At 37.1% G+C, this 144,179-nt stretch overlaps 1 pseudogene across 1 annotated transcript; it reads left to right on the top strand.

Annotated features, from left to right (window-relative positions):
- The first annotated feature begins 33,083 nt into the window (after window positions 1-33,083).
- LOC307064486 (histone H2A.V-like) lies at window positions 33,084-122,955 on the top strand (annotated as a pseudogene). The gene is made up of 2 exons: window positions 33,084-33,207; window positions 122,503-122,955. The product of its transcript is annotated as a histone H2A.V-like (transcript).
- Window positions 122,956-144,179: the final 21,224 nt, after the last annotated feature.

Here is a 144,179-nt window from a genome sequence, read left to right as displayed (position 1 = left end):
GAAGAGCTAACACCCATCCTTCTCAAAGTCTTCCAAAAACTTGCAGAGGAAGGAACACTCCCAAACTCATTCTATGAGGCCACCATCACCCTGATACCAAAACCAGACCAAGATGTCACAAAAAAAGAAAATTATAGACCAATATCACTGATGAATATAGATGCAAAAATCCTCAACAAAATACTAGCAAACAGAATCCAACAACACACTAAAAGGATCTTACACCATGATCAGATGGGATTTATCCTAGGGATGCTTCAATATATGCAAATCAATCAATGTGATACACCATATTAACAAGTTGAAGAATAAAAACCATATGATCATCTCAATAGATGCAGGAAAAGCTTTTGACAAAATTCAACACCCATTTATAATAAAAACTCTCCAGAAAGTGGGCATAGAGGGAAACTACCTCAGCATAATTAAGGTCATATATGACAAACCCATAGCCAACATCATTCTCAATGGTGAAAAACTAAAAGCATTTCCTCTAAGATCAGGAAGAAGACAAGGATGTACACTCTCACCACTATTATTCAACATAGTTTTGGAAGTCTTAGCCACAGCAATCAGAGAAGAAAAAGAAATAAAAAGAATACAAATTGGGAAAGAAGTAAAACTGTCACTGTTTGCAGACAACATGATACTATACATAGAGAATCCTAAAGATACCACCAGAAAACTCCTAGAGCTAATCAATGAATTTGGTAAAGCTGCAGGATACAAAATTAATGAACGGAAATCTCTTGCATTCCTATACACTAATGATGACAAATCTGAAAGAGAAATTAAGGAAACACTCCCATTTACCATTGCAACAGAAAGAATAAAATATCTAGGAATAACCCTACCTAGGGAGACAAAGACCTGTATGCAGAAAACTATAAGACCCTGTTGAAAGCAGTTAAAGATGATACCAACAGATGGAGAGATATACCATATTCTTGGATTGGAAGAATCAATATTGTGAAAATGACTATACTACCCAAAGCAATCTACAGATGCAATGCTATCCCTATCAAATTACAATGGCAGTTTTTACGGAACTAGAACCAAAAATCTTAAAATTTGTATGGAGACAAAAAAGACCCCGAATAGCCAAAGTAGTCTTGAGGGAAAAAAACAGAGCTGGAGGAATCAGACTCCCTGACTTCAGACTATATTACAAAGCTACAGTAATCAAGGCAGTATGGTACTGGCACAAAAACAGAAACATAGGTCAATGGAACAAGATAGAAAGCCAAGAGGTAAACCCACTCACCTATGGTGCAAGCCAATTCCTCCACCCTTCATTTGCTTAAGTATAGGCTATTAAATTATAAGTTGGAAGCAGGAGAAATAAATTATTCCTTGAAATAATTTTAGGATTTTCTAGACCCTTGTCTTTTGCCAGCTCTTTCCTCCACCCCAAAATAAATATACTTATACACTGTTTAACTTAATTTGATTCCCAATTTTGTTCTTGAAAGCCTTTTTTATTTTCTTTTTTTTTTTTCTTTGCTGTATCACAGACAAATGTTTGAGTTAGGTAACTAGTTGAATTGGGATGGGATACCATAGATCTATTTGCAGAAGATGCCAAGAAGTCTCCTGGAGAAGAATTCATTCTCAGGAAAGAGTCAAGGCACACTAGTTAGATTCAGAGAAAAGTAGGCAAAGTGAGAGGAAAGAGATGACTTAGATACCACTTTGTCCCGCACACAGATTCTTCTTGATCAAAGCACCTAGGACTCACTAGGGCCCTAAGGCAAACAGCTATAATAAAAAGAGTGAAGTACTCAAAGATCTGCACTGGTATAAGATGGCATCACGCTGGTTCCAGCAACTTATGCAGTGGTGAGCAAGGACAGGAATGACCACTGAAGAGATAAAAGATGAGTGTTGCAGAAACAGACACTGGCAATGACCAAGAACAGAGATCATTTTTAGCATACCACGTTAGAGCTGCCTTTTTGGATATCATTAAAAACAGAAGACGGACATCACAGAGCCTAGTACAAGAAAGGAAAAACTTGACTAATGTGGGGGAGCAAACAGGATCAGCTTATGAGTCAGAAATGTGATCTGTGGAAATTCAGTTCTACTCGGAAAAAAATATTAAAAATGCAAGTTTTCATTGAATGGTAAGGAGTAAAGCTAGAAAAGTGACAAAGATCCTCAAACTTAAACAGGCTGTATTAGAATCATTCCTAAATACTAGAAGTTAGGGAAAATCCTTTGTGATATAATTGTATGTTTCAAACATTTTTGAGGAGAGAAGAGGCTGGTGTAAAAAGAAAGTCCAGGAGTAAGGATGGGGATCAGGGTGGTGTTACTAACATCCTGTAGCCAATCTCAGTTGCCTTCCTTCTTTCTCAAAGGAACGTTTTTCAAGTTTCCAAATCTATTGAGAACTACGTAGAAAGACAAAGCCTCCATGAACAGTTGCTCATGTTGTACATTGAACAAAGACCCCACACCCAAGAGATACATTTCATACCAATCCCAGCATTAAGAATTTGTATTTTATAACTCTTCTTGCTATAGTTAACACATTGCTTGAGGTAAAAGTCATTTTTTCCTATGTCTAGGAATTTAGTTTGTGTATAGGATAAGAAGGACAAACCAAAGCCAAATAGTTATCAGGCTACCTTTATCCTGAGAAATGTAGTTTCAAGGATTTCTTTGTCCCAAGTTAGAGAATACATTTGGCTTAACTTTCCTCTTTCAATTCACATAGGCAGTGGGCAACTTAACACATCAAAAATGGAGAGTTTATGATAGGTGGCCTCTTTAGTCTACCCAGTAGGTTTCTATCAGAAAAACCTCCTTTTCCAGTCCTTACCACTTCTGCTACTCAAAGTACCAGGATTCCCCCAGGCATCATCCACTACAGGAACAACACTGGGAATCTAGCTAATCCTCTGAATCACAGGGAGACAACGCTGCAAGGACCACTCCCTCCTAAACTCTCCTATTTCTTCTGTGATTCTGTGTGAAGCTTTGACTCCATAAAACACCATGCCCCTGTAAATCACAGGGTAGGAGGCACTGGAACACTCATTATCTCTAATGCTTGGATCTTCAAGACTCTGGGTCAGCTGCTCAGAAATATGCAATCTGAACACTGAACAAACACGTAGTATGTTGACCTCATCAGGCCTGTGACAATACTTGGACTCCAGCCTGCTCAAGCCTCTTGAATCAAAAATAGTCAATCCAATTATGCCCTTTATCTACACCATCTTCAGGCACTGGGATAAAGCCAACATTCCAGATTACTATGCCCTCATTAATTGTGATTTGTTTTCCTTATTCTTTCTCTCAGAGTCATCCTCACAGCCTCGTTTCACAGGCAACATGTCTGATATATCTAACAACTGAACCTCAAAGTTCTGTCTGTTACTGTTCTCCAGTAAACTTTATCCACACCCCTTTTCCTAATTTATTGACTTCACTACATCCATATTTTATAAATTTTCCCTTTTATAAATTTCCTCAATTATGCAGTTTTAGTATGTTATCTGTATTCTACTGAAACTCTCATTCTATCCTCCATGTAATTTAACTTCTCATTCATATTTTCTATCTCCTTATCTTTCTGTACTGCGTTCTGAGTAATTACTTTAGATACATCATCCAGTTTCTTAATTCTCTCTTCAGCTATATATCATCTCTGATTGAATCCATTGGTGAGTTCAAAATTGTGTATATTTTAATTCTAAAATTTATATTTGTTTTTCAAATATTCCTGGTAATTGTTACTTTTATTATTTTTTCACTTATGTGATTATATTTTTTCTGTAGTGCATAGGATAAGCCTGGAAATACACTTCTCAAAATTCCCCTTCTACATATAGTTCTGGCCTGGAGTCTACCAATGGGAAACCTTGCACAAAATTTTGAAAATGGTACAGAAGGAGAAGGTGCTATTCTCTGAAGGCAGTTGCACTAATGTCTCCTCAGCAGATCTGAGATTGACAGCAATTCTCCAACTCACTCTTGACAGATATCTACTTCACTGTTATAAGTAGGAAAGCTGACAGAACTTCCCTAGAGGTTGTGGAAAATTATAATGGCTTCCCAATGAACTCCAAAAAACCACATACTCTAGTGATTCAGGCTGAGAACATTGATGATGGCTTTAATAAACTATAATTTCCCATTTCTTCCAAAGGTATAAAGCCTCTAATTCCTTGAATGAATTTTTGAAACCTGGAATACATGGGGTAGCTTTTGTGTTTTCTGACTGAATTTTGACTGATAAACCCAGGAAAAAGTGACCATTTCCATCTAAATGACCATACTTTAGGAACACAGACATTGATCATAGTATTTAAAAGAGTGTGTTGTATTGTACTTATTAATGTGTCTATTCCCTCCTCTCAATCTCTACCCAACATATCATAAGAGGGCTAGTTTTCTTTTGATTTTTGTATCTTTAGCATCTAGCATGATCCCCAGATTAACAGGACTAAAAATAAACAGTTTATTTTTAACATGATGAACCATAATTGTAAATCAGGTCAAAGATGTTTTTCTTCAACACATTGGACAAACAGAGGACAGAACATTGCCCACTTCCTACAAGTGACAAAATAGTTGTTTTTTTTGTTTGTTTGTTTTGTTTTTTTGTGGTACGTGGGCCTCTCACTGTTGTGGCCTCTCCCATTGCGGAGCACAGGCTCCGAATGCGCAGACTCAGCAGCCATGGCTCACGGGCCCAGCCGCTCCACGTCATGTGGGATCCTCCTGAACCGGGGCTCGAATCCGTGTCCCCTGCATCGGCAGGCAGACTCTCAACCACTGCACCACCAGGGAAGCCTAGTTGTTTCTTTTTAACTTCCATGTGCCCAGTAACTCCTCTTTCCAAAGTTTGTCCTTCCCTCTTATCAACAGCAAAGATTCACGTTTAATGATGATGGTAATAGTAGCTAAGACTTACTCAGCACTAAACAAGTTGTACTTTACCTACATTATCTCATTTAGTCATCATCTTAAAAGGTTCTCTCATCTGTTTTACAGATGATGAAAATTAAACTCCAATCTTTACCAAAGTGTCATTCTTGGGGAGCCCATGGTGAAGCAGTCACATTCTTATGAAGCTAGCCTTTCATAGTTTCATTAGTAAGTTGAGCAATTTTCAAAGCCCTGTGAACAATTTGCAGGGAGAGCATTAGAATTATAAGAAATGGGTTAAGTCCTTCATTGGCCAAGTACCCTTATGCAAGTAACTTGATGGAATCATAATAATACACTAAGTACAATTCGTTTATTGTCTATCTCCTTTACTGGTATAGTAAAGGACTATACTATAAAGTAAAGTACTATACCAGTATAGTACTGGTATCTATTAGGGCAGAGATCTGGTCTTTCTTGTTCAGAACTGAATTAAATACCTACAACCATACCAATGTAAAGTAGGTTCTCAGTAATAGTTGAGTGAGAGAGCGAGAAAACACATGAATGAATGATGTACTATGTAGAACTATAGACTTATAGAACTATTTTTGAATTTTTATTTTAAATCATTAATGATGTCCCTTTCAAATTTATGGCTTTATTAATGTCAGAGAGTCTTGAATATATCTTAAAAATGAGAATTTTCTTTTAATGTAAGTGAAGATAGCATTATGTAGAACCTCATTTATCATAAGGAAAACATTCTCATTCAATGATTATCATAATTTTACATTTCAGTAAAATTCTAAAAAATTTTTAAATGTTCAAAATATTTATTTGACAGGCCTATAATTGCTAATTTCTTATTTTATAAATTATGGACATTATTTTTAAAACCAACCAATCAACCAACCATCTACCTAATTAGCCCTTCATAAAAGAAAGTATATATTACAGCCAAAGAACTAGGCAGGACTTAATCCCAGAATAAAAGACAATGCTTCCCCAAAAAGAACAGTAAGTGATCTTACACTGATATAACTATGTGACATAAGTCTTATTTTTCTCAATTTCCTGAAGATAGTTGAAATCTCTGACACAGACTGGCACTGATCCACCAATAACTTTTTGTACTAAAGCATTTAAAACTTAGTAATCATTTGCAATGCTAAATCCATTAGTCTATTTTCTTAAAAGTGTAGGAACTCATACAGGATACTGTGGTGTCAGGCACTTTCACAAACATTCAACCCTACCCAAAATGCTTGGAGGCAAGTATTAGCTCTATTGTGTGGATTAGAAAAGTGGCACTAAAAGAGAAAAACAATTATACAAAGTCACACATGGATATTGACTGTGTCTACTGCTTTTTCTACAAAGTCACCTCTGCCTTACCTTTCAAGACATACATTTCAATGAGGTCTTTTCTAATTATCCTTATCCTCACTTTTCCACCTACTAAAAGGGAGACATTGATCTCTTTCTCTTTTCTGCCTTCATGCTACCTGGTACTTACATCTGTCATACCAACTATTATTGGTCTTGCATCTGATATGTCTGTCTCCCAGGACCAGACCATGAGTCCCTCAAAGAACAGACAATCTTTTAGTCGCTTAGTATCTCCAAAGGCAAACACAGAGATACCTGGACAGTATCTCAATAAATTCTGGTTGAATGCTTAAACAAATATCTCATTTTGCAGGAAAAATGAAGTTTAAAGCATAAACTGCCAATCTGATGTTTAAGTTTATACTTGCCAAGAACCTGTCCACACAGTTTTCCAACCATGGCAAAATATACGACCTCATTTTAGAAGAAATAGAAGATTCTTTAAGATCTAAGAAATGTATATTTTTCAATGTAAGGAAAAGGAGATTTTAGCTTTAAAGAATTTCAGAAATTAAAGAATCAAACATCATTAATTTACAGATGAAGAAATGGAACCCAGGATGGTCATGTGACTCTACTCATGCAACTGAATATTCAATCAGAGGCCACAACCTATATCACCAAACTCCTGGTCTAGTCTTCTTCCTTCTATATCATGCCATTTAAATAATATTCACATTGGTATCTGATTATCTTCATCTATAAATAATTCAGCCCTGATATTTATGATAAATTTAATATACTCTGCCTGGATTAAAACCTTTGGGTACTATGTTCTTATATCTTAGTTATACTGAGCCATAGATGCCTCTTTTAATAGTCTTCATGTAAACTAAATATCACACATAAAACATCTACCTCCAAATAGACCTATTTGCTAGCATTTTACAGTATAGGCCTAAGGGTAGAGGAGATGTACGCTTTCAAATTTAGTTAAGTTGTCAAGCATTTGAGTGCCTACTCTGTAGAAAAGATGAGTTTTCATCTAAGTGAAAACTAATATCCATCTACTAATATTTAACAAATATTAGATATTTGGGGCTTATTTCAGGTTAATAATTAATTCATAGGACCGCCAGACAAAATGTGGAAAATATTTGGGACATACTTACACTAAAAAATTATTTGCTTTTTATCTAAAATGCAAATTTAACTAGACGTCTTATATTTTTATTTGCTAAATTTGGCAACTCTGTTAGTTCAGCAAATATTTATTGGGGTCTTACTATGTGCCAGGCCCTTAGAATATAACAATGAACCAAACAGAATAAGCTCATGCCTATGTGGAGCTTATATTCTACTTGGGGGATTTGTATTACTGGTAAATAATGTTTCAGGTGAAGATGAGTAAATATGAAGAATATGAGGAGGTGAGACATGCAAACAGGGCAGCTGCTTATCAAAAAGGTAGGAGACATCATTCACATTCCATGTAAGCAACATGGCAGTTCTTCAGGAAAATAACTTAGGAAAGTGTTCCAGGGAGATGAAATAGCAAGCATAAAATCCCTGGGGTATATACGATCTTGAGGGATTAAAGGAACAGGATGTAGCAAACAATTGAAAAAAGTGTTAGGAAATGAGGTTGGACAGGTAGTCAGGAGAAAGATCATGCAGGTATTTGTAGGCCATGGTAAAGCCTTTAGATTCTAGTCTAAACGTCATGGGGAGCCACTGGATGGTTAGAGCAGGAGAGTGACACAATATGGCATAGAAGCAGGGAGACCAGTCAGATGGTAGGTGTTCAATCAAGAAATAGTGGTGGCTTGGACTTCAAGAGGTGAGAAATGGTCAGCTTTGGGATATCATTTCCTAATTGAATCTGGGGCATCAGAAAAAGAGAGGTGTGAGAGATTATTTTAAGATTTTTGAGCAATTCAGTGAATAAAGTGTCACTTACCATGATGGAGAATAACATAGGAGCAGTAGGATTGGAGGAGGATGAGAAAACAGAAATTCACTTTTTAGACACTAAATTTGAGGTGCCTGTGAGACATACTATCAAACATTAGAAGTAGTCTATAGTTCAGGGAAAAATCTGGGCTGAAGACATAATTTGGGTATAATCAGCATGGAAATGCTATTAAAGTCTTGAGTGGAGATCATCTAGGGTGTGATTATAGGTAGAGGAAAAAAGAGACCTGAGGACTGAGTCCTGTGTTCTCCAACATTCGAAAATCTGGTAAAGGAAGATAATACAGCAAAGGAGGATGAGTGACAGTGGTCCCTGAGGGTGTTCGTGTGGTGAGACAAAGCCAAGTAGAGAAAAGGTTGCTCAGGAAGGAGAAAGAGAAAAACTCTATCACAGGCTCTTGAAATAGGGACTGATATTGACATTGACCTCAGCAATGTGAGGTCTTTGTTAACTCTAATAAGAGTTGTTTGAGTGGAATGATGGGATGAAAGTCTGATTGGAGTGATTACACTAGAGATTGGGAGGCAAAGAAGGCAAGACAGCATCTATAAACAATTTCTTCAGGGAGTTTTCTATAAAAGGAGAAACGTTGGGATCATAACTAGAAGGAAGGTGGCATCTTGGGATGTTTTAAATTAAAGGTGTTATACTATGTTTTTATGGTGATGGGAAAAACTGATAATGTAGGAATGACTGTGGATAATTATAGAAGCAGACTCCATGAATAGGCAGAGGGCACTGGAACCAGTGTTCAAGGGAATGGACTGACCTAAGATAAACGTGTTGACTGATCCTGAAGAAGAATAGGAAGGGAAACAGTGGATATAAGCTCAGAAGCATGAGGTTAGTGGATTTGGTGGTAGGAAAAGGAGGTTTTCTTCAGATTGCTTCTATTTTCTCAATGAAACCAGGAGCAAGGTCACTTATTGAGAATGTAAGGGGAAAGGCAAAGGTTTAAGGATAGGAAAAGTCTTCTCTGGAAGTGGGAGAATGACTAACTAGAAAATGTATAGTAGAATTCACGTTTCGATGTTTTATCCAAATCATTAACTTTACATAAGACCATATGCATTTATAAAAAGGTGATACCTGAGGATGAACTAAACTCTATCTATTCCAATTTCTGAATAAGCTAGAATGTACGCTCCATGAGAGAAGGGATTGTTGACTACTTTATTCCCAATTAAATCACTGTGTCTGTTAAATCATAATAGACGCTCAAAAAACATTTGGTGTCTGAATTAGAAAATGAGGAGAGAGCCACTGTATCTTTACCTTTTTTGTTGTTATGGATGATCTCACCCACAAATATTTACCTTCTTACCTCATCCTAGCATATTTCTAGTAGCACTTTTCTAGCTGATTTTTAAAAAATATGTGGCCATTTCTAAGAAAACATTTTTTGGTTTACATTCATCTATTTTTAATTCACCAAAACATCATTTCACAGTATCTAATGGAAAGTTTAAAAGCTTCATGAACTAAAAAGCACATATTGCCAAAATTAAATAAACTAAAAAGAATGAAAAGTTTGGGTAGAGTTCAAAATTTTAAGCTGTCAAAGAAAAAGAATGTACAAAACTTGAGATTCTCATTTCTCATATTCTGATATTAAACATATGAAATTCAAGTGTCCAGACTGGATTAGAGGAACAAAAGTTTTAGGACAAACTTTCAACTGTGAAATGTACTGTAAGACTATTAATCCAAGATCCCACAAAATAGCTGATCTAGCAATTGTGCTTTTTTACTTCAATGTGTTTATTTATCTACAGCAACAACAGTAAAACTTTTACTAAATCCCAAGATATTTCTAATTGTTTCACAGAAATGGATGGCTTTGCATGAACAAGAAGATCTGTTACTCTTTAACCACTGGAGGATATTCATCTTATTCTTTCCCACAAAACTGGTTATTAAACATGTGAAAAATACGTAATTTTGCTAGCAAAAAAAGAAATGCAAATAAAAGCACTAGGCAATATTTTCACTTCTTAAAAAAGTGATAAACATCTCTATGTATACAGGTTTCCCACATTTTTAATGATTTTTTTAGAATAAATACTTCAGTATGGGATTACTGGATGAAAAGCTATAAGCAATTTTACAGCTTTCGAAATATATTGCTAAACTATTTCCGAAAAATGTAGTAAATTACTATACCAAAAGTACAAGTTTTATAACATTCTGCCAGCATTGGCTTCTTGGCATTAAAAAAATTTTTTTTTTACTTAAAATACAGTAAAATTTATTCCTCTTGGTGTATGTTCTATGAGTATTGACAAATACATATAGTCAAGTAACGACACCACAGTCAAGGTACAGGATAGGTCCATAACCCTAAAAGTGCCATTTTGTAGTCAACCCCTCTCCCCACCCCAACTCCTGGAAACACTGATCTGTTCTCTTATAATTTTATTTTTCCAGAATGTCATATACTTGAGCATATACACCTTGATATCTTTTGAATCTGGTTTATTTCACTTAACATCAGGTGTTTAAGATTCTTCCATATTGTTGGGTGAATCAATAGTCTGTTCCTTTTATTGCTGAGTACTGATCTATTGTGTAGACATACCACAGTTTGCTTATTCATGGATTAGTTTGGTTGTTTGCAGTTTTGCGTTACTATAAAGTTGCTATAAATATTTCCATACAAGTTTTTATGTAAATCTAAGGTTTACTTGTGTTAAGTTATTTGGATTTTTTAAATTGCTTATCCCATATTTATTCTGTAGTTTTTGAGCTCCTTGGTACAAATTCGAGTTCTAGGGGAATACTAGTACTCCAGTTTGAGCAACAGAGGCTTAGGTAAAGCCATATTCAAGACAATGCATATAAAGTTCTCAGCACTAGTCAAAATTTGGAAAGATACTCTTATTAAAAAAAAAACTGTGAAGACAAAATATTCAGACTAGGTAACATGGATTTTTGGGGTTTTTTGTTTACTTTTAATAGTTTTCAACTTTCAAAGCTTGCTCTGAATGCTTCTGCTGGTTATAGGGAAACATGTAAGAAGACACAAAAACTTCTCAAATTTAAAGCTCCCAAAATAACTTGAGATCTGAATGATCCTCATCATTTACAACAATCTTCTTAAATCTAAAAATAATAATAATTGTCCCTGCTCATGAGGAGTTTACAGATTCACTAGAGAAGGTCATCTCGTGTCTGGAGAGAGATAAACAATAATCCAGGACAGAAGGTAAGGATATCAAAGGAGTACAATAGCTAATAAGTGACTAATGGAGTTCAGAGTTGGGAGCTGGGGGAAAGATCTGTAGGACAGAAAAGGTAAAGATGAGATTAGCTGTGCTTTGAAGGAGAGATAGGACATTTCATTTCAAGTTCTAACCTTCTTCTATAACTGGTACACCTTGGAGTGTGAAGGCAGTTTAGACAAGTTCATGGCACTGATCCTTCTCCCTGTGTTTGTACAGAGCTATAATGAGTCACAATACCACCCAAGATAATTGGAAAACCCCTTTGGCACCCAAATAAAAAAATACAGCTGTCTTTGTGGCCAGAACACATTGGTAAGTGTCTTCTTCCAAATCTGTCTGGTAATACCCACAAGACAGATTACACAACACCACTATTAAATTTAGAGAACATTAACAAAGAAGGATGAAGGACTGATGAATAAAGCCCTCTGATTCTAATTGTACAGCAAACTAATCAAAGTCAGATGTAGTTAAGTCTCAATTCACATATAATTTCGCAGGCAGAAAATAATGGTGTCTTTCTATAATACCAAGGAAGATATCTTTTCAGCAACTTTCCCATTATGCACCAACCAAGCTTATTATATAAAAAAAATCAAGAGTTTATATAAAAATATTTTTTTACAAAAAAATCTCATAAACAAGCACTTATCTCTTTCCATTTTCCATCTCTCCCTCTGTTTTACAATTTTATTCCTTCCTACCAATTCATTGTCATCCCCTCACTCTTCCCTTCCTATGGATACATACCACAAATGAGCACAGTCATTAAGGAGGGTTATTTATTTTTAAACCTAGAATATTTGGTTCCCAGACATCTAATCACCAAAAAATACAAAACTATTTGTTATTAATTACTGCATCTTAAGTGTGACTAAATTATGTACACATACAGATATATAATCAAGTCGTGAATATATATTCATTCATTAATCAATGTGGCAAATACTAACTACATGTCTAACATATTCCAGACACTAAGAATACAGAGATTAAATACACAACCCTACCGTTATTGTGCTCAGAGTCTAATAGCTGAGACAAGGAGATAAAGCACCGTTATCATAGAGTATAATATGCAATAAAATAAGGAGAGTATTTCCCAGTGTGTTGTGTTGGCACACAGAAGGATCACTCAACACAGACTGAGTTAGTAAAAACTCTAAGGGAAATAATCTTTGAGCTACATCTTAAAAAGGTAAGTAGAAGGAAACCAGATGATGAAACCAACAGGAAAGGAGTGTCTTAGAGAATACAGCACGTAAGAAAAAATGTTTCTATTGAATTGCAAATGGTTTTATAAGGTTGGCAAGTATGTTGCATTTGGAGAGCTGCTATAGTAAATCTAAATTCACATTTTTAGTTTATCAGATTCCCAACTTTTCAGTCATGACATGTCTCTTCCCTTCCTACAAGTCAAGGGTTTTTAAATGAATATGGAATTAGAATTAATTTAGTTTGTCTGTTGGATTAAATTTGCACATATACCCTCTCTGCAGGTCCTGGCCATGCTGCATGATGACAGTCAGGGAGCTCTACCCCAGAAGGCCTCCTACAGCAGAGCCTGCCTGTGCTCACCAACACGACTTCTCTCCTCTTCTTCCTAAGCACACAGCTAAATTGCATTTCCTGGCCTCATTCCTGATAGGATGGCATCAAGTCTGAGAAACCAAGTCTGAGAAAACAGAAAGTGGACAAAAGTGATGTATTCTGTTTCCAAAACTGACCTATAAAAATCTTCCACACTCATAGCTCTGTTCTCACTCTTCCCATTCTACAGTAATCTGAGATATTGAAGGTAGCAGTACCATGAGATGGAAGGAACCTGTATTCCAGAACAGCTGCTCGGACCAGGGTCCCTTTACCAACCTATACTAGGCTGTGACATGAACACAAAATAAACCTGAACTGTGTTAAGCCACTGAGATTTAGGATTGTGTCAATAGAGCAGTTAACCTGAACTCAAAGTGCTTGTTCCATTCTCTAACCCTATACTCTCCAGTGTGTGTATTTTTGACTTGGTTTTTTATCATTATACTGGATATCATTAGTGTGTATAAGTATACTAAGCAATATGACTAATTTTTACAACCTCCTTGGTAGAAGCCTGCCACACCTACAGTTCTGTACTGACTGAGCTGAACTGAACTTTTGTGCCCTGCTGTACATGTACCCTACACAAGAAAATCTCTTATTTTTAGGGCCTTTCAGAAAGAAAAAAGTCTCCAAAGATGAGATTTATTATTTATTCAGACTGCCAGAGACTTCTTGGATATTGTTTATTATTTTCCTTAGTCATTGGGTATTTTGTCATCTTTCTTCTCCTTTTTATTTCTCTATGACAATCTCTTTTTTTTGAATTTTTGAATTTTATTTCATCTATTTTTTTATACAGTGGTTCTTAATAGTTATTCATTTTCTACATATTAGTGTATACATGTCAATCCAATCTCCCACTTCATCACAACATCCCCACCCACACCACTTTCCCACCTTGGTGTCCATACGTTTGTCTGTATCTGTGTCTCAATTTATACCCTGCAAAACAGTTCATCTGTACCGTTTCTCTAGGTTCCACATATATGTGTTAATATACGATATTTTTTTCTCTTTCTGACTTATTTCACTCTGTATGACAGTCCCTAGATCCATCCATGTCTCTACAAATAACCCAATTTCATTCCTTTTTATGGCTGAGTAATATTCCATTGTATATATGTACCACATCTTCTTTATTCATTTGTCTGTTGATGGGCATCTAGGTTGCTTCGATGACCTGGCTATTGTAAATAGTGCTGAAATGAACATTGGGGTACATGTGTTTTTTTCATATATGGTTTTCTCCAGGTATATGCCCAGTAGTGGGATAGCTGGATTATATGGTAACTCTATTTTTAGATTTTTAAAGAACCTCCATACTGTTCTCCATAGTGGCTGTATCAATTTACATTCACACGAACAGTGCAAGAGGGTTCCCTTTTCTCCACACCCTCTCCACCATCTGTTGTTTGTAGATTTTCTGATAATGCCCATTCTAACTGGTGGGAGGTGATATCTTATTGTGGCTTAGATTTGCATTTCTCTAATAACTAGTGATGTTGAGCAGATGTAATGTGTTTCTTGGCCATCTGTATGTCTTCTCTGGAGAAATGTCTATTTAGGTCTTCTGCCCATTTTTGGATTGGGTTGTTTGTTTTTTTAGTACTGAGCTGCATGAGCTGTTTATATATTTTGGAGATTAATCTTTTGTTTGTTGATTCGTTTGCAAAAATTTTCTCCCATTCTGAAGGTTGTCTTTTCGTCTTGTTTGTGGTTTCTTTTGCTGTGCAAAAGCATTTAAGTTACATTAGGTCCTATTTGTTTATTTTTGTTTTTATTTCCATTACTCTAGGAAGTGGATCAAAAAAGATCTTGCTGTGATTTATGTCAAAGAGTGTTCTTCCTATATTTTCCTCTAAGAGTTTTATAGTGTCTGGGCTTACATTTAGGTCTTTAATACATTTGGAGTTTATTTTTGTGTATGGTGAAAGGGAATGTTCTAATTACATTCTTTTACATGTAGGTGTCCAGATTTCATAGCACCAATTATTGAAGAGACTGTCTTTTCTCCATTGTATATCCTTGCATCCTTTGTCATAGCTTAGTTGACCATAGGTGCGTGGGTTTATCTCTGGGTTTTCTATCCTGTTCCATTAATCTATGTTTCTGTTTTTGTGCCAGTACCATAATGTCTTGGTCACTGCAGCTTTGTAGTATAGTCTGAAGTCAGGGAGTCTGATTCCTCTAGCTCCACCTTTCTCCCTCAAGACTGCTTTGGCTATTTGGGGTCTTCTTTATCTCCATACAAATTTTAGGATTTTTGTTCTAGTTCTGTAAAAAATGCCATTGGTAACTTGATAGGGATTGCATTGTATCTGTAGATTGCTTTGGGTAGTATAGTCATTTTCACAATATTGATTCTTCCAATCCAAGAATTAGGTATGTCTCTCCATCTGTTTGTGTCATCATTAATTTCTTACAACAATGTCTTATAGTTTCCTGCATACAGATCTTTTGTCTCCCTATGTTGGTTTATTCTTAGGTAGTTTATTCTTTTTTTTGCAATGGTAAATGGGAGTGTTTCCTTAATTTCTCTTTCAGATTTCTCATCATTAACATAGAGGAATGCAAGAGATTTCTGTGCATTAATTTTGTAGCCTGCAACTATAACAAATTCATTGATTAACTCTAGTAGTTTTCTGATGGCATCTTTAAGATTCTCTATGTATAGTATCATGTCATCTGCAAACAGTAGCAGTTTTGCTTCTTCTTGTCCAATTTGGATTCATTTTATTTCTTTTTCTTCTCTGATTGCCATGGCTAGGACTTCCAAAGCTATATTCAATAATAGTGGTGAGAGTGGACATCTTTGTCTTGTTCCTGAGCTTAGAGGAAATGCTTTCAATTTTTCATCATTGAGAATAATGTTTGCTGTGGGTCTGTCATATATATGGCCTTTATTTTGTTGAAGTAGGTTCGCTCTATGCCCACTTTCTGGAGAGATTTTATCATAAATGGCTGTTGAATTTTGTGAAAACCTTTTTCTGCATCTATTGAGATGATCATATGCTATCTATTCTTCAGTTTGTTAATATGGTGTATCACATTGACTGATTTGTGTATACTGAAGAATCCTTGCATCCCTGGGATAAATCCCACTTGATCATGGTGTATGATCCTTTTAATGTGTTGTTGGATTTTGTTGGCTAGTATTTTGTTGAGGATTTTTGCATCTATACTCATCAGTGATATTGATCTGTATTTTTCTTTTTTTGTAGCATCTTTGGTTTTGGTATCAGGGTGATGGTGGTCCTATAGAATGAGTTTGGGAGTGTTCCTTCCTCTGCAATTTTTTAGAAGAGTTTGAGAAGGATGGGTGTTAGCTCTTCTCTAAATGTTCGACATAATTCACCTGTGAAGCCATCTGGACCTGCACTTTAGTTTGTTGGAAGATTTTTAATCACACTTTCAATTTCATTACCTGTGATTGGTCTGTTCATCTTTTCTATTGCTTCCTGGTTCAGTCTTTAACGGCTATACTTTTCTAAGAATTTGTCCATTTCTTCCAGGTTCTCCGTTTTATTGGCATAGAGTTTCTAGTGGTCTCTTAGGAAGCTCGGTATTTCTGCCGTGTCTGTTGTAAATTTTCCTTTTTCATTTCTAATTCTATCTATTTGAGTCCTCTCCCTCTTTTCCTTGATGAGTCTGGCTAATGGTTTATCAATTTTGTTTATCTTCTCAGCCACAAGAGGGCAGACGTCAGAAGCAAGAAGAACTACAATCCTGCAGCCCGTGGAACAAAAACCGCATTCACAGAAAAAGAGACAAGATGAAAAGGTAGAGGGCTATTTACCAGAGGAAGGAACAAGATAAAACCCCAGAAAAACAACTAAATGAAGTGGAGATAGGCAACCTTCCAGAAAAAGAATTCAGAATAATGATAGTGAAGATGATCCCGAAACTCGGAAAAAAAATGGAGGCAAAGGTCGAGAAGATGCAATAAATGTTTATCAAAGACCAAGAAGAATTAAAGAACAAACAAACAGCTATGAACAACACAATAACTGAAATGAAAAATAAACAAGAAGGAATCAATAGCAGAATAACTGAGGGAGAATAACGGATAAGTGTCCTGGAAGACAGAATGGTGGAATTCACTGCTGCAGAACAGAATAAAGAAAAATGAATGAAAAGAAATGAAGACTGCCTAAGAGACTTCTGGGACAACATTAAACGTAACAATCTTCATGTTATAGGGGTCCCAAAAGGAGACGAGAGGGAGAAAGGACCCGAGAAAATATTGGAAGAGATTATAGTCAAAAAGGTCCCTAACATGGGAAAGGAAAGAGCCACACAAGTCCAGGAAGGGCAGAGAGTCCCATACAGGAAAAACCCAAGGAGAAACACGCCAAGACACATAGTAATCAAATTGGCAAAACTTAAAGACAAAGGAAAATTATTGAAAGCAACAAGGGAAAAATGACAAATAGTACACAAGGGAACTCCCATAAGGTTAACAGTTGTTTTCTCAGCAGAAGCTTTACAAGCCAGAAGGGAGTGGCATGATATACTTGAAGTGATGAAAGGGAAGAACCAACAACTAAGATTACTCTACCCAGCAAGGATCTAATTCAGATTCGATGGAGAAATTAAAAGCTTTACAGACAACCAAAAGCTAAGAGAATTCAGCACCACCAAACCAGCTCTACAACAAATGCTAAATGAACTTCTCTAAGTGGGAAACACAAGAGAAAAAAAGGAGCTACAAAAACACACAACCCAAAATTAAGAAAATGGTAATAAGAACATACATGTTGATAATTACCTTAAACGTGAATTGATTAAATGCTCCGACCAAAAGACACAGGCTCGCTGAATGGACATAGAAACAATACCCATATACACACTGTCTACAAGAGACCCACTTCAGACCTAGGGACACATTTAGACTGAAAGTGAGGGGATGGAAAAAGATATTCCATGCAAATGGAAATCAAAAGAAAGCTGGAGTAGCAATGCTCATATCAGACAAAATACACTTTAAATAAAGAATGTTACAAGAGACAAGGAAGGACACTACATAATGATAAAGGGATCAATCCAAGAAGAAGATATAACAACTATAAATATATATGCACCCAACATAGGAGCACCTCAATACATAAAGCAATGCTAACAGCTCTAAAAGAGGAACTCGACAGTAACACAATAATAGTGGGGGACTTTAACAAATCACATACACCAATGGACAGATCATCCAAAAATAAAATTAATAAGAAAAAACAAGCTTTAAATGACACAATAGACTTAATTGATATTTATAGGACATTCCATCCAAAAACAGCAGATTACACTTTCTACTCAAGTGCACATGGAGCATTCTCCAGGACAGATCATATCTTGGGTCACAAATCAAGCCTCAGTAAATTTAACAAAATTGAAATCATATCAAGCATCTTTTCTGACCACAACGCTATGAGATTAAAAATCAATTTCAGAGAAAAAAGGTATAAATATCACAGACACATGGAGGCTAAACAATACATTACTAAATAACCAAGAGATCACTGAAGAAATCAAAGAGGAAATCAAAAAATACCTAGAGACAAATGACAATGAAAACACGATGATCCAAAATCTATGCAATGCAGCAAAAGCAGTTCTAAGAGGGAAGTTTATAGCTATACAAGCCTACCTCAACAAACAAGAAAAATCTCAAATAAACAATCTAATGTTACACCTAAGGGAGCTAGAGAAAGAAGAACAAACAAAACCCAAAGTTAGCAGAAGGAAAGAAATCATAAAGATCAGAGCAGAGATAAATGAAATAGAAACAAAGAAAACAATAGCAAAGATCAATAAACTAAAAGCTCGTTCTTTGAGCAGATAAAAAACATTGATAAACCATTAAACTCATCAAGAAAAAGAGGGAGAGGACTCAAATCACTAAAATTAGAAATGAAAAAGGAGAAATCACAACTGCTATTGCAGAAATACAAGGATTATAAGAGATTACTAAAAACAACTATATGCCAATAAAAAGGACAACCTGGAAGAAATGGACAAATTCATAGAAAGGTATAGCTGTCCAAGACTGAACCAAGAAGAAACAGAAAATATGAACAGACCAATTACAAGTAATGAAATTGAAACTGTGATTTAAAATCTTCCAACAAACAAAAGTCCAGGACCAGATGGCTTCACAGGTGAATTCTATCAAACATTTAGAGAAGAACTAACACCCATCCTTCCCAAACTCTTCCAAAAATTGCAGAGGAAGGAAAACTCTCAAACTCATTCTATGAGGCCACCATCACCCTGATACCAAAACCAGACAAAGATACTACTAAAAAAGAAAATTACAGACCAATATCACTGATGAATACAGATGTGAAAATCCTCAACAAAATACTAGCAAACAGAATCCAACAACACATTGAAATGATCATACACCATTATCAAGTGGGTTTTATCCCAGAGATGCTACAGTTCTTCAATATATGCAAACAATCAATGTGATACACCATATTAACAAATTGAAGAAGAAAAACCATATGATCATCTCAATAGATGCAGAAAAAGGTTTTGACAAAATGCAACACCCATTTATGATAAAAAGTCTCCAGAAAGTGGGCATAGAGGGAACCTACTTCAACATAATAATGGCCATATACCTCAAACACAAACTTCATTCTCAATGGTGAAAAACTGAAAGCATTTCTTCTAAAATCAGGAAAAAGACAAGGGTGTCCACTCTCGCCACTATTCAACATAGTTATGGTAATTCTAGCCACAGCTATCAGAGAAGAAAAAATAAAATAAAATGAATCCAAATTAGAAAAGAAGTAAAGCTGTCACTGTTTGCAGATGACATGATACTATACATAGAGAATCCTAAAGATGCCACCAGAAAACTACTAGAGCTAATCAATGAATTTGGTAAAGTTGCAGGATACAAAATTAATGCACAGAAGTCTCTTGCATTCCTATACATTAATGATGAGAAATCTGAAAGAGAAATTAAGGAAACACTCCCATTTACCACTGCAACAGAAAGAATAAAATATCTAGGAATAAACCTACCTAGGGAGACAAAAGACCTGTATGTAGAAAATTATAAGAAACTATTGAAAGAAATTAAAGATGATACCAACAGATGGAGAGATATATCATGTTCTTGGGTGGAAGAATCAATATTGTGAAAATAACTACACTACCCAAAGCCATCTATAGATGCAATGCTATCCCTATCAAATTACCAATGGCACTTTTTATGGAAGTAGAACAAAAAAATCTTAAATTTGTATGGAGACACAAAAGACCCCGAAGAGCCAAAGCAGGTTTCAGGGGAAAAAATGGAGCTGGAGGAATCAGACTCCCTGACTTCAGAATATACTACAAAGCTACAGTAATCAAGACAATATGGTACTGGCACAAAAACAGAAATATAGATAAATGGAACAAGATAGAAAGTCCGGAGATAAACCCATGCACCTATGGTCAACTAATCTATGACAAAGGAGACAAGGATATACAATGGAGAAAAGACAGTCTCTTCAATAAGTTGTGCTGGGAAAACCGGACAGCTACATGTAAAAGAATGAAATTAGAACACTCCGTAACACCATACACAGAAATAAACTCAAAATGGATTCAAGACCTAAGTGTAAGACCAGACACTATAAAACTCTTAGAGGAAAAAATAGGAAGAACACTCTGACATAAATCACAGCAAGATCTTTTTTGATCCACCTCCTAGAGTAATGGAAATAAAAACAAAAATAAACAAATGGGACCTAATGAAACTTAAAAGCTTTTGCAAAGCAAAAGAAACTACAAATGAGATGAAAAGACAATCTTCAGAATTGGAGAAAATATTTGCAAACGAATCAATGGACAAAGGATTAATCTCCAAAATATATAAACAGCTCTTGCAGCTCAATATTAAAAAAACAAATAACCTAATCAAAAAATGAGCAGAAGACCTATATAGACATTTCTCCAAAGAAGACATACAGATGGCCAAGAAGCACATGAAAAGCTGCTCAACATCACTAATTATTAGAGAAATGCAAATCAAAACTACAATGAGGTATCACCTCACACCAGTTAGAATGGGCATTACCAGAAAATCTACAAACATCAAATACTGGAAAGGGTGTGGAGAAAAGGAACCCTCTTGCACTGTTGGTGAGAATGTAAATTGATACACCCACTATGGAGAACAGTATGGAAGTTCCTTAAAAAACTAAAAATAGAATTACCATATGACCCTGAAATTCCGCTACTGGTCACATACTCTGAGAAAACAATAATTCAAAATGACACATGCACCCCAATGTTAATTGCTGTGCTATTTACAATAGCCAGGTCATGGAAGCAACCTAAATGCCTGTCAACATATGAATGGATAAAGAAGATCTGGTACATATATACAATGGAATATTACTCAGCCATAAAAATGAACAAAATTTGGTCATTTGTAGAGACGTGGATGAATCTGGAGACTGTCATACAGAGTGAAGTAAGTCAGAAAGAGAAAAACAAATATTGTATAGTAACGCATATACGTGGAACCTAGACAAATGGTACAGGTGAACCGGTTTGCAGGGCAGAAATAGAGACACAGATGTAGAGGACAAATGATTGGGACACCAAGGGGGTAAAGCAGTGGGGGATGGGGGGGTGGTGTGCTGAATTGGGTGATTGGGATTGACATGTATACACTGATGTGTATATAATGGATGACTAATAGAAACCTGCTGTATAAAAAAATAAATAAAATTCAAAAAAAAAACACAACTAAACAGAGATCTGATGAACTTCAGAATTGGCAAACACATCCACGTGCTGGGAGCGTTGCACACCCAACTCTATGAGGACAGACGCTCCTGTGGTTGGGACTCTTCCAGATCTCACCCTGTGTACCTCTTCATCAGATGTTCATTTGTATCATTTATAATAAACTAGTAAGTTTAAGTAGAGTAAAAAAATGAATAAATAAAAAACTAATAGTGGCCAGATCTACAGAGTTTAGAAAATGCACCCTTCTCAAAGCTCCATTTCCAAATTAGAACATGGCTCCATGACTGGAAAAGCATTAAAAGTCCTTGTATCCTCTCATAGGTGGTGCTGTATATAGATTTGAAAGCAAGATTTTTCTCACTACCTTACTGCTGTTGTTTAATTAGCAGTTTCTCAACAGTCTCTGACCTATCCTTCTAATCAATCTTTTCTATCCTCTTGTTCCTTCCTCTTTGAACAAAGGAAGAAAAGATTAATGGCAAGTCCATTTTACTTTCTAGGAATTTGTTAAGACATGCTAAATCTAATCACTATTCAACTAGCCAATTATTACAAGAATGTTAATAAAAAAGAACTGGATTCCTTCATAATTCTGATTGTGCACTTAAAAAATTGCTGCTCTCAGGTTAACTAAACATTCTAGGCATAGTCAAAGAATATTCTATTGCAGTTTAACATGTCTCAAAATACTATAGACTTTTAGAGCTGTGTAACTCTAGGAGGAGCTGAAGCTAAAGGCTTGGGGAAATTCTGAGCTTGCCCTATTTTTAAAGTCCATCATGTGCTAGTATTACCAACAGTTCAAATAGAATACCATATGTACTATTCAAATATTTGTGAACCATTAAGTTTTGTATAAAGATGTCTATTAAGCAAAAAAAAATTTTTTTGTTTATCTTCTCAAAGAACCAGCTTTTAGTTTTTTTGATCTTTGCTACTGTTTTCTTTCTTTCTATTTCATTTATTTCTGCTCTGATCTTTATGATTTCTTTCCTTCTGTAACTTTGGGTTTTTGTTTGTTCTTCTTTCTCTAGTTCCTTTAGGTGTAACGTTAGATTATTTATTTGAAATTTTTCTTGTTTCTTGAGGTAGGCTTGTATAGCTATAAACTTCCCTCTTAGAACTGCTTTTGCTGCACTGCATAGGTTTTGGATCATCGAGTTTTCATTGTCATTTGTCTCTAGGTATTCTCTGATTTTCTCTTTGATTTCTTCAGTGATCTCTTGCTTATTTAGTAACATATTGTTTAGCCTCCATGTGTTTGTGATTTTTACGTTTTTTTCCCTGTAATTGATTTCTAATCTCATAGCATTGTGGTCAGAAAATATGCTTGATATGATTTCAATTTTGTTAAATTTACTGAGGCTTGATTTGTGACCCAACATGTGATCTATCCTGGAGACTGTTCCATGCGCACTTGAGAAGAAAGTGTAATCTGCTGTTTTTGGATGGAATGTCCTATAAATATCAGTTAAATTTATCTAGTCTATTGTGTCACTTAAAGCTTGTGTTTCCTTATTAATTTTCTTTTTGGATGATCTGTCCATTGGTGTAAGTGAGGTGTTAAAGTCCCCCACTATTACTGTGTTACTGTCGAGTTCCTCTTTTAGAGCTGTTAGCAGTTGCCTTATGTATTGAGGTGCTCCTATGTTGGGTGCATATATATTTATAATTGTTATATCTTCTTCTTGGATAGCTCCCTTTATCATTTTTTAGTATCCTTCTTTGTCTCTTGTAACATTCTTTATTTAAAGTCTATTTTATCTGATATGAGCATTGCTACTCCAACTTTCATTTGATTTCCATTTGCATTGAATATCTTTTTCCATCCCCTCATTTTCAGTCTAAATGTGTCCCTAGGTCTGAAGTGGGTCTCTTGTAGATAGCATATATATGGGTCCTGTTTTGTACCCATTCAGCAAGCCTGTGTCTTTTGGTTTGAGCATTTAATCCATTCATGTATAAGGTAATTATCAATATGTATGTTCCTATTACTATTTTCTTAATTGTTTCAGGTTTCTTTTTGTAGGTCCTTTTCTTCTCTTGTGTTTCCCACTTAGAGAAGTTCGTTTAACATTTGTTGTAGAGCTGGTTTGGTGGTGCTGAATTCTCTTAGCTTTTGCTTATCTGTAAAGCTTTTGATTTCTCCATCGAATCTGAATGAGATCCTTGCCAGGTAGAGTAATATTGGTTGTCGGTTCTTCCCTTTCATCACTTTAAGTATGTCATGCCACTCCCTTCTGGCTTGTAGAGTTTCTGCTTAGAAATCAGCTGCTAACCTTATGGGAGTTCCCTTGTATGTTATTTGTCATTTTTCCCTTGTTGCTTTCAATACTTTTTCTTTGTCTTTAATTTTTGTCAGTTTGATTACTATGTGTCTTGGTGTGTTTCTCCTTTGTTTTATCCTGTATGGGACTCACTGCACTTCCTGGACTTGTGTGGCTCTTTCCTTTCCCATGTTAGGGAAGTTTTTGACTATAATCTCTTCAAATATTTTCTTGGGTCCTTTCTCTCTCTCTCTCTTCTCCTTTCTTTCTCTCTTCTCCTTCTGGGACCCTTATAAATCAAATGTTGTAGCATTTAATGTTGTCCCAGAGGTCTCTTAGGCTGTCTTCATTTCTTTTCATTCATTTTTCTTTATTCTGTTTTGCAGCTGTGAATTCCAACATTCTGTCTTCCAGGTCACTTATCTGTTCTGCCTCAGTTATTCTGCTATTGATTCCTTCTAGTGTATCTTTCATTTCAGTTATTGTATTGTTCATCTCTGTTTTTTTATTCTTTAATTCTTCTAGATCTTTGTTAAACATTTCTTGCATCTTCTTGATCTTTGCCTCCAATCTTTTTCCGAAGTCCTGGATCATCTTCACTATCATTATTCTGAATTCTTTTTCTGGAAGGTTGCCTATCTCCACTTCACTTAGTTGTTTTTCTGGGGTTTTATCTTGTTCCTTCACCTGGTACATAGCTCTCTGCCTTTTCATTTTGTCCATCTTTCTGTGAATGTGGTTTTTGTTCCACGGGCTGCAGGATTGTAGTTCTTCTTGCTTCTGCTGTCTGCCCTCTGGTGGATGAGGCTGAGGCTTCAGCAAGTTTCCTTATCAGAGGGAATGGTTGTGGGTAGACCTGGCTGTTGCTCTGGTGGGCAGAGCTCAGTAAAACTTTAATCTGCTTGTGTGCTGATGGGTCAGGCTGGGTTCCCTCCCTCTTGGTTGTTTGGCCTGAGGAATCCCAGCACTGGAGCCTACCCGGTCTCTTTGGTGGGGCTAATGGCGGACTTTTGGAGGGCTCACACCAAGGAGTACTTCCCAGATCTTCTGCTGTCAGTGTCCTTGTCCTCACGGTGAGACACAGCCACACCCTGCCTCTGCAGGAGACCTTCCAACACTAGCAGGTAGGTCTGCTTTAGTCTCCTATGCGGTCACTGCTTCTTCCCCTGGGTCCCGATGCACACACTACTTTGTGTGTGCCATCCAAGAGTGGAGTCTGTTTCCCGCAGTCCTGTTGAAGTCCTGCTATCAAATCCTGCTAGCCTTCAAAGTCTGACTCTCTAGGAATTCCTCCTCCTGTTGACAGGCCTCCCAGGTTGGGAAGCCTGACGTGGGGCTCAGAACCTTCACTCCATTGGGTGGAATTCTGTGGTACAAGTGTTCTCCAGTTTGAGGGTCACCCACCCAGCAGTTACAGGATTTGATTTTATTGTGATTGTGCCCCTCCTACCATCTCATTGTGGCTTCTCCTTTGTCTTTGGATGTGGGGTATCTTTTTTGTGAGTTCTAGCATCTTCCTGTCGATGATTGTTCAGCAGTTAGTTGTGACTCAGGTGGTCTCACAAGAGGGAGTGAGAGCACATCCTTCTACTCCACCATCTTGAACAAGGGCTCTATGATAATCTTATATTGTGGCTTCCTTCTATCAGAAAGCAACTTTTCATTGGGCATTTAGCATAACAACCAGTCACAATTTATCAGTCTATGGTTTAAAATAGGTTAGTCATTTTTAATAAAAAAAAATCATCTTAAGTTTTTATATTCAACTTGTTTTTATAAGAATATAATTTATAATAAAAGTAACAAAGCTTGTTGTAAATGATGAAACAAATACATTTTAAAAATAAATAAATCATCTCTTTCCTACTCTCCTTAATTCCCACCAGGCAACAACCAACTTGAATTTATTGCTTTTTACCTTGAGAATTAACTTTATTAGGTTTTTTATTACAAAAGCCTTGCCAAAACAATGCAAAAATATATAAAGATATTAATCTTCCCTTTATCCTTCTTCCAATCTTACCCCCTGGGATTAGCCATGTTACCAGCATAGTGTAAATCCTCCCAAATTTCTCCATGCTCAAACAGTAGAATACAAACATACACACACACACACACACACACACACACACATATATATATATATATATACACATCATGGTCCATATTTTTATCTATAACTTACTTTTCTTACTTGACTCTAGATCCTGGATATCCCTCAAGGACAATAGTTATAGATCTAATTAATTCATTTAAACAGTGACCTGATATTCCATAGTATGAATGAAACAAATGTTTTTAGTCATTCCCCTATCAATATTCACCTTTCTCTCTCTCTCTCTCTCTCTCTCTCTCTCTGTGTGTGTGTGTGTGTGTGTGTGTGTGGAGCAGGGAGTGTAGGGAAAAGGGTCACTATTACAAACAACACTGCCATAAACTTACTATATGTAGGAAATATACTCAAAATATTCAGTGTCCAGCATGGCAAAGAAACTGAATAATCAGAACTGATATCCAATCAATCTGCTGCTACACTATGCCCATACATAATTTGATTATCAGCTCTAATTTTTCATTCTTTCTTTTATATTGCCACTTGTATTTCTAGAGCATAAGTTTTCCCACAGATTATTGTCTAGGTTCCAGTTGTCCACCGTTTCATAATAAATCACCCCAAAACTTAGTTGCTTAACACTACAGCAATTATCTTACTGTCTCTCACTGTGTTCTGGAATTCAGGAAGGGCTCAGCTAGCAAAGCCTGACTCGTGATTACTCATCCAGTTGTAGGTAGATGGTGAATGGCGCCAGAACAAGGGGCCAGAAGAGCTGAAGCCTGGTTGGCCTCCTCTCCCTCTTCATGTAGTCTCAGGGCCTCTCCATGTGGTCTCTAGCATGGACTAGTTTAGGATTACTCACAGCATTATGGTCTTAAAACAGTTGGGTGGTTTATGTGGGCAACTGAAGTCTTCAAGAGAAAGTATTTTAGCAAACAAGGAAAAAGATGCATGGCCCTCTATGACCAAGACATGAAAGTCACACAGCCTCACTTCTGCCATATTCTGTTCAATATAGGTGAGTCATAAGCCAGCCTAGTTCAAAGGGAAACGCCGTGTCTTCTTGAGGGAGTGGCAAGGTTCTAAAAAGACTATTTTGGAGTAGAAAATATCTCGCAGCCATCTCTGGAAAACAAAATGTGCCACAGTTTGCCTTCTGGCCACAACTTATATCCCTCCCACTTGCAAAATATGCTCACTCTCTCCAGAAACTCTTCAAAAGTTTCATCCCATTATGCAGCAGGCTCAGAATCTAAGATCTTACCATCTAAATTAAATCCAGGTCCAAATGAGGTTACTTGTGTGTGGTTCTTCAGATACAGATGGCTAAGTATTCTTCTTTATCTGAAGACCTATGACCTAAAAAGACAAGCTACCTGTACCACATGCACCCAACATAAAAAGGTGGGACAGTAATAGGATAACCACCATACATGGCTCATTTAAAAAGGAAAAAATGAGAAGCACACAGTAGGCACTGGTGTACCCAACTTGGAAAAGCCTTACAGGCACTCTGTTGCCAGTTTACTGATTAAGGCCCAGTACTCTTCCCTGAGACTAATTTTCTGGAGCTCTGGGCTGTATCCTCTGGGGTCTTAGTTCTGCCCTCTGAGTCATCTTTTTGGTTTTCTTCTCATAAAATGTAGTCTATATTTTCAGCTAAGTTGCATAGTTTTCCTAGCCTGTATAAGTTCTTGCCTATAGGAGATCAAGGAGTCCAAAGCTCGCTTCACTTTGTACTGCTTCTACCATTTCAGTTCAAGCTGAAACTGATACAATTCTTTTAAAATTTTGTGGAGTTTTTGTATGCCAATTTATAATCTGGTGTATTATAGGAAAATCATACCCCAAAATCTCTTTAAGATAATTCCTCTCTACCTTGGATTCCCTGTGAAGTTCCTGTAAAACAACACCCTTAAAATTCTTGAAAGCCCTGCTTTTGAATAGAAAGGATCTGTGAGGCAGTTCCTTAGGTCCTTAGAAAGCTTTTGTCTGTTTAAAAGGGTCTATGGGGGCTTCCCTGGTGGCGCAGTGGTTGAGAGTCCACCTGCCGTTGCAGGGGACACGGGTTCGTGCCCCGGTCCAGGAAGATCCCACATGCTGCAGAGCGGCTGGCCCGTGAGCCATGGCCACTGAGCCTGCACTCCTCAACGGAAGAGGCCACAGTGGTGAGAGGCCCACATATCGCAAAAAAAAAAAAAAAGTGTCTATGAAGCACCTTTATCATAGTAGTGGCCCCAGATGCTCACTTAGAGCCTTTTTACTTAAGTTACAAATCGAATAATCATGGCTGTCCAATTTGCCAGATTCCTGAAGATCTAATCAGAAAAGTAGAAGAGGTAAGTAAGAGTGGCACAGCTACAGTCAGGCAAAGTGACAGTAATGAAATATTACAGATGAAGACAGACACAGATGAGGATGCAGAGAAAGAGGTAAAGAGGGAAAAGAAACACTCAAACTGTGCAGTAATCTGAGTTATTCAACTTTGTTGTAGATATTACTATACTCCTCGGTAGTAATGAGATCAGGAAAGCTTCAAGAGATCACAGAGACATTAGTTGACAATCATTTTGGCGCTGTGGTTTAGAGCAAAATTCTGGAGCTAGACCCTGGGTTTTAACCCCAGCTCCAACACTGCCCTGATGGTACAATCTTAGGTAAATTATTTTATGACTGTGCCTCAATTTTTTCATATTTGAAATGGGCATGATACTCGGATACTCTTGTGGGGTGATTGTTAGGGTTAAGTGATATAATACATATAAAATGCTTAAAAAGTGTCTGGGACACAGTAAGTATTCAATAAATGTTAAGGGCTTCCCTGGTGGCGCAGTGGTTGAGAGTCTGCCTGCCGATGCAGCGGACACGGGCTCATGCCCCGGTCCAGGAAGATCCTGCATGCCGCAGAGTGGCTGGGCCCGTGAGTCATGGCCGCTGAGCCTGCGCATCCAAAGCCTGTGCTCCGCAATGGGAGAGGCCACAACAGTGAGAGGCCCGCGTACCGCAAAAATAAATAAATAAATAAATAAATAAATAAATAAATAAATGTTAACCATTGTTACCATTATTATTATTTTGGTTTAGTTGGCTTTAGAAGATAAAATATTTAGAAAGAATTTCATCACAAGTGGGTAAAATATACATCATTTGGTGCTGAAAGAACTATGCTCCAGTTATCTGATAAAAAATCTCCTTATGTGGAATTTCTCATTCTAGTGAAGACAGACTAATGATACATGAGTATTCCAATTTCACAGATAAGAGAACAAACACAGCTGAAATGAGGAGCTAAACGTCCCTCACAAGGTCAATCCTGAGCTCCAGAACTCCTACTCAGTAGTTCAGAGAAGGATTTTACTGTCTCATTTTGTTGTCCGCACGTCGCTGCCTCCACCCCGGCACCATTCTTTCTTGAATGGTGTCTTTGAGTACTGTTTACCAGTATGGTCTTCCTAGTGCCGTTTTCTTACATACAAGGGACAGGCAAAATTTCCCTAAATTTCTGATTCAAGATGTTCTAACATTTCTTCCAGTTACATGTGGAGGATATTAAAATCAAAGAGCATCCCTTACAATCCAAAGATCAGAACAACTTTCCAAATTATCATTTGGAGCAGCTTCTTGAACTTTGAATGATCATAAAACTCTTTAACAATCTATCAAAATTATTGATCTTTTCTCCATTAAAAAAACGCGTAAGTACATTTGAGTATAATTTCAGGGGATTCATGTGGGTTTCCCCTAAACTACTGATATATCAGTTAGAGCATCCATGAACAACAGTTTCAGAACCTTTGATTTAAAGGCATTAGTAAGGTATGACTTCCTAGAGGAGCAGAGTATATTTTTTCTGATAGGGTTATTTGTCTTCTTTATAAAAATCATAAGCAGAAACAATTGCTAATACAACATATTGAGATTATCTCCTCCAGAGCTGAGCCAGAATCCTTTTCATTTGTGTCTCTTTTTCCCTAATCTATCTGTTTCTATAACTATTCTTCAATTGTCAAGGCATTCTTAAATTTGACCCTCATGTAATTGCAGAATCTGTCTTCCAAGATTATTTCCCAAAATTTAATTTCTGTTTGGGATTTGGTTTTAAGGCAACAATTCAAATATTCAAAATATAATATTCTCAAATTATTTCAGTCCTGCTGTTAGATTTTCCTTCTCCACAATGTTCCTAAGGAATGAAATGCCCTTGGCTTAAATCTAATTCTTCTTTTTTGTCTGCTTAGTAGTCTATGGTTGTTTACCATATATCAGAAAAGGAAATGCAAGATGTCTTATAAATTGTTAGATTTTGATTTATTCTTTAAAAAATGTCAGTTATGCATCTCCACATAAATTGAATTTATATTCCCCGTCCTTCAGTTTTCAGAATTTGCCAAGAAATATCTTCAAATTATTTATTTAATATATTCTATTTTATTTATTTGTTTTACTTTCTATTTAAAAATTGAAGAAATGCCCTAAGAGATGGAAATAGAGAAAAATATTATCTAAGGAGGGCACATAAAACTTAGAGCTAAAAGAGATATTACAGGTTGTCAGTCAAACGCCCTCATTTTAAGGATAAGGAAACTGCACCTAAGGACTTTCAACACCTTACTTAAGGTAAAGACCTGGTGGGGAAATGGTGATGGACAGAATTGGTGCAAAGAAGGATGCAGTGAAATGCTTGGTTTACAGTTCTTTTGCAAGAATGAATACAAAATAAGTTTTTCAAATCTAAACTTTTAGAGTGGCAACGAGTTACTTCCTAAATTCAATGTCTCAAAATCCACTTAGTTATTCTACCTTTGAGAGAGGGTGGGGAAAATGTGATTAAAATTTCCCCACCTATACAAGCATTATTGCGTTCTTTATTAACATCTCTGTTTAAGTCTCTTACTAGGTTAGTACTAAAACCTTAAAATAGAAATAAAATAAGTACAGTGACTCACTGGGGAAAACCAAAAAGCTGGGTTTTCTCTGTGTAGTCTATAAAAATTCAGTTTTCCCAAGTGATCTGCAATCAGAGATAGAGATGGGAGTTTTGCACTCCAGTAGGACAAAAATTTCTGCTGATTTAAGCCCTAAGCCTTATTTTTTACCTCCTCTCTTTTCAGCCATCCTGTGAATTCTTGAAGAGGTCAATGAAATGTTTCCTTCTTGCCTAAGCTTGTATCAACTGCTGCTTTGATAATGATGCAGCATGCTAAGTAATGAGGACGACTTGGCAAAAGTTGTTTGAGTAGGAAGTTCTTTTATTGGAACATAAAGTTGTTTTACTAGAAAGTTGTTTTTATCCAGCACAATAAACTACCCCAGTGTCTAGAACAGCTAGGTCCCTAACACTTTAAATTACTACAATCATCCAGACCTCCCATCCCATGCCTTTGATATATGGCCATATATAAATATATTTGTTTATTTTCTTGAAAGTAGATGTAGAGTAGTAAATTTTTATCAGAATTGTTTTTATTTTTTTCCATTATTTGAAGATTTATTTTATTTTTTTAACATCTTTATTGGAGTATAATTGCTTTACAATGTTGTGTTACTTTCTGCTGTATGACAAAGTGAATCAGCTATATGGTCACAAAGCACCGAGCTGATCTCCCTGTGCTATGCGGCTGCTTCCCACTAGCCATCTATTTTACATTTGGTAGTGTATATATGTCAATGCTACTCTCTCACTTCGTCCCAGCTTGCCTTCCCCCTCCCTGTGTCCTCAAGTCCATTCTCTACATCTGCATCTTTATTCCTGTCCTGCCCTAGGTTCATTAGAACCTTTTTTTTTTTTTTTTTTAGATTCCATATATATGTGTTAGCATACAGTACTTTGGTTTTCTCTTTCTGACTTACTTCACTCTGTATGACAGACTCTAGGTCCATCCACCTCACTACAAATAACTCAATTTCATTTCTTTTTATGGCTGAGTAATATTCCATTGTATACATGTGGCACATCTTCTTTAACCATTCATCTGTCGATGGACACTTAGGTTGTTTCCATGTCCTGGTTATTGTACATAGTGCTGCATGGGGTGCATGTATATTTTTGAATTATGGTTTTCTCAGGGTATATGCCCAGTAGTGGGATTGCTGGGTAATATGGTAGTTCTATTTTTTAGTTTTTTAAGGAACCTCCATACTGTTCTCCATAGTGGCAGTATCAATTTATATTCCCACCAACAGTGCAAGAGGGTTCCCTTTTCTCCACACCCTCTCTAGCATTTATTGTTTGTAGATTTTTTGATGATGGCCATTCTGACTGGTGTGAGGTGATACCTCATTCAGAATTGTTTTTAATTCAAATTGTGCATGTTGCAGGTTAAACAGCTTAGATTCAAATAGGGCTAGCATTAGACTTTACACTGTGGTGTTAGGTGTTATTCAGCAGTTTCTCACCCAGGAAGATAGGAATGGTGCTGCTTCTGTTCTAATGTTGACAACCTCTAAGTGTCATTATTGCTTTCTCCTAGAGTATCTATGGTTTTACCTTTCCTACAGCACCAAGGACAAATGAATAGCCTTCTCTAATGACAGCAGCTTGTAAACACTGAGTTGCTATGAACTTGAAGGTCCACTAACCAAAGGTTGCACTCCTATTATATCCTACCATCAGCCTCCAAAAAAACCCATAATATTGATAATAACTTTAATGCATATCATCTATCTCCCTATAATAATTTCCAAGAAACCCTGCTAAGATATTTCATAATTAGCACCTTTATCACCTTTTCTTAGGACACACACACAAAAAAACCCATGTAGTATTTGCCTCCATCCATATATGATAATCTTAGATAAGGCCATTTAACACCTGGTTGATGGTGAAGGATGAAATATCCTGCCTGGTATCAGGTTGTAATGAAAAACCATTACAAGTTATCAGGCATATGATTAACTGGAGGACAGCTATCAGACCTTAGGTAAATGACAGGGAGCCTTCAATTGCACAGCAACAAATTAGGTTTAGCAAGGCAGGGACCAGAAATGAGGAATATTGAGGTGCAATGGCAGCCTCCCTTGGCTTGGAACTTAGCCAGATGAAAAATCAATCCTCCAAGGATCATTTGTCACATGTCAGGAGTGCAAATTACCGACTCTTATCAACAGCAAAAGAGGACATTTTTGAAGGTCAGTCATCATGGCAGCTCTAAAAATCTTAGACTACAGAAGGGTTGACCATCAAGCATGGCTCTCCCTGAGCCTGCAGAGTGTTTTCAGCTTTTTTTAATTTTTTTTAACTTTGGTGGGAAATTGGTCATTTGAATATCTTCAGCAAGATATGTGCCCCATTTCAGGACAAAAAAATGAAGATATTTACTTCTTTTCCAGCTGGTAATGTGGTTGTTCTAAGAAAATGATTCAATAACTTCAAAAAAAGGGGGGGGGGAGAATAAGAATTTGGTTCAAGAAAGTCTTTTCATGTCATAATTTATACATAAATACAATGAATGAATGGACTAAGGTATCAGTTTGTTGGATCTCTAAATCCCAACCATTGGTCATGGATGGTCCAGAAGACAGTTGTGCAAACCTCAGGCGATAAATACTATGGGACTAGGAACAAGCCTAGATTCATTTAAGGAGGAGGCACAATACTTGCCTTGCCTTTCTGAGTGCTGTTGGCATTGCATCTGAGTGCCTGTTGCTGCCCCCTGGTGGCCCAGAGATTCTCACACCAAAGCCCCTCTTCTTCCCCCAATAAATACTCACCTGACCCGTGTCGCCAGGGCCTTGCTTTCTTCTTTACAAAGTTACAAGAGAAGATTTTTAAGTTTTAAAAATAATTTTTATATGACACTCCTTTTCAGGCCAAAACAACAAAAACCATTACAACAAATGTTTACAGAACAGAATGTGATCATTTTAAGTAACAAAATCATATTTACAGACTATATTCATATTTCATTTCATTTCATTTTGGGAGTATGTATGTATATAAGTGTGTGTATATATATGTGTGCATGTGTGTGTATGTATGTATATATATATATATATATATATATATATATATATATATATATAATATCATAATAGCAGCTGCTATTTGTTGAGCACTTACTAGGTGCTAGGTGTACCTTCTGCATCATTTAATCACGAGGATTCCATAAGGTTATTTTACAGATGAAGATACAGACTAAAGGACATGCTTCTGGTTCTGGAGCCCTACAAACAATAGTATATGAGGTACAGAAAGATGAAAGAAGGAAGAGAATGCAAAGAAATAAGAGTGCAGAATGAAGGATGATTTTCTCTACAAGATCTAGACAACCTTCTTAAATAGAAATTTTCTTTATCTACTTAACTTCCAGAGAGGTCAAGTTCAAGGTCACACTATAAGTGCAAAACCCAGCGTTGAATCCAGATTTGCCTAAATGCAAAGCTTCTCAATTGTTACGATGGTGATTACAATGGAATTTGGCCAGAGGACTCAAGAACCTCCAAATCCTGTCCTCAATAAGCCACCTCCTCTCCCATGAGATCCCTTAGGGAATATTATACATAGACAAAAATGGCTGGCAAAAGAACTACTGAATGCAAACTGAAGTTTACTAGTTTTCTAAGCAAGTCTAGATGACGGGGAGAAATTTTGTGCTTAGGCTGAAGGTAGCCTAGGTTTAGACACAAAAGACTACAGAATATCCTAGATTCTGAGGAAAAGGGAAATGTGAGGTGCAGGAAGAGCAAAGATGGAAGAGATAGCAGAGAAATAAGAGTTTCTACAGGAAAAAGAGCAATTCTCTACAACATGGATGCAAGATCTAAACAACTTTTAAAATAGTTTCTTTGCCTACTTCTGCCTCTTCTTTTTTCCTTCATTTGGCACCTCTGTTCTTGGGTCCTCAAGGTTCCTATCTACTGTTTCTAAGACCTTGATTATACATCTGATTCAAATTTTAATCCCCACACTTCCTCCCATCTGAGGGTCGATGCTCCAAAATTACCTAACTCCTTCCCCCTCTCTAATTAGAACCTAAGCCTTTGGTTTTGCCTGTCGGTTCAAAGCTGGAGGAAAGCATCCTGATTGAGAGAGGCTGTGCAGTGTGGTGATTAAGAGTGTGTCCTCTGAGCTGAAGTCAAAGCTCTGTAACTTACTAGCCATCTAAATTTGGACAAAGTCTCAAACATCTCTGGGCCTCAGGTTCAATACCTGTGGGGATGATAATTATAGCATCAACCTCATTTATTTGTTACAAGGATTAAATGAGTTCATATGTAAAATGGATTTACAACAGTAGTTGGTACAAAGCAAACGTATATAAGTATTTCATATAATTTATTTCTAAGGAGGTTCAAACAAATATCTTCTTTAACAGTCCAAAAGTCATCTAAATTTATGTTCAAAGAGGATACATAATAACTCCAATTAATGTTATTATATATATATAATAACATTATATACACAATAACATAACTCCAATTAATCATAAGTAGTAGCAAATTTTAGTTGCTATAATAAATGAAGCAGAAAAAGTCAGCTCCTGTGTAGGGGAAATATTCCTTGTGTAAGTGATGGTGGAAGGGGGGATATGGAAGCAGACACTTTAAGGATGAAAGATAACATATGATAGGCAATGTAAGGTAAATGCTTAATCTGTGAAATGCAGAAACACTTCTAAATATTTTTTTCATTTTTCAGACAATATCGATTTTCTACTTCTTATTTTTTGTAAAAATTCCTTAGTATTTTTTTCCCAACAGCTTCCAGGGAAACTGAGGACTATGTTGCCAGTTGCAGCAGGATAGAGAATCTGTGGAGGCTCTTTACAACCTCCATCTTGTATAAGTGGAGCCCAAGAGAAGAGATGTCAAGGGCTTTAAACTACTCAGCTACTTCAGCTTTTGTTCAGTGGTACGTAAAGCAATTTTAATATCAACAAAGGAAACCAAAATGATGGTTTCTGTAAATAATGACCACCCACGAGAGGACGGGAAGAGAGGGGTCATACACAGAGAGGAGGGCGACGAGGAGCGAATGTCTAGAGCAGAGATCATAAAGCCAGCCTGAAATTACATTTTAAAGCAATGCAGTGAAGAACATTCAGTAAGTTAACAATAATCTAAATAAAATAACAAGCTTCAACAATGAACATAACTTTCCACATTTCACTTAAATTAGGTTTAGCCATTTATCTTCACCTTAAAAAGAAAATCTCTAAAATTCCTGTGATGTTTCCTGAGAAGGAAGCAAATGAAAAGAATCTTACATACTCTTAAACTAGGTTAAGATTATAATCATTACTTCCCTCATGCACAAGAAACACAAACGATTTTTCCTCTCCACAATCATGGGTCTCTCCTTTACAAAGGATTCTATGTGTCCCTCCATTTCTGAATAATTTTTATTTAATTTGATTCAATAAGGAGCCAAATCAATTTGAGCCTCTTTTCCTACATGAAAAGTTCTAGATCTCTCACTCAAACATTTTCTTCATTTTGTTGAAAATGTAGGCCATATATAACACTAGTCTGAATGACTTTAGGAGAAATAGTATGTGATTTTCTATTAAAGTCCAGAAAAAAATAGATTTAATGGGACCAAAAGATAAATTTTAGCATTAAATTAATATTTTATCAATCCCAATGTAAGTATAATCAAAATATCTACCTTCATTGTATGTTCATCTTAGTTTCTGTCCTTGGATTTTGCATGCCAATTAGTAAGTGATGAATAATGGTGGTGGTGATATTTACAATAGCATTATAATTCCATCAAAAGGAAGAGGAACACAATTCAATTATAGTATAACTATAATTATACTTGTAACAGCATTTATAAGTATAACAGCAGTTCATCTCACAACTCTAAGTATTATCAAATCTAGCAAAAATCTTAAGTCTGTAGCTAATTAGCAAAAAGCAAACTGAGATCTGGTACTAGATAGTTACATAAATTGAAAAGTCAAATCCAAATAAAATTTCCAAAATCTATCCTGATTTTGGTTTCAATTATCCTGTTGTCTGTCTATATTGATCAAATTAACAGGACCCCTGCTAAATTTCCACTTGACTTAGCACTATGTACACATAGCCTATGAGTCTGGAAACATAGCTTTGTTGTACATAAAGTCATTTTTTGGTGAAAGTTGCCCTGGTCAGCAATGCTGGAGACATGGCCAGGAAATCAAAAAGGCCCCCATTGTGAATCCAGAGAGCTTACTCTCATCACTGCTGACTCAAGTTCTAGAAACTGGAATTGTGATTGGATCAGGACTCAGAAGAATCCCAAAGTTCCATTAATCATTCAAGGACACTCAGAAGACCCTCAGAAAAATCCTCTTCCAGTGCTTCTATAAGTTTGGCTACAAAATTTTCTCTCTCTTGGGAAAGAGGTGGGATTGCCTATAAAACGTGTTTTAAGAGCATGATTCCATAAGATTCTTGTGGAAATAGATGAAGACCAACCAAATGAAAACAACCAATAGCTATTTGTTCAGAGCTTGCTATAGCAAAGGAGTCAGCCACTGTCACCTGGGTTTTGGTAGACGCTTAAATGCAGGCAGAGTTGGATAGATTTGTAGCAGAAGAAAAGGGAAGGCTTCAGGTATGTCCTGATTGTATAATAGTTCTCTTGGCTTGGGGAAGCTGTAGGTGGGCTAACTAGAAGCACGGCATTCCTATGTGATTGGCTACGGGAGCATATTTGGCTTTCTCTGGTTGGTTCCAAGTTGGAAGTGGGGACAAAAATCAGAGAAGCTGTCAGTTATTAATCAAGTCCTGGCCAATTTGGGCTGATTGTTAAAGAATTTATTGTGTAGCTTCCTGGATTATTACTAGAGATAGAAGTCTGACTTCCTACAAGTCTGACTTACAGAAGGCTGGCTCCCTAGGCTGTTTATTGTAGATAAGGGGCATAACTGGGAAAGTTTGCTGCAGGTTGTGGCCATTGTTCTCTTTGTACACTCATTCTCTCATTCCAAACATATTTCCCCAAAAGGAATATAACTAGACATATTGCAACAAATTAAAAGAAGGTAAAGGAACATGTAATACAACAAAATTTAATGAAAGTTCCTTGTCCAAAATTTTACTTGCTTGTCATTTTAATGTTTTTATTAGAGAATAAGGAAGGGCATGGGAAAGAATCTGTTCTCTGGATTCTCAAGTGATGTAAAGAAATTTCAATGATGTTTGTATTAGTTGTATTACTGCTAAACTGCAGCAAAGAGACCCAAAAATACCATAGCTCAAACAAAATAAAGTATCTCATAACAATCCAGATATGTATAAGTGATCCAAGATAGAACACACCATCATCATCATCATCATTATCATCTTTATCATCATCATCATCTATCTTTCTGTGGGTCTATCTATAATGGGAATTCTGCTTTCAAAGCCATTCATGACTCAGGTTCATCCATTCTCATTGTCTTTCACTTATTGTTCTTATACATTCTTGTGCTTTGTTTCCCTCACCTGCATGGTCATGGCTGGCTCACCATCCCATCTGTGTTCCAGCCCACAGAAACAGGGAAAGAGAAGTAGAGGGAAAGCAGCTTTCTTTAAAAATATGGTGTGGGGAATTCCCTGGTGGGCCAGTGGTTAGGACTCTGTGTTCTCACTGCTGAGGGTCCAGGTTCAATCCTTTTTTGGGGAACTAAGATCCCACAAGCTGCATGGCATGGCCAAAAAATTTAAAAAATTTAAAAAATAAAAATATGCTGGGGCTACAATGAAATACAACTCAGCCATAAAAAAAGAATGAAATTTTGCCATTTGCAGCAATCAATGGATGGACTTGGAGGGCATTACACTAAGTGAAGTAAGTCAGACAGAGAATGATAAGTACTGTATGGTATCACTTATATGTGGAATCTAAAAAATACAACACACTAGTGAATATAACATAAAAGGAAGCAGACTCACAGATATAGAGAACACACTAGTGTTTACTGGGGGGGAGGAACAAAATAGAGGTGGGGGAGTGGGAGGTACAAACTACTGGGTGTAAGATAGGCTCAAGAATGTATTGTACGACACAGGTAATAGAGCCAATATTTTGTAATAACTGTAAATGGAAAGTACCCTTTAAAATTGTATGACATTTTAATTTTAATAAAATTTTAAAAATATGGTGTGGAAGTTCTACTCATACTCATATACCACTGGACATTACCTGGTCACATGGTCAAATGTAGGTAAAGGAAAGCTTGAGAAATGTAGTGTCTAGCTGTACTGTCAAACTGACTAAGAAGAATTCATCACCAAAAGGAAGAAGAAAATAAAAACGAGGAAAATGAGTGTTCTCTGCCAGAGATATCATAATGGCTATGTATTTCAAACAAAGAGAAAGTTATGAAAGAGCACAGAACACCTCCCACTCTTTGGAGCATTGTCCTGTCAAGCCCATGAGGCTTGGTGATGGGTTGCAGGCAAATCCACAGCTATCTGCTTCTTCATCTTAGAGATTCCAAAATTTCTCAAGCTTTGATATAAAAAGCTTGCTCCCAGAGGGCTGAGAAGTGTAAATGATATCTAAATATTATTTAATGCCTTATTGGGTTGTAGAAAGAAAACAGTAGAAAAATGTTTACTTGTTGTCTGTCCCTTGGTGTCCTGAAAATTATTTCAGACATAGTAAAGAGAAGGGAGGAATGCCAGATTTGACTTTTCTTAGGTATTTTATTTTTTCTTTCTTTTTAAAGATTTTTTTTGATGTGGACCACTTGTAAAGTCTTTATTGAATTTGTTACAATATTGCTTCTGCTTTATGTTTCCGTTTTTTGGCCATGAGGCATCTGGGATCTTAGCTCCCTGAGCAGAGATCGAATCCACACACCCTGCATTAGAAGGCGAAATCTTAACCACTGGACCGCCAGGGAAGTCCCTCTTAGGTATTTTAGCTTCTTTTCTCCTTGATAGCTAGAAATCAACTAATAATAACATGTCTAGTAAATTTTGGAGTACTCTGAAAAATGCAAATATAAAAGATACAAAGCACGATTTATAATTACGTCAAAGAAATTGAATAGTTTCAATCTGACTAATAAATTATGAATAAATTAAGTACCAGACCTCTGTAATTATGGCTGTTCCAGGATTAAGAATGTTATACCTATCAAGTGTAAACTGCCCCACATGTATTGTCCTAGAATGGTTTTCACCTTTCTGTTAGGCGACAGAGTATGTCTCATTTTAGTGTGCATGTGGACACAGGTGAGAGATCCAAGTTCCAATGTATGGAGTAAAATGCTGATTCCTCATGCTTTAGAAAAGAATCTGTTATGGGGGGACAGCTACAAGAGGGTCAGCACTCTGGGCCTCATATGTATAAAAGGCCTCAAATTTAGACTTTTGAAATTATCTCCAAATGAAGTCATGTATAAGGATGTTTTATCTGTATATATCTTCCAGGCATGTAAATTTTTTCAAGTAAAATAAAATTTGTAAAATTTTGACTTTTTAAAGATTTTTCAACTCCCTGGGAGCCACAAATGTTTATGGGTGGAAGATCATAAGATCCTATGAGGATAATGAAATCCCTCAGAACAAAGAGTGAAGTTTGCAGTGGCAGTGCGATTTACCCTGTCTCTTCTAAAATGTTCTCTAAACCACTGCCAAAAAATATAGGTAAAAATTGTATTGTTTTCAGAGAAAGTTAAAGATGGAAAAATATCTTGTCATGCTATACATGGAAGGGAAGGGGTTTATGTGAAATTTTTTAAAATATTTTTTAAATGTATGCCTTTGACACATGTTTAAAACATCACATTGTCCTTATCCTATGTAGCTCTTGCAAAATATATTAATTTTTGTCTTCTTTCAAATTACTCTGGAAATTGAGAGGGCCATAAATACTGGCATCAATAAGAATATTCTGAGCTAAGGCCAGAGATTTAAAATCTTTGAAAAGAAGATTTGTTGACCTGCAGGATGCCAGATGGGAGAATCCATCATCTACCACATACAGTGAGTAAATTCCAAGTGCAAATGTGTTTCAGGAATATATCATTTTCCTGATCTAACTCTTTCTTCTCTGTTTATACTCAGACATGTCAACCTTGTTTTGGGAACCAAAACCTCACTCTTTTTTTTTGTACACCTTATTTTTTTAACTTTTTATTTTATATTGGAGTATAGTCGATTAACGATGTTGTGATAGTTTCAGGTGCACAGCAAAGAAACTCAGCCATACATATACATGTATCCATTCTCCCCCAAACTCCCCTCCCAGCCAGGCTGCCACATAACATTGAGCAGAGTTCCCTGTACTATACAGTAGCAAAACCTCACTCTTACATCCCTTTTCTCAAGAGAAGAGTGTTTCCTATTCCAATTTAAGACTATGGATTCCTAAGGTAGTCATTCCTACAAGAATAAACAATACAATCAAGGAAATCTGAAATCAGGGCTCCTATTTCAAGTTCTTGTGTAGCTAACAGGACTTCTGAGTAATCCACAGGAATAACCTCAGGGTAACTACATAACAGAGGGAAGGAAAGATTTTATGTTTAAGATTAGAAGTTCTGGAAACCAGATCAGGAGTATGACAAAATGCATGGTACACATGAGAGATAGATACAGGATTTTTAAAAGTAAAAAGAAAGAATTAAAGAAAGAAATGAAGAAGGCAGGGAGGGAAGAAAAAAAGCAAGGAAGCAAAGAAAAGGAAGGAAGGTGCATAAAGTAACAACACTTCCAAATAATACTGGAAGCATATACACTCTGGATCAACAGCTTTCATATTTTCAGGGCTTCATGTGTATTTACAGGTAGGTTAAAAACTCTGTTTTCTAGGCACAATTTTTGTTTATTCTGAAAGTGACAAATAGAAATCATCCACCTCTACCTGAATTGTTATGTTGAATAATATTTTAAAGTTGTATTTCAGTTTAGTACAAAACAGTGAGGGTGGAGGAAGAGCTGGTGATGATATGCATGCCATGTGTATTCTACCACCTTTTGGTTCATCTTGTGATGGGCACATATGCAAGATGGCTGACCTAGGTGAGAAATGCAGTCTATGATCATTCATGATTGGGAGATTCTGTGTGAAGATAAAAGATCCTTATAGGTATCTGTCCCTTTTTCCTCATATTCTGACACTGAACTGGTGGTTTTCTTCCTATAATAAAAGTAATGATTGATGAGGTAGGTTTAGAGAAATACTAAGTTAGCCACCATTTCAGAAACAAACTCCTTTTTCTTATGTGCACTAGGACAATGATTCCCAACTTGGGGTGACACAGGGGAGAGAGATCTAGGAGAATTACCTGGAGAGCTATTTAAAATTGTACATTATCACCACCACCTACAGTTGAGAAATTGCTTCTAACCCCCTAAACTCTTAGACATCAAAGCTCTTCCGTGTGCAGGACTGCATTAAGGCAGAGTGCACTAAAGAAAACTGCAAAACAAAGGCTCAAAGCAAGAATTCTTCCTCTTTTTGTTTTAAAAATAGCAAAAAAAAAAAAAAAAGGAAGAATATGCATTAGCTCTACTAGCTATTATACAAAGCCCTGTAATTTAGTCAAGGGGCTGTCTACCCAGCCACACATTAGAATCTCCTAGGGAGCTATTAAAATACACTAATGCCCTGACCCATCCCAAACCAATTTAATCAAGTCTTTGGGGGTGAGTTCAGCCCTCAATAGCTTTTTTAAACTCCCGGGTTATTCTAATAACCTGTCAATAATAGGCAATACTGAGAACCACTGAATTAGACCACTTAAATAGCATAAGGATCATAAATTGGATACAAATTCTAGTCCCAGCTCTGCTATGGATTTGATTTGCGGCCGTTAGTAAGTTACCTAAACTCTTGGATTCTTATTTTTCTCAAAGTTAAAGCAAGAGAATTGAATTAGATCATTTAACAAACATTTTTTTTTTCCAAAGGTACATCAGATACATCTTTAACATGCCTTAAAGACTCCCTATCCTTTTCACTGATTTGGGCCAAGTCTGCTACTCTCGGCTTCCTCTTCAGCCCTAGTGAACCTATTTTAGCTCCTGATCACCTGTAAGCTCTCCTTTGCTTCCCAGTCTTTACTGTAGCCTCACTAGGAAACACTCTGGGCCCTATCCCTCCTCACTCAATGCAGTCAGTAGTATCTGTCTAATCACATACACTTCTGACTTAAGGCTGTTCTTGTGATCATAGGGTCCTTAAAAAGGCAGAAGATGAACATTGATGGACCCCGGTACAATAAAGTAATACAATTATGTAATAAATAAAACTCTGAGCTAGATGTTCCAAAATGTGGGTCTTACCACCACATTCTGCTCTAATTAGAAAGTTGACCAAACATAATCCAGTAACTTCAACAACTTAACCTAAGTCTCAGTTACTCCCTTATGTGACTTGTAAAGTCATTTCCAGTATAAAAGCATATCACAGATGAGAAAGCACTTTAAAATATTTTTTAAATATGAAATAAAATATCATTAACACATACTGGAGGAGATGAAATAGAATGCAGCCATGAATTTCCCTAGGGGGATGAACCTGTCATAAGTAGAGTCTCTTGAGCAATGACCATGAGGTCACTTTGAAACAGAATATGGTAAAAAGTTTGACTTGTCCACATTATTTCTCATTCCCAACAACTACTGCTTCTAAAAGGTCATTTTTGGAAAGGTCAGGAAATGGAAATATATGCATCAGAAGAGACTGAAAAAGAGGATCGTCTTTCCCATAAACTCTACAAATGAGTACTCAAGGTCCCAGTGAGGAAAGACCTTTAAACTCTCCCCATCTTCTGCATCAGGATAATAACTGTGGGAAGAAGTGGAAGTACAGATCATATTTTAAGAAACAATGGGGGCCACAGGAGCAAGGAGAAGAATCTTGTAATACTTTCCCAGAAATGCTAGACAATTATATTAGGGAAAGCATGTTGTAAAATCATAATTTAGATGCAGGGCCAGTTCTCAGAACATTTAAGAAGTAGAGTGTATTCTTATTCCCCTTCTATCCTTTACCATCTATTTTTCACTTTCTGGAGCCTCAATAGGCACAGAATGATATTGGGTTACTCCTAGCGGCTCAAGGCAACATATTGTGATGCCCCCCTCCATAAGCCCCAGCCCCAGCTTACCCAATTTACTCATTCCTTTATGTTATTACATGAAGCATGAAGAACAACAACAAAAACCCCCAAATCAAAAGCAAAATAAGCCGTGTTTGTCCCAGCTAGAATATTATAATCTGTTTGTGACTTAAAAAAAAACAAAGAAATGAAAGGCAAGTATGGGGAATTCACAGGGGATACAACAGGTGGCAAGTGGGAGGTTCGGTTTTAGGTAACAATGGGAGCAGTCTATTGTCACAGGAGAAAAAAAAGAGCATGTGGGTAAGAATGAAAGGGTGGTGGAAATTTGATAGTGGACAGATGACCTAGCTGTATTATGATGCTTCTTATTTGATTGGGAAAGAGGGATACTGAAGGTTAATGGAGAGAGAAGCTGTGAAGGCACCTCAGAGTTGGAAAGCAGATTTATTAAGGAACTCCAGAAAGATGGCTGGATAATTCTAAGGCTTCGCTTGAGATTTGTGGTCATAAATGCAAAGTGAGACCAGTTCACAGAAGTTTGTCTCCAAAACTGCAGCCACATTCCAGCCTTATCACATACAGTATGGAGTCAGCAGATAGTTTTGCCAACTGAGTGAGATGGAAGGAAAGCGTAACAAGGGAACTGAGGCTGATTATAATGAATGTGATAGACCATGGAGTCTAACCTGGGCAAGGAGAAAAGTGAGAAGGAGGAAACACTGAAGAGTAAAAAAGTGTTGGAGTCAATGAATTGGGAGCCTGGCTGGGATAAAAAATGTTCAGGTGGACCTACTGGAGTAAAGGAGCTAGGAAGGAAAGCAGTAGTGAACAAAAAGTAGGCTGCTTAAAACTGAGGTTTCAGAGGCACTGCAATTACTGATGATGATGATGTCTAGAGCAGTATTTTACAAATTTTTTTGACCACAATCCTTAGAAAGAAAGGAATTTTACATAGATATTTAGTATACATATACAAATTTTTACAAAACAATGTCAATCCTTAAACGTACTCAATTTTCAATTCTATTCCATTCCTTTTAAAAATTCTACTTAGTAAATTATTTTCCAGCCCTACTGAGGCATCAGGATCTGTAGTGTGAAAAGCAGTGGTCTAGGATAAGTTCCACAGGGGTAACTAAGGTGGGATAGAATAGGACTATAGAATTAAGGAAATCATGGACCTCCGGGGCCAGAGTGTTGAACTAAGCATTTTCATTGCTGTTGTAGTCGCCAAGAATAATGATAGAAGTAGTAGTAAAAGAGAAACCAATTAGCCAGATGTAAAAACTTTATATTAATTAACATTTCCAATAAAAATAAAACCATAATAAATGAGTAAATTAATGGATAATACATTACCCTTTACAGATTTCAAATCCCTTTTGTAAGATGACACGAGTAAATAGATTATAATTAATTCATTCACTAATTAATTAGATGTGTATTCATCTAAAAAATATTTAAGAGCCTTCTATGAGCCAAGAACTGTGCTAGTCTCTGGGTGGTTATATATAATGGGGAGGAAAATACTTGGTTTCTACCCTCAGGTAGTTTGTAATCTAGTGTGGAATAAAGACATTGAATAAATAATCACATAAATAATTAGAGTTACAACTTGTGATAAGAACAATAGAGTGCTGGGGGGAGAACGTGGATTAGAAGAAGTAGTATCTGAGGAGTCCTCTTTGAAATAATGATGCTTTAGCTGAATCCCAAAAGATGAGTAAGAGATGGCCATATGGTAAATTTTTTATCCTTCTGTACTTTACCTTCATTATCTTTGAAATAAAAGAGATAAAATAATACAATCTCATTTTAAGGACGGAGACTTAAAATCCATATAGTTCAATAACTCTTCTGAGTCTTTGATCCTTTCTAAAATATCTCTGACCAAATGTCAATATCGCGGCAAACTTACTCTCTTTCAAGGGCAATTAGTGAAAACTTTCTAATTATTATTTTAGATACTTTCTCACACATTAATTCATTCAATCCTCACAACTACCGTATAAGAAGTAATGTTCTCTAATTTATAGAGGAGAAAACAGATGGAGTTGACCTTGATACAATGGTGATAGTAACCACCATTTCTAGGACTCATCCTCTGTTAATAGTGGCAAGATTTTTCTCTAATGCACCAATGTATGCAAAGCAGCTGCCTAGATTTAAGGGACAGTTACAAGGTCATGGGACAATTTCTTTGAATAACCATCTGGCCCTGATCCAGCATTAAACTCACATCTGTGACCTCATCTGCAACATGCTCTTGCTAAATCTAGACAAATGATTTAGCAAGAGCTAAATCATTCCTTATTGGCTCTCAATCTTTATAATCAATCAACCAACCCCTATAGACTGTAAATAGGCAATAAATCTGGGAAATCTGGGAATAAAGAGATAGATTTATAATCCTGCTTCCCTTCAAGCACTTTCAAATTAATGGGGGGAATAGAAAACTAAGCAGAAGTTTCCAAACCAAGCATACTGAGAAGTGCAGATAAAGATAAGTAGAAACTGCTACAGGAGCACAAAGGAGCACGTACATATTTACTCTAACTCTAGGGGCAAAGACAGAGTTTTACAGTCTTTTAAGCATTGTTGTCTTTTGATAAACATTCACATTTCAAGTCTCTTCCACAAAGAAAAAAAAACAGTTCTAAGAAACCCCAAAGGAGCATGCCTCTACTGAGAACTGCAGTATTTTGTTTTCTTACCAGCATTTAATTTTCATAAGTTAAATTACACACAAAATATTTTTTTTCTTTTTCAAAATTAAAAAAGTTGATCATATTGAATATTTTTTTAATTGAAGTATAGTTGATTTACAATGTTGTGTTAGTTTCAGCTGTACAGCAAAGTGATTCATTGATTTTTTTTCAGATTCTTTTCCCTTATAGGTTATTACAAAATATTGAGTATAGTTCCTGGTGCTACACAGTAGGTCCTTGTTGGTCACCTATTTTATATATAGTAGTGGGTATATGTTAACCCCAAACTCCTCATTTATCCCTCCCCACCTTCCTCCTTTGGTAACCATAAGTTTGTTTTCTATGTCTGTGAGTATATTTCTGTTTTGTATATAAGTTCATTTGTATCATTTTTAAAATTCCATATATAAGTGACATCATATGATATTTGTCTTTCTCTCTGTGGCTTACTTGCTTACTTCACTTGCTATGATAATCTCTAGGTCCATCTGTGTTGCTGCAAATGGCATTATTTCATTCCTTTTTATGGCTGAGTAATATTCCACTGTATATATATACCACATCTTTATCTATTCATCTGCTGATGGACATTTAGGTTAATTCCATGTCTTGGCTATTGTAACTAGTGCTGCAGTGAACACTGGGGTGCATGTATCTTTTCAAATTATGGTTTTCTCTGGATATGTGCCCAGGACTGGGATTGCAGGATCATATGGTAGCTCTATTTTTAGTTTTTTAAGGAAACTCCATACTGTTCATCATAGTGGCTGTACCAATTTACATTCTTACCAACAGAGTAGGAGGATTCCTTTTTCTCCATACCTTCTCCAGCATTTATTATTTGTAGACTTTTTGATGATGGCCATTCTGACTAGTGTGAGGTGATAACCCACTGTAGTTCTGATTTGCATTTCTCTAATAATTAGCAATATTGAACATCTTTTCATGTGCCTTTTGGCCATCTGTATGTCTTCTTTGGAGAAATGTCTATTTAGATCTTCTGCCCATTTTTTGATTGGGTTGTTTGTTTTTTTGATGTTGAGCTATATAAGTTCTTTGTATATTTTGGAGATTAATCTCTTGCTGGTCACATCATTTGCAAATATTTTTCCCATTCTGTAGGCTGTCTTTTCATTTTGTTTATGGTTTCCTTTGCTGTGTCAAAGCTTTTAAGTTTAATTAGGCTCCATTTGTTTATTTTTGTTTTTATTTCATTATTCTAGGAGACAGATCTCAAAAAATATTGCTGCCATTTATGTCAAAGAGTGTTCTGCCTATGTTTTCCTCTAAGAGTTTTAAGGTATCCAGGCTTACATTTAGGTCTTTAATCCATTTTGGGTTTATTTTTGTGAGTGGTGTTAGAGAATGTTCTAATTTGATTCTTTTACATGTAGCTGTCCAGTTTTCCCAGCACCACTTATTGAAGAGACTGTGTTTTCTCCATTGTATATTCTTGCCTCCTCTGTCATAGATTAAGTGAGAGGAATCAGGCTCCATGACTTCATGCTACACTACAAAGCTACAGTAATCAAAACAGTATGGTACTGGCACAGAAACAAATATATATCAATGGAACAGGATAGAAAGCCCACAAACCTATGAATATATTTTTTAAACTACCAAACCATCACTCCATGTCTTTCTCACAAAATTCTGCTAAGCTTCTTTGGCAGAAGGATCTCACCTGTCCTCTTACTAACTATACTTCCTGGAGAACCACTGGGCTTAGAGGATGTCAAAGAAATAAAAAGAAATAGCAATATTGAGCATTTAGACCAATGCTTCCCAACTTAAACTGCTTCTTAGAGGCTTCAGTATCATATTTAAAATATTCTAATGTCCTGCCTCATGACAGACCAAATTAAATCAGAGTGGTGGGGTGAGGGTAGCACTCAGGAAGAAGGCACTGGATTTTTTTAAAAATACTTGCTTATTTCAATATACAGCCAGGGTTGAAAACCACTGAAAGAAATATGACTGCTTTGTCTCTTCAATTGGTCCTTGGAATTTTCCCAATGGTACTTGGACTTTCCTAATTTGATTCATCTTGGGAGAGGCTACTCACTTCTATTCACCAGTGCTCATTACCTCATTAATAAACTTGCAGTCACCTTTTTACTGATCTCCTGATGGTAAGTCTCTCTACCTGCACTTGGTAATACATTTATTCATTCATTCAGTATAGCAGTCAGTAAGTCAACATCACTGAGCACCCACTCTATGTTTAAATCAGCGCTAAGAGCATACAATGATAAAGTCATGGTGACTGCCCTTAGGGACTCCCAGTCTAAGAGCAGGATTGTACTCTGATAGAGTATGGAAGTATGTATAAGGAGGTAAGGGGCACAAGAGGGGAGCACTAACTTTTCCTGGGCAAGGAACTAAAGAGGACATCTCAAACTTACCAAGGCAAATGATGCTTCAGCTGATTATTATAAAAAGTAGACATGAAATGTCAATTGTTAGGTCCCTGAAAGTCCATCAGAAAAACCTGAAGTTCAAACGAAGCTACACTTATTAGACAGTGCAGTAAGGGATAGCAGCACCTTGACAAAAGTTTACTAGTATCTCAGAAGAGTGAAGGCAGGGAAAGATAAAGGATTTTGAGACCTGGGCTCAGTGCCTTTAAGGCGGGTCTAGGAAGGCAGGGAACTAGATGGGAATAGGCAGAGTTTATGACATAATTGTGGATTGGCTTTGAAGCCAGTCTAGATGATGAAGCTGTTTGTCTTGGTAAATAAATTAATTAGCTAGTTCATCATTTTACCTTCCAGGAGCATGTATTTCATGGAACAAGTAGCCAAGTTATTTTTGCTTGTCCTTAGTATTATTTAATATAGAGACAAGAAAATACATCCAGTCCCAGAAATGTTTACCACAGGAATATGAAATGTTGGTTTCAGTACTCAATAAAGGAGATGAAGAAGTAGACAGAAGGGAACTGGGCAATGAGTCAGTATGTGCAAAGACAAAGCAATGAAAGCAGTGTATGCTCTAAAAATCTCTTTTGCTTTCTGAATCAAGTTCAAACTCTTCAATTTGGTGTTTAAGACCTTCTAGTATGTGAAACAACTTACATTTTAAGCACTTATTTCCTATTTGTCACTTATAACACAACCAAAAAGAATTAGTCACCATTTCTAACCTTTTGCACCTTTGCAGCACTATTTATGCATCTTCACATAACAGGGATCAAATCTCAGCTCTAATATTTTACCAGCCATGTGATTTTGAACTAATAATTTAAATACTTTTTGCCTATTTTTCAATTGTAAAAAGGCAAAAGTAAAAATAACTACCTCATAGATAGATACTGGTAAAATCATCTATCAACAAACAGGTATCTATTGAGTACCATCTAGTGGCAGGCACTGTTCTAGGGGAAAAGACTGCTCACATTCAAGGAACTTATATATTTTCAGATATGTTATGAAGAGAAATATTGAGTAATGTGATAGAGGGCAAATATATTGAGGAGGCAGTCTACTCCAGTATGGAGAATAAAAAAGATCTCCATGTTCCTTGAGAAAAGAAACCATAATTATGCACTTTTCTGCGACATTTGCAACATTCTTCCACATTGTTGATACCAAAAACCAGTGAGTGAATAAATGAACAAATAAGATACTCATATTGTTATTGTCGAGAATGTACATTGAGTGGTTTGTATACAAAAGCTTTTACATGACTTTTAAAAGTCATCTTGGTAGAAATTTTACAAGGGTAAGTTAGAATCAGAATAAATTGTTAAATTATAAATATAATTGTTAATATAATTATGTAATTAATATAGTTAGTATAATTATATATTATATAATTGAATACAATTGTTAATAAAAATACACAGTTATAACTTTTTAGTCAAAATTTAGATGCAGAAGTGATGTTTTGTGTCTGAAATGTCATTGTTAGGGCCTTTTAGAGGAGGCTTATCCTGCTGATAGAGAAGCAAGATAAATTGTTCCTAAAATCAACTCCAATTATACAATACTTAATATATTCCCCCCAAATTGATGCAACTTATATCCTTTCTCTCAGGCTTACAGTACGAATTAATAATCTCTTCTTCACAGAGTAATAAGCTCATTGCTCCAGCTGCTTTTTCTAGCCAAAGGGAAGAATAATAGAAAAATCACTTTTTCCCAAAAAATAATACACAGTGAAAAATATGTCCTTGTGTTTGCATGCAGAAATAACAGAACCTAGCTTCAATTATCTGAATGCTAACAATTTTCCAACCCTTGCAAAAAAAAATTAATTTAACTCTGCTGATTCTTTCTTTAACTCCATCCTTATACAGGCTTTTAAAGAAAAATATATATATATATATGTATAATTATTGAATAATAACTATGTACCAGGCACTACACTAAACATTTTATGTTCATTATCTCATTTCATTCCCAAAATACCCATAAGGAGTAGGTACTATTTTATTTCCCTATTACATGTAAGACAACTATAGCTCAATGAAATTACCACATATGCCTGCCTGAATATAATTCAACCCAGAATATCAGAAGATAATATAATCTTTCATTATCCAAATTAGAATACAAACACAATAAAAATGAGAATAAGAGCCTGATTGAATATATGTATACTAATAAGAATATAAACTTTAAAAGTAAATATGTGCATATTTGATTTATTTGGTCACATATTTATTTTAAATCATATGCCCTGTAAATTAACACATTATTTAAAATATTATCTTTTTCCACCTTCAAATTTCATGAAATAAGTTTATTTAACCTCTTCACATGCCTCTTAACATCAAATTCTTATTGACCACTGGAACCACTTTTCTGAGACAAATAACATTTTTCCAAGAATAGCATTTGTATTAAAGTTCTCCAGAGAACCAACAGGAGATAGATAAATAGATGATAACTAGATAGACAGACAGACAGACAGAGATTTACTATAAGGAATTGGCTCATATGATTATGAAGGCTGATAAATCCAAAATCTGCAGGGCATGTCGATGGTATGGGAGACCTAGTGAGAGCAGATGCTCCAGTTGCAAGGCCATCAGGCAGGAAGAGGCGATGTCGCAGATGAAGTCAGAGGGCACTTGGCTGTAGAATTCTCTCTTACCTAGGGAAAGATCAGCCTCTTTGTTCTAGTCAGCCTTTCAACTGATTGGATGTGGCCACCCACATTATGAAGGGTAATCTGCCTTACTCTACTGATTAAAATGTTAATGTAATAGAATGTTAAAGTCTACTAATTTAAATGTTCATCTCACCCAAAAACGCCTTTGCAGAAACACCCAAAAAATTGTTTAACCAAATATCTGGGAAGCCTATGGCCCAGTCAAGTTGGCAGACAAAATTAACCATCCTACAATTTTAAAGTCTAATTTTTCTCTTTCTCACTGGTTTTAAGCAATTTGATTATGATTATCCTTGGAGTACTTTTCTTCATGTTCTTTGTGATTTAGTTTCATTGAGCTTCTTGGACTAGTACGAATTTGGAAATAATTACAACCATTATTTTTTCAAATACTTTTTGTGCTACACCCCCCACTGTCTATCAGTTCTAAGATTCCAACTATTACATGCATGTCAGATGGTTTAGTGTTATCCTCTAGGCAGCAAAAGCTAAATAATTTGCAGGGCCCAGTGCAAAATTAAAGTGAGGGATCCCTCATTCAAAAATTGTTTAAAAATTTCAAGAGGCAACAGCAGAACATTAAACCAAGTGATAGCCCCTTCTTAATGTAGAATCTATGTGTCAGGAAAGGTTGCACACCTGTGAAGCCTGCCCCACTCATTGGTAATTGAGACGTTTTTCATGTTATTTCAGTCTTTTTTGTCATCCTTCATCTTTGATAATTTGTTGCTATGTTTTTTTAAAAATCACATATCTTTTCTTCTGCAATGTCTAATCTGCTCTTAATCCCATCCAATGAATTTTTCATTTGGGGTATTGTATTCTTAGCTCTATGAGTACCATTCAGTTCTTTGGTATTTCTAGCATTTCTCATTATGTTCATGTAGTCCTTAGTTAGGGATTTGTAAGAATACATGAACATAATAAGGAAATATATATATATATATGTGTGTGTGCGTGTATACATATATACTGTTTTAAATCCTTGTCTAATAATTTTATTATCTCTATCATTTCTTCACCTGTTTTTATTAAGCGATTTTTCTATTTGTCACAAGTCACATTTCCCTGCTTCTTTACATGTTAATGATTATTTTAGTGGATGCTGGACACTGTGAATGTTGTGTTGTTCAGTGACTGGATTATATTGTCTTCCTATAAAGGATGTTGAGTTTTGCTTTGGAAGCCAGTCAATTTACTGCCAAGTTCACTTGACCCTGTTGGGCTTTGTTAGAGCAGATCTAGATTAACCCTCATTCTAGGTTAGAGTAAACCTACTCCTAAAGTATGGCCATTCTGAAGTTTCAACTAAATGTTTAGGGTATTCTAGCTGGTCAGAAAACCAATATCTCTCAACACTGTGCAAGCTCCAGAATCTCTGTTCATCTCAAAAAACCTTGCATATGTTCTTTGTAAGACCTCATAGTCATCCTGCACATGTATATCTTAGCATTCAACCAAAACTCAAGGGACCCCTATGAAGATTCTTAGAGCTCCTTCTCTGTACAGAGAAACACCCTTCCCTGGGACACTTCTCTACAAATTCTAAACACATCAGCCTTCCCATACTGGGATCTCTGTTTCCTGTGCCCAACAAGGTCTTTGCTTTTTAGGCTCCACTCCTTTGTTCCATGCCTTGGAAAGGCAAAAAGGCAGAAAACCTGGATGAATGTCAAGTTCACCTCCAGTGTTTCCCTTCTCTCAAGGACGGCTACTCTGCTCTGCAGGTTGCTCAACACCTGAAAACAATCACTTTGTATATTTTGTCCAATTTTATAGTTATTTGTTATAGGACAGTAAATCCCCTCCCATTACTCCCCCTAAGTCAGACTATTCCATCTTTTATGTGCCATCCTCCAGCCTGAGATCACCTTCCCAGTCCTTCCCTCTTCAACTGCATAACCCAACTCTACTCCTTTCTGTTCCTTGACATAAATGTGTCCTTGCTCCCCAGCTCATTTTGCTCTCTCCATGAACACCTGTAGATTAATTATCTCACTGACATTTATTATATGTGCTGGAGACAGGAATCTGGGAGAAGGTACAATGGTTTATAGTACTACAGTTTTTTAGAATAGCTTTCTCCAAAACTTTTCCTCAAATTATCTGCATCTTATTTATAATAAATATCATTTCCTGGCAAAGAAAACACATGCTATAATACTTATGAAAATTGCCATTCATATCAGATGCAATGTACATAATAATTTCCATCTTCAGAGAGTATATAAATGTTTGATTAGATTTCATTTTTCATATATGGTTTATGCATGTATTTTTAAGATACATCACACACTAAAACTCCAGCATACTTACTCAAATGTGTTATGCACCAAATTTCCAACATATTGGAGGATACCACTTAATAAGGGCTGCCAAACTAACATGCCTTTGTTTAGTGTCAGAATACAGATCTTCTTGCCAATTCTAAGCACATACTTAATCTTCTTTTAAGTGTGCAATTGATTAGTCTTTGACCTGTTCTTTTTATGAATTGCATATGTTTGCTTCTATAAAGCTTTACAAGCATATCGCTGTTTTTCACTGGGATGAAACAGAAGTTTCTTCATATACTACAGCCAAAATAAAGCTAAAGAAATAAAATGGAAGCTGAGACTAACAGAAGATGGCAACTGTCATCCATAAAACCCAATGTCAGGTTGTTGAATCCATCAAAACTGTCTCATTGATCTCATTAATTGACTTATTTTAAGTACAATAAGTGCTAAAAATTTGAATTTTTCAAATCAATCATTATTAATAAAATATTGCTTTCATATATTTATAAGTTTTATATATTGGATGTCCACAGACAATATCATTTTTATTAAAGATATTTCCCTTCCAAAAATTATTTTTGAAAACCACTATTTAAGATGAGCAAAAAGCTTCAATGTTCAGGAAAACCTTAGACTGATTCTGGCTTAAATACTTTGCTTTTTCCTGGGTCTTCTTGCCTTTTTCTTGACCCTCTGTAGTCTCCTCCCCCCATTTCTACCTCCTGTGACAGGCAGAAAGGCTACTCTTCATGCCATTTTTATAACCATTATTTCTAATAATAGCATAAGTATAACCAAATCTAACATTTCTTCTATTAGTAAATATTTGCTTTGTTTTCAACATTTCATTACAGTGAAAACTATCCTAAAGATATTCAAGACTATACATTATTTCTTTTCTTTTTTTAGATTTTCTTTTTTTTAATTAATTAATTAATTTTTGGCTGCATTGGGTCTTTGTTGCTGCACGTGGGCTTTCTTTAGTTGCGGCGAGCAGGGTCTACTCTTCGTTGCAGTGTGTGGGTTTCTCATTGTGGTGGCTTCTCTTGTTGTGGAAGCATGGGTGCACGGGCTTCAGTAGTTGTGGCACACGTGCTCAGTAGTTGTGGCTTACGGGCTCTAGAGCGCAGGCTCAGTAGTTGTGGCGCACAGGCTTAGCTGCTCCGCGGCATGTGGGATCTTCCCGGACCAGGGATCAAACCCGTGTCCCCTGCATTGGCAGGCGGATTCTTAACCACTGCACCGACCAGGGAAGCCCTTTAAATTACTTTCTTATGACAGACTCAAAGTAGTGGAGTATTGGATTAAAACTACTATTTTCCATTTCTTAAAAGACTTTTAGCAAATCATTTCAGTAGACAGTGAGAACCACTTCAAATTGGAAAGCAAATACTATCCTATGTCACCTGCTCAAATTTAATTTCACAGAAGAACCTCTGCCTTTTAAGTCATAGATAATAACCTGTTAGACATTTGTTTTGCATTCCTTGCTCCAGAAAGCTTCCCTTACCTCCCCACCACTCCAAAGCTGAGGTTATGTTCCTTCTTGGGGGCCCTCAGGGGCCTCTTTGCTTTAACCTTTTACAGCACTAACTGCTTCATAATTGCTCATTCATTTTTGCTTCATCCCCAGATTTTATGTACCTGCCACCAGAGGTTTTACCTTGTTCACAGATATATTCCCCAGAACCTAGAACAGTGTCTGGCATACAGCAAGGATGCTATAATTTTTGCTGAATTAATTAGTTATCTTTATTAAGGAAGTAACTACGTATCCTTTTCCAAGTCCTTAAAATTCATAGTTTGGGGGTTTGTTTTGATTTTTGTCCTACCAAGTACAGCAATGCTTAGCATACCTCATGGCACACAGACATACAAAAAAATAAGTTTTGAATGCATCAATAAACTAGTTCATTTACTTAAAAAAAGGACATGATATTCCAGAACAAACCAAATCTGATAGGTATACTGTTTTAGGATTTGGGGATTAGAAAGAGACCTAGCAGTCAGAGTAAACATTTGCTTACTTGATGTGTCATTCACATTTCAGACCTGAACCTACCATTGTCTGTGTGACCTTAAGTAAGTCCTTTATGCCTCTTAGCTTCAGTTTCTTCATGTATAAAATTATGTGGTTAGACCAGATAATCAGTATGTGTTCTTCCAGTTCATTTTAACTTTACTTTAAGGGAATTTATTGAGTTATAATAAGACAATGTGACACACAGAGCTCAGTAACCCTATGTTTTTGTTTTTTTGATTTGTTTTGTTTTACTGTAATTTCTTAATTACATTTCTTTGAAAAAACATAAAGTATTTGTGAAAGCCTGATAAAGTTAGATGATTGTCCACTAGTAAGAGACAGTAAATTTGTGTGCCTCTAATGGTCATCAGAGGAGTTATTTGGGGCCATGAATATTTCTTTGTTCTGTTGGGCAGGTTGTTACTGTGGTTGTTGTATAATAACTGACACTAAAGCTCAGTAGCTCTTTCAAGACTCTGGTATGCTTTTCAGAGCTAGGGCACATAATATTGTATGTTAACTGACTTTAACAAAAGAATAAAGTTGGGTAATCCCCATACCCATCTTTTGAAAGGCCTATGTCTAAATACCTTTTAAGACTCCAGGGGTAAACCAAATTATCTAGGAATCTAATAGTTTTGTTCCTACATTTTAGTTCCCATTTGAAATGGCACTAATCCCTCAGTAGACCAATAATCATATATTCACACCATTGAATATGCTAGTCTTGGGATTGATAAAGGAATAACTGTATTCCTCCATCTGCCCCTAGTTTCTTATAAAGATAAAGCACAAATATATCACTTGGAGTGCAAGTCAGTGATCAGTGGTGCAAGAAGGAAGCCCACAGCAAAGTCAGGAGTGATGGCACAAGCTTATGTGCTATAGGAACGTTCTGGAGAGGGCACAGGGAGGAAAGGAAGACTAGACATTGTGCCTAACATAGGTTAGAGGACATCGCCCTCTGAAAGGGGAAAAGAGGGGGATCTAACAAACTATATAATTGCACATTTTTATTGTTATCATTGTATTACTACAATATGTGCTTCTGGTTCAATGGCTTGAGGCTATATATATTTTATGAGGCTATATATATTTTATGACTAAAATATATATAGTCTGATTATCCAACAAGATATCTCTGCCTTCTTCTTTTTCTCTCCTCCTTTACCTCCTCTGTATCATCATGTTTTTTTTTTTCTTTGTCTCCCTGGTACCGTCAGATTTATGAAGCTCAGTCTATTGATTCATTTATGACTTTTGGACGTTTAGTATCCAGATTAAGAGCCTTGTTCAGTGTGTGCTGTCTTATTTTCTTACATGTAATTGTTTTTATAATTGTAGAAAACTTTTAAATATTTTAACATTTTTATTTCAAGTAGTTTGTTTAAAGTTGTAATCAGGAATTGCTAAAATAAAGGGAAAATTGTTTAAACTTGCTCATGTTTCAAATATGTAATAAATCTTAAATGCTTTATTTCCTCCAAGGTAACTCTTCAGAGACATATCTAGCATCTCAAATCATCTCTAAGTCTGGGGGAGGCTGATGGCTTCATACTTAAAATCTATTCTCCTGGCAACGTTGGAAACTCAGATATGTTCCAGGCAAAAATTTTCCCCTAAGAAATCATAATTCCAATCTTAAATTCTCAGGATTTCTAAAGCAGAATAATTTTCCAAATCTCCTCTCTGCAGAATCTCTATTTTTGGTTTCTTCACCATACTAACTTCTTAATCAAAGCCTTTCTCCTGTCATGCAAATTTGCCTAGAAGTGCTCAGTTCTAAAGGAAACCTTTCCAGTATATATTGGTCAGGATGAGCTAGTCTATGCTACAGCAACAAATTACCCCACAATCTCATTTTATAACACACTGAAAGTTTGTTTATAGCTTACATCAGTGTGGGTTGGTCAACTCTCTTCTAAAAGGTAATTCAGGGACTCTCATTAAGGTACTCCATTAGGAAGATATGAACCCTGTAGTTGCCATGAGGAGAGAGTTAGAATTAATTGAATAAAAGGTCAGATCTAAAAGTGATATAAATCATTTCTGCCTATATTCCATAGCCCCAGCTTAACTGCAGGGGAGACTAAAAAATATAGCTCTCAAGTGAGTCCAGAAAGAGAAAATTATGTGGTATTGTCACTGCTACACACTATAATCATTAGTACCAAGAAGCAAACATGGAATTTCATAACCACAAACTCTATGAGACATATAATTGAATTTTTTCTAACTCTGAAAAGGTTTGGATATTGATTTCCCGATGATTTTCCTGTAGCCTAGCAAGATAGGAAAAGCAATGTATTGATTCATACCTATATACCTACCTACCCTTATTCATCCACCCATATATTCATTCAACAATATTTCTTTTATACAAGCAAAAAACATATCTGATTTTTTCCATGTAATAGTGCATCTTAAAGATTGTTCCATATCTATATTTATATAGATAGATACATACATAGTACAGAACTATCTCAATCATTTTAATAGTTACAGTTATTCACTGTACTTCCCTATTAAAAGACAGGTTGTTTCCAGAGAACACACTTAATACATCTTTGAGTATATATGCAATTATGTATAGATAATTCAGATTCCTAGAGGCAAAGAGAACTGTTGGGTTCTAAAGCCAAAAATTAATGGTAGTACATAGTTGTGACCATTAACTCAGCCAAGATGACTGGTATATATTTTCTAACTGGTTTTGTTCTGTCCTAATTGTTTAACTTTAATCATCTTTTTGTATATGTGTCTTATTATTATAATAAGAACCTATTATGTAGCTTAGCAGCTCATAGCAATTGTCAGGTCTAGAAGTAGAAATAAAAGCAAAAGCTGTAAAGAAAAAGAGAATGATAGAGAAGGGAAAAAATCAGTTTAAAAAGTGAAAAAGAAAGGAAGGGAAGGATGAAATAAGGGAAGGAAAAGAAAAAAATTACAGATGGACAGGCAGACATTCAGAGAGGAAGGCAGGAAGGAGCCTTTGGAAAATTAAATGATGTTTTCAAATTATGTTTCCAAAACCAGATTAACATTGAAACCAAAAGCCAAGAAAACACAAAAATAGAAAACTATGGACCACTCTCATTTGGGAAATTACCCCCAAAGTCCTAAATGAAACACTGGCAAATAAAATACAGCAATATATTAAAGTATAATATTCCATAACCTAGTGGGATTCATGCCACAATAAATCCAATATCTAGATTTTCTAAATACCTCAGTCTCCCCAATACCTAGAACAGAGCTTTGCACTTTGAGTAAATATGTACTAAGTTGATGAGTAAATGCATGAATAGTGAAAATCTTTTAATATAATTCATCATATTAATAGATTCAAGGAGAAAAATTATGTGATCATCTCTAGAGATGCCAAAGAGGCACTAATAAAATTCAGCATATATTCCTGATTTTAAAAAAATCGATAAAATCAGATTGAGATCCTGCCTTAATATTGTTTTAGATAGATAGATTGAGAAGCAACTAAAAATTCGTAGGTAGCAATAACAAAATTCATCAAGGTGGTCCTGCCACATTACTGTATAAATCAACGGTTTTGAAATATACAAATAATAACTACTTAAAAATATAATAGAAGAGAATATCCAATTTATAATAGTAATAAAAAGATACAATTCTTAAGAATACCCTTAACAGATAATGTGAAAGATTTATAAAATTGAAAATTTTTAATTTTACTAAGGGACGTTTTTAAATGTTTACAAATATAAATATATATCCTGTTTTTCAATAGAAAGGCCCTCAATATTATAATATTCTATCATTTTTAAGCCAACCTAAAAAATTATATATATATATATATATTATATTTATATATATCAATAGTTAGTGGCAATGGTGGTAGAAAAGGGGCTTTGTGGGGGACTACAGTGTTTCTAACATGCATTGAAAAGGTAACAAGACTAATCCAAGATACCTGAAAAAGAATAACAAATAAATTCTAGCTGTATCAGATATTGAAACATACTATCCAATGCCTACTGCATGATAACAACTCCAATACTTAGCAGTGTAAGACAACGATTTCATGATATTCCTGAAATCTGTGGGTCAGGAATGCAGGGCACAATGATGGTGTGTTGCTTCTAGAAACATTGGAATAACTGGGAGTGACTCAGCATTTGGGGGTTGGAATCATAACAGCTTCACTCACATGTCTGCTGCCTGGGCTAAGATAACTTGTAGATACAGCTCGGCTAGAGCACCTACACATGTTCTCTTCATGAAGCCAGGCCAGAACATTTCTAGAAAAAGCCACCCAAAAAACTGGTTTGATGATTTGCCTCTGAGAGGAGCAAGTTAGTTGGCAGAGGTGGGAAAAGTAGGAGAAAAGGGAGGAAATGAAGAATGGGAGAGTCCAAAATAAGAAGGAGACTCACCATGTTTACATATTAACTTTTATTTTTTTAACTAGTTAATATATCAAAAAAAATTAGCCTAAGTAAAGTTTTACATCTATTTATGATATACTTGATAAATTAACGGAAACTTCAAATTTCTTTATGTTCTCCTAGAATTTTTTCAGGATACAATGGTAAAAAAATTATTTTTTCAAGATTAGAAGCTCTGTTGTTTTTTTAATGGGAAAATAATTATGTGGTTTTTTGAAGGATGAATGTAAGTTCTAACGCACAGAGCAAGAAAGTTGTATGCATATTATCTGGGTGAAGTCAAAGGAAGTTCGTACCATCACTTCAAAATATGCATGCTTATAACAAAATACATGCAATGCTTTTTTCTTAATTTAATAAAAATGAAAGCAGTATTTCCCTCATATTTGTTTCGTGTTTGACACTACTGCTTCTTGTTTGGCCCAAGTCAGGGTCTGAGCTTTGAGATAACCCCAATTACTGGCAACTTACTGACAGTAGGTATAAGTAGAATGCCCCGGGGAAGACTGCTATATGAGCCTCAGGAAGGCAGCCTGTGAGATCAAAAAAAATCTAAACAGAAAATGTGTCACCATAAATTCAGCTTTGGAGTCAAACTCATAAGATCAAGAATTTCATGCCTTGGAGTTCTCTAGTTTTCTATACGAATGGCATAGACTTGTTAAATATTAATTAAATTTATTAATACCATTCTATACTGAGGTTCAGTCTGTATTTCAAATTTCCATAGTGATCCAAAGGAGACTATCACCGTAGTGTCAACTTGCCACAAAATGATTACCTAGAAATTCTAAGTAAGCCCTGATACATTAACTATGCAAGCTGGGAAATAAATTTCATAACATTGAGTTAGATATCAAAGCATCATGGAATTTCAATAACTTTTTTACAAGGATATCAAACCCAACCTTAGTCTGGGCATATACAATTACTTCGGCCATGAGGTCAATAAAGCCATTTCTATGAAACTCTTCTTGAAATGAGGAAGAGAGTGAGCCCTTCAGGAATTGTCAGAATTAGGACACCTCTCACAGCAGCCTTCCTTAAGTCTTTACCATTGTTGCCTTATGGTCCAAGAGCTCTCTTTTCTATATTGTCCCTGTTGTATCTTGAGGCTGAATACAGTGCTGGCACTTAATAGGCAAAAAAGCAAATCTTTGTCCATTGAAACTAGTTGGAATATGATGATAAAACTTAGTTTCCTCAAGGGCAAGTCCAGTAAATCCATGATTTGCTATTACCAGAAGTTATGCTAAGCACTTTATATTTATTATTCACATATTATTCTCAAAACAACACTGAAAGGTAGTTACTATTATTTCAATTAGACAACTAAAAAAAAAAAAGAGGCTTAAAGAGGTTGAGTAACTTGTCCAAACATATACAATGAAAGAGACAAAATTTGAATTCCTGCTCAAACGCCTAGGCTGCCTCTCAACTCAGGTCTGTACAGGACAAATTGCTATCTATAATCTCACAGCTAGCCTTCCCCGCTCCAAATACATACATTAAAGAGAACAGGTAAGGTGACAAACAAAAACTACTAGGTAAGCAAATTCATATAAAAGAACTATTTTGAATATATATCAGGCCATTTAGAAATGCTGACTTTCCCATCCTAAGAATGCCTCTGTTATTCTCTGGCACCATTGCATTAATGATTAACTTTTGCTCTTTAATTCCTACAGCAAGAAAATAAACACGATGTCTCTAGAGCACTAGCATGAATATCACTCTCTGAAATTGTGCCCTAGGGGAAGAGGTTGGCAAGGGAAAATTGTCTTCCAAAGGCTTATATGCTTGCTAGTCACTTCTTACTTTATGGTTGCTATTATTTCCTAAACGAGGTCATGTAAGTAAAACAAAGATAGACTTTTAAAAAATTATTATTAAGTAACTCTAATATTCCATTTTGCATCATTAAAGGTCAAGGGCTAAATAGCTACCTCTGGCTTGTAAATTTCTTTTACTTCTTTAAAGAAGAAAGTCACAGAAAGAGATTTCTATGTCAATTCCTGGAAAGAATGCTAATAAAGTCTAGGGAGGATCACAGTCAAAAAGATATGCTCTCAGGTCTCACTGAAGACAACTTCCAATGGTTAGATCCATTCCTCTGCTAAGTTGTAATTTCACTTGTGTACTGTCTTCAAGTATGTGGAAGAGAAACAAGGACAATAGAAAAATGAGAATCTAGGGGTTGGTGCTTGACAAGTTTTCTGTAATTTGATTTAGTCTATAACACCAATTAATCTTTTGCAAAAGACCTTTTTGATGCCTTCAATTCATTTCCAGTGACAATATATTTGCACACACAGGTCTTTTCATGCAACATTTACTAATGTTGTGGTAATGGGGCTTTAGAAAGGAAATGTTTATTGTTTCATTGTATCTTTTTTAAAAATTTATTTATTTATTTTTGGCTGTGTTGGGTCTTCGTTGCTGTGCACAGGCTTTCTCTGGTTGCAGTGAGTGGGGGCTACTCTTAGTTGTGGTGCGCGGGCTTCTCACTGCGGTGGCTTCTCTTGCTGCAGAGCACGGGCTCTAGGCGAACAGGCTTCAGTAGCTGTGGCACGTGGGCTCAGTAGTTGTGGCTTGCAGGCTCTAGAGCGCAGGCTCAGTAGTTGTGGTGCACAGGCTTAGTTGCTCTGCAGCATGTGGGATCTTCCCGGACCAGGGCTCGAACCCGTGTCCCTTGCATTGACAGGCAGATTCTTAACCACTGTGCCACCAGGGAAGCTCTCACTGTATCTTAATAAAGGTTAATGCATGTCTCAACTTTTTCTGACTTTTAGGACTAAAAGTGAACTTAAGTGGCAGTAAAGTTAAATAATCTGCTGCCTTTAAGGGACATAAACATCAATTTTCTGGCACCTCATATTTACCAATGAAATTACATTAAACAGTGAAATATTAGCTCTTTTAGCCTTCACTTGCTTCCTATAATGTAATGAGGAAGCACTGTATCACTTAGTCTGATCCTTCCTTCTGCCAAATCCATCTCTGAGTTTCTGGCAGGACTAAAAGAATGTACCTGAGGTGATTACCAATATGTTAGATTATTAAAAATTAAGTACCCCAGCATTCTCTTTTACATTCATTTTCCAAGACAATTGTCCAGAATATCTGAATTTAAAGGCTACTCCTTCACCGCCTTAACCTTGAATTGCTTCATTCTGAAGACAGAAGGCCTATCTCACAATCTGGGCATTTTAATGGTGATGTAAATTACTGACTCTAAAGAAATAACCAACTTTTAACAAGAGGCAGCCAACTACATTGTGGAAAAACTTAGGCTCAATGTTAATAAGATAGAATACAACCAATATGACTCAGAATTCACTCTCTGCATCACATATATCATCAACAAAGGTGGTTTTTATCATGGTAATTGGCCTGGGCTGGGTGAACCGATTTTAGAACAGATGGACAAAAACCTTAACAAAAATAACCACAAATGGCAAAGTCACCTGAAACATAAACATCTGATATTTAACCTTTTGTTATGCCTTAGGAAAGGAAGGAGATCCCAAGATACATATACAAAGGTGTTTAGTTTCTTCTCCTATGTTCATGGCAAGAACTGATGATCAGATGATGTAGTAGAAATCATCAAACAACTTTTAGTTCCTGTTCTGACATTAATTGAGTGGTCTTGTGGGAAGTTACTTAAGCCCTCTGGCATAAGTCTATTTGGTTGTAAAATTATTATATTTTGCTATACCTTCTACATCCCCTTACAGCTATAAAACTTCAAAATTCTATCAATACAATAATTTATTATGAAGCATGTAATACAATATCTTTGTTTTGTTCACTGCTGAATTTGAGCACTTAGAATTGTGCCCAACACATAGTAAATTCTCCATAACTATTTCTTGAATGAATATAGCATACTTAAGTGTTTGTTGAATGAATACAGATATAAAGTATGTAACCTTTCAGTTTCTTACTGGCTATATTATTATTTACATACAGAGAATATGTTGTGAAGAATTTTTTTGAAAACTCCCAAAGTATCACGAGTTAAAGTTCATGGTATAAAAAAAGAAGTTAAAAAATAAGGACAATATTTTCTAATTTTTTCACTCCATAAAATACCCAGAGATTAGTAAATGAGCAGCCACATGCAGTATAACAGATCAAGATCAATTATACTGTAAGACCAGATGCCATAAAACTCCTAGAGGAAAACATAAGCAGCACAACACTTTTTGACATAAATCACAGCAATATTTTTTGTTTCTGTCTCCTAAAGCAAAGCAAATAAAAGCAAAAATAAACAAATGGGACCTAACTAAACTTAAAAACTTTTGCACAGCAAAGGAAACCATCAACAAAATGAAAAGACAATGTACTGAATGGGAGAAAATATATGCAAATGATATGACTGATAAAGGATTAATAACCAACATATATAAGCAGCTCATACAACTCAACATCAAAACAAACAAACAAACAACTTGATTAAAAAATGGACAGAATAGACATTTTTCCAAAGAGGAAATGCAGATAGCTGACAGATACATGAAGAGATGCTCAACGTTGCTAATCATCAGGGAAACGCAAATCAAAATCACAATGAGATATCATCTCACACCTGTCAGAGTGGCTATCATCAAAAAGAACACAAATGACAAATGTTGGCAAGGATGTGGAGAAAAGGAAACTTTTGTACACCGTTGGTCAGAATGTAAGTTGGTGCAGCCACTGTGGAAAACAGTATGGAGGTTCCTCAAAAAGCTAAAAATAGAACTACCATATGACCCAGCAATTCCACTCCTGGGTATATATCCAAAACAAAGAAGAACACTAATTCGAAAAGACACATGTACCCCAATGTTCATAGCAGCATTATTTACAATTGTCAAGATATGGAAGCAACCTAAGTGTCCATAGACAGATGAATGGATAAAGAAGATGTGGTAAATATATATATATAAACACATACATACATACAATGGAATACTACTCAGCCATAAAAAAGAATGAAATTTTGCCACTCGCAGCAACAATGGAGAGAATTGAGGACATTATGATAAGTGAAATGTTAGACAGAGAAAGACAAATACTGTACAATATCACTTATATATGGAATCTTAAAAATACAACAAATTAGTAAATATAACAGAAACATGCAGATTCACAGATGTAGAGAACAATTAGTGGTTACCAGTAGGGAGAAGAAAGAGGGAGAGGCATTATAGGGGCAGGAGAGAAAGAGGTACAAACTATTAGGTATAAAACAAGCTACAAGGATATATTGTACAACACGGGGAATATAGCCAATATTTTATAATAACTATAAGTGGAGTGTGACCTTTAAAAATTGTGATTCACTATGTTGTACACCTATAACAATATTGTATGCAACTATACTTCAATTTTTTTAAAAATCAGTGAAAATTGACGAGTACTTGGGGAAAAGAAAAAAGTAAAGACTTTTTTTTTTAATCTTTGGATCTTTGGACAAATATTTCCTGGACTTCTGAGTTACAAAACATGAAATTCTAAAATTTTAAGACTAGATATTCAGACACCTAGACTGCAAAAGAATCTGACCATGGTCCTGGGCATGTCTGTTTGACTCCTATTATCCACATGCCTCAAATATGTATTTCAGTTTGAAACTAGGAATATATGGTGACTGTAAGAGAAATACACCTTATTCAAGCTGAATGAGTTAGTTGCTGGCTAAATGAGCTGATCTTTTGAGTAAAATCATTTATATTTGTCTACTTAAATGTTGGAATATATACCCCAAAGGTTGGTTTAAGTAGAATTAATGCCAAGCTTTTGTTGTTGGCAATATATAATCATACGTTCATTTTCTACTTAGAGCCATTTCTTGTTTGTGATTACAAAATTATTTCATCTGTATAAAAGAGAGACTATAAGCAAGAGGATGATAGAAATAATGCAAGTAAAAAAAAGAGGGGAAATTTGCATGTGAATACCTCATAGAGATTAGAAAGGCAAATGAGGAGATAGAAAATAAAAATAATTGCTATTATTTGTTGAGCATCCACTCTATTCTTTAATAAAGCATACTTTAATAAATTAAATAATCTTCATAACAATCATAAAAATAGATATTATCATCATCTTCTTTTTCAGGTTAACATGTAAATATGCATTAGAATGCCTGGTGGTAGCAAGTTCTCTGGAGAAAAATAAGCCAAGGCAGGGGCAGGGGTGGGTGTGGGGGGCTAGAGAATACAGCATCATCTTATAGATGAGAAAGTTGAGGCTCAGAGCAATAAAGTAACTTGCCAAAGGGCAGACAGAAAGTCAAAATCTAAACTAATTTCTATCTGACTCCATTGTCCACACTATTGACTACATCAAACTTCCAAAAGAGAATTTTTGAGATATCAGTGATAGATTCACAGTGCCTGATGCTGAAAAACAATAAATTTGATTTACACTTTGGTTGTCAAAGCTGATCATATGGCTATTTTATTACATATACTACATTATGAAGCCTCAGGTTGAAATGTGCTTATATTTCCATATATTTCAGTATATCAGGGCAGGTAAAACTTTAAAGAATGAATTCCACTTTTTAGAACTGAGTTGAAAAGAGCTCCTTCCTCTGCCTTTTTAATTGCATTAATCACAATACTAAATCCATTTTCTATATCTCACATTCCAGAAATAAAAATTAGCTACATTCTTTTTTTTTTCTTAATTTATTTATTGATTTATTTCTATTTTTGGCTGCATTGGGGCTTCGTTGCTGCACGCGAGCTTCTCTCTAGTTGTAGCGAGCGGGGGCTACTCCTCGCTGCCGGGCTCAGGCTTCTCACTGCAGTGGCCTCCCCCGCTGCAGAGCATGGGCTCTAGGCATGTGGGCCTCAGTAGTTGCAGCTTGCTGGCTCTAGAGCACAGGCTCAGTAGTTGTGGCTCAGGGGCTTAGTTGCTCCACGGCATGTGGGATCTTCCTGGACCAGGGCTTGAACCCATGTCCCCTGCATTGGCAGGCAGATTCTCAACCACTGCGCCACCAGGGAAACCCAAAATTAGCTACATTCTTTTGAAGAACCTATAGTTTTTATTTCTAATTTGTCTTCTTTAATCTTATTTCCTTCCTTCCAACCAAGTTGAGGCCCGTGGACTTTTCAAATGGTTTTCTCGGTGGGTCTTGCACCTCCCGTCTCTTCACCGTGGCTGATCTCCTTCTCTCTGCATTCCCCACACCCCTTCACCTTCCTCAATCAACTGCAGCACCCTGCCCTCCATGCTGTTCCTCAAACATGCCAGGGTGCTCGTGCCTGACAGTTTTGCATTTTTTTGTTTGGCTTTTGCTTTTTCCTGGAATATTCTTCTCGCTCTAACCAGATATCCACATGACTAACTTCCTTACCACCATTAAAACTTTCCTCCAATGAAAACTGCTCAATGGGACTTTGTTAAAAACTATTTACTTTTGCAAACTGCTCCCTATACCCCACACTTACCCTGCTCTACTTTTTTAAAGCATCACCTTCTAACAAACTAAATATTTTTTGTTTTGTTTGTTGTTTATTTTCTCTCTGCTCCTCTACAATGGAAGCTCCACGAGGGCAGGGAACTTTGTCTTATTTTCTGATGCATCCCCAAAGCTTAAAACAGTGCCAGACACATAGTAGGCTCTCAATAAATGTTAGCTAAATAAATAAGCATCTCATTAATATAAATTCTTAGAGGGAAACTTCTTAGTCAAACAGTGGGCAGATTTCAAAATTCAAAGGCTTATTAGTAAACTAATAAGTAAATTAAAACACTGATTACAAAGTTTACCTAAAGCAACAAAAATGTATGGTCTGAAAATAGAAGTGCCTAGCACTCTGCGGAGGACTCACCTCCTCACTTCCTCTCAACTGTTACTCCTCTTATGACCACAAGCCACAATAATGTACAAAACCCTATCTCTGAGGAGCAGCAAACATCTTCCAACTTTGATCTACTCACCCAACAAAGGTGCTTAAAACTAAATTTAAGGGCTTCCCTGGTGGCGCAGTGGTTGAGAGTCCGCCTGCCGATGCAGGGAACGGGGTTCATGCCCCGGTCTGGGAAGATCCCACATGCCGCGGAGCGGCTGGGCCGGTGAGCCATGGCCGCTGAACCTGCGCGTCCGGAGCCTGTGCTCCGCAACGGGAGAGGCCGCAACAGTGAGAGGTCCGCGTACCGCAAAAAAACCAACCAAGCAAACAAACAAAAAAAAAAAACTAAATTTAAGGACAGACCGCCACTGATCTAGATGCAAAAGTCATACTCCAGGTGTTTTATTCAATGGACCTTCTCATATGTGCAAAACCCAGAGATACTGTCCTCACTTGCCCTTTCCAGACTGTATTCTTTGCCAGTTTAAACATACCTGGTTCCAAGCTAGGATCCTAGTTCTTATCCATCCTGGAGCCACCCCTCTGTTAACCCATCTGCCTGGTCTGACTTGGAGTCCCCTTCTTGCCTATTTCCTCTATTTTGCTCCAACACCCAGGAGGTGGGCTTCTAAATTCATAACATCCATGCTCTCCCTTTCTGTAGAACCCATGCTCTATAATCCACCACGCTAGCTGACCAGCCCTCAACAATTCTACCCCATAGTCAAACAACTGTAAATAAAATATAAATGGAAAAAAGTTTATATATGTAATATATAATTTATATATACCCCCTAAACTGTTTGTGTTCCTACTATTCTTCCCAGTCAGGGTTATTAATGCATATATCTACATCTCCTTCTCCCTGTTCTTCCTAAGCCTGGTTCCCATTTGACACTCACTGCATATTTCAGAGAGTACTACCTCTCCTTTAGCATCTCTTTATTACTGAGAAAAGTTAAGCCTGTTCTAAATTGTTGTTCATTTGTTTTGACCCTTTGAATCAATGAAGCAATGAAACTAAAACTCTGCTCTCTTTTTTATGTGCCCCATGGCTTTCTACTGTAGTGGTACTACTGAGTGGTGCTCCAGCTCTGCAAGCCGCCATATATTTTGTGTTCCATTGTACAAGGGTGAGCTCGAAGTGAGATGAATATTCTTCTCTCAAACTTTCTAGTGACTCCATCAGCATAACTGATAATTATGTCTGCATAATTGATAATTTATCCAACCAGATGCAAATACATTCAGGTTTACCATTAACTCCATTGTGTGCTACAATCCAGCACCTGCGTTATTTTTCTCAAAGCATATCTGCACATTAAGTATTCCCCCTTCACAGTCTTATACTAACTCTATCACTGCAAATTCCATCCCAGTTTCCCTTTTCTCCAACAGGAGGCACAGACTGACACTGATTTAGTGGATCCTTTTAGATTTCCTTGCTATTTTCATTTCTAAGTCTCCCTGAACTTAAATTCACTTTTTTTTGTCTTATACCTGTGGTGTCTCCGTTTCCTGTTAATTCCTGATCACCTTTTCACAAAGGACCCACAGCCAGACCTAAAGGGTGATAGAGTTGGTTTTTATTGTTCCCCTTTTGCTTATCTACCCTGGCTTCCAGCTGGACCCAGCTGCCTCTGGCAGCCCACCATTCCAGACCCCCACTTACCCCTCCCACATCCATTTTAGGTGGCACTATTTTCCACCTTAAAACATAATGAAGCTACAATAAAAGCCTTAGGTCAAAGACCTCTGTCTACACCACCACCACCATCAATCTGTGACCTCTATCTCTTTTATTTAACTAAAGATTAGGAACCTCAGACCAGGAAAAAAGTAATGATCACACATTACCAAAGAAGCAGATACCTATTTGGAATAGGTAGATAAGGCTGTGGTCTGTAAATCATATTAGAAACAGACCCTCTGACTTGATAATATTCAAATTTGGCTTGGTTTTTTTTCTTTTTAGATATATCCCAAGTCTCCCCACTCTCATCATTATATCTGAAACCTGAGATTTTGAATGCCAATAAGTTATGTTTTCAAACTTTTCCCCTGGCTAACAATATGTGTTGCAGTAATCAGGATTTGATATCATCTACTTAGCACTGGCTTGGAGTCACCAGATACAGGTCCTAGTTCCACAATTACTTAGTTCCACAGCTCACTAGCTGTGAGAACTTATGCAAGTTACCTAGGCTTTCTTAGACTTAGTTGCCTAAAGTAAAATGGAAATAATAATTGTAGCCTTTGGAGGTCCAGCAAAGTTTAATAAAAGAACTATTTATAAATGTGTAGGCAGAGTTTAGAGGACACAACAAGGAAATATGCAGTGCCCAGGGCTATGAATATCCCTGGGCCTGAGAGGCAAAAGACAGAACCAGGGAAATCAGGGAGACCTTGGTTAGAGGAAAGCAGCCAACCCAGTATAATGCAGCAGGCAGAGAGCTGGGCAGTAAATACACTAACACGACCTTATCCCTTTTCCCAGATCCCACTAGTATCTCTCATTGTCTGACACCCACCTAGAAGCCAGAGGGCAAAGGAACCTAGTAGGAACTGTCCATAAAAGTCATCCGCCTGGAACACCTGAGCAAGAGGTAAAGGGTGAGGAGTGGATCTGGAGGGGTAGCAGAAGATATCCATCACAGTCTACACATTTTGCTCCTCAGCAGCCATTCTGACCAGTTAATCTGGGTGGAAAAAAAATCCAAATCCCTAACACAGATGACAAACAAACCATTAGCTATTGCATTATTGCAGAATGATGCCATACTCCTACCTATAAAACATGAGCTATCACCAGCACTCTAAATATAAAGGAGCAGAGGGAGGCAGAAAAAGCAAAAATTAGCTTGAAATTTAGGTGCAATGTTCACCGCCTTTATAAATAGCCATGAAGCTGATTATCACCACTTCCTTTTCCACCACCACCAATTTTGTTTAACTTACCTTCTGCAGCACCCGGGGATGGAAGGTGTGACTCAAACCTTCATTTATGAGTCCTTATTGGTCCACACTTTATTGAGTTGCCAGAGTTTTCCACTGACCATGAAGAACAGCACTAAAGGATGTCCTAGCAAACCCCCTAGGTTACAGAAACAGCTCTCTTTGCCCTGATCATGGAGGAGCAGCCCACTTCTTCCTTGATATTTGTGCTTATTCACAGATACAGTGATCCCTTTCTCTGCCTGTCGCTTTAATCCCAGAGTATCCAGGGAGCAGTCTGAGCTTTCAGTTCTTCAAAACTATGACTGGGCTCTCTGATGGAGGCACTTCTGTTCGAGGCATTTCTCTCCTGAGCCTCCAAATCCACCAAGCCAAAGAATACTGGTACAGGAAGCAAAAACAACTTTAGCATGTTATTTGTTATAAAAGTGAGCAATGCCACTCTAGCCTCCAACTCTTTCATTCCAGAGCCCCATATTCTGACTAATGGGAAGACTAACATATGTGGACTGCTGGTTTAAGTCATACACCACTATCTGTATGACAGCACCAAATCTTACTGGGTGTTGTATCAGGGCTGTACTGTGACTGCTCCTGGGTCATGGGAGTAAGTGGTAAAATTGGTGAATACTCTGGGCACAAACCCACTGCAGCCCTTTCTTCACTGTAATGCCCCAACAGTGGAGGAAATGTTTTGTGGAACAGCATGGTCGTGGATACAGCACTCTAAGTCTATAACTGGTGGTGCAGGCAGAAGCACTGTGGTTAGGGAGGCAAATCTGTCCTAGAATACATGTCTACTCTGATGGAATCAAAACACTGCCTTTTCAATGTTGAAAGAGGATTGACATAATCGATGTATCACCACATGGCTGTAAAGTACACCTGGGGAGTAATACCAAGTCACGGATCAGCCCTGGTGAGGGAAAGGCCATATTTTTGAGCTCATGCAGAACTTCCTACACTGCTGCCATTGCCGTAGTTGTGCACAGATCTAACACAAGCTGGAGAAAGAAGCGGATGGATAGCCATCTTGCCAAGCTTGTTATTGAGGGCCTCCTCCACTGTGAATGCCATCTGATGACACGGAGGTGAGGCACAAATGTCCCGCCACTCAGTGCCCACTGTGAGAGAAGCATCACATACCTCTCTCCCACACCTCCTATCAGACTCTGGCCCTGACCCGGAACCATATCTGCCCCATGACTGCAGGAGAGGAGGAACTCTTCAAAGAGGCCACTGAATCTTTCTGATTTTCCACTCTTTTCAGAGTTAAACATTGAAGTACTTCATTTTTCCCTTTTCTCATTCCCTTGACAAGAAGTTTATCTGTGAATATCCGATCTCAGAATCTCACTTTATTTTTTTTAATTTTATTTATTTATTTTTGGCTGTGTTGGGTCTTCCTTGCCCAGGCAAGGAAACAGTGACACCTCAATTCTATTCCTTTCTGCTAGCATTCTGCTTTGGCCTAGGTTTTGAAGAAGATGCAGAAAATAAGGTCTCAGATGGAGGCTTTCCTCATGAACATCTAAAAATCTTACTAATACAACATCTAACTGTTGCATTAAAGGCCACACACACACATACGCACATGCACGCACATTTATTTTGTCATTCATTGAACCAATATTTCTTTTTTTAAAAGATTTATTTTTATTTACTTATTTTGGCTGCACCGGGTCTTAGTTGCAGCACATGGGATCTTCGTTGAGGCATGCAGGCTTCTTAGTTGCAGCATGCGGACTCTTAGTTGTGGCATGTGAACTCTCAGTTGCAACATGCATGAGGGATCTAGCTCCCCGACCAGGGATTGAACCCAGGCCCCCTGCACTGGGAGCACAGAGTCCTACCCACTGGACCACCAGAGAAGTCCCTGAACCAATGTTTCTCGAGGTCCTATTTTTGCCATGTATGTTTTGGGTAAAGGAGGATAAATTAGTGAATAAAATATATTAAAATCCCTGTCTTCCTAGAGTTTATATTATTTTAGGTGAAAAAGATGTTAAAGAGGAAGCAGACAATAAATAAAATAAACACAAATAAATACACAGTGTGTTAGATGGTGATAAGAGGGAAAGGCAATGGGTGGGGGGTGAAGAGAGGGACAGTTGTGACTTTAAATAAAATGGTCAGGGGAGGCCTCATTGAGGTGACGTTTCAACAAAGACTGGAAGGAAGAGGGAGTCTTTATAAGTTTAGGTAGGAAGAGCATTTCAAGTAGATGGAATAGCAAGTGCAAAGGCCCTGAGGCGGGGAGCACACCAGGCATCTATGAGAAACAGCAAGGAAGCCAGTATGGCTAGAGAAGAGTGACTCAGGAGAGAGTCTTGTGAGATAAAGCCAAAGAGGTAATAAAGGCCAGATTGTGCAATGTTTTATAGCTTTAGGAGTTTGGCTTTCACTTTGAGTGTGATGGGCAGCCATAAAGGGTTGAAAGCAAAGATGAAGATGATCTGACTTCTTTTTAACAGAATCACTCTGGCTGCTTATTTAGAATGGATTGTAGGGGATCAAAGGTCAGTTAAGAAGCCATTGAAAATACACACACACACACACACACACACACACACTCCAATCTACTCATAGGAGTTTCATCATTTGTTCCTTTTCTCATTTAATAAACATTCATTGGGATGTGCAAAAAACTACAGCTGATATTATATAAACCCTCTAGCCCACTGCCTACCCCTAACCAAGAACTTGAAAAGGAGACGGCTATAGACTGAATGCTTGTATTCTCCCAAATTCATATGTTGGAACCTAATCCCCAACATGATGGTATTTGGATGGGGCCTTTGGGAGATGATTGGGTCATGAGGACAAAGCCCTCATGAATAGGATTAGTGCCCTCATAAAAGAGGTGGCAAAGAGGTCCCTTGTCTCTTCCACCATGTGAAGACACAGCAAAAAAACAGCTCACCAGGAAGCAAGCCCTCACCAGACACCAAATCTGCCAGAGCCTTGATCTTGGACTTCCCAGCCTTCTGAACTGTGAGAAATAAATTTCTGTTGTTTATAAGCCACCCAGTCTTTGGTATCTGTTATGGTAGCACAAAGGAACTACTCTTTACAAGTATTATACTGCTATGCATCTTGCCTGCTAGGAAGACCTGACAAAGCCCTGAAAGAATTTTTGCATCCTTAATTCTTATCAAAGTAAAGAAACACAACAAAAGAGACCAACATTCTGGATTGCCACACAATCAGCTTACTACATTTGATATTGTTAAGACTGCTGCATGTTTTCAAAGAAAAACTGTACTGTTCATAGAAATATGACTGCAGCCCTTAAAAAAGACACAGATAATAATAGTAATTACTTTTACTGAAAGAGGAGATTTCCATGGAATTCAAGAGAGAACTGCAGTCATTTCTGATATTAGAAAACATACATAAACATTATTCAAAGTTTTTATATCCTAAGATTCCAGGAAAGGAGTTTGTTTTTAAATACCACTAAGATGATCTGAAGGCCCAAAGCTCCACAGTAATCCTGACGCTGCCCAAGATTGAGGTTATATAACAAGAATTTCTAATCAGAAAGCAAGCCAATCAGACAAGCATGAGGCAGAGTCACTGGGTTTTTTAGCTTTAGCAGGTTTCTTGTATTGAAGCATCATCCTAGAAAAGCATTGACTTTAGAAATTGCATATATGCTCGCTGCTCCTGGGATCCTAAGAATATGGAACAGATCATCATTTCTATTCTGGTATCCTCTGGCTTAAGGTAAGAGGCTGGTTTTGGAAAGAAGTGTGATGTTGTAGGTTGAATACCATCTGTTTCATACATTGATGACTGTTTAATGCAGTTTCCTTTCCCATCATTCAATTGGCTCACACTTATTTATATCCCTCAAGACTCCTCTTGTGCTCATCAGCAGAAATCTTCAGAGAACACTGAACTGCCTGAACCTCTCTAGCATCTGGTTCATGTCTATCTTACCACTTACCATAAACTGTATTTATCTTTTCCATTAGAGTATAAGCCCCTTGATGAAAGGCATCCTGTCTTACTCATCTTTGTACTCACAGAACCCAGTATGGTACTTAACAAATAATGTGTTCAATAAATGTTTTGAATAGGATTAAAGACAAACATAAGGCCTGACACCATAAATCTCCTAGAAGAAAACATAGGGAAGAATCTCCTTGACACTGATGTTGGCAATGATTTTTTTTTAGATGTGACACCGAAAGCACAAGCAATAAAGGAAAAATCAACAAATGGAACTACATTAAACTAAAAAGCTTTTGCACAGCAAAAGAAAGAGTCAGTGGGCTTCCCTGTTGGTGCAGTGGTTAAGAATCTGCCTGCCGACATTCACATAAAGATAGACAAGATGAAAAGGCAGAGGGCTATGTACCTACCAGATGAAGGAACAAGATAAAACCCCAGAAAAACAACTAAATGAAATGGAGATAGGCAATCTTCCAGAAAAAGATTTCAGAATAATGACAGTGAAGATGATCCAGGACCTCAGAAAAAGAATGGAGGCAAAGATCGAGAAGATTCAAGAAATGTTTAACAAAGATCTAGAAGAATTAAAGAGCAAACAAACAGAGATGAACAATACAATAACTGAAATAAAAGTTACACTACAAGGAATCAATAGCAGAATAACTGAGGCAGAAGAACAGATTAGTGACCCAGAAGAGAGAATGGTGGAATTCACTGCTGTGGAACAGAATAAAGAAAAAAGAATGGAAAGAAATGAAGACAGCCTAAGAGACCTCTCGGACAACATTAAACACAACAACATTCGCATTATAGGGGTCCCAGAAGGAGAAGAGAGAGACAAAGGACCAGAGAAAATATTTGAAGAGATTATAGTCAACAACTTCACTAACATGGGAAAGGAAATAGCCACCCAAGTCCAGGAAGTGCAGAGAGTCTCATACAGGATAAAACCAAGGAGAAAGATGCTGCGACACATAGTAATCAAATTGGCAGAAATTAAAGACAAAGAAAAATTACTGAAAGCAGCAACAGAAAAATGACAAATAACATATAAGGGAACTCCCATAAGATTAACAGCTGATTTCTAAGCAGAAACTCTACAAGCCAGAAGTGAGTGGCATGATATACTTAAAGTGATGAAAGGGAAGAACCTACAAACAAGATAACTCTATCCGGCAAGGATCTCATTCATATTTGATGGGGAAATCAAAAGCTTTACAGACAAGCAAAAGCTAAGAGAATTCAGCACCACCAAACCAGCTCTACAACAAATGCTACATGAACTTCTCTAAGTGGGAAACACAAGAGAAGAAAAGGACCTACAAAAACAAACACAAAACAATTAAGAAAAAGGTAATAGGAACATACATATCGATAATTACCTTAAACATGCATGGATTAAATGCTCCAACCAAAAGACACAGGTTTGCTGAATGGATACAAAGATAAGACCCATATATATGCTGTCTACAAGAAACCCACTTCAGACCTAGGGACACATAAAGACTGAAAGTGAGGGGATGGAAAAAGATATTCCACGCAAATGGAAATCAAAAGAAAGTGGGAGTAGCAATATTCATAGCAGATAAAATAGACTTTAAAATAAAGACTGTTACAAGAGAGAAGGAAGGACACAACATAACGATCAAGGGATCAATCCAAGAAGAAGATATAATAATTATAAACATATATGTACCCAACATAGGAGCACCTCAATACATAAGGCAACTGCTAACAGCTCTAAAAGAGGAATTTGACAATAATAGTGGGGGACTTTAACACCTCACTTACACCAATGGACAGATCATCTAAACAGAAAATTAATAAGGAAATACAAGCTTTAAATGACACAATGGACCAGGTAAATTTAACTGATATTTATAGGACATTCCATCCAAAAACAGCAGATTACACTTTCTTCTCAAGTGTGCACAGAATATTCTCCAGGATAAATCACATCTTGGGTCACAAATCAAGCCTCAGTAAATTAAGAAAATTGAAATCATATCAAGCATCTTTTCTGACCACAACACTATGAGATTAGAAATCAATTACAGGGAAAAAAACATTAAAAAAACAAAAACATGGAGGCTAAACGATACATTACTAAATAACCAAGAGATCACTGAAGAACTCAAACAGAGGAAATCAAAAAATACCTAGAGACAAATGACAATGAAAACACGATGATCCAAAACCTATGGGACGCAACAAAAGCAGTTCTAAGAGGGAAGTTTATAACTATACAAGCCTACCTCAAAAAACAAGAACAATCTCAAATAAACAATCTAAAGTTACACCTAAAGGAACTAGAGAAAGAAGAACAAACAAAACCCAAAGTTAGCAGAAGGAAACAAATCATAAAGATCAGAGCAGAAATAAATGAAATAGAAACAAAGAAAACAATAACAAAGATAAATAAAACTAAAAGCTGGTTCTTTGAGAAGATAAAAAGAATTGATAAACCATTAGCCAGACTCAACAAGAAAAAGAGGGAGAGGACTCAAATCAATAAATTTAGAAATGAAAAAGGAGAAGTTACAACAGACATCGCAGAAATACAAAGCATTCTAAGAGACTACTACAAGCAACTTTATGCCAACAAAATGGACAACCTGGAAGAAATGGACAAATTTTTAGAAAAGTATAACCTTCCAAGGCTGAACCAGGAAGAAATAGAAAATATGAACAGACCAAACACAAGTAATGAAATTGAAACTGTGATTTAAAATCTTCCAACAAACAAAAGTCCAGGACCAGATGGCTTCACAGGAGAATTCTATCAAACATTTAGAGAAGAGCTAACACCCATCCTTCACAAACTCTTCCAAAAAATTGCAGAGGAAGGAAAACTCCCAAACTCATTCTATGAGGCCACCATCACCCTGATACCAAAACCAGACAAAGATACCACAAAAAAAAATAAAATTACAGACCAATATCACTGATGAATATAGATGCAAAAATCCTAAACAAAATACTAGCAAACAGAATCCAACAACACACTAAAAGGATCATACACCATGATCAAGTGGGATTTATCCCAGAGATGCAAGGATTCTTCAATATACACAAATCAATCAATGTGATACACCATATTAACAAATTGAAGAATAAAAACCATAGGATCATCTCAATAGATGCAGAAAAGCGTTTTGACAAAATTCAACACCCATTTATGATAAAAACTCTCCAAAAAGTGGGCATAGAGGGAACCTATTTCAACATAATAAAGGCCAAATATGACAAACCCACAGCAAACATCATTGTCAATGGTGAAAAACTGAAAGCATTTCCTCTAAGATCAGGAACAAGACAAGGATGTCACTCTCACCAATATTATTCAACATAGTTTTGGAAGTCCTAGCCATGGCAATCAGAGAAGAAAAAGAAATAAAAAGAATACAAATTGGGAAAGAAGTAAAACTGTCACTGTTTGCAAATGACATGATACTATACATAGAGAATCCTAAAGATGCTACCAGAAAACTACTAGAGCTAATCAATGAATTTGGTAAAGTTGCAGGATACAAAATTAATGCACAGAAATCTCTTGCATTCCTATACACGAATGATGAGAAATCTGAAAGAGAAATTAAGGAAACACTCCCATTTACCATTGCAACAAAAAGAATAAAATACCTAGGAGTAAACCTACTTGTATGCAAAAGACCTGTATGCAGAAAACTATAAGACACTGATGAAAGGAATTAAAGGTGATACCAACAGATGGAGAGATATGCCATGTTCTTGGATTGGAAGAATCAATAATGTGAAAATGACTATACTACCCAAAGCAATCTACAGATTCAATGCAATCCCTATCAACTTACCAGTGGCATTTTTTACGGAACTAGAACAAAAAAATCTTAAAATTTGTATAGAGACACAAAAGACCCCGAATAGCCTAAGCAGTCTTGAGGGAAAAAAACGGAGCTGGAGGAATCAGACTCCCTGACTTCAGACTATACTATAAAGCTACAGTAATCAAGACAATATGGCACTGGCACAAAAACAGTACTATAGATCAATGGAACAGGATAGAAAGCCAAGACATAAACCCATGCACCTATGGTCAACTAATCTATGACAAACGTGACAAGGATATACAATGGAGAAAAGACAGTCTCTTCGATAAGTGGTGTTGGGAAAACTGGACAGCTACATGTAAAAGAATGAAATTAGAACACTCCCTAACACCATACACAAAAATAAGCTCAAAATTGATTAGAGACCTAAATGTAAGACCAGACACTATAAAACTCTTAGAGGAAAACATAGGAAGAACACTCTTTGACATAAATCACAGCAAGATCTTTTTTGATTCACCTCCTAGAGTAATGGAAATAAAAACAAAAATAAACAAATGGGACCTAATGAAACTTAAAAGCTTTTGCACAGCAAAGGAAACCATAAACAAGACGAAAAGACAACCCTCAGAGTGGGAGAAAATATTTGCAAAGGAATCATCAGACAAAGGATTAATCTCCAAAATATATAAACAGCTCATGCAGCTCAATACTAAAAAAACAAACAACCCAATCCAAAAATGGGCAGAAGACCTGAAGAGACATTTCTCCTAAGAAGACATACAGATGACCAAGAAGCACATGAAAAGCTGCTCAACATCACTAATTATTAGAGAAATACAAATCAAAACTACAATGAGGTGTCACTCACACCAGTTAGAATGGACATTCAGAAAATCTACAAGCAACAAATGCTGGAGAGGGTGTGGAGAAAAGGGAACCCTCTTGTACTGTTGGTGGGAATGTAAATTGATACAGCCACTATGGAGAACAGTATGGAGGTTCCTTAAAGAACTAAAAACAGAATTACCATATGACCCAGCAATCCCACTACTGGGCATAGACCCAGAGAAAACCATAATTCAAAATACACATGCACCCCAATGTTCATTGCAGCACTATTTACAATAGCCAGGTCATGGAAGCAACCTAAATGCCCATCTACAGACGAATGGATAAAGAAGATGTGGTACATATATACAATGGAATATTACTCAACCATAGAAAGGAATGAAATTGGGTCATTTGTAGAGACGTGGATGCATCTAGAGACTGTCATACAGAGTTATGTAAGTCAGAAAGAGCAAAACAAATATCGTATACTAATGCATATTGTGGAACCTAGAAAATGGTACAGATGAACTGGTTTTCAGAGCATAAATTGAGACACAGAAGTAGAGAAAAAACGTATGGAGACAAGGGGGGAAAGCGGCAAGGGGTGGGGGTGGGGTGTGATGAATTGGGAGATTGGGATTGACATGTATACACTGATGTGTATAAAATGGATGACTAATAAGAAAATAAATAAATAAATAATTAAAAGAATCTGCCTGCCAATGCAGGGGACACGGGTTCGAGCCCTGGTCCGGGAAGATCCCACATGCCGTGGAGCAACTAAGCCCATGCTCCATAACTACTGAACCTGCACTCTAGAGCTTGCAAAAACAGAACCTGTAAAAACAGAGAGTAGCATGGTGATGGGGGACTTAGGAGTGGGGGTTGGGGGAATTGGCAAGACGTTGCTTAAGGATACAAACTTACAACCACTAGATACTTAAGTCCTGGAGATCTAACGAACTGCATAGCGATTTTAGATGACAATACTGTATTATAAGTTTCAAAGTTGCTAAGAAACTAGATCTCAATTGTTCCTGTCACATATACACACACACGCACACACAAATGATACAGGTGTTATCTAAAGCTACAGTTATAACCATATTGCAGTATATAAATGTATGTAATCAACATGTATACTTAAGCTTATGCAATGATATATTTCAATTATATCTCCAAAAAATTAAATTAAATTAATGCATTGATTAAAATAACCAAACTCATATGACACTGGTATTCCCCAATGAATACCCAGAGATGTTCTAGGATCTCCTAATATGTATGTTAAAGATATTTACAATATTTTGCTCTTGGACTCTCTTTCCAATTATCCTCTCATTCGTCTTAGCAATAAACAAAATGTTTACCTCAATTTACCTTCCAAGCTGGCTGAATTATGTTGTTTGCATTGTGCTTTCCATCAACTTCATTTTCTACTACCAACTCAGTTGTAGAAAAGTAACAGAAACTGCAAATTCTGTCAGTCTCAGGAAAGAACATTCAAACTCTCTTTTTTTGTTTTGGTCTCTCTTTACTTTTATTTTAATATATGGTCATCAAATAAAAAATTTTAAAGCAATGAGAAAAGAGAAAGCTACCATTACATTCAACGTTGTTATTTTATTGTAACTTCTTATGTGCCATATTTCATAATAATACCTTTCTCTTTCCTCGACTCCTCCTCAAGATTTCCAGTTTGTTACACTTTCTAGTCCCCCAAGTCCTAAATCTAGAAGCTGCCATTGACTTTTCCCTCCTCTTTATCCTACCCACAGAATATTCAATAAGTCTCCATATCCTCCAATCCTCCCTTCACAGACTCCCTCATTACTGTCCTTTCCTTTCCACTATAACTGCTGAACTCAGCTATTACAGTAGCCTCCTAAAAGTCTTCCTGATTCTGGCCTATTCCCGTTCTGGGTAACAACAAGCTCAACCTTCCTAAATCATCATCAAGATCATGTCATATCCACGTCTAAAAGACATTTTTATAGTTCCTTTACCTGATATCCAAGGCCATACATGATCTGTGTTGGTTCGCAAAAACTGGGGAGTTCCCCAGGTGAAATCTGAAACTGGCCCTGCACACACGGAGGGCAAGAGAGACAGAAGAAAGAAGTACTCTACTCCAGATTGGTAGATGGCTAATTTAATAAGCAAGGGAACTTACATACAATACTTCTCTTGGGTGGCCACAATATGAGTAGATCTCTGCTCCCATGTACCAGAATCTGCAGTTTGCAAAGTTTGCAGAGATGCCTTAATTGGATTCAGCCATATGTACCATCCAGATGAGCTCAACAGTACACAGCTCTCTCAAGTCTTTGTCCTTGAAAACGTCTCCCACAGTAGGAAGAGTGGGCAGGATATACATTCCAAGGTCAAGGGAGGGAATAAGGAGCCTCTGATTGTCCAGGTCCAGCTTGTAGGTCAACCGGTGGTCACACCCCTCAACGACCTCCTCCAACCTGCCTACTTCCCCATCTTCTCCTCACTCACTCTCTGCCTTACTCATGGCCCTCCAGCAAATTAGGTCCTTTTAAGTTCCTCACACTCACCCATCTCTTTCCCACAGCAGGACCTGGGTACTTTCTGTTCCTTTCGACTAACATCCTCCCTGGGATCTTCAGGGACCTGGTTCTTTCTCATTCCCCAACTTTTAGATTAGATATCACCTGCTGAGACAAGCCTTCCCTGAACACCCTTTATAAAATGGCTCTCATTCATCAGTCACTCTCCATCCCATTACCCTGCACTTTGTCTTCACAGCAATTATGGCAATCTATAATTTTTTTGTTTGTTTATTTCTTTACTGTTTATTGTCTAGTTCCCTTCACCAGAAGATAATCTCCACAAAAGTAAGAATTTATATCTCTCATTTATTGCTGTCCATATAGTTCATTGAATAATTACAGCCACAGAGAATGTGTTCAATAAACATGATTGAATAAATTAATGAATTAATTCATATGTGAATATGTGAACTATAGAGTCAAGGTCAATCACACTGAGGTCAAATTCCAGATATACCTTTACCAACTGTGTGATCCAATAAAGCTACTTAGCAACTCTGAGCCTTCATTTCCTAACCTGTAGAGTAAGTCTAAGAAAACTTCTTCATATGTCAACTATGAATATTCAGTCAGATAATATTTGTAAAATTTCTACATAGAGACTAGCTCATAGTAGATGCTCAGTAAACGCTGCTTCCTTTCCCCACCTGGTATCTGAGTTCCTCTTCTGGTAAGCTGCCTAATACCCTGGGACTCTGCTAGAACTGGAGCCCCCTTCAACCTTTCCACTTTTTCTCTGGATTAGTGATATCCCCTGTTGAATGGATAAAATAGTATTTACCTTACAGGGCTGTTCTGGAAAAGTGATAACAGTGGCTAAAACATTTAATTATTACTCTTACTGCAACTTAGAATTGTCCAGAAGAAAATGCAAGGTACAATAGGCAATACTAGTGACACCGATATCCAGTATTCCTCCCCTTCCCTACTGTTTTAAGAACACACTTCTCGGGACTTCCCTGGTGGTGCAGTGGTTAAGAATCTACCTGCCAATGCAGAGGACATGGGTTCGAGCCCTGGTCCGAGAAGATCCCACACACTGCAGAGCAACTAAGCCCGTGAGCCACAACTACTGAGCCTGCACACTGCAGCCAGCGAGCCACAACACTGAGCCCTCGTGCCACAGCTACTGAAGCCCATGTGCCTAGAGCCCGTGCTCCACAACAAGAGAAGCCACCACAATGAGAAGCCTGCGCACCACAAGGAACAGTAGCCCCCGCTTACCACAACTAGAGACAGCCCACACACAGCAACGAAGACCCAATGCAGCCAAAAATAAATAAATAAATTTATTTTAAAAGGAAAACTCTAGTTTATATATCAACTGGATAATATTTTCTTAGTCCATTTCCCAACTTTCCTTTAAAATCCATTTGAGTACTTTAAATTACACAATTTTTATTAAAAACTAAAAAAAATTTTTAAATCTCCTGAGCAAAAAATCCAGGTGTTGGAAAGGATATGGAGCAACTGGAGTTCTCACCCACTGTTAGTAGTCTTGTAAACCAGTACACTTTGTAAAATGATTTGGCAGTATTTACAAAGCTGAATATATGACCGTCCAATGACTCGATAATTACACACATGGATATATAGCAAAAATATGTGCATATTTATATTCTCAAAAAGACATGTTCTAGAATGCTCATAGCAACACTTCATAATAGTCAAACATTGGAAACTATCCAAATGCCCATCAAGAACGGATAATGAATAAATTATGGTATATTCACACAAAGGAACACAGCAAGAGAATAAAATCTGCACCCACACACAATATAGATGAAACTCACAAACAATATTGAGCAAGAGAATTCATACACAAAAGAACATACTATAATGTTGCTTTTAGATACAGTACAAAAATGGGGAAATATGCTGATAAAAGTCAACATAGACTTCTAGGGTAATGACTAGGAGAAAGCACAACAGAGACTTTTCAGATATCTGTAGAATTCTGTTTCTTGATCTGAATGCTGATTATATAGATGTGTTTGATTCATGAAAATTCACTGATTATTTATGATTCACTTAATTGCAATTTTCTGTATATAAAATATACTGCAATTTTTAAAAATTATTTTTAAGTCCCACAATTAACAAAAGTTAAAAGACCTCTAAACACAAAAATAATGGGCAAAAATATTACAAAAGTCTGGGAGAAATTTCATTTTGGATAACATTGGATTAAGAAGTTAATCCATTAGACCATGTACACTTTAACCTCTGAAACAGAGCTCTACCACCCAGGAAGTAGGTACAAAATCAGCTCTGCTCTTTCCCACTTCCACCAGCTTCCCACCAACTCAGAAACACAGATTCTGTTCTAACCAGAAAACTAGGAATTCAGAAACCTGATAGCTGTGAGTCATAGTCAGCTTTCTCCCTCTCTAACAATAGTCTTTCTGCATCTACTCTGAGACTATTGTCCTGGCAACCTCTTCTCCCAACAAGATACTTGGGGTATAATAGAATGTGTTTTTCATAAAATGTGATGAGCAGGATTGGATACAGAAGGCCATGTATGCACAGAATCCAGTTGCCATGATAGAGATATCCTAAGATTCCTTAGAATATAACCTCTCTCGGGTCGTCCCTTGTGGTCCAGTGGTAAAGAAGCCACCTTCCAATGCAGGGAACGTGGGTTCAATCTCTGGTCGGGGAACTAAGATCTCACATGGCAGGCAACTAAGCCCACGTGTCTCAACTAGAGAGCCCGCGTGCTGCAAACTACAGAGCCCATGTGCTCTGGAGCCTGCACACCACAACTGGAGAGAAGCCCACATAAAGCAACGAAGAGCCGGAGCACCGCATCGAAAAATCCCACATCCCTCAACGAAGCCTGCGTGCTGCAACTAAGACCCGACGCAGCCAAAAAAAAAAGAAAAGAATATAACCTCTCTCAACTGATGAAAAACTAATGAGTCAAGACAGAAGATCTCTCCTGTCAGTTCTTTATATATTTCAATTGAGAGAAACCCAACTCAAGTACGATAGGTAAAAAGGTGGAGTTTTTGGAAGAATTCTAGGTTGTCCCATTCAATTGAAATATATTTTGAATAACTTCAGCAAAAATGGGCATCCTGTTGGGCTCCAGGATCAGTTGGGGAGGCAATATCAGGATGACTTTCCAAGTGCAAACTCTGGATCTAGACTGCTTGAGTTTTGCACTTGACTCTTCTACATAATCCCTGTGCCTTTAGGACCAACCATATAATACGTTATGTAAAATACAATAGTGCATGTAACACACATGAAACAGTGCCTAAAGTAGCACAAAGTAAGCATTCCATAAACAAATTTTAGCTGCTATTATTAATACAGGGATTTGTTGGGAATTATGTTTTCCAGAATCCCCTTCCCTATAGTTGGAATTGGCCAGAAAAGGAACTTACATGAGATTTGGCAGGAAGAAATGAACAGTGACTATTATGCTTAAAAGTCTTTTCAAAATCAGATGGAAAGACACAAAAGCCAACTAGGTACCAGTTCATCCTTTCCTCTGTTCCATGTCCATCCAGCTCTTCTTCGCAACTGATGCACCTGACGACCATCAAAAGCCCCAGAGCTAAGGCCAGATACTTGGCTGCTGACACACAGAGGTGAAAGCTACAAAGAGAAGGAGCTACAAGCTTCTCCTAAACCTCTCTATTCACTCCATCCTCACAGTCCCACGTCAGCAGCTGTGCACGCTGTATATTTCAGATTCCCCTGCAGGCTCTGTCTTCTCCATCTACTCCACTACTTCAGGAAGACTGATTAGTGATTTGTTTTCTGATCCACCAACTTCTCATTCTGGAATTTTACTTCCCTAAGGTCCCCCAAAATTGTATAAAGTCTTATTCCTATAATAAATCCCTTATCCCATGACATTCACAGTGACTCTGCTTCCTTTATTGTACTCTGACTGATATGATTATTGGTACTGGGTGTGGTTCCAGGGAAAGAGAACCTATAATTTATTTTTAAATTAAAATTTCTATTTTGAGATAAAGATACATTCACATGCAGTTGTAAGAAATAATACAGAGAGATCCTATGTACCCTTTACCCAGTTTCCCCCAATGGTAATATCTTACAAAACTATAACTCAATATCATAACTAGGATATGGGCACTGGTATAGTCAATATACAGAACATTTTCATCATGACAAGGACCCATCACAATGCCCTTCTATTGTCATACCCTTTGTCAAAAATCATGTAGGCATATTTGTATGTTTATTTCTAGGTTTTCTGTTCTGTTACATTTATCTATACCTATTCTGCTGCCATGCAGTCTTGATTACTGTACCTATACAATAAGTTGAAATGGGTGGATTGACTCCTATCATTCTATTTTTTAAATAAAAATTGTTTTAGCTATTCTAGTTCTTTTACCTTTCAAATAAATTTTAAAGTAGCTTTATCTATAGCTACAAAAAATCTTGCTGAGATTTTAATAATAACTGTGTTAAACTTATATATCAATTAAAGAAGAACTGATATCTTTACTATGTTGATTCTTCCTATCCATGAACATCGTGCGCCACTCCATTTAAGTAGATCATGTTTGATTTCTTTCATCAGAATTGTATAATTTTCAGCATATAGTTTCTGTACATACTTTGTTATATTTATCTCTAAATATTTAATTTTTGAGTGATTGTAAAGTTACTGTATTTTTAATTTTGGTGTCCATTCTTAGCATAAAGGAATACAATTAAATGTTATATATGTTCATCTTGTATCCTGTTACCTTGCTGACACCACTTCTTATTTCTTGAAGACTTCTTGTTGATTTGGGGGGCTATTCTATGAAGACAATCATGTCACCTGCAAGCAGGGACAGTTTTATTTCTTCTTTTCCAATCTATTTGCCTTTGATTTCCTTTTCTTGCCTTGCTGCACTGGTTAGAACCAGTGCCATGGGGCTGATTAGGGACATTTTCTCTGATCCTCCAATTCCTTCCAAACTCCCTAAGCTCCTCCCATAAATGTGTAAGGTTTAATCACCAACTTTCTCATTCCAACCAGTCTGGAGTCAGCCTGGGTGCGGGCCTTAGTTCCTGCAGAACTCAAAGACTGTATCAGATTGTTATGTATATCCCTTGAGGAGGAACTAGGACTCTGTTTTATTGCTAAACTGTTGTTTCTTGACTGCTTTTCCTTTGTTCCTGCATTCCCTTAAGATCATTGATTACTGAGACCTGTTCAAGGGCAAGCATTGTGGCCAGGCTTAGATCACAAAATGGCTTCTCTTATGTCAAGAAAGCCATTCCTGGTTCTCTTTCTCCAGGGACACCCTAACCTATCTGCTTACACTTTTATCTACTTAGAGAATACATGAAGAATCATGAGCAGAAATATGAACAGTAAGGGCCATTCTGGCAAGGTCTCAGATAAAAATAAGTAACGTGTTATTGGAAACTGGAGGAAAGGCAAACCTTGTTGTAAACTGGCAAAGAATTTGGCTGAATTGTGTTCTCATTCTAGTGTTTTGTGGAAGGAGAACTTGCAAGTAATGAAACTGGATATCTAGTTGAGGAGATTTCAAAGCAAAGTATTGAAGGAGTGGCTTGGTTCCTCCTGACTGCTTATAGTAAAATGTGAAAGGAGAGAAGATGAATTGAAAAAGAAAATGTTAAGCAAGAAAGAACCAGAACTTAAGGATTTGGAAAATCCTCAGCCTGCCCATACTGCAAAAAATGAGAAAATGTATTCAGAAAGGAGACACTAAGGGTGTGGCCAAACAGCCATTTGATAAAGAGATTAGGATGAGTATGAGTCACTGCCTTAATCAGGCACCCCAGCAGAAACACTGCCAGTTTGAACTGAAGAAGACAGAGACAGGATGAAATGAAGGAAGGCTATCAGGCTTCTTAGATTCTACAAGACCAGATCATAGAGTTATCCAGCTGCCACTGTGTGGTATACTTCAAAACCACAAGGAAAAATAACCCTGAAGGCAATTCAGAGATTATCAAGGCTGCTTCCTTGGTTTCAAAGGAAAGAGGTTGGTATGGGTGGGGGTGTGGGTGGGGGTGGTTGGGGGAAGGGGGTGAATTGCCTCAGTTTCTCCAGGCCAGACAGCAACCTCTCAGAGCCATGGAGGTAAGGTGCCTGGAGCCCTAGGGTCAGGGTCACCTACAGCCTTGGTGACCCTTGTGACCCTCAACTGGCAGAGTCTTAGGGGTGAGACCCATGCCAAAGAGAGACAGACGGAAGAAAGGAAATAAGAAAAGAAAAGGAAAAAAATCTTGGTATCCATATAAGTCCTAAACCCATCATCTCCCTGCCTCATTCTCAAGTAATTCAAAATTACTCATTTAAGATTCATCATTTAAAGTTCACCTCCTCTACCACTTCTAAGAGGTATTCTCTGACACCCAACTCCACCACGAGACTGAATTAAGTGTTCTTCCTTCATGCTTCTATAACACTTGGTGCATAACTTCTTTAATAAACTTAGCACACTGATTTTTCATCATATATTTATATATATATTATCTCCATTAGATTACAAACATCTTGAAAGCAGACACGATGTTTTATTCATTTTTGTAATCTAAGGGTTTCTTAAAATATTAGAAATTATTCCAAACATATTAAAATGCTATCAATGATTATTTGGGGGTTGTATAATAGTAAGTGATATTTATTCTCTATATTTGACATATTTGTAAGTGTTTTACAAGAGTTATTTATTATCTTTATTATTAAAAAAAAAAACACCTTATGACCCGAATTTGTTGCATTTCCCTCATTGAATATTGTATCACTGAGGACAGAAAGACAATCTTAACTGTGACAGACCCTTGTCTATGTGAAAATAGTATATCTCATCAATAGTTTTCCTTTTGGTTATCTTCTAAAATAGAAAAAAAAACTATTGAGATAGTCAATACTCTCAGCTTAATTTTTTTCACTTGATATTCCTTTCTCCCTTTTCAAATAAAGGAAACTTTCTCACCTTAAAGAATGATGCAGGCATAAGAAGGCCTACAACCTTTACCACAGAGAGTAGTCAATAAAATCTCCTAATAAAAATGCTATTGAGTGGGGCTTCCCTGGTGGCGCAGTGGTTGAGAGTCCGCCTGCCAGTGCAGGGGACATGGGTTCGTGCCCCAGTCCAGGAAGATCCCACATGCCACGGAGCGGCTAGTCCCGTGATCCATGGCCATTGAGCCTGCGCATCTGGAGCCTGTGTTCCACAATGGGAGAGGCCACAACAGTGAGAGGCCCGCGTACCGCAAAAAAATAAATAAATAAATAAAATAATAAAAATAAAAATAAATCAAATTTTAAAACTCATATGTCATAAAAATGGATACGAAATGTGTATACCTGTGTAAAGATATTATTATTACTCCTTCATTTTATCATGCCATTATATTATTTCCTAGATATATTTGAGATACTGATTTTAGTAATCTTTTTTAAGAAAAAGAAGAAACCGGTGTGGGGAAAAGGGAACCCTCCTGCACTGTTGGTGGGAATGTAAATTGACACAATCACTATGGAGAACAGTATGGAGGTTCCTTAGAAAACTAAAAATAGAGCCACCATATGACCCAGCAATCCCACTCTTGGGTATATATCTGGAGAAAACCTTACTTTGAAAGGATGCATGCACCCCGATGTTCATTGCAGTACTGTTTACAACAGCCAGGACATGGAAGCAACCTAAATGTCCATCGACAGAGGAATGGATAAAGAAGATGTGGTACATATACAATGGAATATTACTCAGCCATAAAAAGGAACAAAATAATGCCATTTGCAGCGACACGGATGGACCTAGAGATTGTATACACACTGAAGTAAGTCAGAAAGAGAAAGACAAATATCATATATATCACTTGTACATGGAATCTAGAAAAATGGTACAGATGAACTTATTTGCAAAGCAGAAATAAGAGTCACAGGTGTAGAAAACAAACGTATGGTTACCAAGGAGGGAAAGGGGGATGGGAAGAATTGGGAGGTTGGGATTGACATACATACATTCATATATATAAAATAGATTACTAATGAGAACATACTGTATAGCACAGGGAACTCTACTCAATGCTGTGTGGTAACCTAAATGGGAAGGAAATATAAAAAAGAGTGGATATATGTATATATATAACTGATTCACTTTGCTGTACAGCAGAAACTAACACAACATTGTAAAGCTACTAGACTCCAATATAAAAATAGAGTATTTTCAGTAAAAGAATAAGAAGAAACCTTTCAAAATATCTTTATCAGTATCCTCATTTTAGAGCTAAGGTAACTAAGACCCATGGAATTTAAGTTGACTCCTCAATTAATAGTAGAGGTCAAATGAGAACCCAAGTTTCTAGTCTGACAGTCAAAGGTTCTTTCAATATATTAAAATACTTTGCAAACTTTCATTTATTGTTATACTTTTATAAGCAAATCCATAAATGTATATGTGATAGGCTGCTTCTAAAATGGTCCCCAGTGATCTCCTGGCTCCTGAGAATGACTCCCTTGTGTAATCCTCTCCTTATGTGTGTGGGCTGGAACCCAGTGACTTCCTTCTAGTGAATAAAATGCAGTTAAAGTGATGGGATGTTACTTCCAAGATTAGATTATGAAAGACTGTGCCTTCTGGCTCTGACACGCTCTCTCTTGCTGGTGCTCTTTTGTTTTCTTTGCTGGCTCACTCTGATGAACCAGGCTGCCATGTGGAAAGGCCCATGTGCCAAGGAACTGAAGACAGCCTCAGTCCAACCTATGAAGAACTTAATCCTACCAATAACCATTGCATAAGCTTGGACACAGATCATTCCTCAGTTAAGTTTCAGATAAGACTGCAACCTCAGCTGACATCTTGACTGTAATCATGTGAGAGTCCCTATGCTAACCTGTGCCCAGATTGCTGACTCACAGACACTGTGAAATAATAAACTTTGTTGTTTTAAGCTATCAAGTTTGGGAGTAAGTTGTTGCAAACAGTAGAAAACTAATACCAGTTTTGTACCTGTAAATGTAAGGTTACCATACAAATACCTAGAAATGTAGTAGTTGCTTTGGAACTGGGCTGAAAGGATTTTGAGGAGGACTACTGAGAAAGTCTAAGTTGCCTTGAACAGGCTGTTAATACAAATCTGTATTTTGAGAATGCTGTCAGTGAGAGAGCTCAAAATGAAGTGCAAAAACTGGAAGGAGAATCCCTATTATGGAGAATCAGAAAACTTAGCGACATTGTCACCTGCAATTATGTGAAAAACAGAATGTATACCACCAGCCACCATGCTATGAGGAAGCCCAAGCAGCCACACAAGAGGATCTTTAGAAGTGTTGTCCTGACAGCCCCAACTGAGGTCCCAGCAAGAACTATTTTATTCCAGGTATGAAAGTGAATGAGAAAGGCTTCTTATGATTCCAGACCCCAGTTTCCAAGTTACTCCCAAACAGAGTCTTCCCATGGATCTCTGACATCATGGAGCAGAGATAATTCATTCCTATCGTGTCCTTTCCAAATTCTTGATTCATAGAATTTGTGAGTATAATAAAATGTTTGTCATTTTATTCCACTAAGTTGGGGGTGGCAAGTTATGCAGCAATAGTAACTGGAACAGAGCACATCAACAAAAGTTGCAATGGGATCAGAAGGTGATACTCAAGGACCAAGGAGAACAAGACATCTCAGTGAAGGTCAGTCAGGAAATAGGACAGCATATGGACCAGACACTTCTCCCCTGGTGCTGTGATGTCATTTGCATAAACTATAACCAGATGACATCCCTAGGAAATAAAAGGAAAAGTTCTTGAAAGGTGAAAACAGTCTTGATATAAATGTGAATTTTGAACTGAGTATAAATCTTTAAATTAACTAAATATTTATTTAAAATACTCTATGTTCTAGACTGGGAGTGACTGAGTTACCTTCAAGTGGCAAGATTAGGAATTTCCCACTGTTTGTAAAAGTGGGGATTCCAGAGCAAAATTGCTTTCAGTTATAAAAAAGTAAAATTACATTTTTGAATTCTTGAGTTGTGCCTGTAAATCTTAAACACCTCACACTTTAAATTATTTATTTGTTTTAGTATCTGTATTCTTTATTGACAGTAAGCTTTCAGAGAACTGGGATCATGACTGTACTGCCCACTGTTATATTCCTAGCTCCTAGCACATGATTTGTCACATAATAGAAGCTCAATAAGTATTTGTTGAATGAATGAATAAATAGAAATACATGCTAATTGACAATCACAGGGATCACCATGGTAAAATTCTATCATTGACCAATAAGTAATTTTAGCAAGCATAAATCTTCTGTTCACAATCATACACACTTTATTTTCTCCAAATTAATCTCAGTTCTGAACTTCCTAGCTATTGGACTTCAAGAATATTATCCCTGGTCATAACCAGGGCTCTCCCTCTCTTCCAGTGTCACACTAGTATTCGGGAGGCTTATTTTGTGCCCTGAAAGCAGGAGCAGGGCCTCTAGTCCTTAACCATCATGATGGCCACTGCCTTCCTCAGAGTCCAAGCTCTTGAAATCTATCAGCTCTTTGTTGCCTCTGTACCTCATTGTAGGCATGAGAATCTTAGGTAAAGCTGGATTGTGATTCCATTTCCCTGGATGCATTGTGCAAACATTCCTGTCTGGATGCTGTTATTGTGATGAAACTAAATAAACTACTGGTCCTTTGCCAAGGATCCTCAAGGGCCTCCTCAGAGGCATGAGTTATAGAGCATGAAATGTAAGTAGTGGAAAGCATTCATGCTGGTTCCTTGGAGGGATTTACAATGAGGGTCCAGACTACTTTTCCAAGATGCCTCAGTACTAATTACCGCAATACTTCTCAGTTGAGGACAAAATATCCAGCACTTTTGCAATAAAGACAAAATTATCCTAATGACTACATAAATCCTCCCACAGCAGCCACATTACATCTTAGGTCAATTTTCTAGAGATAATAAGTACACTCTGCAAAAACACTGTACTATCTCCACACAGGAAAGATCACTCATCCTTTATAAGCTGCCCTGGTATGCAAAGGGATACACCACCAAGCATGTGTGCCACGGTGGCTAGGATGGCTTGTCTGAGGTCCTCATTTTTAGTGCTGCTGCATCAAGTATGGTCTACAATTTAGCAGGTGTCAGGGAACACAGACTTCATGTCCTGCTGATTAGGAAGAAAGCTATCAGGTATATCAGTTAGCTGAGTTCACTCCCGATGCCATACACTGAGACCTAATTTAATTAGTTGAAAAATATAATCTTTATCACTCTAATGGTAAGCAGTTTAAATGGAATGGCTATCACTTTTATTATTAAAAATATTATAAATGTAAAACAATATTACCAGCTTCCATAAATATTTCATATAGATTCTCCTTTGTGGTTGTTTAACTATAGTAAATATAACTAGCACATTTTAATTTGCTCCATCATCACCAGTAACTAATTAGTACAGATACCAGAAACTAATTTTTTTGATAAAAGTCAAAGAGTAATCAAAGGAATTTCCTTCCAGAAAGCAGAATTGTCCCCAGGTTTATTATCCTGGATTTATCTGCATAAGACTAAACATCCCTAGGGAAAGAGGAAAATTCAGTTGCTTTTACATATAAAATTGACTACATTTTTTCACTGTTATCCATTTATTTGGCTCATGCATTTACTCTAGAAGCTGTCCTTTGAATACATAAAAACCGGATTTAAACAAAAAATTCATTTTAGTTTAAGGAAGAGTTAACATATCTTCCCTCTAACATCTTCTTATTCTCAGTAGGTCTCAGTAGGGTGTTTTAAATGTATTTCAAAACAGATCACATTCATCCTAGTAAAAACCCTTAAAACTGATTTTTTTAAGTTGACTAATAAATAAATGAATAAATGAGGGTGCCCAATAGCCAATATCCATTAGAATGAACAAGCATGGGGCAGTGTTAAGGACCTGGGACCCGAGGGGGAGGTGAAATATCTCATTAAATAAACATTAATTACTACTCAACACTATTACTATTGTCATGTGTGTCAGGGTACTGGGTCTTTGCCTTATCACTTTGTGATAAGGTTAAAATCATAATCTAAGGGGGCAATGGACAACTAAGGGACTTCAAACTTTTGCTTGGTGATCCAAGGGTTTTTGTTATTAAAGCAAATTTTGCTGAATGCTAATGGGAATAAGGAGACATTCATGATTCTCTTGCATTCCTGTATATCTTGCAAGTAAGGCACTAACAGACCTTAGCTACATACTATCTTTCCAAAAATATCTGCAAACAGCTACACAGATAATGTCTCTCTGAAGCAAAAGGCAGGTATGCTTACTGCCTATTATAAAATGCTCAAATTCCCTAAGCTGAAAGTTCCTCTCCTGTAACATAACCCGCTGCATACACAGGTGGCATCTGTCACTCTTGTCATCATCATGTGGGAATTGGGGCTCCAAAACTACTGATTGGTACTCTGGCTACTGCTATTTGTATTAGTAATAAATTGTCCTTTCTCTCTGACTCATGAGTCTCTTGTCTTCTACCATCATCCATGAGACTGTGTAGCAGGCTAACTTGTTAGCTGTTAAGTAGGGTAAAACCAGACTCTTTGCAGTTCCTGAAAATGAGATGTTCAAGAATAAAAGGAAATATTCTTTGTACACCTCCATAAAGTATGGCTAAAAACACAAGTGTGGCAGTATATTGCTTAATATATTAACTCTATTACTAAGGCAGCATGAGTATAATGATGCCTTGTCTTAGGGAGGGTGATAAATTAGCAGAAAGACAGTTAAAGGCAGTTACAGCTTTTGAGTTTCAAAACCTGACGCTTCATTTTCAGGGTTGTGAGTTCCTGAGGTCCCAAAATCTGAGCCCTTAAAAACATAAAATGTATGTTTTAAATAACAGATTGGAAAGAATGAAGGAAGTCACATCACATCACCTGCAGGCTAGACAAAGCCTCCCTTTTATAGTGGGGATGTGTGGCAAGGGGAGGAAAAAGAGAAGGGACAGGGAGAACAAGAAGGCTATATGCTGTTGGTTCCCTAAGAAAGCACCCTTAGAGGCTGGGGATTGGGAGGCAGAGAAACCCTGGAATCTGAGAGGAGTGAGGATCTGTGTCCTTCATTTGCACATAAAACAGAGAGGAACTTGACAGCTGCAGCATAGTAGGAGAAATAGTACATAGAATGCCTCTGGTGCTTGTCGACATGGAGAGATTTCCCCTTCATCATTGGGGTCCAGGAGCAGAGCCAAAGGTGTTTTATACACAAAGTGGGGTACAGAGGCCATGTGATTGAGACAGCAGAATACAGTAGTAACACACATAGACCAATTACTGAAAGTGGAAAAAATAATATACATCTCAGCTGGTGTCATAGCGGACAGATGACAACAACCAAGAATGAGAAGAAATTCTCCCAGAGCTCCCATAAGTCCTGTGGAACTTACATACAATATGGGGGAAATGTGTAGGAGGACAGGTACCCCTGAAGTGACTGAACTGACTAATATTTAATCTTTACCAGCAGGCAGAATAAGGGTTTAAAATAAAAATTGCTAGGAAAAAAATGAGTGTTTTTTATTTGTGTGTTTTGTACACTGTTTGTGGCCTAAAATCTGCACTCGCTAGACCTGTATTCCTAAAACAATCCTTTTTAAAAACACATTTACTCTGTTCATCATTTTTTAAAAAAAGGAAAACTATGTCTTCTTTTATGTTCTTGGCCAGAGTCTCCTGAATTGTCCAGCTCTTGTTATTTGTGGATTCCCAGAACTGCAGTGAGACTGAAACCATGATGCAGTCCACCTGACATTATTTCTACAGTAAAAGGATTTTTTAAATCTTCCTCTAGCTAAACAACTAGGAGTCATATAAATAATGGAAACTATTCCCAACCTCAACCTACCCTCCCCTATTACTGCTTTGCAGACACAGAGAATTGGCAATTTCAACTCAATACACATTTCCTCTGTATAAGTAAGAAGGTAAATGAAATTTTATTTACAAGAGTCTCAATTCCTCATGTAAAATTTATACCTATATAGTATCACTCAGAGCCTGGAGAACCTTAAGATCATATATTTTCTGAATCTCTCTGCATTCTTTCAAAATTATACCTTAAGGGGTCCATTTTTATCTCAATATATTTTGAAAGCAGGAATGTTAAATGAAATTGGAAAACTAGATAAATTTGCAATCTTCTGTGAAGCTTTTTATTCTAGAAAATTTTAATCCATTTTTATAACAATAAAGCAATTCCAAAGGTTAAATTATTTTCAAAGTTTCTACCAAGCCAAGCCATGCTAAAGGGGTTACCTATTTAGCTATGTCTATAAAGGAACTCAAGGTGACAAGAGCAAAGAAGAGAAAAGTTATATGATTTAACAAGGGCACTTGATAGAGAGCAGTCACCAATCCCAGGTAGAGGTTATGTTTGAGAGACAAAAATAGAGAATAAAATTGTACCTCCCAAAATAAATCTTCCAAAAACCTGCCTTGTACATGAACTTCTTAACCCAGTATCTATGATATTCCTGCATCATATGGATGTTATAACTCTCTATGAAATGTTCCCTAACTTGTGACCCGCCCAACCCTGGCCTTCTTTTCATGCACATATAAGTCTTAAAAACCTCTTAAGGTCTAACCCAAATCTCTCCCTCCCTCCCTCTCTCCTTCTCTCTCTCTCTCTCTCTCTCTCTCTCTCTCTCTCTCTCATACACACACACACATGCACACTTAAGCCTTAATTTATATCTCCCCACTGATAAACTCAAAAGACCTCTATAGCTCTCATTGCCAGACCAGTAACACATTTTTGATCTTCCGATCTGTTACTTATGTCTGACCTATCCAATGGACCTTGACGTTATTTGAGGGTTGGAAATGTGACTAATATAAATTTCTTATTCCCAAAAGAGCCTAGACCCCTGCTGGTACTCAATAAACCATTTGTTGAATTGAAGCAACTCTGAAAAAGCTTCCTTGACTCTGCCAGGAAAGTATCTGGCAATATTCCACAAAGAGGAATGTACCAGAAGAATGACCCTAGTTTAAGTTGTTGACTATGGGAACTTTATGTAGTAGCTAACTTGAAGAAATATCCATAGATACCAATTACAACTTTCTGTTTAGGGCTTTTGTACTCTGATCTCCATGTTTTTCATTATGAGAGATAATGGAAAACTAAATTTAGCTCTTCCCAAAGCCCTCTGTTTCAGAGATTTATGTTACAAATAAATGAGTAAAGGGGAAATGAACCAGAAACAAATGGACGATATTTCCCTCAAATCAGACATGATTTTAAAAATTTAAGACAAAGGTGATTGGAGAAAAAAGAAAAAAAGCATCAGCCTGAGTATAATACTTTTCAGAAACTTGTACCAGATATCTTGATAGCACAAAATCATTTAGATTCATCCATCCATCCCTGACAAACAATACATAAATGTAGCCTGTAATATCTTTCTTCTTTATTAGGCTTCAAGATATGTTCCTCCTTCAGTAAATACACATCCCTCCCTTCTAATCTAATCTCACCAACTTTTTTCCCAATTGTACATTTCTTGTACTTAGCGTCATGACATCTTGGTAAGCAGTATTACAGAGAAAATAAAAGTTTTTTAAAAGCCAGAGATTTTTTTCTTGCTTCGTAATTTTATTTCAACAGGAGTTCTGCACAAAATCTATGCATGAAGATTAAATCAATATACCTAACCTTATTCTGACTCCAGCTTTCAGGTAAGAAAGTTAATTTGTTACCTAACATTTTTAAAAAATAACAATTAAATTTAAAACAACTATTTATATTCACTGAAAATTACGCTAAGAATTATTCTCATCTTGGGAAAACACTTTTAGTGCAAACATGTTAATGAAACAAAAAAATGCTAACCCTATAATGATGGTGATGATTATATAGGATGTCAAAGACCAAGTTTCATATCCAAGCTCCTCTATACACTAGCTGTGTAATCCTACACTAGTTACTTAAATTCTGAGTCTCAATGTCTTCATCTTTAAAATGCTGCTAGAAGGATTAAATAAAAATAGTATATGTGAAGCTCCTAATACAGAATCATCAATGAATGCTAGTCTCCTTTAGTATCAGTTAGAGATTTCTTGCAGTCATATGTAACAATTATCATGGTTTACCCAAGTAGAGGTTTATTTTTATCACATAACAAGAAGACTGGAGGCATAAAGTCCAGGGCTGGTGCAGTGTTTAAGAAAAGCATCCAAGACCCAGGCTCCTTGTGGATCTACCCACTTTAGCAAATGGCTTAATCCTTATGCACACAAGATGGCTGCTCTACTTCCAGACAACAGTTTGGATTCATGTTAGCATAATATATCTTTTCCCATCCCTTTACTTTTAATCTTTCTGTGTCATAATATTTAAAGTGGGTTTCTTGTAGACAGTACAGTTGTATTGATTCTTTTGAATTTATATCCAGAGGTAGGATGGTTGGATCATATGATAATTCTATTTTTAGTTCTTTAAGGAACCTTCATACTGTTTTCCATACTGGCTGCACCAACTTATATTCACATCAATTGTGTACAAGCATTCCAATTTCTTCAAGTCCTTGCCAGCATTTATCTTTGTTTTTTTGGTTTTTTTATATAACAGCCCTTCAGGCAGGTGTGAGGAGACATTCCAGTGTGGTTTTGTTTTGTATTTCCCTCATGATTAGTGATGTTGAGCATCATTTCATATACCTGTTGGCCAGTTCTATGTCTTCTTTGGAAAAATGTCTATTCAATTCCCTTGCCCATTTTTTAATCAGGTTATTTGTGGGGGTTTTGTTTTTGGTTTTCTTTTTTTTTTTTTTTTTTTTTTTTGCTATTGAGTTGTAGGAGTTCCTTGTATATTTGGGTATTAACTTCTTATCAGATACTTTCTCCCCTTCCATAGTTTGCCTTTTTACTTTCTTGATTGTTCCCTTTGCTATGAAGAAGTGTTTTAGTGAGATGTAGTCCCACTTTATTTTTGCTTTTGTTTCCTGTGGTTTTGATGTCATATCCAAGAAATCTTTGCCGAGACCAATGTTCCAAACTTGTCTCATGTGTTTTATTCTAAGAACTTTATAATTTCAGGTCTTACATTTAAATCTTTAATCAATTCTGAGTTGATTTTTGTGTATAGTGTAAGAGAAGGGTCCAACTTTATTCTTTTAGATGTGGATATACAGTTATCTCAGCACCATATGTTGACGATACTATCATTGTACATTCTTGACACTCTTCTCAAAGGTCAGTTGACCATAAATGCATGGATTTATTTCTGGGTTCTCTATTCTGTTCCTTTGGTCTATATGTTGTCTTTATGCCAGTACCATACTATTTAGTTACTGTAGCTTTGTGATATATTTTGAAATGAGGACTGTGATGTCCCCAGCTTTGATCTTCTTAAGATTGCTTTGGCTATTTGAAGTTATTTGTGATTCCATATGAGTTTTAGGATTGTTTTTTCTATTTCTATAAAAAATACCATTGGGATTTTGATAGGAATTACACTGTATCTGTAGATCACTTTGGGTAGTACAGACATTTTAACAATATTAAGCCTTTCAATTTGTGAACACAGAATGCCTTTCCATTTATTTGTCTTTAATTTTACTCAGCAGTGTTTTGTAGTTTTCAGTGTACAAGTCTTTCACCTCCTTGGTTAAGTTAATTTCTAAGGATTTTATTCTTTTTGATGTTATTATAAATGGATTGTTTCCTTAATTTTCTTTTTTGATAGTTTGTTGCTGGTGTATAGAAATGAAACTTCTTTTTAATTGAAGTATATAGTTGATTTACAATATTGTGTTAGTTTCAGGTGTACAGCAAAGTGATTCAGTTATACATATATATGTATATATCTATATTCTTTTTTTAAATTTTCCATTATATAGTTCATTGCAAGATATTGAATATAGTTCCCTGTGCTATACAGTAAATCCTTGTTGTTTATCTATTTTAGAAACAAACCATTTTGTTATGTTGATTTTTTACCCCACAACTTTACTGAATTCATTTATTTGTTAGTATCTTTTATTGTGGAGTCTTCAGGGTTTTCTACATATAAGATCATGTTATCTGCAAAAAGAGATAATTTCACTTCTTCCCTTTTGATTTGGGTGTTTTTCATATCTTTTTCTGCCTAATAGCTCTGGCTAGTACTTCCAGTACTATACTGAATAGAAATGGTGAGAGTGGACATCCTTGTCTCTTTCTGATTTTAGAGGAAAAGCTTTCAGTTCTGCACTGTTGCATATGATGTGGGCTTTCCATATATGAGCTTTACTAAATTGAAGTAAAATCCTTCCATGACAAGATTTTTGAGAGTTTTTATAATGAAAGGGCGTTAAATTATGTCAAATGATTTTTCTGCATCTATTGAGATGACCATGAGATATTTATCCTTCATTCTATTAATATGGTGTATGAAATTAATTCATTTTCCTATTTTTAAAAAATATATTTATTTATTTATTTGGCTGCACCGGGTCTTAGTCGTGGGATGTAGGATCTTCGTTGCTACATTTGGGATCTTTTCTTTTTTTTTTTTTTTTTTTGATTTTGGTCTTATTTATTTATGATTAATTCACATGCACTATTTTTCATTTTATTTATTTATTTTTTTAACATCTTTATTGGAGTATAATTGCTTTACAATGGTGTGTTAGTTTCTGCTTATGTGGGATCTTTGTTGTGGCACACAGGATCTTTAGTTGTGGCATGCAAACTCTTAACTGAAGCATGTGAGATTTAGTTCCCTGACCAGGGATCAAACCCGGGCCCCCTGCATTGGAAGTGTGGAGTCTTAGCCACTGGACCACCAGGGAAGTCTCTCATTTTCCTATGTTGAACCATTCTTTTATCCAAGGAATAAATCCCACTTGAGCATGGCATATGATCCTTTTAATGTGTTGCTAAGTTCATTTTTCTAGTGTTTTGTTGAGAATTTTTGCATCTATGTTCATCAGGGATATTGGCCCGTGGTGTCCTTATCTGGCTTGGTATCAGGATAATGATGGTCTCATAAAATGAGTTTGGAAGTGTACTCTTTTCTTCCATTTTTTTGGAACAGTAAGAAGAAGTGGGATGGCGGAAGAGTAAGACGCGGAGATCACCTTCCTCCCCACATATACATCAGAAATTCAACTACACGTGGAACAACTCCTACAGAACACCTACTGAACGCTGACAGAAGACCTCAGACCCCCCAAAAGGCAAGAAACTCCCCACATACCTGGGTAGGGCAAAAGAAAAAAAGAATAAACAGAGACAATAGGATAGGGACGGGACCTGCACCAGTGGGAGGGAGCCGTGAAGGAGGAAAGGTTTCCACACACTACAAGCCCCTTCGCGGGCGGAGACTGCAGGTGGCAGAGGGGGAAAGCTTCGGAGTAGCGAAGGAGAGCACAGAAACAGGGGTACGGAGGGCAAAGTGGAGAGATTCCGACACAGAGGATCGGTGCCCTCAGGCACACACCAGCCCGAGAGGCTTGTCTGCTTGGACGCCGGGGCGGGCGGGGCTGGGAGCTGAGGCTCGGTTATCGGGTTTCAGTCGGAGCGCAGGGAGAGGACTGGGGCTGGCGGCAGGAAGAGAGCCTGATGGGGTTAGTGCACCACGGCTAGCCCGGAGGGAGTACGGGGAAAGGGTCTGGAGCTGCTGAAGAGGCAAGAGACTTTTTTCCCTTTTGTTTCCTGGTGCGCGAGGAGAGGGCATTAAGAGGGCTGCTTGGGGAAGCGCCGGAGACAGGCGCGAGCCGCGGGTAAGGCGCGGACCTCGGAGACGGGCGTGGGACGCTGGGGCTGCTGCTGCCGCCGCCGCCACGGGGCCTGTGTGCGAGCGCGGGTCACTGTCCGCCCCGCCTTCCGGGGGGCCTGTGCACCCCGCCACTGCCGGGGTCCCGGGACCCGGGGACGGCTTTCCCGGGAAAACGCACGAAGTGCCTCGGGCTGCTGCAACGTCACGCCGGCCTCTGCCGCCGCAGGCCCGCCCCACACTGCGCGCCCCTCCCTCCCCTCTGCCTGAGTGAGCCAGAGCCCCCGAATCAGCGGCTCCTTTAAACCCGTCCTGTCTGAGCGAAGAACGGACGCCCTCCGGCGACCTACGCGCAGAGGCGGGACCAGGTCCAAGGCTGAGACCCGGGAGCTGTGAGAGCAGAGACAGGGAAATCTCTGTGCAGCCTCGGAGGCAGCGGATTAAAGCTCCACGGTCCATTTGATGTGCCCTGCGTCTGTGGAGTGCATAAATGGACAGCGAATCATCCCAAATTGAGGAAGTGGACTTTGAGGACAAGATTTAAGACTTTCCCCCCTTTTCCTATTTTTACAACGAATTATCCCAAATTAAGGAAGTGGACTTAGAGAGCAAGATTTCAGACTTCTCGCCCTTTTCCTTTTTTTACAACGAATTATCCCAAATTGAGGACGTGGACTTGGAGAGCAAGATTTTTGATTTTTCCCCCTGCTTTCTTTTAGTGAATGTGTATGTGTAATCTTCTGTGTAAGATTCTCTCTGTATAGCTTTGCTTCCACCATATGTCCCAGGGTTCTATCTGTCCGTTTTTTTTTTTTTTCAATAATTACTTTTTAATTTTAATAACGCTACTATATTTCATACTTTATTCTATTTTACTTTACCTGTTCTTTCTTTTTTTCCTACCTTCCCTTCCTCCCTCCCTCCCTCTGCTCCTCCTTTCCTTCTTTCTCTTTCCTCCCTCCCTCCCTCCCACCCTTCTTCTTCCCACTTTCTTTTTCTTTCCTTCCTCCCTCCCTCCCTCCTGTCTTGCTTTCTTTCTTTCCTTCCTCCCTCCCTCCCTTCTTCCATTCACTCTTCCTTTTGCTTTCATTCCTCCCTCCCTCCCTCCTTTCTTTCTTTCTTCCTTCCTTCCTTCCTTTCTTCCCTTCTTCCTTTCTTTCCCTCTCTCTTTCTTTCTTCTACTAATTCTTTCTTTCTACTTTTTCTCCCTATTATTCTGAGCCGGGTGGATGAAAGGCTCTTGGTTCTGCAGCCAGGAGTCAGTGCTGTGCCTCTGAAGTGGGACAGCCAACTTCAGGACACGGGTCCACAAGAGACCTCCCAGCTCCACATAATATCAAGCAGCGAAAAATCTCCCAGGGATCTCCATCTCAACACCAGCACCCAACTTCAGTCAATGACCAGCAAGCTACAGTGCTGGTCACCCTATGCCAAGCAACTAGCAAGGCAGGAACACAACCCCACCCATTAGCAGAGAGGCTACCTAAAAACATAATAAGGCCACAGGCACCCCAAAACACACCACCAGACGTGGACCTGTCCACCAGAAAGACAAGATCGAGCCTCAACCACCAGAACACAGGCATTAGTCCCCCCCACCAGGAAGCCTACACAACCTACTGAAACAACCTTAGCCACTGGGGACAGACACCAAAAACAACGGGAACTACGAATCTGCAGCCTGCAAAAAGGAGACCCCAAACACAGTAACATAAGCAAAATGAGAAGACAGAAAAACACACAGCAGGTGAAGGAGCAAGATAAAAACCAACCAGACCTAACAAATGAAGAGGTAATAGGCAGTCTACCTGAAAAAGAATTCAGAATAATGATAGTAAAGCTGATCCAAGATGATATTTCCAAGATCCAAAATCTTGGAAATAGAATAGGCAAAATGCAAGAAACAGTTAACAAGGACCTAGAAGAACTAAAGATGAATCAACCATCGATTAAAAACACAATAAATGAAATGAAAAATACTCTAGATGGGATCAATAGCAGAATAACTAAGGCAGAAGAACGGATAAGTGAGGTGGAAGATAAAATAGTGGAAATAAGTGATGCAGAGCAAAATAAAGAAAAAAGAATGAAAAGAACAGAGGACAGTCTCAGAGACCTCTGGGACAACATTAAACGCACCAACATTTGAATTATAGGGGTTCCAGAAGAAGAGAAAAAGAAAGGGACTGAGAAAATATTTGAAGAGATTATAGTTGAAAACTTCCCTAATATGGGAAAGGAAATAGTTAATCAAGTCCAGGAGGCACAGAGAGTCCCATACAGAATAAATCCAAGGAGAAATACGCCAAGACACATATTAATCAAACTGTCAAAAATTAAACACAAAGAAATCATATTAAAAGCAGCAAGGGAAAAGCAACAAATAACACACAAGGGAATCCCCATCAGGTTAACAGCTGATCTCTCAGCAGAAACTCTACAAGCCAGAAGGGAGTGGCAGGACATATTTAAAGTGATGAAGGAGAAAAACCTACAACCAAGATTACTCTACCCAGCAAGGATCTCATTCAGATTTGATGGAGAAATTAAAACGTTTACAGACAAGCAAAAGCTGAGAGAGTTCAGCACCACCAAACCAACTTTACAACAAATGCTAAAGGAACTTCGCTAGGCAAGAAACACAACACAAGGAATATACCTACAATAACGAACCCAAAGCAATTAAGGAAATGGGAATAGGAACATACATATCAATAATTACCTTAAATGTAAATGGACTAAATGCTCCCACCAAAAGACACAGAGTGGCTGAATGGATACAAAAACAAGACCCATATATATGCTGTCTACAAGAGACCCACTTCAGACCTAGAGACACATACAGATTGAAAGTAAGGGGATGGAAAAAGATATTCCATGCAAATGGAAATCAAAAGAAAGCTGGAGTAGCAATTCTTGTATCAGACAAAATAGACTTTAAAATAAAGACTATTAGAAGAGACAAAGAAGGACACTACATAATGATAAAGGGATCAATCCAAGAAGAAGATATAAAAATTGTAAGTATTTATGCACCCAATATAGGAGCACCTCATACATAAGGCAAAAACTAACAGACATAAAAGGGGAAATCGACAGTAACACAATCATAGTAGGGGACTTTAACACCCCACTTTCACCAATGGACAGATCATCCAAAATGAAAATAAATAAGGAAACACAAGCTTTAAATGATACATTAAACAAGATGGACTTAGTTGATATTTATAGGACATTCCATCCAAAAACAACAGAATACACATTTTTCTCAAGTGCTCATGGAGCATTCTCCAGGATAGATCATATCTTGGGTCACAAATCAAGCCTTGGTAAATTTAAGAAAATTGAAATTGTATCAAGTATCTTTTCCGACCACAATGCTATGAGACTAGACATCAATTACAGGAAAAGATCTGTAAAAAATACAAACACATGGAGGCTAAACAATACACTACTCAATAACGAAGTGATCACTGAAGAAATCAAAGAGGAAATTAAAAAATACCTAGAAACAAATGACAATGGAGACACGACAACCCAAAACCTATGGGACGCAGCAAAAGCAGTTCTAAAGGGGAAGTTTATAGCAATACAATCCCACCTTAAGAAACAGGAAACATCTCGAGTAAACAACCTGACCCTGCACCTAAAGCAATTAGAGAAAGAAGAACAAAAAACCCCCAAAGTTAGCAGAAGGAAAGAAATCATAAAGATCAGATCAGAAATAAATGAAAAAGAAATGAAGGAAATGATAGAAAAGATCAACCAAACTAAAAGCTGGCTCTTTGAGAAGATAAACAAAATTGACAAACCATTAGCCAGACTCATCAAGAAAAGAAGGGAGAAGATTCAAATCAATAGAATTAGAAATGAAAAAGGAGGAGTAACAACTGACACTGCAGAAATACAAAAGATCATGAGAGATTACTACAAGCAACTCTATGCCAATAAAATGGACAACCTGGAAGAAATGGACAAATTCTTAGAAATGCACAACCTGCCAAGACTGAATCAGGAAGAAATAGAAAATATGAATAGACCAATCACAAGCACTGAAATTGAAACTGTGATTAAAAATCTTCCAACAAACAAAAGCCCAGGACCAGATGGCTTCACAGGCGAATTCTTTTATTTTTTTTTATTAGTTTCTGCTTTATAACAAAGTGAATCAGTCATACATATACATCCGTTCCCACATCCCTTCCCTCATGCATCTCCCTCCCTCCCAGCCTCCCCATCCCACCCCTCCAGGCGGTCACAAAGCACCGAGCTGATCTCCCCGTGCTCTGCGGCTGCTTTCACAGGCGAATTCTATCAAACATTTAGAGAAGAGCTAACACCCATCCTTCTCAAGCTCTTCCAAACAATATCAGAGGAAGGAACACTCCCAAACTCATTCTACGAGGCCAACATCACCTTGATACCAAAACCAGGCAAGGATGTCACAAAGAAAGAAAACTACAGGCCAATATCACTGATGAACATAGATGCAAAAATCCTCAACAAAATACTAGCAAACAGAATCCAACAGCACATTAAAAGGATCATACACCATGATCAAGTGGGGTTTATTCCAGGAATGCAAGGATTCTTCAATATACGCAAATCAATCAATGTGATACACCATATTAACAAATTGAAGGAGAAAAACCATATGATCATCTCAATAAATGCAGAGAAAGCTTTCGACAAAATTCAACACCCATTTGATAAAAACCCTGCAGAAAGTAGGCATAGAGGGAACTTTCCTCAACATAATAAAGGCCATATAAATGCAAACCCACAGCCAACATTGTCCTCAATGGTGAAAAACTGAAACCATTTCCACTAAGATCAGGAACAAGACAAGGCTGCCCACTCTCACCACTCTTATTCAACATAGTTTTGGAAGTTTTAGCCACAGCAATCAGAGAAGAAAAGGAAATAAAAGGAATCCAAATTGGAAAAGAAGAAGTAAAGCTGTCACTGTTTGCAGATGACATGATACTATACATAGAGAATCCTAAAGATGCTACCAGAAAACTACTAGAGTTAATCAATGTATTTGGTAAAGTTGCAGGATACAAAATTAATGCACAGAAATCTCTGGCATTCCTGTACACTAATGATGAAAAATCTTAAAATGAAATCAAGAAAACACTCCCATTTACCACTGCAACAAAAAGAATAAAATATCTAGGAATAAACCTACCTAAGGAGACAAAAGACCTGTATGCAGAAAATTGTGACACTCATGAAAGAAATTAAAGATGATACAAATAGATGGAGAGATATACCATGTTCCTGGATTGGAAGAATCAATATTGTGAAAATGATTCTACTACCCAAAGCAATCTACAGATTCAATGCAATCCCTATCAAACTACCACTGGCATTTTTCACAGAACTAGAACAAAAAATTTCAAAATTTGTTTGGAAAAACAAAAGACCCCGAATAGCCAAAGCAATCTTGAGGACAAAAAATGGAGCTGGAGGAATCAGGCTCCCTGACTTCAGACTATACTACAAAGCTACAGTAATCAAGACAGTGTGGTACTGGCACAAAAACAGAAAGATAGATCAATGGAACAGGATAGAAAGCCCAGAGATAAACCCACGCACATATGGTCACCTTATCTTTGATAAAGGAAGCAGGAATGTACAGTGGAGAAAGGACAGCCTCTTCAATAAGTGGTGCTGGGAAAACTGGACAGGGACATGTAAAAGTATGAGATTAGATCATTCCCTAACACCATACACAAAAATAAGCTCAAAATGGATTAAAGACCTAAATATAAGGCCAGAAGCTATCAAACTCTTTGAAGAAAACATAGGCAGAAGACTCTATGACATAAATCACAGCAAGATCCTTTTGGACCCACCTCCTAGAGAAATGGAAATAAAAACAAAGATAAACAAATGGGACCTAATGAAACTTCAAAGCTTTTGCACAGCAAAGGAAACCATAAACAAGACCAAAAGACAACCCTCAGAATGGGAGAAAATATTTGCAAAGGAATCATCAGACAAAGGATTAATCTCCAAAATATATAAACAGCTCATGCAGCTCAATACTAAAAAAACAAACAACTCAATCCAAAAATGGGCAGAAGACCTGAAGAGACATTTCTCCAAAGAAGATATACAGACTGCCAACAAACATATGAAAGAATGCTCAACATCATTAATCATTAGAGAAATGCAAATCAAAACTACAATGAGATATCACCTCACACCAGTCAGAATGGCCATCATCAAGAAATCTAGAAACAATAAATGCTGGAGAGGGTGTGGAGAAAAGGGAACACTCTTGCACTGCTGGTGGGAATGTGAATTGGTACAGCCACTATGGAGAACAGTATGGAGGTTCCTTAAAAAACTAAAAATAGAACTACCATATGACCCAGCAATCCCACTACTAGGCATATACCCTGAGAAAACCATAATTCAAAAAGAGACATGCACCAATATGTTCATTGCAGCTCTATTCACAATAGCCTGGAGCTGGAAACAACCTAAGTGTCCATCATCGGATGAATGGATAAAGAAGATGTGGCACATATATACAATGGAATATTACTCAGCCATAAAAAGAAATGAAACTGAGCTATTTGTAATGAGGTGGATAGACCTAGGGTCTGTCATACAGAGTGAAATAAGTCAGAAAGAGAAAGACAAATACCGTATGCTAACACATATATATGGAATTAAAAAAAAATGTCATGAAGAACCTAGGGGTAAAACGGGAATAAAGACACAGACCTACTTGAGAATGGACTTGAGGATATGGGGAGGGGGAAGGGTAAGCTGTGACAAAGTGAAAGAGAGGCATGGACATATATACACTACCAAACTTGAGGTAGATAGATAGTGGGAAGCAGCCGCAGAGCACAGGGAGATCAGCTTGGTGCTTTGTGACCGCCTGGAGGGGTGGGATGGTGAGGGTGGGAGGGAGGGAGATGCATGAGGGAAGGGATGTGGGAACAGATGTATATGTATGACTGATTCACGTTGTTATAAAGCAGAAACTAATAAAAAAAAAAAGATATCTGCAAAAAAAAAAAAAAAAAGAAGAAGAAGTGGTGTTTATTCTTTAAATGTTTAGTGTAATTCAACAGTTAAGACATCTGGCCCTGGACTTTTCTTTGTAGGATGTTTTTGATTACTGATTTCCATAAACCTCCTTATTTGTTATAACTCTGTTCAGGTTTTCCATCTCTTCACAATTCAGTCTTGGTAGGTTGTCTACCTAGGTTGACAACTTCTAGGTTGGTTGTCTGCTTCTAGGAATTTACTCATTTCCTCTACGTTATTCAATTTGTTGGTATATAATTGTGCATAATAGCCTCTTATAATCATTTTTATATCTGTGACATCAATTGTAATGTCTCTTTCTTTTCTGACTTTACTTATTTGAATCTTCTCTTTTTTTTCTTAATTAGCGTGGCTAAGGTTTTGCCAATTTTGTTTATCTTTTCCAAAAATCAACTCCTAGTTTCATCAATTTTCTATTTTTCCATTCTCTACTTCATTTATTTCTACTCTAATCTCTATTATTTCCTTCCTTCTGATAACTTTAGGCTTAGTTTATTACTTTTCTACTTCTTTGAGGTGTAAGGTTGTATTGTTTATTTGAGATATTTCTTCGCATTAATGTAAGAATTTATTGCTATAAACCTCCCTCAGTACTGCTTTTGCTGCATCCCATAAGTTTTGGTATATTTTGTTTTCATTTTCATTTACCTTAAGCTATTTTCCAATATCTAATTTCCTTTTTGATTTCTTCTTTGATCCAATGAATATTCAAGAGTGTGTTATTTAATCTCCACCTATTTGTGAATTTTCCAATTTTCATTCTTAGTTGATTTTTATTTTCATTCCATTGTAGTCAGAAAAGATACTTGGTAAAATTTCAATCTTCTTGAATTTGTTAAGACTTGTTTTGTGACCCAACATGTGATCCTGGAATAAGTTCTGTGTGTGCTGGAAAAGAATGTGTATTCTGCTGTTGGTTGGAATGTTCTATATATGTCTGTTAGGTTTACTTGGTCTATAGTGTTGTTCAAGCCTACTGTTTCCTTACTGATTTTCTGTCTGCACGTTTTACCCACTATTGAAAGTAGAATATTGGTGTCTCCTACTATTATTGTATTGCTGTCTTTTCTCCCTTCAGATCTGTCAATGTTTGTTTTGTATATTTAGGTGATCTGATGTTGGGTCCATATAAGTTTATAACTGTCATATCTTCCTGATGAATTGACCCTTCTATCAGTCTATAATAACTGTTTTTGTGATAGCTTTTTACTTAAAGTCTATTTTCTCTAATATAAGTATAGCCACCTTTGCTTTATTTTGGTTACCATTTGCATGGAATATCTTTGTCCATCTTTTTACTTTCAGCTTATATGTGTCCTTAAATCTAAAGTGAGTCTCTTATAGACAGCATATAATTGGATCTTGGGTTTTTAATCCATTTTTTGTACCCACTCTATGCCTTTTGAATGAGGAGTATTTGCACCCCCCCCAAAAAAAAAAAGTATGTATGTTGAAATCCTAACCTCTAAAGGTATCAGTAACTGGGGATTAGTGGAGGTGATCAGGCCATGAGGGTGGAACCCTCATGAATAGAATTAGTCCTCTTATAAAAGAGATTCCACAGAGCTCCCTAGCCTCTTCCATTATGTCATGACACAGTGAGAAGTCTTCACTCCAGAAGAAAGCTCTCACCCAAACATGCTGGCACCCTGATCTTGGACTTCTAGCATGTAGAACTGTAAGAAACAAATTTCTGTTGTAAGCTACCCAGTCCATGTTATTTTGTTATAGCAGCCCAGAAAGTCTAAGACAGTTTCTTTATAATGATTCTTTTGAATTCTGGTCAGGTAATTCATATATTTCCATTTCTTTAGTGTTAGTAATTGGAAATTTATTTTATTCCTTTGGTTGGGTCATGTTTTCCTGATTCTCCATGTTCTGTAGTTTTGTGTTAAGGTCTATGTATTTAAAGAAACAGCCACTTCTTCCAGACGTTATGGATTGGATTTGACTGCAAAGATCTGCAACCTGGTTAGATTCTGTAGCTTTGTACCTAGGTGCCCCAACCTCTCTCTCAGGATCCTGTAGTCTCTTGCTCCCTTTGGTGTCCAGATGTACTGGGTTCTTTGGCATTCGATGTGAGGTGGGACGGACTGGTCTCTCAGGGAGTGCACTGAAAACTGATGATGTTGGAGACATGTTCCACTCCTCTCCCTCCCTTTTAGGGGAGAGGTGTCAGTGCTGTTTTCTCAATCTTGCAGATCTGTGCTGGATTCAGAGACCCTCCTTCCTCTTTTCCTTTGCTCTTATCTGTTCAAGGCATCCAAACAATGCTGATTCCTTTAGCACTTGGTGTGAGGCAGGACGGAAACCAGCCCTGTGGGGTGCCTAGTGAAAGACAGGGAGGCCAGGCATGTGCTCCATACTCCCAACCCACCACACACAACTGCAGAAGTCACAGGCTCAGCTGATCTCCCTTAGCACTGAATTGTGCCAGTCTGGGGGAGGGGTTGAGGCAGATCAAGTTAAATCCCTCTTTTTACCCATTTCAATGCAGCTGTGTTCAGTTCTGTGTCTGGTGTGCTGCAGCTTCTTAACTGGATTCTGGATTTCTCATAAAGATAAGTTGGGACTGCCTATTCCACCATTTTTCTGATGGAATACTCGGAATACTCAGGTGAAACTCATTTTAATGATACATTTATTCTTAACCCAATATAACCAAAATCTTATTTCAACTTATAATGCATACATATAAGTTGAATGCATACATCCTAAACCTGAGTACAGAAGCATAACTAAATAGAGGAATATTCTTCTCAATAACTAGAAGTATGAAAGTAGATCGCCCAAGTCTGGCATGGTAACTCTGTAAAAGCATAAAGAACTCAGGTTCCATCTAACGTTCTTCTACCCAACTTGAGCATTTGGCTTTTGTCCTTATGGTCACAAAATGACTTCCATCTTCAGGAATTGCATATGCATTTTAGGCAGGAAAAAAGTTCAGGGTAAGGTACACAAAAAAAGGAGTATGCCAACTGAGGCTGTAACCAATATTAACAAAAAAACTGGCTTTCTCATTAGCTCCATCCAGTAGAATTCCACATACATCTCACTGTCTGGGTCATATAGCTACTCCAAGTTGCAAAGGAGTCTAGAAGATGAGTGTTTTTCATGGTTTCATTGATGCCTCAAAAGAATAAGGCTTCAGGGCTTCCCTGGTGGTGCAGTGGTTAAGAATCTGCCTGCCAATGCAGCGGACACAGGTTTGATCCCTGGTCTGGGAAGAGCCCACATGCCGCGGAGCACCTAAGCCCGTGTGCCACAACTACTGAGGCTGCGTTCTAGAGCCCACGATCTGCAACTACTGAGCTTGTGTGCTGAAACTACTGAAGCCCACACGCCTAGAGCCCGTGCTCTGCAACAAGAGAAGCCACCGCGATGAAAAGCCTGCCCACTGCAATGAAGAGTAGCCCCTGCGGGCCACCACTAGAAAAAGCCCACGTGCAGCAACGAAGACCCGACACAGCCAAAAAAAAAATCCATAAAAAAAAAAAAAGAATAAGGCTTCTGTTTGTAAAGGAGAAGGGAGGGAGGGATAGTGATTAGGTAACTAACTAATTATAACTGAATGCTATGTAATACAGGTAAAATTTCTTTCATTGAATTTGAAAGAAGAAAATTATATATAAACATTTTACAAATAAAGTAACAATGGAAGGACCTACTTTTACACATAGTTCTTCACAAATGAATTTGCTCAGTGATTCAATTAAATTTATGACTTATGCAGTTAAACTTCAAAGAAATGTGGGTGACCCTAAAGGAATTAGACTGAATCAAAGAGAATTTTGGTAACTCTAGTCCTTGTTCCTTTTCGTTAATTCTTCAGTGTCTGTGACTATTTGCCAGATAAACAGTATCTTGTTCTAAATCCAAAGTCATAAACCCTGTCACTTGAGAGATAACATAAATTAGTAAAAAAAAAAAGGGGGGGGTAAAAATATTTTGATTACATATTAAAGATTGCTGAATATTCTTCAAATCTAGAGAGAAATATGCTTTTTTCCATTTTTCTTGAAGTACACTAACCTTTGGATATATTTTTCATTTTCCCACTTTTAAGACATGGTATAGAGAAATAGTTCTCTACTGTGAGAAAACTAAGTGCAAGCACAGTTGATAAATTGATGATGCCGATGCTATTGGCAATGGCAACTAGAATTGGAAAGCCATCCGTGAGTGCTTGTGTCCGTGGTATATAGGAGAGAACCACCCTATGTAAAGGGGCTCCTACTACCCAGAGCTAGGCATTTATTACCATGCAGAAGCTCAGATCCAGTGTTGCCAGATTATGTTTAGGATCCAGATATTTTATATGAAATTTCCTGAGTTTTAACTGTTGGCTCAAAAAAAACCTTAAGAACAATGTACGAAATAGACATATCAGATTTGGATTATGATCTATGAATTGGATGCTTCTGCTCTAGAGAAAAACCCAGAAATTTTGCAAAATGCCAGGTCATTGGAAAGCAGTACAAGAACATCAGATTTTGGACCTGGTCCAGAGAGAAAATAAAACCAGTAGGCCAGATTTGAGGGAGAAGGAAAATAGAGATCACGCATGATATGCCTTGAGTCATAAAGGTATAATAGGTGCTTTAATTATATTTTGCAAAGACTTTTTGTATAGACTTTGGACCCATTTTAAATACTTTTCAAATAATGATAGTAACCAATGCACTTCAATAAAAACAGGACTGGATTGAGTGGTTGTTACCAGTAAATGCTAATGAGGGTCAATAACTGTTTGGCAGACAAGGTAGTAGGTCTTAACTTTTGATCTACAAAAGTCTCCAAAGCTATATATTAAATAGGAGCAAAAATCTTTGGAGGAATAAAAAAAGAAAACTACAAGTTGGATAAATAAAGTTTTAAACCAAATAGCAGGATGGTTTAAAAGACAGTCTTTGGAATTAAACAGATCTGGTTTAAAAGCCAGGACTTGCCACTTAATAGTTCCGTGAAATTTAATAAGATTAAATTTTTTTTTTAATTTACTTCTTTAAGCATCAATTTTCTCATCTGCAAAATCTCACTAATGATAGTTCCTATTGTAAGGATTACTGTAATGCTTAGACTACATATGTAAAGCACTTAGCAAAGTACCTGGCACATATTAAAATCTTCAATACCTGATATATAGATTCTCTGAGGATATGCATATCTTTTTATGTATATTTAAATATACAATGTTCAAGAAAGCCACTACATGCAAGGCAATTCCACCAGTTTTACCAGTTCAAATTATTTTTCCTTGAAGATTTGAAATATTTATACTATACTCATTCTGTAGCACTTAGGTTAACCGCAGGGTATTAGTTTACTATTAAGTTTTCCCTGGTTACATCAGCATTTTTTTAACTTAAAAAGAAAAACATGTGTCCTAAAGAACAGCTTAAGTTTTACTGTGTTTTAACCACAATCTCATTTTTGCATGGATTTAGCAAATCAGGGGTGTTTTTCTTTCAAGGAAAAGGTGAGAATTTGAGTGGCTGCATTTGACAAATGTGGTGTCAAATGCCCACTGAAGCTTGGAAATCAATCGACCATGTTCCTCTCATGGAGCAATAGGAACAAGACAGAACATGCCTGTGATCACAGGTCTCCCCTTAGGGTTCTTTTGAGCATGGGAGAAGAGTACCACATTTGTCATCACTTTTTGAAATCCCAGAAATTGGCTTTCAGTAGAAGACTCTTGTTCCCTATAAAACTATTTTCTACATTTTTCCCAGCATCATGAAGGCAGGGACTACCTCTGTGTTGTACACAATTATTATATTCTATCTTATACAGTAAGTGCTCACCAAGCATTTGTTGCATGAATGAAGCAGAGTCCCATCTTTTTATGTTTATAGTTCCCCTGGTAGGCAAAAGTTGAAATGTTCAAAACAGCACTTAAAGTTTGCTCCATTCGTTTGAACAATTAATTACTCATATTAGTTTTGAGTGAAATAAGCAAGTCATTTCTTATGGTTCTTTTTCCCCACAACAATGAGCATATAATAGATGTTCAATAAATATCTATTAAACGAAGCTTAACTTCTAATCTTTTCCATTTCCTTTCGACAACAACTAGCAAAGCCAAAGGATACATAGGTTGTTCCTGAAAATAAAATGGCAATGTAATGAATTCACAAGACTGGAAATCCACAAACCATGAAAGCAGAGCTTATTTTAATAAAAGAGGCAGCGTATGTGTTTTGAGTTGAGAAAGAATAAAACATTCTTATTCTAGATTAACACTAATTTTTCCTTAACTATGAGGCATGTTGAAGAGAGAAGATAATGAGTCCAAAATGATTGCATTAAATGAGGGCATCAGGATATTCTGTGACTGCAAAACTCATCGGGTTACCTATTACAGTATTCTGTGGTGACCTAGTTTGAGCAATTTGAACAAGGGAATTAAGGTTTCATAGAGGAGAAATGACAGCAATTCCAGTTACATAAATGTAACTAATTCAATAAAATACCATTTTTCCCCTAGAATTTATTAGCATTATCAACTAGATGAAATAAGTCTATATACAGACAGCTCCCATTAGTAACCTCTTTAATAATAAAACATGACATCATTCTGGATAATGTAAAAGGCTTGACTCTAAAAAGAACAGATGTGACTACAAAATATTAAAGTACAACTAAACAAAACCTGAACCCTGAAATTTTAGGAAAAACATTTTGTTAATTTATTAAGTACATCTCACTAATTCTTGTATATATGTCTGAAACATTCCATATATGCTTCAACTCACACTGACTAGGAATTTAGTTTTTGCCACATATATTTTCTACTTCACTTCTCTATGAGGAATGTATAACTATATTTGCCTTAAATATGTAAATTTAAATTTGTATTTAAATTGTCTTAAATATTTTGCTTTGAATTTGTAGTGGGACTAACACTCTTGAGAAAATGCATTAGGAAATTTATTCACTTCCTAAACCATGTGAATTCCAAAGGGAAAGTATTTTCTTATTTCTCAGAAGGTAAAGTAACATTAGAAAGTAAAGAAAGGGTGGCTTCCCTGGTGGCACAGTGGTTAAGAATCTGCCTGACAAATGCAGGTAACACAGGTTCAAGCCCTGGTCCAGGAAGATCCCACATGCCATGGAGCAACTAAGCCCGTGTGCCACAACTGCTGAGCCTGAGCTCTAGAGCCTGTGAGCCACAACTACTGAGCCCACTTGCCACAACTACTGAAGTCCACGCACCTAGAGCCTGTGCTCCACAACGAGAAGCCACCGCAATCAGAAGCCCTCACACCACAGTGAAGAGTAGCCCCCGCTCTTCACAACTAGAGAAAGCCTGCACACAGCAATGAAGACCCAAAGCATCAAAAATAAATAAATTTATTTAAAAAAAATAAAAGGAAGGAAGACGTCTGTGTGATTAGATAACATGATAACAGAGACCAAAAGTTCACTGCAAAATTCTGAAATCCTCCTTTCTCCCTTCCTTGTCACTATGCACATCTCTCCTTTCCTTGTCTCTATGACAGAGCAATCATGAGAATATTTCACGTATACCAAATGTTATAAATACTGCCTAAATCTTAATAAAGAAACAGCTTTTTCTTCTGTTGATCTCTGTTTCTGTTTCCTAGTTCATTCATTTCTCTTTTTTTGCTTCCTTTCATCAATTTTTTTCAACTTTTTGAGCTGATACTTCAATAATTTGAACTATTTTCAAACTGAGCTATAAAAGAAGCTCCATGTACTTTTTTTTTAGCAACTTCAATGAGCAGAACTTTCAATGTCACTCAATTCTAAAAATTTATTGTAATTTTCATTGTGATTTCCCCTTTGTCTCATGTAGTAGTCCTTTTTTAGTTTACAAATCTATGGAGCCTTCCTAAATAATTGTCTATTCTTCACAGATGTAGAGAACAAACATATGAACACCAAGGGGGGGAAGTGGCGGGGGTATGGGTGGTGGTGGGATGAATTGGGAGATTGGGATTTAATATATATACTAATATGTATAAAATAGATAACTAATAAGAACCTGCTGTATAAAAAATTAAATAAAATTCAAAATAATAATAATAATAATTGTTTATTCTTGACTTCTAATTTAATGTACTGTGTTCAGAGGACTTGCTCTGACCTTCACTGAGACTTCTTTTGAGAACTACTACCTGTACCTAATGCCACTGTTTATAACTGTTTTATGTATCCTTAAAAAGAATGTATATTTTCTACTTTAGGGTACAGATCAAGATATTATTTTTGTTCAAGATCATTACATTTTTATCTACATGATTGATTTCTGATAATGGTTTGCTAAAAATCTCCCAGTATCTTTGTGAATTTATCAAATTTACCTTATAATTGTGTTAGTTTTATATTTTGATACAATGCTGGGTACACGGTTCATAATTTTTATATCTTCTTAGTTAATTCTTCCTTTATTATTATGTAATAATCTTTATCTCTGCTTATGCTTTTTGCCTTAGTTTCTACTTTGTATGATTTTGCTTTGCAACATTTTAAATTATAATTTTCCTGATATATATTTTAATTATCCCTTTATTTTCTATTTTTCTATGTGGTTTTGTTTTGGATTTGGCTCTTGGATACATCATATATTAACAAATGGATTTTTTAATATTTATCCAATCTAATTATGTCCTCAGTAGTGAAGATTAATCAATACACATTTATTGAATCTTCATATGTACTATCACACTGGTCATATTTCTAACATTTTCTTTTTTGTTTTCATTTTTTCTCTTTTGCTGCATTCTGTTGGATTGTTTTACATATAACAACAATAATGATGATGATAATAATAATAATAAATAAAATTTAGCATTTAGTATAGGGTATATATTATAAGGGCTTTACATGTACAAATTCATTAAACCTTCACAACAACTCTATAAGAGAAAGACTATTAAGATCCCCATCTTGCGTTTGAGGAACTTGAGGCACTGAGAGGCTAAGTAACTTGCTCCAGGTCACACAGCCAGTAAGAGGTGGAGCTAGATCTGAACTTAACAAGTCAAGTTCCAAAAACTACACTCTTAACCACCACACTGTCCTCTTCTTAAGGTACCTTTTACAATGATTTTTAAATGACTTTGGTTTCAGAAAAAGATTTACACTTACATCTGTAAGAATTTCCAAACTATGAACATTTTAGAGAGTCTGACATCAACAATGGAAAATAAGCACAAACTTTCTGAAAAACTACTATAATATTACTCTTTTATTCATTGCCTAAAATTGAGAAAGAGTGGAGGAGAATCACTACATGGCCTCATGATTCTTTTAAGTTGCATTTTCAAAGTCCAAACCATTTACAAATTAAATTCATTTGAAGAAAAACTATTTTGACTTGTAGAATATAGAGCAAATGATGATCCAGAACTCTTTAGCCTAGGTTTTAAGAAGGTCTGGCAGCTTCTGCTTTATGCTCTTTGGACCTTAAGCTGGTATGCAAGAAGTTAAGTAACTAGAGAGAGAGGACCTGTGGAGTGGCCCTGAAGGATGCAATGCAATGTGGAACACAGGCCACATGAAGAAGCACAAGTGCCAGAGATGTGAGTGAAGAAGCCCTTCTCAATCATCCAGTCCCCAGCCAGTCTAGGCGTCGCAGCTGAGGGACTTCATGGAGCTGAAACAAACCATCCCCATTCTGCCCTCTCCATCATGAGAAATACTTAAATGGTTGCTGTTTTGAAACTACTCCACCTCTTTCACTTCCACATCAAAGTCTCACACTGGTTCATATAATTGCTGAAGCCTATGTCACATGCCTGTGGTAGCTGTAAGGATGTCCACTGATCTCCATCCTGACTCTTCCATTAGGGGGCTGGGAAATAACATGAAAGTTTCTCTCGTATATGAAAAGATAATGGCACCCATGAATAAGACAGATGGATACTACACATACCTAATAGTCATGATGTGGAAATGTGACCAACTAACCCTGGATCTTGGAGAGCAGGGACTTTAACTGCTGAATTCAGAAAGACCTGAAAAGAATCTAGCAGATGCATAGCAGACACAATGTGTTAAATAAATGACAGAATTATAAAATGTTGATCATATTTTGCATATCTCTCATTTCAACAGATATTAATAACTGTTTCATGGTGGGAAAAGAGTTTCGTATATATTTTTTTCTTTTTGATGACTATCATAAGGATGATAGTGAGGATGGGGGAAGCAGAAGTAGTAACAGCTTCTGAGGACTAGTAATGAAATTGTTTAAGTGAAAATGGACATAGAATAGTTAAGATAGCCTAATTAAAGACTCATGGACATAAAGAACAGACTTGTGGCTGCCAAGGGGGAAGGGGGTTGGGGGAGGGATAGACTGGGAGTTTGGGATTAGCAGATGAAAACTATTATATAAAGAATGTATAAACAACAAGGTCCTACTGTATAGCACAGGGAACTATATTCAATATCCTGTAACAGACCACAATGGAAAAGAATATGAAAAAGAATATATACATATATATATACACATATATGTCACTTTGTTGTACACCAGAAAGTAACACAACATTGTAAATCAACTATACTTCAATAAAAAATAAATTAAAATATATATATAACCTAGTTAAGTTACTGAATTTCAAGGACAAAGAAATAATACTTCAGTCACTCAAGGAGAAAACATATGTGATAGCTAATTTTATATGTCATATTGACTGGGCTACAAGGTACCCAGCCATTTGGTCAAATATTATTCTGGGTGTGGCTGTGAGAGTATTTCTGGGTGAGATTAACATTTGAATTGGTAGACTGAGTAAAGCAGACTGTCCTCTCTAACGTCACTGGACCTCATCTAATCATCTGAAGACTTGAACAGAACAAAAAGCTGAGTAAAAGAGAACTTTACCTGCCTAACTGATTGAGCTGGGACATCAATCTTTCACCCTCAGACTAGAACTTGCACCAATTGGCTCTCCTGGTTTTCAGGCCTTTGGACTCAGACTGAAACTATACTACCAGCTCTCTTGGGTTGCCAGTTTGCCAACTGCAGACCTTGGGACCTCTCAGCCTCCATAAGCATGATATATATATATATATATATATATATATATATATATATCTCCTATTGGTTGTTTCTCTGGTGATCCCTGGTTAATACAAGTCACCTACAAGGGAAAAAAAATCAAGCTAACCTCTGACAGCTCCGCGATATTCAGTGCTAAAAAAATAATAGAACAAGTTTCTGAAGGAAAGAAACCCAATGTCTACAGAATCTTGACGAAGGTAACCCAAGAAGTTCATACATTGCCAAATTGTACTTCAAACATAAAAGTAATAAATATCTTCACATATGCAAGATCTCAGGAACACATATCTATAAGCCTTTTTCAGACAGAAAAATCTACTTGACAGTGAAATCCAACCAATCAAGAGATGAATCAACATAAAGATTTTCTTAGAGAAGCTGTGGTGAAACAAGTGATAGCAAGACTTGTGGTTACAGAACAGCGCTGAAATGTCATAAACTTGAAAACATGAAAATGACAACTTACCTAAAAAATTAGCAGGAGGAAGAAGGGATGGGAGTAAACATAAAAGCACAAACTATTTTCATTTATCATAATAGCAAAACAATAGATAACATTAAAAAAAATACATCATGAAAAAAATGGCTCCAAAGACTTCACTTTTTTCATAACCTTTTGTTGTTAACCTTAAAAGGATACTTTACAAAGTAATATCTCTTTTCATGGATAAACAGTCACTTAAATTTAGCAGTTCTTTCAATTTCACCCATTTCTTTTTCTTCCTTTAAAATTATGTGAATTTAATGTCAACTTAAATTTAAAATGTTTAATATAAAATGTAGTAGATGTAATCTTATTATTAAAAAATTATTTCTCTCTAATGTCTATATGGAAGTGTACATTGGAAAATACTAGAAAACTTTTTTTATATTTCTGAGAAAAAGAAAATTTTCCCTAAGAACATTACATTCAACCAAAATGTTTTTCACATTTAAATAGCAACAAACATTCTCAAGCATGAAAGAACCCAGGGAATATAACAAACTTGAGACTTTTCTGGGAAAAAAAAAATGTATGCTTTAAATTGTGCCAATAAAATTAAACCAATAAAGAAATGAATGTATAATTCAAATTATTTTTATTTTAATATAGTGAGAGCTGAAACTATCTTCATCCACACAGCTTACTGTCTACGTTCACACGACTTTATTATTCCACTGCCCTCATCAATATAACTTTTCTATTCCAGGAAACTCTTGCCCAGGAAGATAAAAATAACGTTTTTGTTCATTCCAAGAATTTTACAAAAGATTCATAAACTCTTCAATAAAAAACAGAAATGACAGTTTACACCCCCAGACTCTGGACCCATCACCTCAAACTCCACAAATTTTAAACTATTAGACTATGATTCTTACCCAATTCTAATCAAGTCACTGCACTGGAAGTCCAGGCTTAAACAGGACTCCAAGACTCTCATAAATATCCCAACTTTGTCCTCCTCCCTCTAAGATGCTAAGACACTGTCAATTCAGTGTTCCTCCTTACTGTGGTAAGAATAAATGCGGCTTTGTCTTCTCAGTGAGTTGTTTGGGTGGTATTCTAGGGTAGCCAGCATTCAACAAAAATCATGACTAGAAAAGAAAAAACAGCACAAATCAAGGCAAGAAAGTAATGATAAGAAAATCCAAGCATACCTTAGAAACTAAGGATAGGAAGGAGGAGAGATGGGGTGCATAAAAGCTGGAGACGAGTAAGACCAAAATTCCTTAACAAAGGTCTGAGGTGGGTTCCACTTCCTTAAAAATAGGGTCTTGAAGAGAGCTGTTGCATTCCTTCCTGGGAGGCCCAGTGAACAAAGCCCAATCTAACACCTTTGCTTCCGTCTTAAGCAGTGTTCGTCAAGAGTGTGGCTCACGGACTGCCCACCTCAGAATCATCTGGAGTGTGTAACAGCAATGCTTTCCCCCAGACCCTACTAGCATCTCTACAAGGAGGCCTTGGAACTGGCATATTTAGTACGCTCTGCGCATTAATAAACCTCACACCGAATTAGAGAGTCCCGGAGCTAAAGGGTACAACTCTCATATCTAAATTACCCTTTCCAGGGGCCCCGGTGACGGCCGCGGTCGGTGCAGCGGCGGCAGAGCGGGGCGTGGGGCGGGGCGGTGGCGTTGGGACCGAGGACAAGAGCGACGGAGACGAAGCTGGGCAGGACCGCGGGAAGGCCAAGGCTAAGGCAGTGAGTGTCTGCTCACAGAGAGCTGGGCTACAGTTTCCCGAGGGCTGCATCCACAGACATGTGAAGACTCGCACCACGAGCCACACGGAAGAGCGGGTGCCACTGCGGCAGTGCCCGGGCCGTACTTCTCCAGGAGCTGGAGCCAGCAGGGGACGCTTCCGAGAATCTCAAAGTTACGCGGGTCACTCCGCGCCACGTGCAGCGTGCAATCCGCGGTGACGAGAGGTTAGACTCACTTATCAAGGCTACCATAGCTGGGGATGGTGTGATCCCTCACATCCGCAACTCTCTGATTAAGGGACAGCAGAGAGCTGCTTAGAGAGTTATTTTAACTGACATTCCTCCCCCGTCATTGTACTGTAACTGAGTCAGAAGAAAAATAATGGGGCTATGTGGAATTTTTAAAACAGTTAAGTGGAAAAGCATAGACAGTTGCTTCAGACTTGCTAAAAGAAGCATTTGTAGGTTCTTAGACTCGAAGTTTGATAAAAGTAGCTTTTGGGGGACTTCCTTGGTGGTCAAGTGGTTGAGACTTGGCCTTCCAAGGCAGGGGGTGCATGTTCCATCCCTGTTGGGGGAGCTAAGATCCCACACGCCTTGTGGCCAAAAAAAAAAAAAAAAAAAAAAAAAAAAAAGACATAAAACAGAAGCAATATTATAACAAATTTAATAAAGATTTTTAAAATGGTCCACATCCAAAAAATCTTTTTTAAAATAAGTACCTTTTCATGTGGCAACAGTTGTGTGTTCCTTAGCTGGGTTTCCCCCATGTTGCTTTATACAAAAATGGAATTGATAAACCATATTTTTAAAATTACCCTTTCCAACTTTACCTTTTATTAAAAGAGCTTTGACTGTTTAACTAAAACAGCTGAGGACTTCCCTGGTGGCACAGTGGTTAAGAATCCACCTGCCAATGCAGGGGACACAGGTGCGAGCCCTGGTCCGTGAAGATCCCACAAGCCGTGGAGCAACTAAGCCCGTGTGCCACAACTACTGAGCCTGCGCTCTAGAGCCTGCGCTCTAGAGCCCGCGAGCCACAACGACGGAAGCCTGCGCGCCTAGAGCCCATGCCCTGCAACAAGGGAAGCCACCGCAATGAGAAACCCGCCCACCGCAATGAAGAGTAGCCCCTGCTCGCCGCAACTAGAGAAAGCCCCTGCGCAGCAACAAAGACCCAACGCAGCCAAAAATTAATTAATTAATTTTAAAAAACATCTGAGAACTTTTGGATAGTATAGGTAGTGGTAAGGTAACCTTCAGCAAATCACATGGCCAAACTCTATCTATCTCCCTTGATCCAGCTCCTTCTCAACTCCATATACTACAACTCTCTTCCCCACCCCAACTAAGTGTTGACTGATTGATAAAAGCCATTTATGAGTAACTTTACAGCAACCTGACTTCTTTGCCATTCCTTTCATTTTTCAATTATTTGTTTAAAGTTTGTTTCTGGATAGTAATTTCTGTGAGCACAAGAAAAATTTGTCTTATACACTGGCATTTTAAAGATAAAATTATTCATGACACTCATTAAAGAACAGTAAAGCAGAATTTATTCAGGAGAACTATCATGATAGGGCTAGGGACCAGAGCAATGGGTTATTGTAGGGGAGGAGAGAGATTGAACACAACTCTGAATATGACAAGGAAAAAATGGGAATTTATAACAAAAAAGTGGGGTACATGGGGGCAAAGGAGTCAGTAAATGAAAAATTACTAAAAGGAAATATCAGGGGTAAAGAGGATTCTGGCTAAACTGATCTAACAGGATTCTTGCTGAAGGCAGACCAGAGGGATCAGACATCACCTGGAGGATGATGGAGTATGAGGGACCCAATCGGGTATTGAGAACGATCAGATGTTGAAGATGGTGTATTCTGGTTAAACTGATTCAGCAGTGTTTTTGCTAAAATGTGATAATACAGAGACCAACACAGAAGTCCAAAGTCAAGGCCTAGTTGAAAAAGAGCTCAGAAGAGCCTGCTTAGAATTTGGTCAAGGAAAGAATCTTTGTCACCGTATCTCCAGATCCTAGCACAGTGCTTTGTACATGGTAGATGTTTAATAAATATTTGTTAAATTAATTAGTACCATATTGGAAAATGTTGGTCAAATGCAATGATTTCAGTTTTGGTGGTTAGTTTTTCTAACAGTAATTGGTCAACAAGTTACATTGTTATTTAATATCATTCCTCATTTGTGATAATAAAATAAAGTTGTCCACATAAAAGATCAGGTCTTAGAAGGAACTAGTACAGTGTTAAAGGTTAAAGTTAAAGTGTTTAGAATCTTACAAGAACTTTTAAAAATCCAAGGTAATACACTGGACCTCAGGCAGGTTATTAAACCTTTCTGAGATTCCAGTTATCTGTAAACTGGGGGTTATATTAGCTACTTCACTTAACTGTGGGCTAGAAGGGTTGACAAACTACGATCCATGGGCCAAATCTGGCCTTACAGTCTATTTTTGTACAGCCTGGGAGCAAAGAATTGTTTTCACATTTTTAAATAGTTGAAAAGAAGAAGGGCGGAGGGGACTATGTGTGGCACACGAAGTCTAAAATATTTACTGTCTGGCCCTTTACAGAAACAATCTGCTAATCCTTGTGTGATGGTTAAATTTATGTGTCAACTTGACTAGGCCAAGCAGCACCCAGATTAAACATTATTTGGGGGTGAGTCTGTGGGTGTGTTTCCAGATGAGACTAGCATTTTGAATCAGTGGACTCAGTAAGATAGATTGCCCTCCCCAATGTGAATGGGACTCATCCAATCTTTCACAGCCTTCAAAAAGAACAATATAGGACAAAAAGGTGAAGGAAGGAAGAATTTGCTCCTTTTTGCTTCCTGCCCTTCAGAGCTAGGACATTAGTCTTCCTCTGCCCTTGGACTGGAACTTACACCATCAGCTACCTTGGTTCTCTGTCTTTTAGACTCAGACTAGGATTTTATCACCAGCTTTCCTCCATCCAGCTTGCAAACAGCATATTGTGGGATTTTTCAGCCTTCGTAATTATGTATGCCAAGTCCTCATAATAAATATATATAGACATATATAAAATGGATAACTAATAAGAACCTGATATATTAAAAAATAAATAAAATAAAATTTTAAAAAAGTTGTGGTGGAAAATAATTAATTTCCATGTCCTAAAGAAAAAAACTCACAGTATAACAAAAATTAAAGCTCCCTTTTCTTATACAACTAAGTCACATCTCATAATGGTAATTTGATATTCAAACACTGTGAGATATCGAATTGTCAAATTTTGTTAAAGAACTAAGCATTTAAAATATAACCGAACCATTTTGATTCAATTAAGGTAGAAAGCTCTACTGCTTTATTTTGTTTACAAATATATCATATATTAAACTTTATTTGGGAACTACTTCTCAAGTTAAGCAAACACAAAACTTCTAACACAAACACAGAAGAACTCTCGCGAAAAAGATTCCAGCAGAGGCAGGCAGACATTGGTACCATTACTTAACTGAAATGAAGAAAAAATTGCAAGGTTTAATACAGCCAAATAATGTTTGTGGCACTGAATGTTTCAAGTTAATGTAAACTATTTCTTCTTTGTCTACCAGAGTTAACCATTCACCTCACTCCCAAAGACTCAAGTGAGTCAGAGCACAGATGTCTCAGCGACATCCTTCAGGGAGATAAAAAGAATAAAAGAAAGCAAGTACTAAACTTATATCACTATTTTCAAAGGAAAATTGTTTAAAGAATCTTTTCCAGCTGGTTTTCTGTTTTGTTGATCGGTTTTGTTTTAGGGAGTGGAAATGCAATCTCACCTTTGGGATTTAGTTTTCTTCAAGTGCACAGCGATGTATCTTGTGTTCTGAATTTGCAAAATTCTTGTAGAAAAATGAAGAATCTTAGAGATAGGAATTCATCTGAAATATCCAATGATTTTTGTTATTTGCATTTTGTATAATCAGAAAAAAATAGTAAAGTTTATAATTCCATAAAACTACTAGATTAGAGATAATCAGCCACAGAATATCACAAAATTAACTTTCTCTGAAGTGGATCATTAATTTTTATATCAATCAGTCAAAAAGTGGTGGTGAAATTTATATGACATTTGGGAGGATTCGGATCAAGCCTGAAACAGCCATTCAGGACCCAAGAACTCAGAAGTTTGCAAACTTGAAATGAGAGTGAGCAACAAATTTCACAATTATGTTGTCCTGAATCTTTGTGCTATTCTGGTCATCTGTATTCCCCACACTTGAAATTTAACTCATTAAAGGTCCCGAGAATAAGAACCTGAAAAATGTAATTGTGTGCTTTTATAAGTATTCAATTAATACTCATTTCATCATTTTGAGATTTTTGTGACCAAATAAGGATGCTTATCCTGCAACAAGTCTGTTTGGTCTACCCTTTTCTTTCTTAAGAGCACAATACCATAATTTGCTCTAAAAAAAAAAAAAAAAAAGGCAACATCACAGAGTGGAAACACCAAAAAGAAATACTTTTGGAGGATATGGCATAACAGAAGAGAAATTCTCTAAATAGGTAGTCTCAATTTACTATTTTTCTCTTCTTATTCACTGGAAAAGATCCTTACTCTCCCAAGAATCAGTTTTTGTTTATCAAGCAGACAAACAAAAGAATCCACAATTTATAATATAAGAATGATAATAAATTAAAGTGCCATCGTGTATATTCCCTGTCGCGTTTTTTAACAAACAGCTGGCTCCTTTGTCTCTGCTAATATTCAAAAGCAAAACTAAATCTAGACAGTCCTTTTATAAATTATGATATATTTCTGGAAACATGGGAAAATCTTCAGTTATACTGCAATTGGTGTCCCACTACATAGAGTGAGAAAATTACTGTATTTTAGTTAACTTTCTGGTAACTGCAGGAATTAAGTCAAGTCTTTATGGAAATTGCCCCCCCCCAAAATGTAATTATAAAATTACTAATTGAGTAACTGATTGTAAATTCTAATTTTTTCTAGTATTCTACGAATTAAAAAAAATTAATACTATGTTGCTGGGCATCAACAGAGGCATTTTGTAGTGCTTGATTAACTACCTGATACACAGCAGACATTCAATAAACGTATTTTTTTTAATGAAAGATAAAGAAGATATTCCTGACTTTTCTTTATTATCTACCTCCATGTAAAACAAAGTTGTGTTTTCCCCTGTTACCATAATATAATACCTGAATTTTAAAATATTCTATCTGATTTTAACCACTAACCCCACCTTAAAATAATCTGAATCTTTACATTTAAATCAGTACAATTTAAATGAGTACAATTTACCCAGATCCACTATATTTTTATTGAACACCGAACATGCAGAAAATACTGCAGGTCTATAACAGTCAGCCACTGGCCCCAGAGAGCTTATAAAATAAAAGGGACAGAACGTACATTAATAGTTATAAGACAAGGGAAAATATAAGCATCATAAGCATCGGAAGACAGGGGAATATACAATTGTGAACCAGGGTGTAAAGGAAGCGGTAACATTTGAGATAAACTGTGGGAAAAAAGTAACAAGTCTTTGACAGATGACATTAGAGAAATAGGGTATCCCAAGCAAAGTAAACACGGCGTACTTTTTTAGGTCTTTCAGGGAGCTACCACTAACCCAGTTTTACTGAAGCAATGGGTCAATGTAAAAATAAAGTACAAGAGCAGCCTGAAAGTTTATGCTCAGCGTGGAGTGGAGGCGCTATACTTATTTTAATAGGTAATGGAAAGGCATTTAAGGTTTGTACCTGTCAGTGTCTGAAGCAAATAGCACATTCAAACAGGATCAGTGGGTGGAGTTTGATGAAGACACGATTTACAAAAGATGTGGGCTGTGTAAGGGACACCAATAAGAGATGGTGGACCACATCCTGCCAGCAACAGTGGGAAGGGTTGCCACCACCAGTCTTAAAAGTGGAAGTAGAAGGAGATTTTATTGGAACCTGCAGAGAGAAGCTACAAATTGTAAGAGCTCATCTCCTGACATGAGGCAAGACCTTTTGTGGAGGAGGACAGGCAACCTATGGCTGAGCAAGGAGAACCAGGGGAATAAATACCCAAACTAACTCTCTGCTTGCTCCTTCCAGCCTCCTGCAAGTGCCCCCTGTTGTCTAAAGTCAGTTGGAAGCCAGAAGGCAAGGGAGACCATTGATACAGTCCATATAGACCTTCTTCCCAGGGCACAGAACAGGACAGAGAAAGGAATGGAATAGATTTGGAGGGGCAAAAGGAAAATATAAAACACAAGGCTTTTGAGCAAAAGAGAGATACCTCCTAGAAAAATTGATCCCACAGGTATAGAGAGAATCAAGAGACGTATAGATGAAGAAACTAAGAATACAGTAGAAAAGACTGTAAAGGTCAGAAATAGGGCCATGGCAGTGGAAAAAGGAGTAAAAATTTGCCTGTGAGAGCTTTTGAGGGTACAGGTCGGCTCTTGGAATAGTGCCAGACATGAATGCAATGTGGCTTTTGATGGCTTCTGGTGGACAGTTGTGTAACAAAGGGATGAGAACTGCTGCTGGGGTCCTAAAGCACAAACTTAATGCTGTATCCATGGGCAAGCAGGCACTAAGCAGAATTAGCTGGAAGTTGAAGAGATCCCAGGTATACGTTTTTTTCCATGGATGGCTTGCTTGAGGTGCAAATTCTGGAGACTTTTTATATAAAGTTGTGAAGTGAGGTGTTGGCTACAAGGCAATGAACATGGAGTTTTAAGCAAAGGCAGATGTTCTGTTATCCTGAAGATTTCAAGGGCATTTATGACAGCAGTCATGCATCTTAACAGTTGACAGACAGCTGGATGGATGCTCATGGGATAGAAGACCAAACAACTTTCAAGTTTACTAAATATTTATAAACCAAAAAAAATTTTTTTTTGCCTGTGAGAAACATGACAGTGATAAATCGTGGGGCTTCTAACAGATTAGAAGGAGGGGAAAAGGAAAATTAGAAGTCCAAAATTTTGAATCTTGGTTCCTGGGAGAAGAAGGCCATTATTAGAAACATAAAAATTAAGTGCTGGATTTTAGAGTAAAATGCATAGATTTCCTAATTTCTGCTCACAGGAATGGGGAGACCTGGAAAATGCGAGCTATGAGGGGTGTCCTAGAGGTCAGCACAATCCAGAACAGGGTTCTACCCTAGGTCACAGCAAAAAGCACAGCAAGAGAAAGAGTCCAGATCAATTTGGGGCCCCAAACTGATCTGGACTTTAATGCACCCTATACCCTTCCTAAAAAATCTTCTTTAAAAAATAATACTGATGAACCATCTCCTCACAAAATATCATCCAAAATAACATGCAAATGGGTAAGTCATAGGGGAGGACAGATGGGAAGTGTTGAGCATAGACTGCAAACCAAACAACTGTAGTAACTGTGGTTCCAAAACAGACTGCAGAGTCGTAATTCTTGAAAGAAAGGCTGCATGAAGTAAAAATAGTCATTTGGCAATAAAACATATAAAAATCCAACCAAAGCATGGGGTAGGAGAAGGAAGTGGGAAGAAGTGTCAGTGTCAGCAATTAAAACAGTGTGGTAGTATGGTAGGACTAAAGGACAGATGAAGAGAAAAGAATGATGCACCTGGACCAGATACAGGTGAATATAGGAATTATTATGCAATACACATGTATTTAAAACTAGAGGAGAAGTAAAATTAGGAATTAGCATGTGATATGTACATATTTAAAATTAAAGGGGGATAAATTCGTATTTTAAATTCCCAATAAATTGCTTGGGGACAATTAACTAATCTTTTGGAAAATATTAACATGATTTGGTATCATTTAGGAATGACTTCATCTGCAAATAGCAGAAGCCCCAACTTACAGCTGCTTAAATAAATTCTAGCTTGCCAAAAAGAACTCTGGGGATAGCAGTTCAGGACTGACGACAGCTCAGTGGTGTCATTAAAGACCCAGGTTGTTTCTCTCTTCATGTCACCATCATTACTCAGCAGGCTATTGTCCTCATCCTTATCACCTCAGGATAAAGATGCCTGGGCACCCCATGACCTCAGGCCTGTGTTCTAGGCATGAAGAAAGGAAAAAGGCAGAGGGCATAATAGGCAAACCAGTCACACATTCACCAAACTATAACAGTGGTGGCATCTGTAACCAGATTATTTTTATCTCTAGTTTTTTGTGTGATCTGAATTTTTCCAAAGATTGTATATTGAATTTTGTCAGAAATAAAATTATGAACCTATTTCCATTTTGCAGAAAGACTAGTCAAGGAAATCATGCCTCTTTCAAAATCAGTAAGCCTCCATTTCTCTGTGATTCTCAGTATCATCTTAAGTTTTATTTTTAGCACAGACCACTTACTAGATTTCTTCTTCTGGAAAATGAGCTGTTCAGAAAACTAACTTTTATGTTTCAAACCCCTGGGAACACAAAAATTATGGGTTATCTTAGTAATAATGCTGAGTCTCTAAGAACTTAATTTAATGCATTTAGGTAAGCTGTGTATTTTCAAGCATCTAATTACAACTACTAAAGATAATTCCCAGCATGATCTTCACAGAAGGAGAATATGGGGGCCCAGAAGAGAAAAATCAACCTACAATAAAAAAATCAACCCACTATTTTCAGATTTTGCTTAAATATTCTGTTCTACCCTAGAATATTTTCATTTTTTACCATACAGCTGAATATAATTTTTAAGAATTCAGTACAATTATAAAGTACCAAAAAGGTTACAGGATTCTGGGAAAAAAGAAATGTCTGTGCTTGAGTTAGAAATAAACCTTCACTCTCCCCTAAACTTTAAAATAGTTCTTATGATTAAATTATATGATATACTGAAGATATTAAGCAAGTTAATTATTTTGTAATGTGTAGGCTAGACATACTAACATTGGTGGTAGAAAAGCACTTAAAGTGCAAAACAAGAAAATGTTATTTAATTTTGGGTGACAGATTTTTTTTCATTCCTGGTTTTCAAAGAACCCAGAAAAGCAATTTTCCACATGCCGTTTTCCAAAGAAGTAATACATAGTCCTTTAATAACCATTCTGAACATCCTCTCAGTTCCTAGGAATGATGAAGAGAACAGGCATCCAACCAGGACAACCTCCAGCCCTTAGTGTGCAGCTCAAAGTCATTCCCTGTAACAGAAAGGGATTGAAAACTGCCATTTTGTTTTCCCTTCATTCTTTTCTCCACTGTGGGATTGCCTGATTCATGAAAAAGTGCAATTTGTTACATTAACCAAAGCCAGTTCTGTTATCACTCTAATAATAGTCTGAATCCTAGCCCTCTACTCAAGAGGTCTGTGATCTTTAACAAATTATTTAGCATCCTTGGCCCTCAGTTTCCTCACCAGTAAAATAGGTGCCGTTGTGAAAATTAAGAAAGATCATGTTTCATTAGTGCTCTGCGCATAATAACCAGTTAATATATTTTAGCTGTAACGTATATTATATAATATGTTATATAATTAAAATCCTACCCATTTTTCAAGATTCCTACATTCTTGTTCGGCTTTCACAATGAAATCCTCACCCCTATAATGTAGTCGAAGAAATCTGTCCTTGCTATAAGACATTACCTGTATTATTTGAGAATTTAATTAGATCCTGTTTTACAAGTCACTCCCTAGGTTTCCCATGCTCTCCCAGGAGGAGACCTTGTCCTACAGGGTCTGATGGCTTGCCCTAATCCTGATCAAAGTAGAATAAGTAAATGCTGCAATCCAACACCCCCTGTGGTCTGGAGTCATTCTGTGCTGTATACTTTGTATAAATGGATGAGCTGCATCCATACAGCTTGCTTCTCCACCAAGCAGGTTTCCCTCTGGTTTAGGCCTCAGTTTCTTTGCATGTAAACCCAGGTGTCCAGATACCAGCATCTTTCCCTGAACGCAGCCTCCTTGGTTTGCATCTCTCATGATCTCCTGCCAGTATTGTCCACCAAAAGGGATGAAGTTATTCCTGCTTCCTATCACCACCCCTCTGTCAGAGGTAAGGATTATGTCAAAAATGTACTGATTACTTATGATCACAATATATATCCAGCAATACGTATTCAAACTTTCCTTGGTTTCTAAATTCTCTTTGTCATATTCCATCCTCCAAATTGGACCTCCCTTGCTATAGATGCCCTGCGATTTCATCATCATAACCTTTGGGTACTACCTATTTAACTTGCCTGCAAGCACACGTGAGGCCAAGCCCCCAGCCTGACAAGAGATTGTGACCAAAATTTTGAGGTTATACAGACCCTTAAGGAAAAGTAACACAGTTTATACTTTATCATAATAAGAAGACTTTAAGAGTTTTAAAAAAGGAAGTAATGTGATAAGATTTACCTTTTAGGAAGATCGCTCTGAGTTCAGTGTGAAGACATCTGGATGATATCTTTTTATTATAAACATCAAACCAGTTATGAAAGGAAGGAAAAACCTTAAGGGCAGGAAATGTTACAGAGGTAGAATCAACAGAATTTGATTATTTGAATATGTTATAGGGTAAGAAAAACAGGAAAAGTTAAATAAGTTACTAAGGTCAAACATCACAGGCATGTTTTTTGCCTCATCAACTTGATAGTATATTTTTTGATGGAAGGAACTAGTTCAAATGTTTTTATGCACATTTTGGTGTCCAGTAAATATGTGTTCAATTAACCAACAAAGGATCTATAAATCTGCATGTTATCTGTCATAAGTCTTGTCTATAAGGAATTCTCTTACAAAATCTAGAACCTAGGGGCTTCCCTGGTGGTGCAGTGATTAAGAATCCACCTGCCAATGCAGGGGACACGGGTTCAAGCCCTGGTCTAGGAAGATCACACATGTTGCAGAGCAACTAATCCCGTGAGCCACAACTACTGAGCCTGCTCTCTAGAGCCCATGAGCCACAACTACTGAGCCCATGTGCTACAACTACTGAAGCCCACATGCCTACAGCCCGTGCTCCGCAACAAGAGAAGCCACTGCAATGAGAAGCCTGCGCACCACAATGAAAGAGTAGCCCCAGCTCGCCACTACTAGAGAAAGCCCACGCACAGCAACAAAGACCCAAAGCAGCCATAAATAAATAAATAAATAAATAAATAAATAAATAAATTTTATATTTTTTAAAAATCTAGAACCTAAGATATTTTAGCCAGGTTTTCCAAGTTTGCATGTAAAGAAACACTGACAAGAATTGCACAGATGCCTAGAAATTAGAATACCAATTCACTCATAGTTTGGAAGGTAAGATGCTGACTTGATCCTTCTCTATGTTATTAATAATCATTAGAGTTAATTTGGATAGGTACTAATTAAGCTTATCTAATTTAAACCAAACAAATTATCTAAGACATCACACTTCTCAAAATTTAGTGAGTATCCAAATCACTTGGAAGATTTTTTTTAAAATAAGATTGCTAGGCTCAGAGTTTCTGATTCAGTTGGTTAGAGTGGAATCCAAGAAATCACTTTGAGAAACACTGCCTTACAATATTTCCAAAACTTTGATTATAAAAATCACCTACAGTACTTATTAAAAATAAAGATTCCCAAGCCCCACCTCCAATCACCTCTGAATCAGAGGGTTCAGGGAAGGTGTGCAGGGATCTATATTTTTTTTAAAGTGCTTCATGTGATTCTTATAATCAGCCAAGTTTGGGAAACGCTGCCTGAGAGCATCCTATGAGGTAGGTACTATTATTATTCTTATTTTACAGAGGGAAAAACAGGATTAGCAAGATTTAGTACTAATAAATGGCAAAGCTCTTAACCCTTCCACTAGAATACTTAAACCATCTTTCATGCTGAAATGTAAAACGTTGCTTAAATGGGGGTACTATGAGTATCTTGGTGACAGGGACTTTAATCTTATTTATCTCAGTATCTAAAACCTGGCAAGAAGCACACTGAATGGATGGTGAGAACCAAACCCTGTAAAATAATTCTTTGCCTACATAAAATTTAAAAAACAGAGCAGATAACAACAAACAGACATAAACCCAATCAGTCAAACAACTGATGAAATGAAGGAAGGAAGAACCATATGACCATTTAAATGAATTGACTGGTTGGATGGAGAAAGACAAATACCATATGATAACACTTATATGTGGAATCTAAAATATGATACAAATGAACTTATTTACAAAACAGACACACAGACACAGAAAACAAACTTATGTTTACCAAAGGGGTAGGGGGTAGAGCAGGGATAAATTAGGAGTTTGGAATTAGCAGATACAAACTATATAAAATAGATTAGCAACAAGGTCCTACTGTATAGCACAGGGAACTGTATTCAATATCCTATAATAAACCATAAAGGAAAAGAATATTAAAAAGAATATATATATTCATATATATATTCATATATATATTCACATATATTCATATATATATATATCACTGAACCACTTTGCTGGACACCAGAAACTAACACAACATTGTAAATCAACTATACTTCAACTTTAAAAATTGAAAAAATAAAATAAATAAACCAACTAGAAGATTAAATCAAAGTTCTCAACCCAGTAACTCTTGGTAGCAGGAGAAAGAAAAAAAGATATTGACTTTGATGCCAGAAAAGTTTGAGGTAGGTACTATTATTTTCATCATTTACAGATAAGGAATTTAGGCCCAGAGTTCACTTAGCCAGCAGGTGGAGGAGCCAGGCAATCAACCCAGGTGTCTTAACCACAATGTAATGCCGTCTCCCATATTTTGAATAAAAAAGAGACATCCTGGGCTTCCCTGGTGGCGCAGTGGTTGAGAGTCCGCCTGCCGATGCAGGGGACACGGGTTCGTGCCCTGGTCCGGAAAGATCCCACATGCCGCGGAGCGGCTGGGCCCGTGAGCCATGGCCGCTGAGCCTGCACGTCCGGAGCCTGTGCTCCGCAACGGGAGAGGCCACGACAGTGAGAGGCCCGCATACCGCAAAGAAAAAAAAATTGAAAAAAGAGACATCCTCATTCACTTACTTATTTGAATCTGCATCTGCAGTTGTTATTATTTGCAATAACAGAAGCAAATACTAGATGGAATGGTGACAAGAAGGAAGAAATAATAAATTGAAGAATGATTTCCCAAAGGAAGAGGTGCTTAATTGGGACCATGCCTAAGCAGACAAAGAAGGTATAGGTAGTCATTACAGTTACAGGGGAGAGAAAAACGGCTGCTCATTACTTTTCAAAGAGCAATTCTACAGGAACAAACAAATTCTGCCAAACCATTTTGAAAATTTTCTTAATACAAAGCTTGCTACACTGCTTTCCTTGAGGATCTACTCCAAGGATCCTATTACAGGTAGCCCGATGGATTCTATTTTGTGGTATTCTGTCCCACATTCACCCTTTGGGTTACAGAATTGCAATGTATCAATAAGTTGAAATCACTGCCTCTCAGAATTGGAGTGGAAATTTGAATGATTCAGATGAATCTGAGAAACTTAAGTCTCCAAAACCACTATGCTTCTCTTGCCCGTGAAAGCAGACCTTCCTCCCATCTCCCTTCTCCTGCTTGAAGATCCTGAAATGACCCCACTCAGAGGATATCCGTTCTCCTCAGTTTCTGATTTTCTGACTGAAAACACATGACATAGGTAGAATAACACTTTAATAATAACAACAGTAGTAATAAATTCTGTTAGTTTTACACTGCTAGGTACACAACACATTCATAATCAGTATTTATTGGATGAAGAGTTAGAAGAAGTCTTAGATGAGCCCACTTTGTACAAACTCCAGATTCTGGTGATGCTTATCACAGCGAGAATCTAATAGGCTCCAAGATTATCTTCCTAAACTTATTTTTCTAAGTCTAATCTGATTAAAGAGAAGACAGTTAAACTAAATTTGTAAATGTTAAATGTCCTTCTTTCTGAACAAAAGTATTCTCCACTTCCTATTAATAAAAATAAGAATGAAGGACAGATTTTCCTAACACAAGAAAAGCCCTAAAATAAAATGTATTAATTCTACCCCCAAGAGCTTTCTATTTTTTCAAAAATTTTTTTAAATTTTTGTCTAAGTAATACATAAATATAATTCAAAAATAAAATGGGATGAAAAGACTCATAAAGAAAAGCAATAATCTTCTGTCTTCTCTCTCCTCACATATCCATCTCATTCTCTAAGGGGAAACACTTGCCAAGTCCTTGCACTATTTATTTTGGCGGTTCACATCAAATCTGGAAATAATATCTGCAGGCTGCTATTATTTAATTAGCTATTTTTAATTGTATTTATTCACTACTATAATGTACGAGTATTTACCTCTCTTGCCATCTCTTCCTTTCCATCTCTTCTTCATCTTTCTTCCAACACAGTTGTATAAAGTCTCATTTAAATCGTTAACATCTGTTTACACGTTTAGGAATTTGCAAAGCCAAGAAGTTCACACTGATTATATTTCTTTTCCTGTACAGATTTCCTGAGTTTTTCTTTCCTTCACAAAATTTGTTTTTAATAATAATTTTCCTTTTTGTAAGATTCAACAGAGCAGATCCTCTATGAAATTTTTCCGGAGACCTCCTCTTGGAGTCTTCTATTTTCCTAGTGTAAACCAGGCTGTTTCTCAGACTTATTTCATGATTATCATCCTAAGGATTTTCTCAGACTGCACTTCTGGATCCCATTCTTCCTCCTATTAGTTTATTTCTTCATTTTACTAGAGTATATCAAATTTCATTGAGAAATAAAAATTTGGTGGGCAAATAACACTTTTGCATACCTAAAAATGCTTTTGATCTACCCCTCCGCTTGAATTACAGGATGACTGAGCATAGAATACTTAGTTGAAAGTCATCTTTTTCTCAAACTTCTGAAGATTATATCACTGTTATGTCCCTAGCATCTCTTAGAACAATTCCTGGCATCTACTTAGCATTCAATAGATATTTTTGAAAACACGAATGGATGAATGTAATACTTTTTCAAAACTTTTAAATTCTCTTCTGTTTCCCACCATATTTCTGTCTTTACTTTTCTCTTTCATTGCTGAAGTCCCCCCACCCCAAATATATAACAATCCTCTTTTGCCTATTCACATGTAAGAAAGAGGCTCTGAAAAGCTGATTGAGGTACTATCCACATGAGTAGTTCTCAAAATATGGTTCTCAGCATCATCTGGGGACCTGTTAAAAAGGCAAGTTGCCTGGCTTCATCCCAAACTTAGTGAATCAGAAATTCAAAGCATGAGACCTCTCTCTGTGTTTTAAGGAAACCTCCAAGTGATCCTAAAAGTTTGAGAATCACATAGGTAGGGCCAAGGCTGGCAGCCACTGCTTTTGAATTACTTGGAGGGGAGTGAGCATTTACGCAGGGAGATCATTTCTATGGAACTGTTTAATTTCTTCAGGGAAGAAATAGAGGATAAATATCTAACAGCTAGTGTTCTGCTGGATAATTGAGAGTGGGGTAAAATGACGCAAGCTTCTCATATGATAAGATGAACAAAGTGATTCTTAGATCACTAGAACTGCTGTAATTTTTTTTTTTTTTTGTGGTACGCGGGCCTCTCACTGTTGTGGCCTCTCCCGTTGCGGAGCACAGGCTCCGGACGCGCAGGCTCAGCAGCCATGGCTCACGGGCCCAGCCGCTCCGCGGCATATGGGATCCTCCCAGACCGGGGCACGAACCCGTATCCCCTGCATCGGCAGGCGGACTCTCAACCACTGCGCCACCAGGGAGGCCCATGCTGTAATTTTTGAACAAGGAGCTCTGGTTCCAATTCTCAAAGAGATCTGGCTGTTTTGACCACTAATTAAGTTTTCTGTATCTCTTTTCTTACACATGTGTACTTTCCATAAACTCTCATCACCTGAGGTCACCTGAGTGTGTCTCTGCTCTAGCCAATCTGCAAGAAGTGGACAAACACAGTTTGAAATTACCAGTACTTAGCATGATATGCACTCTTTGAATTACTTGAAACTCAAAAAAAACAAGCAAGTGTGGTGCAAAAGCTTGGAAAACAGCAAAATTATTCCAGCTCTTCACTTTAGAAAGTACATTTCCTATATTTCCCTCCAAGACCACTAGGTGGCACTTTCTGCTCTGTTTATAACGACACCTTTCCTTTGGGACACCATTAAAGGAGTTCTTTTTGGCACCTCCTCAAGATCTTGCCAGAGAAAGGTTGAACGTTGGTGATTCAGTTAGCCTTTGGGGGCTCATTCACTTAGTTTTGCTGTATTAGTAAAGAGTTGAATAACGCCTTGTAATTGTCCACCACTCAAGTTGCATTTATTTTGACTTTGCCCAGTGGGAAATCTGAATACTAAATTCCAAATTCAACAAAATACAACACAATTGTCTAATCTAGAGTTACAGTTAAATATTACTAACCCTATCACTCTGAGGATATTTTCCCCCTTGCAGTAGGGTCCAATAAAATGAAGTTTAAAAGTTACAGATGGTTCGTTCAAATAAATACTTCAAGACCCCTACAGAGAGCAGTAACAATGATCCTCTGGGGTTTATAGAAATTTTATTCTTACGAGTTTAAATAATATGCACATCAATACCTCATTGATCATCAGAAGATTTCTTATTTGAGAGGATCTCCTAAAGATTTGTCTTCAAAATTTTCCTATGTGTCGAAATTTTACTCATTCTTTAAGAACATCTCCTGGTTCATTGCCTCTGATAAACCTTTACCACAACCTCTCTCTATCCTAAGCTGAATCAGGAGCCCCTCCTCAGTGCTCTGCATTCCACTCACATCGCACTTACCACACTGTCTTAGAATTATCTTTCTGTGAGTTATATCCTCCTTAAAGAGTGAAGCTGTGTCATAATCATTTCTATATCCTATTTTTATGGAGCACATTTACATAGTGCACAATGGAGGTCTAGTTAGATTTTCATTCGGAAAGCAATACGGGTTCTTAATTATTTAATCAGAATCTTTTGTTTTTTGTTTTTTTTTTTGCGGTACGCAGGCCTCTCACTGTTGTGGCCTCTCCCATTGCAGAACAGAGGCTCCGGATGCGCAGGCTCAGCGGCCATGGCTCACGGGCCCAGCCGCTCTGCGGCATGTGGGATCTTCCCGGACCGGGGCACGAACCCGTGTCCCCTGCATCGGCAGGCGGACACTCAACCACTGCGCCACGAGGGAAGCCCTAATCAGAATCTTTTAATGTTCATTCTTTTTCTTAGGAAGTCAGCAATCCAATTAATTTATGAAGTATATTACAAAGTAACACTAGTTAATATAGGGTGGGACTGGGCAAGAAAAGACAAGTATCCTGGAATGGTGTAGATGGCCAGAAACTGACTTGGATTTGCATAAGTGGTGGTTATTTAGGTGCTTCCTGTCCTCTAAAATGTCATGGGGTCTCTTAAAATATATGAGTTTGGTCACTTGGGCTTTTTCCTTAAAACCTCACCTTATGTCACTAATTCATATTTTACTTAAATGAGATGTATTTTCATAAGATGAAGCAGGACAAAACTGTCATACAGTTGCTACAGTTTTCAAAAAAATTCAACAAGAGTTGAAATGTCAGGTATACAAATTATAGTCACTGGCATACAAATTATCACACAATGGTAGCTTCACAAGGTAAATATTAATGTGCTTCCTTTAAATTTCAGCAGGTTGTCTGTCTATGATTGGATTTGAGTATTTTAGGTATTTTTATGGAAATGTATAGAGACATTCTAAGCAGAGGTAGTAAAACCTGATCTCAGTAGAAAAGAGGAATTTTACAATGAATGATTTTTTAACATCTCAGAGAATGAACTGTAAACAAAACTGACCAGGTGATCAAATATGAAGAGAAAATATTATTAATGACCCTATCTCTGTCTTGTCAGATGAAAAATGCTGGGCCTGTCTGAAGAGATACTAAAGGAACACAAGACAGTAAAGAGTGTTCTTGCTCGGCCAGAAAAATCCCTGCTTTCAGAGTATAAAAATGTGTGAAAGTGACCCAGAAAAGATTCTCTCACTGGAAAGTAGCCCAGCTTTCTGCTTCCTGCGCCAGCTTCCAGGCGGTCTGACAGCAAGACTAGACAAGAACCAGAACCGAACTGGGGAGAAAAGAGAATGAAGAATGTGAGTGATCAGGACTTTACTTCTGTTTATATGAAACCTCCCTTCATCAAGTGCTTCTCAACAGTTTGTCTAGTATGAACCCAAAAAAATTAAAACTGCATAAAATAAACTCCTTATTTGGTTTCAATCATATCTTCACTAAGAGGCATAAACAGGCAGATTTAAGTGTCATTTTATTTCATTTCCCTGCCTTGTGTTGTTTGGAGGGGATGCAATGGACCATATAATCCCCAGTCTGGGATGGATCTTGGTCTCTTAAACGACAGGGACATCTGTGTCTTTCCGTTGTAAGAGTCAGAAAGCCCGTAATCCATGGGTTCAAGTTCAGGTGCTGACATGATTTTGAGACTTGAGCAAGTCATTCTATGAGCTTTGATATCTCCTAAAATAGTGATAATGGGGAAAACTATTTCACAGGACTGCCGCATGAGTCAGAAAAAGTAATACTAATAACAGTCAAAATTTGTAATCTTAGAATAAATATCCAAAGAGTCATTGTTCACTGAGAGTTGGAATTACAGGCTGCACCAACTGCCTTAGTCAAAGAAACTCTTTGACAACAACTTTTCAGAGAACTGGAAAAAATAAGAGAAAAGAAATAAGCTTAATTGGATTCAGTTCTAAGTCTAATTAATGTGCCCAAGAAAAGATAGGCATATTCTGGCAACAAAAGTCACAAAGATCCAGTGTCTTGTCGGGGGGGGGGAATAAGATAAACTGAAGATCTGGACTTTATATTCAAATTGTATGCCATCAGGTGTGCATTCCTAAAACCTGGCTCATAAATTTTCTTCAAAATGCCTTAAGCCTCACCCTCTAGTCACATCCATCTCTCAGAGTGGAAAAAAATTTGTCCTTTGCTTTGGGTGTGTCAAAAATAGAACATGTATACCTATTCCTTCAAACTGCAGTACACTAATACATGTATTGTAATCATGTGGAAAGGCATTTAAAATGTTTTGTTTTTTGTAACATTTTATTTAGTAATCATAATTATATTTTATTTTGGAGATGTATGTATGTAGACTTTCTCACGTATACCGTTTTGACAATGACAGGAAACATCCCCGCCAGGTCTTCTGTTTTGGAACTAAGCCAATGAAGCAGACAGGAGTAAATCTATTTTCTCCCTCAATATCATCTCACACTTTAATGTAAATAAACAAGTCTGACACTTCAACAGCCAATACAATAAATTCAGACAGTGTGTGTTATTGGTGCGAAAATTCAAGAACTAAAGGGTTAAGCTCTGAAAACTGTCTCTTAGCTATTCAGTTTATTTAACCTCTTGCAATGAGCAGAAATAATTCAGTTATTCCTAGTGTCATCTGTCTAAGGATTAATTCAGAGTAGAGCTAAGGACCTTTGCGGCTTGAGCAATTTCTCTCCTCAGTATGACCTGAGGGTACCTCTTTTCCATCATAAGAAATTGCAATGCGAGCCACATGAAATATACTAACAACTCCCATCATTTTCAAATGTCCCAAATTTATACCAGCATTCAAAGAGCAATTTTATTTTATTTATTTAAAAAAATATTTATTTATTTAGGCTGCGCCAGGTCTTAGTTGCAGCATGCAGACTCTTAGTTGTGGCATGTATGTGGGATCTAGTTCCCTGACCAGGGATCGAACCAGGTCCCCCTGCATTGTGAGTGCAGAGTCTTACCCACTGGACCACCAGGGACATCCTGAAAGAGCAATTTTAAATAACAGTTATCCCTTTGCAGAAGGCTATCCTCAAGCACTAGTTCAATTTACTATTGATAGACTTGATGGAAATAGAAATGTCACAAGAAACCTCCTTTCTAACATTAATTTTCATTATTGATGAAAAGTGAGGCATAAAGTACACAATGTTCATTAAAAAACAGCTTGCGTCACACAGAACAGTGCATCACATATTCAGTAAAAATATATTCTTTAATAGATTCCATTAGATGCAATGATCCGAGTTACATACTGCAATTCTGATAAAGTTATTTGACATTTCAGAATAGAGAATTTCTACAATAGCATGGTATTATAGAAATATATTTGGTCTTTGTCCCTGGTTCTTGTCACACAGCCCCTAAAACCATTGGAACTTTCTAAGTGATGAGAGGGATAGGTATAGCTCTTGTTCTAATGAAGTGACTCTTGGCCCCTAAATAGCTGCAGAAAGGAGGCTGATTGCCAGAAAGACCAAGCCTTGATTAGAAACTGAGAACTTTCAGCCTTACCTCCCAACTTCCTGCAAGAGGGGAGGGACTGGAAATTGAGTTATCAGTCGCCAATGATTTAATCGTGCCTGTGTAATAAAATCTCCATAAAAAACCCAGGACAACAGGGTTCAGAGAGCATCCAGGTTGAGGAACACATGGAGGTGCTGAGAGAGTGGTCTGTCCAGAGCGGGCAGCCACCCACCCTCTCCACACCCTGCCCTGTGCATCTCTTCCATTTGACTGTTCTTTGTTGTATCCTTTTATAATAAACTTGTAATAGTATGTGACTTCCTGAGTTCTATGAGCAGTTCTGGCAAATTATCAAATCTGAGGAGAGGGTCATGGGAACCCACAATTGATAGCTGGTCAAGTCAGAAGTACAGGTAGCTCAGGACTTGTAAATGGTGTCTAAAGTGGGAACAGTCTTGTGAGATTGAGCCTTTACCCTGTGGGATCAGATACTAACTCCAGTTAGATAGTGTCAGAATTGAATTGTTGGACACCCAGTTGGTGTCTAGAGAGTTGGAGAATTGATTGGTGTGAGAAGAAATACCCCCACACATTTGGTGTCAGAAATGTTATGAGTAAAAATAACAAGTGGTTAAAAAAAAAAGTTTAAGGGAAAATAAGTGTTTAATATTTTATAGCTTAAAAATAAAGTTAGAAATGAAAATTTATGTTCACATAAAACCTATACCCAAATGTTCATAAGAATTTTATTTGTAGTAACAAAATACTAGAAACCCCAATATCCTTCAAAGGACAAATGTTTGAGTAGATGTTGGTACATCCATACAATGGAATACTATTCAGCAATAAAAAAGAATGAACGACATATAGATACATGTGACAACCTAGAAAGTCCTCAAGGGTATTGTGCTGGAAAAAAAAAAAAAAAGTCAACTTCAAAAGTTGTATTCTGGGACTTCCCTGGTGGTCCAGTGGCTAAGACTCCATGCTCCCAATGCCAGGGGCCCAGGTTTGATCCCTGGTCAGGGAACTAGATCCCACACACTGTGTGGCATGGCCAAAAAAAAAAAGAAAGGTTGTATTCTGTATGACAGCATTTATCTACATTCTCAAAATAACAAAACTACATCAATGGAGAGCAGATTAGCAGTTTCTCCGGGACAAGCATGTGGATAGGGGTTGCAAATCCAAAGATGTAGCATGATTGAGTTCTTCTGTGGTGATGGAAGAGTTCTGTATCTTAACTGTGGGGTGGTTTCATGAATCTACACTTGGGATTAAATTGCACAGAACTGCACACACACACGAATGCAGGTTAAAAATTGGAGATAGCTAAATAAAGTCTGTACTC

Source organism: Hyperoodon ampullatus (genome assembly GCF_949752795.1).
Source record: "Hyperoodon ampullatus genome assembly, chromosome: 2".
Taxonomy (NCBI): Eukaryota; Metazoa; Chordata; class Mammalia; order Artiodactyla; family Ziphiidae; genus Hyperoodon; species Hyperoodon ampullatus.
This window is presented reverse-complemented; position numbering and strand designations above follow the sequence as displayed.